The sequence below is a fragment of the Spodoptera frugiperda genome, chromosome 4 (assembly GCF_023101765.2).
Source record: "Spodoptera frugiperda isolate SF20-4 chromosome 4, AGI-APGP_CSIRO_Sfru_2.0, whole genome shotgun sequence".
Taxonomy (NCBI): Eukaryota; Metazoa; Arthropoda; class Insecta; order Lepidoptera; family Noctuidae; genus Spodoptera; species Spodoptera frugiperda.
Window position 1 is genome coordinate 12,469,570 of NC_064215.1, and position 106,535 is coordinate 12,576,104.

The following is a 106,535-nucleotide window of genomic DNA, read 5'->3' on the forward strand; positions in this document are numbered from 1 at the left end:
TACGCCGTGTGAGTGAGATTACTAAAAGTCCACAATCCCAAAAGGCCGGCAACGCACTTGTGACTCTTCTGGTGTCGCGAAGTTCCAGGACGTTAGTAACTCCTTCTCTAATCTTACATCACGTGATCCATCTGCATCACCTATTACCCCCGTTTTCATAAAAAATAAAATGTATAGGACTACGGGGTAAGGTATAAATAATTGAAGAAAAGTAGTTACTCGGTAAATACATACTTGTATCACAGAAACCTGTTGTCATCATTGTGTTATCTATGGCTTGTGTGGCAACAAACTGGAAATTGCCAGTTTATTATATTATTAGGTACAAATTTGATATTATATAAAATTAATTTATATAAAATTAATTACATAAAAGTCACGTCTACATAAATCCTTACCTAATAATTCATATCACCGTGGTCGACAACTAATAATAGGGCGTTACGTCCATAGTTACTGTAATCACAGCAGATGGCCTTATTAATTATTATATAAATACACAGGTAAATTAAAACAATATGTGGCTCTTATTTAAATAATGTGGTCTCAACTAGAGGTGCCACGAATATTCAGCTACTAAGTATTCGGTATTCGGCCTAATCGATACTTTTTAATATTCGGAATACCAAATAATAACAAAAAACATGCATTATTCGAAAAGATCCTTTCAAACACAAATGGCTAATGTTTGTAAGTAAAATAATATGAGCAGCTGATAACAACATATTTAGCATTTTTGTCAGCAAACTGCGATTACGCTTTTCATATACTCATAATACCGAATACTCCTGGCCGCCGAATATTCGGTACTTCGGACAAATCACTATTAGTGGCATCTCTAGTCTCAACATTACTTAATTTTAGTTATATACATAATATATGCATATAATACTGATTTTCCCTGAGCAACACTGAATTTAAATTTAGAAGTTTTTTTTATCGAAATGAGTCAGGATAAGTATTGTTATAATTGGCCCACAAGGACACGTTTAAAGGAAAACCATTAAATACTTTACATTAGATACAAATATTTGAACAATTATTTAATAATTGTCGTAATATCATCGTTCCCGTCCATATTCCTGGATGTGGTCGAAAGATTGGCAGCCATAGAAACATAGTACCGACTACTGAACGACAATATGTTTGTGACGTAGACGTTAGAACAAACTATGAGCGGTACTCCGCACTAAGCCGGCCTACTAGTTAGAGGCTGTATGTTGGTCTGTGTGCACGTACTTTACAACGAAGAGGCAAGCGCATTTTCATGACCTTTACAAAATATATTGATGAACTCGTTCGCTGCGCGGCTTATTTTTGTTGAGGAGTTTGAGAACTTTATCGAATTATAAAAATGTTGTATTTCGAACCTTCCCTTACATATGTGGAGGGTATCTTATTTTAATGAGAGAAGTCGATCAGTGAAAGGTTTACAAACAGCAGCCGGATGTGCCGGCGGGTCATTATCGAGTGCCACGCGAGCTATTAGTGCTTGTAATGAATACTTGTCTCAACAAAGGTGGAGCTGCGGTCGCCGGGGTTTACACTATTAACCGCAAAACATTGAGTTTGTAGCTTTCTTTGGCAACTTTAGAGGGCACAACACGCCCCACCGCCCCCCACACACTCGACACCATCGCGCCTGTACATGAGCACAAGGATCACAATATCAACAACAATGCATCTCAGTTGTTCGACTATAAAGTGCACAACATCTTGGCACACTGCGCCAGTGGCACCACATTACGATGACAACTAAACCAAAGTAAGTTGCACTGTAATTACTTGTTGGTGAAGCGAAATTCAAACATGTTGGTGTAAGTAGCCACTCGACGAAAGAGAAAGCGTAGATCACAAACACGCGAGCACAGCAAGGAGTTTGGAAGCAGTGTCTCAGTCAGCTTGGCACAGTTTCCTACTTTATTCCATTAACGGACAAGCCACAAACCACAAGTCCATAGCCTCGCGTCGGTCAATATTTAAAGTAATTGTATGTCATTGCCATCGCCTGCATGTCCTGAGCTGTGCCAGCTAGAGTATCACTTGTACTTTCGCCGCCGCTCCATTATCTCCATACGCGGGCTCCTGTAGTATTCTCGAACGAAACAAGTAGTTGAAGTAGTAAACTATCTATGTATTTTTATAATAACTATCGTGAGACATACTAAATTAACTAAAAAAATCACGGTTTACTCGCGTAAATTAATGGAGGAAAGCTCTACTAGTTTCGAGTCACAGAGGGGCTCTTCATCATGAGCTGCGTGTCGTGCACGTGCAACGTAGTCGTATTTCGAAGTTAACAATGTTGAGTTAGCGCGAGTATGTTCAACTGAGGACTTGATGTAGTAATGACCTGTCAGTTTGTTCCTCAGTTACGGTATGGATAGATGTTCCTACATCCTGTGTGTCGGCCGGTGCCAGCCGCCGCGCCGGTGCGTGCGCGCTTGGACCGGTCTCCTGCGCAAGCGCTGCCCGCTTCGACGTCATCAAACTTTAACTAAACCGTACTAACACTAACTTTTCCGCAGCAATGAGTAATACAAGTATGTTCTACGGAGAGACATAGTTGGCGCAAAAAATGTGATTTCAAACAAACGTTCCTATACACAATCCTATTGCTTTAATCTCTAGACGATGGAAGAATCAAATAAAAGAAGTTCGTTTTTAAAAAGTTAATAGGATGGTGTTTGTCCACCATCTCGCCTGGGGGCCAAACTCGTTTACTTGTTTAGCCAAAATAAAATGTACTGTTTATGTACGAACCTTAATGTGTTTATGTAAAAATGATTAGTATGTATGTTGTTACACCGCGCAAATATTTAGAAGAGCGTCCGAGGTAAGTGCCACTTTATGTCAACTGGCTGGGCAAACAGTTTGTTCGCGTCGATCTTGTAACAGATAGCGGCGGGGATTTACAGCGAGCTGCAAACAATGCCCGCAACGCAACGCATGCTATGTTTGTATGTATCACCGTCTAACTATATTCCATGTCCGAGTGTGTGCATGTAAATGGACAGACAAAATATCCTAAATATATAATTTATTAGCATTAATTATGTAAGACAACACAACTAGATACATAACAAATGTTACCTACACACATTACATTATTTTCACTTTCCAAAAGTACTGACGGATTCTATGAAATTTTGAGTGCGTGAGAAAAGACTGCAACGCGCGTCTGCTTCGTAGCGGCGTAGCAAGCGCGCGTAGTCGCTGCTACGCCGCTACGTTGTGTCGCGTGTCGTCACACGTACTACTTGTATCTATGTAGTAGTTACACTATTTACACACGTTATTAACTCAGCTCCTATCTCTTAATCCTTTATTGTATGTAATAAATTATCTATTTCTGTATTTCAAGCATGAAACAGTAATCGTTATAAACCTGTTACCTATATCATGAAGGCTAGCTAATAGTTTATTTTTAGACTAGTAGGCTTATAATCAATGTGTTAATCATAAAAATATTTGGGTATTGCAACACATTATTTTCCTATGGACGATGTCTCGGGGACTGAGTCAGCGCCAGTGTTGTGTCACGCGCGGCGCGATAATGTAATCTCACGATAGCGGCACGCGACCTACCTGCGCGCGCGCCGGCCTGTTGTACAAGTTTATGTACGATACATAATTACGACTCTCCATGTTATTTACTGTTAATGACCAAATTATTGCCAATAGACCGCTTCACACGCGTACATTATTCTGTGTTACCAGACACGCCAAAACAAAGAATCCAGCGTACAACTACTTTATGAATATTTGCTACAAATTGTTATCAAGTGACATTCATACTTTCGTTCCTGTAAATTACGATAGAAAAATTAAGTTACTGTGCTTCTAAAAAAGGTTAAATGCAACTTATGTTGCATGACTTACTTGTGTAAGTGAAGTAAAGTTCTTCGAAATTTTGGCAGTCATGACGTATCGTCCTGGTGGGTTTTTACTGCAGATGTAAGCGGAGGCAATGTTATGTCGGTAATAGCATTGGCACGCGAGCGATCTGAATCACACATAACGGTGCGGCGGACACCCTCAAGGCTGTGGCGCCGCTCCGCCCCCGCGCGCCCCCGCTCGCGCGCGCCCCCGCCCGCGTCCTCACAATCACGCGACTCATACAACTTCCTCTCGAGTGTCAGGAGTTTGCAAAATATGAGATACAGAGGGGCAGAAAACCCATTTTCTGATTGAAAATTCAGTTGATTGTATTATAGTTCGGTGTTTGGCCACCCTTACCGTTAACGTCGGTTAACCGCTGAAAAGACTGATGACTGTTGATGAAGCGAAAAAGGTAGCGTAAGATTCATAGTAATTGGCGTTCCATAGTCTGTGCCTACCCCCACGGGAGACAGGCGTGAGGTTATGTATGTTTGACCACTATCTCGCTTCGTGGTAAGCCACCATGTGGTCAATGATGGAACTTGTTAGGTTTCCTGCCTGCAGGCTATTTATTCACTTGAACACAACCAGCTTATACACTTCTACTTCAGCTAATATTATGATGAAAAGATGTTTCTATTTTATAAATAGATACTGTTCAAATCTTCCTTGGATTCAATTAACATATATAATGTTTGATATATGTACATATATGAACATATTGTACATGTACTTTTCACATAGTTCAATTATTTTTTACCAATGAATATTCCCAGCCTGCGGTACTTGCATACACTTGTTTATATTAGTATTCATTATTATCATTCCAACATAGATTTGAATCCGCGCGCGCCTTAAAGTGCCACCACAGCAGGAGTAGGCACGAGGTGGTTTTTAGTCAGTAAGAGTCTGACACTCCCTCTCGCCTCGCCCAAGATGAGAGACGTCATTGGATAATTTTTCCCTCCCAAAATAAAAAAACTGTTTTGAATATGTTATGTTCGGCCAATTTGTTACAAGTCATATTTTATGTTGCAGTATTAGAATATTGGCCATGGTCATGTTATTTTTAACTTTATGAGAACTACTCTACTCTTTCAGGTGCAATTCTATTGTAGTAATTAGGTTTGTGTTATGTACCTGCTACGTGTGTATGTGTTTATCTCACGTACATAGTTTCGTTGATAAAGTATCAAATACGATAATATTGTATTATCAGATTATCGACAAGTTATCGTGCGCCGTGCTGTGACCCGGCAGGGCCGAGCTAATCTTATCTAAGGATGCAAATAAAACTTAATTCAGTCTTTTATTTAAATCGTTTATTGTCAAAGAAATTTTACAAACATATAATATGTAGTACGCGTTAAAATGTCTATACATATCAGACCGATTTTACACAATATAAAAGTAGAAAGTTATAGTTATACAAACATAAACACATAACTAAGGAACCATTAATGATATTGTTACCACAATGTTCTGTAAACTATTACAATACGTATTAGGAATAAACAAACAATTCATATTTTATATTACATGTTTACCATTATATTATATTTTCGTTACATATTATTTTCTAATATTATAGGTATGAGTGAGTAACATGTTTCTTTTCCGAGATTCACAAGTTTTATTTTTAATTAATGATGTACAATTGTATAGGTAGATAAATACGTATGTATATAATATGTTTGGGAAACTTTCACTAGCGGAAAATACAGAAGGCAATGGGCATTTCTGTGGAACTATGGAGGTAAACGCGAGTTGACGTGACACGCGAAACGTAACTTTGGGTAATATTGTATGGAGCCGAGCAGGAAAACGAACCACCAGGTAACTGTACCTGTATTACGTCTACTCATGTTACTAAATGTGGAAATCCGTTACCTAACTACTCATTTATTAATAAATAAATTATAAAAATATTGTACAACATAATTACAACGTGTCCTTAAACACAAGTAGTACTAACTACACCACATTTACACATCGGTGCCGCCACAATGTAGGCGGCCGCTGACGACTGCTGTAACACTAGTTGCAGTACCCGGAGATATACAAGGCACATCAACTTTTGGAAACGAATGAAACCATAAATACTGGTAAATTACTCGTACTAAGTAGGTTTATTATGGTACGTCACATAATTGTGCAATCAACATGAAAATGTGCAGAGTGCGGGGCATACAATTACAGGTGCATGTGTAGCGCTCCGCCGCGCCGCTGATAGCAACACGCCGCCGCGCCGGCTCAGCGCGGGGCTTTACCCATTCTATACAACGTAACACTTTGCTAATAGACAATTATAATGAGCTCTACATCATTGTCACCTCGCATTGTTCTGGTCTAGTTTAATACGATACAGTGTACTCTGTGGCTCATATAACTGGAACTTCCATTAGTCCACGTCGACTGTTTCGGGAACAACGTGTGCTAATACTATATCAATGAACTACTCCTACAAGACTACTCGGCCATCAGACAAATTATATGTCAATGTGTTGTCACGTTTTATGTCAAATTGTTTCGGCTGAAATGGAACAGTCCAATCAAACCGAATCTTTTCGGTTTATTGGTACTGTGAACTTGCGCGACAACAGTCGAGCAATAAACCGCAGGACGGGCTCAGTCCAAGAAGTGCATTGACACCCGTGTAGTACATGCACCGCGGGCACACACAACACGGTGCGGAGCCCGCTGTCAGCTGTATTATGTCACCCGTGTAACATGTCTGCCTCTAGCTTTACAGGGTACTCTTATCATAGTGACTGCGGCGACGAGGGACTACTATAATATCGATTCAGTTATATGATTATTACCACCATAGCAAACCCGTCTGTTGTAGTGACGAGAATATATTAGGACATATCTACTACCAAAACTAAATTTGGAAATGTATTATCTTAATATGTAAATTATCGTTATTGATAAATTATTTGTTTACCATAAATTTATCCCCATATAAGTACGTACAGACGCTTATATTATGTAGACAGAGAACTAGACTAAAGTTGCTAGTTTACATGAAACATGTCGTATCTTAATGTAACTCATACAAACTTGTTACAGTGATCTGCTGAAGAAACACGAAGTCTCGCTAATCTCGCTGTCGTTACACTAGTACCAGTCGTCACTAACAGGCATTGAAATTATTTGTGAACCTACTGTGAAACTGTAAGTACTACTCTCTACAAATGTTAAAAACGGAACTAATTAACAATTAAATAAAACGTGAGTAATAAAACAGCACTCGCTTACTTGTACTCAATTTGATTATGAATGAAACATTAGTCCGACCGAGCGAGCGCTCCCGCGAGCAACCCGCTGACGTTGGCTTACAACCACAACGAACGGGAAAACAATTAGTTATTGCTAATTACACAATTATTGCGTGCGATAACTACAGGAAACTGTCCACGAAGACATTGAACGCGCGCGTGTCGCCGGGGCCCGGTCGGCGCCTTGACCTCACCCTGCACACTAGCGACACCACCGCCGCGTGCTTATCAACGCACGCCGTCATGTTTACATACAGTCCAACACTCGAATGAACACTTCCAATTTGTATTTTACTTGGAATATGTAACTATGTATATTCATTCACATAAAAATATATCGAATTTTATAATAGTTATGTTTATTTAATTTCTTCCAATAATTTGATAAGGTATGTATTGCATAACTCTCTCGTAACCCTTCCGTAGCACCGACTACGGCGCCGTAGCAGTCTGTGTAGCCGCGCTACGAGAAACTACGTCGCAAAACTTTCTTTAATATGTTTTTTCTACCGGGATATCTTTGTACAATTAGAACACTCAATGTCGTACTCGGAGTCATTTAGTCTATCAGAACCCAGTCCTTAGCAATTGTTTTCTAAACGAAATCTTTACTGAAGAATAGTTTAAACAGTCATCAAATGAATCTGAGTACGGCACAGGTAGGTAGACAATAACGTTTAGTAGATTGTTAAAAAGTATTTATGAAATGAATATAATACATACAGTGCTCAATATCTGGATATTGAGCACAATACTTTCAGCAAACTCGTAATTTCTCTATCAATCTAGACCCATGTATGGATACCCATATCTATACAGGGGACCTGGGATGCCGTCTCCTCCTTCTGCGAAGCAGTCATGCTAGCTAAGGTGGAGGCGGGGCGCGTGATGGAACGAACCTCCTCACCTCAGCCGTCGCGAGAGACACTCCGGGCGTCGGGGATCGCGCGCCGATCTGCCACGGCCACCGTAAGTGCGGGTCTGCGGACGGCCCGCCAGAACCAGACTCGTGCGTGTGTGCTCAAGGAGCCATCAGACCACCACATATGCGGCCCAGTAGGGTTGATACCGGACCCGGGGCTGCGGACTACTTAGCGGGTTTACCGGGGCTCCCCTCGACAAGCAGGAGTAGGAACGGGGTGGTTTTTAGTCAGTAAGAGTCTGACACTCCCTCTCGCCTCGCCCAGGGTGGGAGAAGTCATTAGATTACTATTTTCCCACCTTAACAAAAAAACAGCGGTGTTCTACAAAACTTTTATGACTAAACTCAAGCCATTAAAGTCATACTAAATGACGCTTGTAATAGAATGCGAAGTAAATGACTACCTAACGAGTTTGAGTGCTAATAGTGCGAGCAGGACGCATACTGCGCGTGGTGCCGTCTCTTTCTGTCTCCATATTAAGATTGATCTCAACAATTGATGAGAATGAAGACTATGAATGAGTTTGGTCAAGCTCGGACTGCATGCGTCGTTGTCAATGTGCGATGAGTACCAGAGTTCATTGACGTTCTGCATGATTGTAACGAGACTAGAGTGAGCCGTGCAGTGGCGCTGCAAGCCCGCGCTCGTACTCGCTGACTGCTGCATGCGCACTGGCCTGAACTAATATGTTCAATAGTTGTGTCATGAACCCTTGCCAACACACATGCCGATGCACAGTACAATCGGCTCCTGTGCATGATTCACGTGGATTCATAATTAAAATGACGTGTGACCCATCCTTTAATAGCAGAATTATAATATATATATGAAATACGATACCAATCACACTACAATGTTCGAGCCAAGTTCGACGTGAAATGTTTGTAAACAAACCAGACCGTCCATGCCGGTGTAACTGCGTCGCGCCACTACCGCCGCGTGCCGCGCGCCGCGCGCCGCCCACTCCCGCCCTCTGTCGCGCTGTACACCGGTGCTCGTGCTGAGTGAAGTAAAGGGATGGAAGCACAGCGAGGTGCTGTCTGGTGCAGCGGTGCATTATGGCTTATTTACAAAACATTTCACATCGAACTCAGCCTAAGTATACACGAACGTAGGGCTCGAGTGGCGCACCTGCTACTGTCACCCTGCGGCATCGTGCCATGTTATCACTCGATCAGATTCACGTAACAAATGTAATATCTAAATACTTATATGCACGAAGATAACGTACAACTGGTCCGACACTATTCTTGTCCAAATAAACATTACACAGGCGTTCAATATCTTACAGTCCCGAATATGTCACTACAGTCCAACTTCGTAATCAAACATAGATTCACTTCACAGCACAGTTTTACAAACACGCGCAAAGTGAGCGACGTAGCAATGTAAACTCGCGCGCGCCGGCCGCTACTGGAGGAGTGAACGCGCGCGCGGTCGGCCCGCGTCTGGCGTGCAACCGCCGGCGCGCCGGCCGCCGCGCGCGAGTCCACCCGCGCCTCGGGCGGCCGCCCGCCTCTCCGACAAGGTGCACGGATATAAGTCGACGTCGTATTACCACACCTACTATTCGCAAGTCAGCCTTTACGAGAGCGCGTTACCACTGGACACACTGTAATCACCTAACACGAAAAACATGTCGCACGAAAAATATTTGTTTATCGCAGCATCTATACTTCTGGCGGCTGCCTATGTATTAGCCAGACCGCAGCCGAAGGAGTTCGTCTTAGCGGACGTAGTGAACAAGACCATGTGCCCCATCGAGGTGGAAATCAACGACAACCCGGATCGCATCCCGCGCCGCATCAAGTACCTGCGGTGCGCGGAGCGGCCCAACAAGCTGTGCACCGAGCACCACATCTCGCACGGCTGCTGCCGCCAGCACCACCACGCCTTCGTCACCGAGTGCGTGGAGATCTACGACTGGGTGCACGTCACGTTCAAGGGGAACGAGACGCCGCAGGTCATCAAGGTGCCGGTGGGCTGCACCTGCCTCATCGAGGAGACCACGGCGGCCGCGGAGGTGTCGTGAGCCGCTGCCGCCGCGACGGCCGCCCGCGCCGCCCGCGGGCACACACAAGTTCCTATGCATTCCGCACCATTCCAAAACATGTCGCACGAAAGATACCTGTTTATCGCAGCGTCTATACTCCTGGCGGCTGCTGGCGGCTGCCCGTGTACTGGCCAGCCCGCGCCCGAAGGAGTCGGTGTGAGCGGACGCAGCCAACCAGACCATGTGCCCATCGAGGTGGGAATCAACGACAGCTCGGAGCGGATCCCGCGCCGCAAGTTCCTATGCATTCCGCACCATTCCAATAATTTATTTTGTGAGTGTTTGTAATTGACAATGGACCTGTAGTGCTCGCAGTTAATTTATTATTTATTTATGGTTGTGAACCGGCCCGCCGGCGCTGGCCGGAGCTGGCCGGAGCTGGCCGGACGCCGCCGGTGTACAGTGCTAGGTTAGACAAGTAAGTAGCTATATAATGTTGACAAGTCTGTTATTAAGGATATTATAGTTTTTATTGTGTAGTTTACCAAAGATGCGCAGGCGCAACTATGTAAACAGAATGCCAGAGCTGGTCTCGGCAAATGTTGATTGAAAAAATAAAATATGTTTTTTATAAATGTGTGGTTTCCTTTTACATCTGTCCTGCCGACAATATCACCGGCTCGCACCAAATCGTACCATCCAAGCGTAACGTACAGATACATATATGAATATAATATGTATATACATTGAATACAAAGTAATGTCTATCGATGTAAAACTTCAATCAGTTACATTACATTTCATTACTAAAGTGAATTAATTAATATTACAAAAGTAACTGAGAATAATTATACTACATTTTTCATTTTTTGCTGAAGTTTAACTGAACTTGTAGATAACTAAGTTACCTACACTGACGCGTACATGACAGACCAGATTATAACACTAGGTAACACTGACTGCGAATACATTACAGCGATACTTTGCTGTAATACAATAATCTTACTCTCAGGACAACACGCGCCGCACCGGCTACCTACATTCATAATTGCATATTCATGATTATTATTGATTTCATTTGGCCACGATAACTACAACACTTCGTCACAATATTATCTAATCAGAATCACTACAATAATTGCCAAAACAACAGCTGATTTGGGACTAATATTGAGTGGTCGACATGAGGAGACACGACTGGTGGCCGGGAGCGGGCCATTAGTACTCGAGTACACTGGCTGGTACTGCAGCACTGGACTACCGTACCGCTGTAGTTACAATCATCGCTCTTGTGTTTGCTACGAGTTACTAAGCAATCATTGATTATTACACTGATAATCTGTATATTAGACAAATATATGGAAAGTATATATGAGGATGTAAAAGTCTGATTTCCTCTGAGGTCCGAGGAGTCTCGGCGCCGATGAGTAAGTGCGCGGTGAGTCAGCGCGCACGACACGCGACCGCGGGCTCTACTTGTAACGTTCACTCACACTTTATATTCCAAAATTGGGAGGAAAGTATGAATAGTGGCTTATTGAACATATCATATATACTTTACCACAATATGTAACTACGGCTACTAGGTACAATTGTAATAATAACTAATATTTTTCCCATTTATTGAGGTAGGTTTATGTACCTACCTCAATAAATGAGACGCACCCTTAGAATGAAAGTGACCGAATCCAAAAACTGCAAGTTGTAGGAAATAAGCCAGACGCTCTCACGCAAAAAAATATAGTATTGAATAGATTTTTGGGATTCCTTCCGTATAGCATATTAGAATCGGATTTATTCCAATTTCCATACGATTGATTTTTACTAGATTTATGGATTAGCTCTTTGGTCGTAGAGTATATTTTATAACGCCACTTTATGTCACTCTCATTCTAAGGGTGTGATAAATATACAAAGATAATTAATAATACATTGAATGTTTCATTGTTTATAATAAGTATATTATGTATTACATACATGTTATTGTTTGTTCTTACAGTTCATTGGAATTCGATTCAACTGTTAAACATGTCATGCGTAGTGCATTGAACACATAAAATCAAAAGTCCAGAATACACAATTATTATTAGATATATTTATTTATAAGTATTTGACTTTCCTGAAGCACCTAGCAGGGTTTCCCTAGCTGTAATAATTATCCGTATGACATAACGTATTACTCCGCAGTAGAACACAGCACACACGTTGTTTTCTCTCAGCAAGGCAGCAATAGTGTACAATTACGAGCACGTAACTCTGCCAGTGGCTGCTCTACTGGCGCTGACAGATATTTCCAGAGAGGTACTCAGTACTGGGGGTGGGGACAACCGCACGTGTGACCAGGACTCCGGCTCGAAGCGGGAGTAGGAACGGGGTGGTTTTTAGCCAAGTACAGGAAGAGTGTCCATCACTCGATGATTATCCCCCTAACAAAGCGGCCTTAACTGGCGGTGGAAGATACTAAAGTACATGTTGGAAACATATTTGACCAGTAGCTGGAGCTGTTTAGTGACCTCTATGGGGTAGAGGCGACTGGTCATTGCAAATTAAGTCCCCTTAGAGGTGGACAAGCCACTAGCCGACGATCTGTGCCCGCCAGGTCAACGTCCCACATGTGGGTTCATGAACACACTCGTACCTACTCCACAACAACCTATACATGTGAACAGGACAATCATTTATTTACCCCTAGCAAGTTCCATCCATTTTGTCCATTTCATTTGACAATTTTTTATTATTTTAGTATTTACTTTTATGCTTTGTTTTTTTTAATCACTTTAAAAATTCCGAATATAACATTTATTTCAGGCTTGAAAGATATTATCTGCACATTATTTTAGCGTTAGCGTTGAAAATGTTGGAATTCAGAATAGCTAATAGACAAGATGAATTCGTACAAATTGTAGTCTCTCAATATTACAAACGTGTGGTTAATTAATATTTACTCAAATATCATTGAGGAGTAAAGAATTAGGACATAATAAATAAAGCAGTAACGTTGTACCCTGTGAGGAAATTATTGGTAGTTTGATCGTAATCGCTCACTCGTTAGGTTCCATTATCCCGTGTATACAAACAGTCTGGCAGAGTAACCTCTACAATGATGTACTGATCTTTTTCAAAGGTTCCCCAATTAGTGGCGCGGCCAGGTTGCTAGGCGCCCTCGGTCGCCGACGGGGCGGGCGGCGCACTACACGCTACACGCTACATCACTCTACAATAATCAAAGTTGACATCATTATACATTACCTGAACTCATACTAATGTAAAAAACGCCAATTGTCTTACTTATAATTCTACACAACAGCCAAGTTAAAATAAGCAGCCTTTTCGTAGCCACTGCTGACCAAAGGCATCTTCTCACACGGAGAAGGTTTGAGCATTAATCACCACGCTTTCTCAATGCGGGTTGGTCGTGTCAAACTTAGATATAGGTAATTAGAAATTCTACTCACACTCCCTAGTCCCCCCCCCCTCAACAAAAAACATTGATTAAAAATACCTATATACGTACTTCCTGGTACATGAAAGTATTGGCTATTGCAGCGCGATGAAATAATAACTAGTTCCTCTACTAACTGAACACTCACCTACAAGTAATTCTCACGCCTGCCTGCACCGTGGTGCGTGGTGATGGATATCAGTCGGCGTAAGGAGGTCTGTCGATCATTATAAATATGTTTAACAGCTAACTCACGTTACTAACTGTTGGACAAGGAAGCTCGACTAATTTCAAGCCACGGTGGGGGTTTATACTCGTATTCATTCGCGACAGGTACCAACACAGTGTTAGTTGTTTACGTAATCGAGCCGAACAATTAAGTTTGTTTTTAGTGTCTATATTTTTCGGGATAAAAAGTACCCCGTGCGATGCAAAGGATATTAACGAATAATTATACCATCATCGTAATCGGACCGGTAGTTTTTGTATGATACTTGAACATACAGACAGACAAACAAAAAAATGTTTAATCACGTTCGTTATCTAGTAACACTATTTTTTTTTCATATTTTAAATGAACACGTAGAAGCGTTTTATAATATGTATTGATTTCGAAGTAGATATATAGTTAGGCACTTACCTTCCTTTCCGGAAAATTTTACACATACGCAAATTGGAATTTCTGATGTAGGAAATGTAGGTACATAATAATGTATGGGAGAGGTAGCGGTGATGACACAGCCGTGGACGGCGGCCGGCAAGTATATAACGGCGCGACAGGCAGCTCACCGCAACATTTCACGAGTTATCTCAACCGACGAGCACGAGCCCGACTCATTTTCCTCAATGAACATGTCGTGCCGGAATTATATCATCACAGTGGCGCTGCTGGCGGTAGCACTGACCGCCACTTCGGTGTCTGCCAGGGCTAGCCCCATGGAACTTTCTGCGGTTATTGAAAAATCCGTGTGCAGGACAGAAGTAGAAATCGACGAGGACATGGACAGAATCCCAAAAACAATCAAAATCATCAAATGCGCCGCGGACCCGAACGAGAAGTGTCCGGCCCCCGGAAAGATGGAACCGGTGAACTGCTGCGGCGCCGCGAAACGAGTCGACGGCGCGCTGTTCGAGTGCACCTCGGTGCAGGACTCCATACTGGTGATGAAGGCCAATACTTTCAAACCCTACGTCATCAACGTGTTCGTCGGCTGCTCCTGCGTCATGCACAGCGTCCGCACCGCGAGCGAGATACATTCATAGTCAAGTAATGTAGTCGCCGAGTGGTCGCTGCGAGTCGCGACGGCAGATCTCACCGCACAGGGTAGTGTTGCGTGCTTACGGCACGTTTGTTGTTCTCTAGTTATATTTATGTTAACTAATTCATAAAATGGAAAAAATTAAGCAGATGTAAATATAGTGTAGCCTGCTTAGGTTCCTAGTGGTGTAGAAGCGCAGTGTGATAGTGAATAGCATTGTAAGATACATTCCTATGTTATTGAAGTGTACAAAGTTGATTAATTTATTAATGTTTGGATTTGAGTGTGTTTGTTGTTAACTGTGGGTGGCGTGGAGTATAATAGATACCTAATACGTATGCAATATTGTTAATAAATAATACGAAAATAAGACTTTTTGTTTCCATTCGACAATTATTTACATTTGACCATACAAAGGTAAGTCATAAGCAGTACCTAAAAATTGAACTTTATTATTGACATACTTCATTGAATTAAGTAAGAATAAATTTATTAACGAACTTCAAATCATTATGGTCTTATACTATATCACAATAATTTGTTTAATTTTGGTGTTTCATCATTACCGGTAGCCCCCAAATTATTGTATCTTGGGGACTTGAGTTGAGACATCTTGAATACATTATTAGGTAGGACTATTGAGTGAATCTAAATAATAGCAGTACCTAAAAATTGAACTTTATTATTGACATACTTCATTGGTAGCTATAGGTACTGTCCATACGTTATAAGTAGGTAAGAGTAATAAGTAATAATAGCCGCAACCTTCGTGGCCATACACACCACTGTACTCGTATATTATGTATTTACCATATGCATCACATACATATTATTTATATACTATAACTGACTGCTATCCAAATAGAATTATATACAAAATAGTTTATATAATAATGGTCCACCACTTGCGATGAAGTACCGATTCAATCTAATATTTTTTTTTACAATATAATGATACGTGTAGGCTGCAGCTACGCAGAGTGAGCAACAAACAAACATAATGCTTGCATAGAATGTTAGTAAGAGTGGTGAGGGAGCGCGGGGCGCGGCGCGCGGGGCCCTGGGCCTGGGGCGCGGGCGCGGCCAGGCGGGGCCTGCGCGCGCGCCGCCTCGACCGCCTCCCGCCCGTGACTTACCCACTACACACGCCGACGATACAGCGACACCGAACACCTTTGTAAACACATACAGGACTAGTACAACTTGCCGCCTCACGCAGCATCTGGTGGAGCCTGCGATGGTCACTGCAATAGACCAAACATGTTCGTACTGACATCCCTCTTCACTATTGGACCGGGAACTACTTCATTCCTAGTATAATATATTATAGTCATTCATTGTGTGTAGGTAATTATGATTTCGTTGAAGTTATATCATGTCCACCAAAACTAACCCAAAACCGCACTTTATAGGTAGCCCAGCATAGAGTAACACAATATAATAATATGTAGTTATCCACACGATCGACTCGTCTCTCGATACATTTACAAGAATATAAATTATAGTATAAGTATATTATGATAGATTCTTAGCTACTTTAACATTGAGTTTATTTTTTACTTTTTAAAGGGAAATTACTTAAGTTGTTGTGTCGGGGTTTTTTTAAATTTTGAATTTATTTTTTTCTCAATAATTGGAAACCGATGAATAGAAAGGTTACATACGTTGGGAAACATATTACTCGCTGGGTATATATTCAGTCTCCTGCCGTACTCGTCTGAGAGCGAAACGACAACACTTTACGAACATGGAACGTTAAACACCCTTTTCGTAGTTAAAGATTAGATTAGACTTTTACATCACATCACTAGAATTAGAAACATTTATAAAGCACACAATACATAGTTGTTAAGTAAGTAGATTCCTCAAAGATCAGAAAGTTTCTACTGCACTTTAAAAATATAATGTGGCTGCGTACGGACTAGGTAATTAGCTGTGTACAACTCCTTGTAAATAATCCCTGGATATAATTACCTAATAGTTATATAATATTTTTATATAATTTTTTGAAAATAATAATAATGTAAGAAATCAACCCCCGTGATTGCTATAGAACTCTTTACACATTCAAATAACTAGTAAATAGACGTCGACATTTTGGTTAGGGATGTGAATCCCTAATAAGAATCGAAATATACAAATATATAAAATAGAAATCTAAAAAATTACGCTCTATTTTCTGTGATACAATTGTAAATTATCAAAATATTTATTATTCAATAGGCTACTTTCCTACTAGTCAAATTCAATACTTTTTTCGAAACGTCAAAAACGATATTTTCTATGAACTTTGTATGAAATAGTGCGTTATGACGTCATAAGTTTTTGACGTCAAATAGACTTATTTCTAGAAATTTTGCTAGAAAAAATCGAAAATTAAATAGTTCATCAAATTTATGAATGAGTGTGATTATTTTTTAATATTTTATTGTATTGAAAAGTTGTAATAATTTATTTTTGACCGAGGATAGTACCCAATTGCAGCTGACATTTGTCCAAATAATTTGTGGCCGCGCCATCTAGTGTCGAGTAGCTAAACTTGCTTGTTGTGTATAATGGTACGACTATACCTGTATATCGCTTGCATGATTACAATTTTTCATTTATTTATTTATCTTACTTGTTTAGTACATTTTTAAATATTTAATTAAAAAAAAAAACATGAAAATATAAAAAGCAGTAGCCCACCAGTAACGGGAGAAATCCAAGCTACCAGCAGTCAGGACTCAAGAGACAACAATTTCCGGACAATAAGCGCCGTGTCCAGAAGTACTGCTTTCTGCACCGGGCTCTTGACCCAACTATCTAACATTAGCCTTCTCAGGTGTTGGTCGAGGCTTTTGGCTATGAGGCCATTGGCAGATACTCAATTAACTACAATGATTATTATAATTATCTATTTTCTCCTAATATCCTCTAATTACTCGAACCTATTACTGACGAGTTCAATAAAACATGGAGACACGTGGTAACTCATTCGTTGATTAAAAAACGTGTCCCTGACACGATTTTCTCCTGTATCGTGAGTATATTAGAAATACATCAAATATAGTACCTACCTACATAGCATACCCGTGTCAGATAGAGTATCCAGTGAGTACGTAGGTTGGGCTCGCTGTAATAGCAGCAGTAAGTCACCTCTTTGAGGAGCAGCTAGGGAGGTGTCACGGCGTCCTCACCTACCACCTGATGCAGGTGTTTACCGGACACGGAAGTTTCGGTATTCGGTAGGTACCTGTTTCGGATTCGGCGGGAGGAAACGCCCGGATGTCGTCATTGCGAGAACCACCCGGAAGACACGGTGGAGCATACAGTAGCGGTGTGCCCAGCATAGGCTGAGCACCACTGGTTCCTTAGGGATGTGATCGGTGACGGTGACCTCTCGCGTCCGGCTCTGGTTCAGGTCATGGTACGGCGCGAGGGGGAATGGAACGCCGTCTCCTCCTTTTGCGAAGCAGTCACGCTAGCTAAAGAGGAGGCGGAGCGCGTTAGGGAACGATCCTCCTTACGCCCCAGCCGCCGCAGAAGACACTCCAGGTGTCGGGAATCGCGTGACGATCTCCGGCCACCGTAAGTGCGGGTCTGCGGACGGCGAGCAAGGGTAGCTTGGCGCCCGACCAGAACTAGACCCGTGCGTACGGCGCGTTGCGTTCCGCGCGCGCCTCAAAGAGCCAGACCACAGATGGGGGCCATTAGGGCTAATGCCCGATCCGGAGCTGCGGACAACGTAAATGGGTACCGGGTCTCCAGCTCAAAGCAGGAGTAGGCACGGGGTGGTTTTTAGTCAGTAAGAGTCTGACACTCCCCTCGAACCCAAAGCAGGAGAAATAGTTCGAATCGACACAATCCGGGGCACGGCCGCTGGCGAAGTGAGTAGTGCGCGCGAGCTTCAAACCATCTCCGTGTGAGTGTGAGTGACATGTTGTCGGCGTGACGTCGTTGCGAGCACTGCGGATCCGGCTCTCGTAGCTAAATACGCTGTGTACCGCGGACCAGCCGTAGCCACTTGCAGGCTGATACTGTGTCTGATACATTACGTGCTACTTACACGGCTAAATGAGTACCCAGCTTATAAGAAACCTGGCTAGAACGAAATTAAAAAGTAATTGCTGAAACTAAGACCTATTTTGAGGCTAAAGAAAATCATATTATAAAAATGGCATCGAATGACCACTATATTCTGTGTATCGCTTTCGAAGAGAACACTAATGAATAATAAAAATAAATTGTACCAAAAAAAAAAAATTCTGTGCCTTTATGTTACCTACGAAGTCCACCATACAGTGTAGCATTTTCTGGTAATTCCACATACTATCACAGATGTAGGTTACACTATCACTAATGGCGATGAACAACTACTCGTTTTACCTGACTGTAGGAAGTGTTTTGTTTTTATTAGAATCAAGTGCGAAAATAATAGTGCGAACATATTACAAATGTAGTTTATTATAAAAATACAATATATTATAATTATGCAACTGGAACATTTCGATATAACCAACATTACATGTTCTGTACCAACTTGAAACAAATGCAAACAATGTGTAGTTTTTATAAACCGATTGGGTTTCGACAAATTTATATTGGGAAAAGAACTTTGACAGGTTTCTACTACTTTAGTTACATTTATAAAGGCGACGACTGATTTGAAACTTTAGTCGTAATAATGCGATACAACGAGTAGATTGGCTCACGAGTCGCTGCACTGTATTGACATCACGTCAGGTAATGCCGTAACATAACTCGCCCGTCTTATACGTTTCCTTACATACGTAATGCTCACATCAGTCGTCGGCTTTAGTGCTATTCACACGTGCCGTCTTACTGTCACATTACATTTAATAATGTCATTTTTGTTTATTTTTAATTTTATCAGACTTCGTTACTTTCAAAGTGCACATATATATTTATAGAGTTTACACATCAGTCGTTAACGTAATTGACTGACGTTATTATTTAATGTAATGCCGTCAAGGTACAATTGAACAGTTACATGCATCTTATAAAGTAATCATGTTAATCAACAACACAATTGTTTTTAGCATCCATTCTATTTATAAATACATAACAAAGAGCAATAGATTTTACTACGAATTTTAAGGAATTATGTACACTCATTAAATTTCATTGTTTCAGTAGTGAAATTGTGTCAATGTTCATTTCCTTAAAAACACATAGATAAACAAAACATGGTGTTTAGGGAATGAGTCAACAAAGTGGTGCACGTCCCACAATAACTACGTATACTAACTAAACTACACTACTCGGAGAGCGGGCCCGCGCCCCCGTCACCCGGGCTGCTCCTGGTCAGACTCCACGTTGTCGTCGGCCTCCTCGTCCTCGTTCTGACCTCCTGCAAAACAACGATAGGTTATATGAAAAGGTTCGCTACCGCGACGCGACGCGGGCGGCGGGCGGTACGTACGGGGGCGGCGCGCGTAGTGGCGGCGCGCGGGCGGCGGGCGCTCGTCGGGCGCGTCCGTGAGCAGCGAGCCGCGGTAGGCCAGCAGCGCCGCCCAGTCGTCGGCGCGGCCGGCGCCGGGCAGCGCGCCGCCCAGCCGCGCGTCCAGGCAGCGCAGCACGTGGCGCTTGTCCTGGCGCAGCAGCTTGCCCGAGAACTCGGCCAGCGCCTCCAGGAACAGCAGGCGCGGCGGGGGCCCGCTGCCGCCGCCCGGCGCCTCCAGCGCCGCGAAGGCGATGCCGGCGCGGTGCAGCGCCGTCAGCGCCTCGCGGTTCTTCACGGCGTCCAGCCCGAACATCACCGAGAACCGCTTGGCCAGCTCCTGCAACACGCGGGACGGCCCGCCGTCATATACTGGACGCCGCTCCACGGACTGTTCGTCACTTCTCATGCGTGTCGTCACGTCTTGCAATATGTACCTAGCCTATAATCTGTTATTTTATATTAAGATTAACCTATTTTGTTAACCATATTTGCACTTTGAAAGTGACTGAAACCTCTGAGTTTCTTTTGGCATTTCTTCTCAGAGTAGTCCGTCGGGAATCCCCACCAGCAGCTTAAATAAAGTAACAGTTCCAAAGTACGGAAATAAATAATAGTTTTATATCGAAGACTTTATTGTTTCTCTGCTACCTGCATCATTCACGAACCACGAGTCGATTCCATTGACCGACTTTGTAAGTGAGATATCGCCTATCTCCGACATATACATGCGTCACTATATCTAGCCCTTACCTTGAGCTCCAACATCTCGGGCATCTGTCGATGCGGCGTGGTGCCGGCATGTTTCTGCAACATGTCGTTGAACAACGCCTGCATGGCCAACTCCATAGTCAGCGCACAGTTGAGCTTGTTGATCTCGCGGGCCTTGCTCAGTGTCGCCTTGATTATATCGCCGTAGTCATTGTAGCACTGCAAATACATAAATCATTGTTGTCTTCATACTATTGTCTACTAAAACATAAAGCAGTAACATTAGCGATAGGATCACATGTTACCTTGATGTAGTGCTTGAAGACGTCTGCAGCGCGTCGGATGGGCGCCACGTTGTACACGATGAGCTTGCAGTAGGCAGCCAGGAAGTTGCGGCGCTTGTGCAGCTCCTCGATACGTCTCTCGTCTTGACCGTCTGCAACACACTCGGCTATGTACGTCACGTCCATACGACAGCTGCCATACTATACACACGTAACGGTTTAGTGTCTTCTTTACTATATTTCATTTTTACCATTTTAAACACTAACGAGGCTTGCTTCATATGGAACATCTTCGAGAAATCGGTCAAAGTAACACGATATATATAGAACACATTGCTAAATCGTGTGAAAGTCAACAATATTGAATTATAACAAGACACTAAATCATCACTACGCTGGTGACATCGAGCTGACACCGACACTGTGACGTCTACTGGACACAATGCTGTGTTGGAGCAGCGCAGCGTGAGCTCCGAGCCACAGCAGCCACTACGGTCATGCAGACACTACGCTACGGGCACTAGTCACTAGTCACCAGTCACTAGCCATTACGCATACATTACAAGCGTCAGTACACGCCCGCAACCCTGTATAGTACACAAGCCTCGAGTAAGTCGTCTGGCAATCTTACACGCGACACGAAACAAATTGAAGTAGTCAGCCAAGTTATACTTTATTTTATCAGGAATGTTATATCTAGGCTAATAGTGTTTTAAAAATGGATTCGATGGCTTAGTGATTTAATAGTGTCGTCATAATCCACGTGATAATCAGTTGTAGTTGTAGGCGTATGTGAGGGCTGTTTAACTACCGCCACGGTACTTGTAACTAGTGACTGTACGGTGGTTGCCAGGCGTCACGACGCGTGGCAATACAATCATTGCATTACTTGAAATCAAAATGAGCGCAAAGTAAAATAATCTGTTACATATGAATTGGTTAAACATGGTTCGGTCATGGCAATAGAGACCCCTGCACAAAACATGCTCAAATAAAAAAAACTCGTTAAATGTGTTATACAATAGTAGCGCAATTCGATACCGGGAGCGAATACCGACGTCACCACCTGATCCGGTACCCGTGCCGTGTCCCAGGCCCGCTGAGCCCGTGTCGCCGTCACCCGCCTGCACGGACGTGTATTCGCCACCGGTGTCGGATTGCGTGTATGAAGCGGGCGCGACAATTTTCCCTTAGTAATGTTAAGTGATACACAAACGAGACTGCGCGAAACGAGAGCGACTTCCGTACGTCGCGTCGAGACAAAAATATGCATTATAGTAGCGCGGCGGCGAGGTCCGCCCGCCCCGGCAGTGGGCATTACTAAGGTAAAATACGCCGTCGGTGTGTATCTAGTGCGAAACGAGTGCGGAGCAACTGCTTACCGACGTCGGGCAGGCGGCAGGCGGCCGGGCCCGCCATGTTGGCACATGCAACACAACACACCGTTATCGCAGTACACTGCGCGCCGACTACTACGACCGACTCGCCGGCCTCGCGGTAATAATGCATATTTTTTCTCGCCAACACGTTGTTTTTATTGTATTAAAAGCCGTGATGTTTCTCCATCAGTACAAATTGTACATAAGTAGCCTATGTGTTATTCCATAAACTAGCCCTGTCCCAAATTTCACCCCGATCCCTGCAGCCGTTTTGATATAATTGAGTAACTTAAACTCACTCACAAACTTTCACATTTATAATGTTAAGAATGAATGTCTAACGCCAAATGAGCTGAACTCGCTCTCACTGAGAGTATCAATCGTACGATAATATGTATTGGGACGAAGTCACGCGATGGCATACATATCTAATGCGATTTATTGGTATGATGAATAAACACAGAACACATGGCGGGTATTGAAAGGTAATGAAAAAGAAAAACCGAATAAACCTGCGAATGAAACAACGTGAATATTATTTTTGGGCTTCCAGCGTTATTGGACCGATACCAAAGAGTATAAGCAATGAACCGACGCAAAGTGGTATCGAGAAGTAGAGTAACGCTTGAACAATAGTAGTGCAACAGATATCCCCACAACCACCACAAGTTTGGGAAAGTATGAAAGCTTACCGTAGTTGTGCTGGACGAAGACGAACTCTTGGATGAAGGCGTTGAGCATGTCGCAGAGCTCGGCGTCCGGCTCGAAGACCAGCTGGCGCATGTCGGGGTCCCCGGGGTGGTGCAGCGTCACCAGGTGCTCCGCGAACAGGATGAGCAGGTCGCACAGGCTCGTGTAGGCCTCCTCCTTCAGCTCGGCCGTGATGCCGCGCGCCACGATGTCCTTGCAGTGCGCCGCGTAGCCCTGCAGGCGCTCGCGCAGCGCCGCCGCCGCGCCCGGCTCCGGCCGCGACTCCACCCCGTGCAGCGCCCACAGCAGGGAGTAGTAGCACGCGCGCACCACGTACACCAGCGCCTGCGCACACACGCGTCAGTACCGCCCCCCCGCGCCCCCGCGCCCCCACCCCGTGCAGCGCCCACAGCAGGGAGTAGTAGCACGCGCGCACCACGTACACCAGCGCCTGCGCACACACGCGTCAGTACCGCCCCCCCGCGCCCCCGCGCCCCCACCCCGTGCAGCGCCCACAGCAGGGAGTAGTAGCACGCGCGCACCACGTACACCAGCGCCTGCGCACACACGCGTCAGTACCGCCCCCCCGCGCCCCCGCGCCCCCACCCCGTGCAGCGCCCACAGCAGGGAGTAGTAGCACGCGCGCACCACGTACACCAGCGCCTGCGCACACACGCGTCAGTACCGCCCCCCCGCGCCCCCGCGCCCCCACCCCGTGCAGCGCCCACAGCAGGGAGTAGTAGCACGCGCGCACCACGTACACCAGCGCCTGCGCACACACGCGTCAGTACCGCCCCCCCGCGCCCCCGCGCCCCCACCCCGTGCAGCGCCCACAGCAGGGAGTAGTAGCACGCGCGCACCACGTACACCAGCGCCTGCGCACACACGCGTCAGTACCGCCCCCCCGCGCCCCCGCGCCCCCACCCCGTGCAGCGCCCACAGCAGGGAGTAGTAGCACGCGCGCACCACGTACACCAGCGCCTGCGCACACACGCGTCAGTACCGCCCCCCCGCGCCCCCGCGCCCCCACCCCGTGCAGCGCCCACAGCAGGGAGTAGTAGCACGCGCGCACCACGTACACCAGCGCCTGCGCACACACGCGTCAGTACCGCCCCCCCGCGCCCCCGCGCCCCCACCCCGTGCAGCGCCCACAGCAGGGAGTAGTAGCACGCGCGCACCACGTACACCAGCGCCTGCGCACACACGCGTCAGTACCGCCCCCCCCCGCCCCCCCCCCCCCACAGCGCCTGCGCACACACGCGTCAGTACCGCCCCCCGCGCCCCCGCGCCCCCCCGTGCAGCGCCCACAGCAGGGAGTAGTAGCACGCGCGCACCACGTACACCAGCGCCTGCGCACACACGCGTCAGTACCGCCCCCCCGCGCCCCCGCGCCCCCACCCCGTGCAGCGCCCACAGCAGGGAGTAGTAGCACGCGCGCACCACGTACACCAGCGCCTGCGCACACACGCGTCAGTACCGCCCCCCCGCGCCCCCGCGCCCCCACCCCGTGCAGCGCCCACAGCAGGGAGTAGTAGCACGCGCGCACCACGTACACCAGACAGTGACCGCCCCCGCGCCCCCGCGCCCCCTACATAAGACGTGACTGACTATGACTCACCTGCGGCGGCATCTGCGACTCGTTCTCCTTGACGCACTTGGGCAGGTCCTCGAACAGCGAGTCCCAGATGTTGGTGTCGTTGAGGTTGTGGCACATGTACATGATGGACACCTTGCGCAGCGAGTTGATGACGTTGAAGAGCTCGTCGGCGTCGGGCGTCTCGCCGCCCTCCAGCAGGCTGCGGTAGTCGTCGATGGCCTCCTTGTAGCGGTCCACGCACCAGTCCGTGACGGTGGCGCGCGCCACGTTGCAGCGCGAGTACACGGCGGCCTGCGGGCGGCACAGCGCGTCCAGCGTGCGCGCCGCCGTCTCCAGCACGTCGGGCTCGGCCTGCGCCGCCACCACGTCGCGCAGCTTGCCCAGCAGCAGCGCCAGGTTGCCCTCCTGGCGCTGCGTCGTGTACAGCTCCAGCTCGAAGTACTGCGGGATGGCCACCAGGTTGGCCAGCTTCTCGGGGTCCGCGCCGAACTTGTCCAGCAGCGCCGGCAGCGTCACCATGAAGTGCGCCGTCATCCGCGCGCGGTCGTCGCTCACCATCTGGGGCCACGGATAGTCTTAGCGCACCCGCTCGTATCGACGCAATACTTCTTTAGTTTTATATTAAACATTGAGCAATGGAAATATCATCAAAAATATTTTTAACATTTTTGCAGGTCTCAATAAATTATCATCAGGATTTTATAAAAGTAAACTAAATTCTCGGAAATCTCGTTTATTCTTCTGTCTAAAACGACTGCTTCGTTGTCTCGTCGAATGTGAGCTAAATAGTAGACGTGGCATAGCGTGCAATGGTTACCTTGGCCTGGTCCTTGGACAGCATGTGGTGGTGTTTCCGACTGGGCCCGCGCCCCACGGGCGGCTCGCCAGTGCTCGCCTGGCGCACGCAACATACCATCAGCTCTATCAGGGACGACTCCTGCAAACATAGTTATACACACATGTACACATATACACCACACACGTACCGTCACCACTGTGCACGACCCACTCACCTGTCGGTTGTCGAGTGCTTCCTCGTTAGGACCGGCTTCCTCCAGCAATAAGTCGGTCATACACTCCCAGTCTTTCATCATCGGGTTGGATTCAATCAGAGAGTCTACCAGGTAGGCACCGTGCTCGTGCAACTAAAACATAAAACACACGCATGACGTAGAGCGCAGGCGGGCGCGGGAGCTATAGACACGCTATAGACACGCAGTAGACACGCAGTAGGCACGCACCTCGGACTCGATGAAGAACTGCACGAGGTCCCGGATGAGCGGCGTGTTGGGCAGGCGCAGCTTGCCGCGGCGGGAGCGCGCGGGCGGCGCGGGCTCGTCGTTGCGGAACAGGCGCACGTTGAGGAACTCGCCCGCCGCCGCCGCCACGCCGCGGCACGACGAGTACACCAGCTCGTACACGTTCTCGCAGTCCTTGTCCGTCAGCACGTCGGGGTGCATGCGGCATCTGCGGCGCGCCCATTAGTCAATGTCTGACGCACGATGGACGATCTAGCGTGTCCGACGATTACTTACTTTAGAATGGCGATCACCAACTTAACAGCGTGCACTGCGACCTCGGTCTCCTTGTCGAGCGTCATGGACACGATGCGGTCCTTGAACTTGGAGGTGAAGAGTTCCAACTTGCCTTTCAACTCCTCACACTCGTATAGAGGCTGCAGAGCCTGGAGGCAACGCAGTCGGACTTCGCCCACCTGCAACACATGGTCACGACTTGCTCATTCCATTTTACTTAACATAAATAGGAATCATTTATGTTTTATGCTACAATTATTACTACTACTAACCTTGTCATGCAGTGTCCAGCCAATATATTTGAGGTATAGATCATCTAAGAAATGTGCTGGAAACTTCTCCATCCAGATGCCTATTTCAGCCATAGTTATAGCTCTAATATCAGGTAACGTGTCCCTGAATAAACAAAAATGTTGATGTTAGAAATTAAAGTTATTTTTGTGTTTGCTTTAGTCTTGTCACAGCAACAGAGAGTGGCTAACCTGTATCTGTGCACAAACACAGACTTGAACATGTAAGAGAGCATGTTCTTGATCTCCTCCATGTTTTCCTCCAGCTCCTGCCTCTTGGCCACAAGTACTTCAAGACGCTCATTAGCTCGCTTGTCACGAGCCTTTAGTCGCTCCGCCTCGTACTGCCGCAAACAGTTGTCGCAGTTCACGCTTGTCAAAAGGGCCACATCCACCAGAGCAGTCATAAGTTTCATCACTACAAAGTAAAACACAAAGTCACACCTTTGACAGGTAAGCTCTGCCTACACACATTGATTACACTCATTTGACAGTAGTTGTCTGTTCCATAATAATATTTTAACCATTAGTTCAAAACAATGTCTGAACAATTGAATAAAAACTTACCAGCAAGTGTAGCTGTGTGGCGGAAGGCTCTGACCTGTGAGTCAGACAGTCCAGTGAGCAGCGAGATGATGTTGTCCATCAGGTACTGGTCATAGATGATAGAGTACTGACACATTTTCACCAGTGTTTGAATAAACTCACAGAAATTGGAGCGAAACTTCTTCCAAGTTTGTCCCGTCATTATTAGTGGATATTCACCACTTTCCTGTAATGTAATATTTTGGTTACTTGTAAAAATGTAAGAATTGTTCTGATAATTGAATAATGGCTGAGCAGTTGGTCAATTTGTAGTATTCTCAGGTCTCATTCTCAAGTGACAGGTAACTGTTGTTTTGTGATTTTATAAAATTCTCAATATTAGGCTACAACAATTCACAACAAATAATATACAACTAATATACAAACAATATACAACTACTTATATTGCTAGAAAACCTACTACCAACTCAGAAATGATTATCCAAAATGTGTTATTTTTATTGTGTAAATTGTCAGTTTAAACTTTTACAAATAACAATACCTCATCAAACTCCTGGGTCATTTTCTTAATGATGAGTGTGTGGTCCATCTGTGCCATGTCAGGTGTCACCTTCCCTCGACATCCAGACGCATTAATAAAGAACTGCATCAACTGAACCAGTGCCGCCTCTCTGTTTGTCTTGTATTCTTCTATCCACATATCCACCACTTGCTATAGTCAATAAAAATTATGCATTAAATTACAGCACTGAAATAACATTCAAATGCCACAGTTGCAAGTTTCATCAATTCTAGGTAGGTTTTGTTAATCTTAACTGGCAAGTCTTTGAATGGAGGTATCCTAGATTACTAGATTAGATAGTTATGTGGTAGCTAAGATTTTGCTTTAATTTTTAGTGTTTGACACATAGGTACTTTATTTGTGATCAGTCTTTAGATATAATATGATGTTTTGGTACACAGTGCCGGCGTAGGGGCCACTGACACCCCGGGCGAAAATATTGTGGCGCCCACTTGAGGGAAGCAATATCAAGTGTTAGTAGTAGTTTTTCATTTTATTGGCGCCCCCCAGACTTTGTCGCCCTGGGCCATCGGCCCATGTCGCCCCCCCCCTAACGCCGGCACTGTTGGTACACAATTAATATAAAAATATTGCATTTTATAATTATTTCATCTTTTTGTATGGTGCCAGTGACCCTACTATAAGTATGTGGATAGTAAATGTTTAGGTATCACATTACATGACATTTTTTATAAGATCACATTATGTGCAACTACTTCAGTTCAAACCTTTTTAGGATTAAAAAGGTTTAAGTGTTTAATACAATGTTGCTACCATCAGCTATAAAGCTTATAGTACCCTGAAATTATGATTATAAGTTTTTATGTTATGATTATAAGGTTTTATGAGACTTGTACTTTTAAAAACTGGTCAATGAGTAGCCTTAGCGCACACAAGTAGGGATAATCTAAAAGTGTGTTTGTATCAGTTTATTTGTCCATTTGTGGACACCAAAACGGAGCAATGAATTGATGTGATTATGGTTAAGTAGAAATAGTTGAAGTTGGGATGTGACATAGGGTATATTTTGTCTCTTTATTATGCACAACTTCCCTAAAATTGGTAGTAGAACTTAGAATGTAGAATTCTTTTTGAGTTGGATGGTCCATTTAATAAGAAAGCTTATAGACTTTATAATATGACGCTACTATTAATAATAAGAGCCGAGCAGTGTGGGTGAAACCGCTCGTGAGTAGCTAGTCATTATATAAAATTGTTGTTATAGATCCAAACACTTACGTTTATTGCTGTTTTATTAAATCTCAGAATATTATACAGGCTGTTCTCGTCATCACCGGGCAGCAAAACTGGTGGCGGTGAGTACGCAGGCGGCGGGGCCGTCCCTCGTCCTCGGCCGCGCCCGCGCCCGCCTCGGCCGCGGCGCCGCAGTGGTGGAGGTGGCGGAGACTCAGCCAAGCGCCCCACGAACCCACCATCACCGCGGCGACCGCGACTTCGGGTCACTCGCTTAGTAGGAGTGGGGGATGGAGATCTCGGATCCTCTTCCTCGTGATGGGATTCCTCGGCTTCCTCTCTTGGAGGTTCATTGGCAGTAGAATTGGCGACCGTTCCAGCGTTAAAACCCGAATAATTCACGTTGGGAGTTTCGGGTTCGTGAACAGACTGTCCGCCATAATCAGTCATAGGGGTCGCTGGAGTCATGGGGTTGACATATTCTGGCGGAGGATCATCCATCCGTATACGTTTCCCGCCACGGCGATGCATTTTGTATGGAACACTGTTTTCTCACAACACTTAATATTATTACATCTTTACCTTACCAAAGAGAAATGTATTGATTTCTCACTGAGCTGACGACAGGGCAACAAAAAAGGAGTACAAAATAATATAATATTAGGATTCCTGTGCATCGACAGAAAGGAAAGAAATGCGAAATGTCAATTTGTCAAAGTAAAAGAGAGACGGAATCAAAGAGACGCGCAGCAGCGCAGCGCTCGACAATCAAAACACATAGACAATTAGACAATACATACACAGCACAGCACAGACCATGCACAGACACACCAAAACCACAGACTCAAATGGAACAGATAGTTTAATATCATTTAGTACCCATCATGGAAGTAACTATTTTTACTTTTTTAGTAAAATCTTGGTTTGTAGTTTAGACTTTCTCTAAATTATAAATTATATTATTATGTTGATGGTTTAAACAAGTATAACTACAGGCTACCCTGGAGTATTTACCCTAAGCATAGAGAATATAGAACTAGTACAAAACAAGTAGTGAAAATCGCTTTGTTTAACATGCAATCATGTTTTATTCCACTTTATTCACCTGGGTGAATCACAAAATTTATGAATACTTCTAAGTATGTAATGGTTCAAATTTAATGATAATTGAAATATATATTGAAACATATTTCTACAATGCCTGTTTAGTATTACATTTGACAATTCAGGCTTCTTGTTTTATCCATAACGAAGGTATCGGTCTTGGCTTCAACAAAAGGATGGTACGACTGTGCCGCTTTTTAGGGTTCCGTAGGCAAAACGCAAAAAATGGAATACTCATAGATTCAGTAAGTCTGTCTGTCCGTCCTAAAAACTATTAAAGCAATAATACATTTTCAAAATACGCAAATATAACTTTGTCATCCATACAAACACTATGTAAAACCAAGTTATTTTATAACTTTTAAATTAGGTCTACTTTCTGCTACGAAACCCTTCATGGGCGACTCGCACTTGGCCGGTTTTATTTTTGCTCGACTTGGCGGGTGCACTGCCGTGCCCCTAGATACATTCTACATACTTATGTATTTGCCTAAAATGATTATTCCAAGTGTGGATCATATAAAATAAATACATTCTGACTGTGGAATTGTGGATTATCTCAATATCAGTCTCTATGGTCTCTGGACATCTTCGAATCCTACAGTAACCATTCAGTAACCAACGTTCTGTTTGTTTTTCTCTTTATGTCTGTCGCAGTAATTTGATTTAATCTGCTACTTGATTAGATGACTAGCGCGTTAGTTTAATGTTGGACAAGTCGTTGAATGTAACATCCAATGTCTTGACTAAACGTCAAGAACTTCACTAACGCTATGATAGTGAAGTTCCCGTGTCTAACTACCCATAGAATGGCAGCAGTAGCACCACAAAAAATGAAATGCTTCAATTAAGTGCGCGCTAGTCATTCAATCAGTCAATAAGGATTATTTTTTTGACGTCTTAAGTTAGTTTTTATTTCATTTTAATATCTGTTTAGGTATTTTTAAGTTGTAAATGTTTAGTCATAGTTATTGTTAGTATTTAGTTTATGTTCCTATATATTTAAGGTATATAATTTTGGTTTATATATAATTTAATTATTACGTTTAGATATTGAATCAGATAGCAGATTCAACCAGATGACTGCGACATGTCTATATTATAGTCTATGGTGCCGTGAAGTGTCGTCTCGTCTCATCAAAATCGTCTGTCACTTCTTGTAGTATTGGGTGATTTTAGATTTTATCGTTTTTACATTTCATATTTAAGCATAAATTATACAATTTAGCGAAATGGCAAAGAAGACTTACGACTTGTTGTTTAAATTACTTCTTATTGGAGACTCTGGAGTTGGAAAGACCTGTATATTGTTTAGATTTTCAGACAACCACTTCACAACGACGTTTATATCTACGATCGGTATGAGCCGCCACCTTTTTATTTTTTTCATAAAAACTTATCTGCTTAAAAAATATTTCCTTGTTATTTACTTTAGCGTGTTTCGTTGATGGTTCAAACGTTTTATATTTAGTACTATGTTCTTTGTTATATTACAAATGGCTGTTTGATTTGTAGGCATAGACTTTAAAATAAAGACTGTGGAACTTCGGGGTAAAAAAATTAAGCTCCAGATATGGGACACGGCAGGACAGGAAAGGTTCCACACCATTACGACGTCGTACTATCGTGGCGCTATGGGGATCATGCTAGTGTACGACATCACCAATGAAAAAACATTTGATGACATTGTGAAATGGCTACGAAATATAGACGAGGTAACAATAAACATGTTCTATCGTTGTTATGTAAATGATCCAGTTTCAAGTTCAAAGATCTCAAGATTTTAGAATCAACAAAACAGACCCAATGATATTGTGATTTTTGATGAAAGTTGTATATTTGTGAATTATTGAATGCTCTGTATCTATAAGTAAGTAGTTAACAAGTGAGCTATGTTCTAGCATGCCAATGAGGATGTGGAGAAGATGATACTAGGCAACAAGTGTGACATGGAAGAGAAGCGTGTGGTGAGCAAGGAGCGTGGAGAAGCGGTGAGTGACCACAGTACTCCTCAGTTATAATCGGGAATCGCTAAATGTTTTCTATAACCATATTTCTTTCTGTTTTCCTAGATTGTTCACTGTCAGCATAGACTCTACTACCATGAAAGTAATATTAAAATATACTTACTTGAATTGAGACATGTTGTGTTAAAATTAAAATAACAACATCCTGATGTTATATCATAATTATGTAAATACTCCAGATACTTTTTAGGGTTCTGTAGCCAAAGGGAAAAGATTGGAGAGTTACATATCTAAAAAAATAAAATATATGCTGTATATTTATGTAGTAGATTTCAATGGAAACTTTCAACAAAATTGGTTTGAATGAGATATTATTATTAGTTTTTAACAAATAATTTCCAAAAACGCAAATATAACTTTGTCGTTCATACAAACACTATGTAAAACCAAGTTATTTTATAACTTTTTACCGACTTCACAAAAAGGAGGAGGTACTATGTTCGGCTGTTTGTATGTTTTTTTTTTTTTTTTGTATGTTTGTTCATCGAATACTCCGTCAATTGTCGACGGATTTTCAAAATTCTTTTTTGTTCGAAAGTAGATAGTTCTGAGGTGGTCCCATTGGCACCAAGTTAGGATCTGATGATGGGATCTTAAAGAAATCGAGGGAACTCCTCAAATATTATAGGGAACTATATAGTGATTTTGGTATATTCATCTAGAATTGAAGCATTTACAGTCAAAAAGTAACCTTTGAGGAGGTGGAACTGATGTAGAAGACCAGAAATGGCCAATGGAACTTCATACTCACATAGAAATCACAATAAAGTTATACTCCGTCAATTGTCGACGGATTTTCAAAATTCTTTTTTTGTTCGAAAGTAGATAGTTCTGGTAACTTGGTGACAATGGGACCACCTCCCATTGTCACCAAGTTAGGATCTGATGATGGGATCTTAGAGAAATCGAAGGAACTCCTCAAATATTATAGGGAACTATATAGTGATTTTGGTATATTCATCTAGAATTGAAGCATTTACAGAGGTGGAACTGATGAAGAAGACCAGAAATGGCCAATGGAACTTCATACTCACATAGAAATCACAATAAAGTTAATTAAGTGACTGTGACAATACAAATAAATAAAGTACCGTAGTTATTGAGATAGAGAATTTTAACCGACTTTTTCTTTTGACTTTTAACCGAATTTTGATACTGAGTATCGCAACTAAAAAGTGTTAAATAAAATACTTTTTACAAAAAAATAAACCGACTTCACTAAAAAAGTTAAAAATAACTTTAATTTCGGAAGTCGGTGTAACAAACAAATAATACCGAGAAACACCGACTTCCGAAATTAAAGTTATTTTTAACTTTTTTAGTGAAGTCGGTTTATTTTTTTGTAAAAAGTATTTTTATATTATGTCATCTACTTGCTGCTACTAAACCCTTCATAAACGAGTCCGACTCGCACTTGGCCGGTTTTCTCTTTTAGTAAGTGGACAATCACAACATCAATGAGTACCATGTGTCAGATTAATCATTAGATTCAAACCCAGCAAGAATGAGGAAAGCACAAATTTCTAGAAGTATCTAGAAATTTCTCTACAAACTGGGCATGTTGAAACAGGCTCTTAACCTTATACTCAATACTGGTTATTATTACCACAAATTAAAACCAAAAATAAAATGATTTATTACAAATGCAAGCATTATTGAATTGCTGACAAAATAATTTTTTATAAGCAAGTTTTATTTAACTTAATTAAATGAATAATGATATTTGTAACTTTTCTATAATTCCTCATGTATTGTTATACATATATGCATGTTGTAGTTAAATTACATGTTTCCTCATGCAGGACACAAGGAAATGTGCAAATTCCGAATGTATTAGTTAAAACTTTGAGGTAGTGTTGCAGGAAGATCATTGTTCCCAGTATGTTTAGCATCAATTGCAATCGCGCCGCGAACACGTTAGCGGTGAAACCTGGCATTAATTAGCGTCAGTCCAGCCGCGCCGTGACTCACGCGTACTAATCAATCTCACTATTTATACTACTTGCTCTGTGTACAGACAGACATAGAGGCTTTGACTGTATTGGTACACCAATCTTATTTTTTAATAATAATCAGTTACATAAACATGTTACATTATGTTTATTCAGGAAAAATATTTTATGTTTGTTTTTATTTTCCAATCTGGAATTACAGTGTTAATGCGTCACCAAAATGTTTTATTGTCTTTGTGCAGTTATAAAATAATAAATCTTAACGCACCTCTGCTTGTCCCTGAGGAACGTAAAGGCGCCATTTTTATGTTAATAATAAAAGTAAATGTTAACAAAAACAGTCTAATAAGTGAAATTAGTTTACAAAAGCACCAAACACTCGAAGTGGAATGTGTTATTGTTGGCCTCTAAAATATATTTTAATTTATAACTGAGACATTGGTCCTCGCTGATGCAGCTTACACATACACTCACTGATTTTAATCCTACGAATGATTACTTGAGAAAGCTCAAAGCAGACATAATAGATATATAAAAGTATATTTATCTTGTTCAATATCACTAACAACAAACTATGTATCACATTTTTTGTTTTGACTGGCGCATGTTATGATTGCAGATAGCGCGCGAGCACGGCATCCGGTTCATGGAGACGTCGGCGAAGGCCAACATCAACATCGACCGCGCGTTCTCCGAGCTGGCCGAGGCCATCCTGGACAAGACGTCGGGGCGCGAGGCGGACGCGGACCACGCGCGCATCGCCGTGGAGCGCCGGCCGTCGCGCGCGCCGCCCGCCCGCGCCTGCTGCTCCTAGGCGGCCGGCGCCCGCGACCTGCTCCGTGCCGCTGCAGTTATCCTTTGGCTGTTGAAGCTTAGTAAAGACGCTAGTTTCCGTGATAAGTAAGCCCCCGTCGCCTACAGCTGACGAGCCATCGGGTACACGCGAGTGCGAGCAGTGTGCCCGCTCCAGGGCCTCGTAGCGGTACCGAAACGTTCGGCAAATCGCTGCCGTCCGCTCTCATTTGCTTTGATCGACGAAAGACCACCTTGAGATTGTTTTAGCTTGTGGAGTTTCACTTCGTCTGAACATTTTCAAGGTTTTCTTTCAATCCATGGGTGAACTTTGTTACACCTAATCATCATTTAAGCTTTTCAATATTGGTTATTGTAATTAAAGCTTGCGACACTAATCGAGTAATCGCCCATGAAATGTCTAGTCGCATAATAAAATCGGGTGCAATAAAAATGTAGTAGCTCGAACAGAAAAATCTTGAACAATCTTGTCTCAAATAATGAAGTGGCGCATGTTAAGTTATTGTTCTTCGCTTTACAATGTTTTATACTTGTAATATTATGTCTAGGATGTAAATTAACAAAGTCAAACTGCAACCATTCAGCCGCATCTCATATTATGGCTGAGTGGGTGCGAACTGAATCATTTCTGGAAAGCGCAACGCACATCTCGTAGTTACGTACCGCGGCAGCGTGTACATTGTCCGACACTGAACTCTGGACTTAGTTTTGCTGAAATGTTACTCACCCTAAAGCAAAATAGTGCTGCGATTATAGTTAAGTAAGTAAGTAGACTCTATAGTTATGTATGTTGATGAAATAAAAAGTATTTTATCGTATGGTGTACCATGTGTTTCGTCGGTTTTTACCTGCTTTTATAAATAAACATCAGCATTGTATATTATGTTCATATTAAACTACTATCGGAATACTTTGTTTTTGTTTTCAAACATTCACACTCACATTTATTTTGCAAATAGTAAACATATCTCCGTCTAATCTTAAAACCACCTTCGAAAAGTGTGCATAGCTTGGTTTCATTAATAGAGGATTTGGTTGTTTATGACTTGCCAGCTTCTGTCAGCGGCTTCGCCCGCATTCACGTGGGATAAAAAGTAAGCTATTTGGTGTTCCAGACAAAAATCTACCCCTGTTCCAAACATCCCGATTCCTTCAGCCGTTTTGACGTGATTAAGTAGGTACCAAACATACACACAAACTTTCGCATTTATAAAAATAGTAAGAAGACAATCTGTTTAATGAGTAAATTGAAAAACTCGCAATGTCTGATGTGGGTCATAAAAACAACACAATATTACAATCAGCCTAGTGGTAGACGTTATCTAGGGTCGAATGTCAACTCGAGAGAACACTGGACAGTTATCGCAGTGTCCAGTGCGCGCGGCGAGTACACTCGACAGTCGCCGCCGACCTCGTCGCCACCATGGAGCTGCTGACAATCTTGCTACTTGCTAGTTTTATTCAATTCGCGAGCTTTACCCATTGTAAGTACTCTCATTATAATTTGGTACCTATATTAAACTTGAATATATATAACCTTTTAACCGACAAAAGAAACGCAGGAGGTTCTCAAGCCGACGCGTACATATATTTTTAATGTATTAGGCATTAAAAATTTAAATTGAAATTACCAGTTGGTGCGGCACCGGTTAAGTGTGATATGACCTGAACATATGTATGGCTACACTGTCGTATCGGATTACATCAAATGCTAGTTTAGTTGTAAGTGCAATAAATAATTTTTATTTCCGCCAAGAAAGAGACATAAACGTTATACGTAAAGGATGGGAAAACTGGAGTGATTTATTGTTTACTCACATTTATCTGAGCATCAGCTGAGGACCTTTTCACCTAGATTTAGCCGGCGCTGACTTTAATTCATTCAAAGTCCAGTTATGAGTTAACTCTCTGATAAAGACTGCCTCGTTGGCCGAGTGGTTGCAAGTGCGACTGCCGGGCAAGGAGTCTCGGGTTCGATTCCTGGGTCAGGCGAAGTATTACTGGGCTTCTTTCGGTTTTTCGAAAATTTCTCAGTGGTAGCACGGAGTCTGGAAATGTGCCCGGTATATGGCAATAGGCTTACCACCTATTACATGGGACTTACAACATAAATTGTGAAAAGTGGGTGTACACAGTGGCATTACGTGCCATAATGTGCACCTCTGCCTGCCCCTTCGGGGATTAAAGGCGAGACGATGTGAATGTATGTATCTGAAAAAAATTCATTCGGCAGCAAATCACTGAAAAACATTCAGGCTCGTTTCCACCCCTAAGATAGGAGATACTTATTATGGTTCCTATAGTGACACCTTCAAGTGTGGGAGAGCCATGCTGCGGCAAGAATGGGCCAGCTCGACCGAAGTATAACACGGCACGGCCTCACAGAAAACCGACGTGAAACAACGCTTGCATTGTGTGAGTGAGGTCACCGGAGGCTGTATTACCCCTTCCCAATCCCCGATTCCCCAACAACCCTTAAATTCCTAACCTCCAAAAGGCCGGCAACGCACTTGTAACGCCTCTGGTGTTTCAAGTGTCCTTGGGCGGCGACGACTGCTTACATCCAGGTGATCCGAATGCTCGTTTACCGGCTTATTCCATAAAAAAACTGACATACCGGTAAGGGATAAGCGCCCCCTGATGGTCTACGTAAGTTACTCTTAGTTTAAACAGTTAAAAACATAACAATGGTGGTCAATGAAGCAATACCAGTGACTACTTGACGTAGGTATTCTCACTCTGGGCCAAGTACCTAAATATCAACCTGAAAAGTCATTTCTTAACTTTGAGGATGTTGTTGTATTCTTCTTTATTACACATAGTATCGATTTTTAGAACAGTAACTGCTAGTAGTTAACTTAGGTGTCATACCTATCTACATAGTTGTCATTTCCGTGCATACAGCGCCTTGCGTGATAGAGTTGGAATGCGCGGAGTGTCTGCCGGACAACATGCCGCTGGTGACGTCGCACCGCGCCGCCAACGGCTCGCTGCGGCTGGCGGACGGCGACGCGCTGCAGCTGTCGTGCGGCGCGGGCCGCTTCCTCGCCGCGCCCACCGCCGCCGCGCTCGCCGCGCGCTGCCGCGCCGGACGGTACGTCGCACTCGGCCGCCTGCTACACCTGCGCGAGCTCGGCTGCCAGCAGAGCATCTTTGAAGACGTGCTCCACCAGGTCAGCAACTCCTTACGTTATCTATATTCATTGTGGTTACGCCTATGTTATGGCTACGTATCACAAACCTCCTTCTCAAAATTATTTCATAGGTCGCTAAGAGGCAAAGGTTTCTACCCATTACCTAACTTATTTCATGTAGGTCGATGACTGCGGAAATTTGCAAGGCCGAGCATATCTGATGCACGAAACGGGAGGACGAGCACGTCACCTAGCGACCGCTTGCTTCGACGCGGACCGCGGTGTGGCCACACGCCTGCAGACGACGACAGGGCCGGGCTCCGCGGAGCCGGCGCACTCGCACGCGTCGGCGCCGCGCAGCCTGCTGGGTAATTTCAACCAAATGTTCGACTCAGCCACGCGACTGGCGGCCGAGCGCCTCTACTCCGACGACGTTCGTCTGAATCGGCGCCTGCACGAACTGCTCCGACACGATCACTATTCGTTCGCCGATCAGACGCTCACTTCGGGCAAATTGTTGAGCAGTCGTTATTTCGATGACCAGTTCATGAGAGTCACCGATTTCGTTTCCAACAAAGTGGCAGTATGGAGCAGCGTAGCCAAAGGCAACCTGCATCACCTGCACCAAGACGTGGCCCGGTTCGTGGAGTCCAGGCGTGAGCAGGAGGAGGTGGAAGTGTTGGCCGGCACGCACGGGGTGCTGTCGCTGCGCACGGGCGGGGCCGGGGGCGCGCCTGGGGCCGGGGGCGCGGGTGGGGCTGGGGACGCGGGTGGAGCCGGGGGCGCGGGTGGCGCTGGGAGCGGGCGCACGGACGTGTACCTGATGGCGGGCGGGCGGTTCCCGGTGCCGCGCTACGTGTGGACGGTGGTGCACGCGCGCGGCTCGCGGCGCGCGGTGGCGCTGGTGGTGCTGAACGACCCGTTCGTGGCCGTCAGCGAGATCCGCGCCGCCGTGTTCTGCTCCAGCTCGTGCAGCGAGGTGGGCTGGCTGCGGGGGCTGCGCGCGCAGCGGCGCTACGAGAGCGCGGTGTACGGGCTGGTATTCTGCTGCAGCCTGCGAGACTTCGCGGCGCACGTGGCCGGGCTGCCGGCCCGCCTCGACACCGACATGCCATTGCTCACCTAGCTGCACGGACTCTAGTCTAGCTATGTGTCGGGTGTGTTACTATACCATTCAGTTGTCACAGTAATTTTATTAGGTAATTATGCTGATGGTCGTACGAAATAAAACAAATATTAAAATTCTTACGAATTTGACTTTTATTTGAAAAAAATACAATACATTTCAGATTTTCTCTCCTTAATCCTTTTCAGCAATAGCAGTTAGGTGCCTGTCGATTTCGTTTTCAGTCAGCACTCTGAAAATGTAAAAGAAAATAGTTTTATGATTTGCTTAAAGTTGAAAAAAAGAAAAAGATTTTCCCTTTGCATCTCTGAAACTGCAATCTTGCATTTGCACTGCAATCTTGGAATTGACACACAATACATTAATAGGTTAATCAATTTCAAGATATCTAATTATTATAATTATAACAAGATAAAGGAGAAGAAAACTAAGTATGTATGCCTATCTTTCACCATGCTCCCATCTTTGTTTTGTCCAAACATTTTTGTAATGATTACTAATTTATGTCGTCAGTAATGTTATATACCAGTCCAGTATTTATCACACCTGAATTGTGGATCATCCTTGGTGACTAAGCCAACTTCGATCTCGGACGACTTAAAGTCAACGGAGAGCACTTGTGACAGGCAGGAGATGGCGAGCTGAACGACCTCGTCGGCACTCAGCTCGGAACGTTTCTTCAGTTTTTTCTCTAAGTAGGCATTGGCGTCAGTGGCCTTGGCGCCGGCAGACACCGCCTTGTAGGAGCAGTAGTAGCCGGACGGGTCGGTCTTGTACACGCACGGCCCGGACTCCTCGTCGTACGCCACTAACATCATGCCTGCCAACACAACCAACCGACGGTCTAAGCATCTGTTGTACAATCGTAAAGGCTGCCAATAAAGTTAATCATTGATGTCATCACATTTGGTGTAACAATTACCCTGCACAAGACAGAAGGTTATAAAATCACAGCTAATATTTTGAATATAACAAGCAATTACTTGAAACAAGTTGTTGAAGAAAAACTATCTTTTTGTTTAATTAATGTATTTTTGCATTTCTCAATGAGTTGAAACTATTATTACTACCATTGAATTGAACAATTTAATGAGATCTAAGGTAAACATACAAATTATCATCAATTAACTTACTGAATTAATTATTACGTATTTGGCTTACTCACATAACTGTTTGACAAGAAACTCAACCAGTTTCAAGCCATGGTTGAGGCTCAAAGAGATGTCGCCAGTAACAGCGCGACAACTGCCGCGTCGTGTGTCGTGGAATGCTGCTCATGAATATGAACCACTAGCATGGCTTGAAACTAGTCGAGTTAAACAGTCAAAATGTTACGTGAGTAAGCCCATAACACAAAATTGAATTTAGTACGTCTCACGAAAGTTATAACAAAATTATTATTAACTCACTGCATCCGAGAGGCCGCATCTCAGCATTCTGAGTGTAGACCTGTGAGATGTCTGCGATGCGGCGACAGAGGATGTGCACAGGTATCTCAGTGCCGTACTTGTACTGCCAGTTGGCGGCCTCGTACCGCGCGCGCTGCACCTGCGACCGACTGTCCGCTGCAAACACCACCCACACACATTAATACTATTCACTTAAAATAATATTTAACTCCTGTAATTAGCCAAAACTCTATTACTGACTTCTAGGTATACCACCTATGGTATAAGTTTTTAAACTGACATAGTCATGAGTAATATCATTAGAACCTAAAACAGGATATTTACTATGTATATTAGTCTTTCTGTGAGTTTCCAATATTTCAGCACTGTTACAAGTGCCACCTTTGATACTCATTATTTGACTTTTTCTTACTTGTGTACCAGATATAGCTGACTACATCTACATTTATTTATGTATCTAACTTAAAAATAATTTCAAGGAACCTTTCACCTATAAAGCTGACAGTACAAACCGTAGTATAGTAATGTGTCTTGAGCTTGGTTAGGTTCTTAGATTATTTCTCAATTACTTACCAATCATGCCCGTCATAACTGCTCCAATGCGTTTGGTGAGTGGAAATAGATGTGTGACCGAGGCGGGATCCAGCAGGCGGTCGGGCACCTTACGCTGAGCTGCAACTACCGCAGCATCTGTGCCGCGCAGCGCTACAGATGTCAACCCACCTTGGTTGATTGCTTTCAGTGCATATTCTGTCAAATTGAGTCGGTAAATTAATTTTCTTAGTAGAGAGAACTGCAGACACACTTTGTTTACAGGATTTCTTCATAACGATCATGATGGTAAAATTATTAAATGTTTATAATTATTTTTATAGTAAAAAGGAGATTTAAATTAATGTCTGAATTGCCATTGTACTATAGTTTGAAAACAAATACTAGTTACCTACCAACTAGAGTACACTGTGCAAGTCATTCCTTGTCACCGGTAAAAAGAGCTAACTTACCAACTTGATAAAGTCGTCCTTCGGGAGAGAAGATAGTAATGTGTCTGTCAAATCCTGCACTGCTTTCTCGTGCCATTTTATATTATTAATTTAATACGAGTACAATAAAATATGCAGCAAATAAAGCGTCAAGAACCCGGAATTCCGAAATATAGTACCTACAACCAACTTTGACAGCTAACTCTACGCATAGACGATACCAGTTTCAATTTCCAATTGTCATTGGAGTTGTCTATGGATATAGCGTGCGTTACTATGGTTAGAGACACCTGACACACTTGCATGTCGTAGTGTGTCGCATTCGCGTGTATATTCTTAAATGTTTGCGGCTAATTTGTATCCGTGGCCATCATGACATTCCATGCTACGATAACGTATTTCTGCCTTGAAACAGTTCTCGATTCTCCAGATTTATTTAAAAAGTCGTTCAACAATAATAATACCGCATGACCATAGACAGAAGTAATCATTGTCAGTGCCAATTGTCAATAGACAGACTGGTCTGTCATCAAAGTCATAATCAGAACCAGTTTTACACAGGTGTGGAAGTGGTAGATGTGTCTTTTGAATTTCATTTCGAATTATTTAGTGTCATCGATCGGTACTCGTATTTTTTTTTAAATAAAACACAAATTGCTCTTCTTTACGACACTGTAAACACAAGGGTCACACAAATCTACAGCTTTCATTTATCAATCGCTGAATTTTTACAATCAATATGCAAGAAACCGTTACAAACTCTAACGAAAGAAAGTCATTGTTCTCGTCGTTCTTGGAGGTGCTGGAGGCTCGTGACAAACAGGCTCAGATCGACAAACAACTACAGGAAGAGAAATATTTAAGAAGGACCCAGCGAATCTACGATTTCCATGGTAATTAATTATTTATTTGCATTCCTATTTGAATATTTTGGTTAATAACATTAACCGACAATAATATTTAAAAAGTGAAATACTCATCGAACAGGTTATCCTTAGGGGAATTTTCACAACCAAATGTAATAATTTAATTATTATGAATTATTACTGAGATGGCATATTTATTCGTAATCGCATTATATTACAATCTGAACCCACAAGTACTTATAGCATTCTTGCCAGCAAACTAAACATTGACAAAAAAAATAAACAACAATTTAATTGAATATTTAATCATACCTACTTCTTACAGACTGTTGTTCCTGTTAGTTAGGCGGCATAGTATATCTGTAAAATAATAAGTATATTTAAAAATAAATATTTCGACTACCTCCTTGGTTAAATGATCACAAGACTGATTATACCTAGAGCAAGGCATTTGGAGCCGATTAAAATGGTTTTTGATTTTTTTTTAAATTTTCTGTCATATTGGCTTTAACAGGAGTTACATAGACTCCTGAAATCATCATTATCAGCCTATAATTGATAATAACTTTCTGTGGGATAAAAAGTGACCTATCTGTATATGTTCGGAATAACAGTTATTCCGAACATAATATTAGTTGGATGTACCCTTATATTATAGGCCTGATTATAATTATTGCTTGGATTTGTTTTTAGTCAGTAAGTGGAGTGGTACCTCTCTCCTCACCCAGTGTGGGAAGAGACATTAGATGATTTTTGTAAGAACTTGTAAGAGTTCAATTACACCAGGAATTAATTTTATTTTGGTTTTTAAACTTGTCCTATTTGAATCAATGGAGTAATTGGATATATTTCAACCCCTTCTTAGTGACAGATCAATCTGATATTTTGTAGACATTGCATTATGGATATCAAACATAACTATTTTATTGGTAAAATAGAGCTTATTAAATCTAACTAACTATTTAACATAAAACATATTTTTGATGTATGTTTTACTTGTTGTAAGATAAAAATAGATTCTGATTCAGTAACGCCCCTGTCCGGATAGTGGATGTAATGGACTCAATGGACTACAACTGTATTGTGTTATCAAAACATTTCTCTACATAGAATAAGCTCTGCAGGGTAGACTTGGGTTCTGACTCGTGTGGTTGCAGAGCGACAACGGCGCGAAGCAGTGGAGCTGCAGCGCTGCCTGGACTACGTGTCGCAGCACGCGCACGTGCTGGAGACAGTGCTGCGCGGCGCCAGCGCGGGCGGCGCCGATGCTCCGCTGAGCGCGGCGCTGGTGCGCCAGGCCGCGGCGCTGCAGCGCTGCATGGCGCAGTGCGTCGCCAACGCCAGCCGCATCCGACAACTGCTCACCGCCACACACCAGCCCCAGATGGATACCATGCTCGCTAAGATGGTGAGTCTCCTCGCCTTCACAGCTATGTTAGATGCCTCTGTAGTCCACTAAATGTCACTTTGATTCTCACAGCTTTCTTAACCGTCGATCTAAAATTGTAGTTAAAATCCTCAATCTTTTTCATCCATGAGGTAGGTATTACCTATAACTACTACTGTTCTTAAGTTTGGACGAACTTATATTTTTAAACAATACAATACTTTACGCTCTTATTTACGTAAAAATTACTCTCTTTCACTTTTGGCAGTCCCTTCCTAAAGCGAGGGAATTCTATGAGCATTTTTCACCATGGTGTCAAAAATATACAAGCTTTATTAAGTATATAGTCGTTATAAATCGCAGTGATCCTTGCGTTTCGACGATATTCGCACGTAGATTGTAAGTCTGGGAAGGCTTTGGATATTGCTGCCATCGCCATTGTGTTCTCGAATTGGTGAGAACTTTCAGAAATGTTCTCCCTGCATACCGCACACATACGGCTCGGGGTTCACAGGCAATAGTTGCACAATGTAGATTCTTACTATACTTGCCAAACACAATTAACTACGTCTTCGGAGGTAAGACATTGGTGGCCTGGTTCACGAAGCTTGGATAGTCCTATGTACCAGAAGAAAGTAATTTGTGTGAACAATCTATCACATAGCTTATAGGGTACTTATAATGAAAGTGGTGAAACAGACGTTTTGTACGTTGGCGCTGTGGCTGGGAGCAACGTGTAGCGGATTCAATTCCCGCACGGAGCAACAATCTATGCCATGTGATCCACAAAGTGTTGATAAAACAACATGTATCAAATCAAAAAAGCAATACTACTACCTACGGGGGCTAATTAGTAATGACTGCACGGTTGGTGCGGTGGCCGGGCAACTGGCTGCCGCGCAACGGGTAGCGGGTTCGATTCCCGCACGGAACAACTCTTTGTGTGATCCACAAATTGTTGTTTCGGGTCTGGGTGTGGAGTGTATGTGAACTTGTATGTTTGTAAACGCACCCACGACACAGGAGGAAATCCTAGTGTGGGGCAACGTTAAAAAAAAAATGTAAATAAATACATAACAATCTCTCATTGCTACCCATCGTTGCAGTCGTGGCAGGTATAGATGTAAATGTTGCGGTTGCGTGACACCGACAGTCGCTAATGAGCTCAACTGCTTGCCCTGGATCCCGCGAGGTTTCCTGCTTTGCCGAATACACACGTAAACGTATACAATCGCCTTGTCCCCAACATTGCGCTAATGTGGTCGCGATATCTTCTCGTGTCAACATGCTTGCTTGAACAGAAAAACACTAGAAAATTGCCAGGTTCCAAGATTGCCGCGTCTGTAGTAATTAGGAAAAACACGACAGTTTAGAAAACATAATAGAAAAAATAGGTGTGATCTTCATATCACGTCACTGAGTGTCAAAAATATTTTTAAGAATAAGGCACAACAGAATCCTAGGCAGAGTGCTATACGCCAACCTACCACGACACTTTTTAGGGGGAGGGGGGTGATTCATCCAGTGACTTCTCCCGTCTCAGTCGAGGCTAGAGGGCCAATTGCCAATACTTCTCCCGCCCCTGCGTGAGGCGACAAAAATGTCACATTCTTACTGACTAAAAAAGCACCGCATTCCAACTCCTGTTTCGAGCTGGAGGTAACCCTTGGTAACTGTAAATAAAAAAAAAGTAACAACACGATTTAGCAATATAACATTTTGCTTATGGTTTTTTGTGGAAATTGCGTTGAACCATTTTTTTCACCCACCTCAGTTCGCGCTGAGGTCGGGAGAATAGGAAAACATCATTTTTGCTTTTTCTTGTTATTACAATGGATTTCATCCTATTACTACTATGTTCTTGTATTTTTTTGGATAGCTTGTCATTAGCTTGAAATTAGTGTAAAATTCTAAGCATGTACTTCGATTACCCGCACTTGCCCCACATAGGCACTTCTGAAACATGTGAAATACAAATTGTCCGTCAGTAGGATTAAACATTTTCGTTTTTGCCCGTAGGCCACCCAGGTGATAAAATGAATTAGAGTACTTTGGCTATCGGTAATTAAGTTTGTGTCAGTGTCGGGTCGCACAGTTTGTCGACCGAGGCGCGTCGCGCTCGCCGGCCGACGACCCTAGTTACGCGATCTGCCTGATTACCTTTGTTCCACATCGTCCACGATCAGGGTCAATCCGCACCACTCCTGGCTCGCTCACTCCGCCCCCGCCTATTACTTATCCTTACACTTGCCGCGGTCGTACAAACAGATCATTCTCTGGAGGTGTACTCGTGTAATTGAATTATTGAAGTACATTTTAATCTTTGTTATTTGGCATGAACTGCGTTATTTTACATGATAATATTGATTTTGGGGTGCCGTAAGGTTCGTGGCACGAGCCACTTTCTTTACAGTACCCGGCGCGATATAGAGCGACTTCGAGCAGTAATGTGTCATCAGTGACCCACGATGAAATCACACGGCTCGCCAATTACCACACGTTATTCAATTGGGGACGCGCTTCACAATTATGACCTTAATGTATCATGCGGTAGCTGCTGGTACAAGCCACCCTTCTGATGAATTCTCCAGGCTGAATGCATCCATCGTTCATCAGTATGCGAGGCACCTGAACCAATAGCTCACCTATAGGTACCAAGTCACTGCAAAATTATCAAATTTACTGTCATTTGATCGATCACACCTGACGGAACGAATATGTTTTTAATCAACTTAAAAATTAAAAAAGGACGATGTTATGATATATATTGTTTATTGTATCCCGATGTTCCTACTTATCATGGCAATTATAAAGCACGATAATTATATACTTATATGAGCCTTATTTTCAGTTTTGTTTGCTGATGCTTCAGTGCCTAGTTACTATGTTGTGTTGGTAAAATCGACGACACGGACAATGATTTTTCAAGTGAGGCGAGGGGCTGATCGGCCATCGCCCCCACACCTTTTGTAAATAGCTGCGTACCTCACACGCTGTCATCGAAGCGTGATCATAAAAGCATAACGGGAAAAAGTGTAACAATAAAACAATCGACACAATCATAATAATCTAGTACTTATGTAGGGTTTTGCATGGAAATGGAAGTTCGCTTTCTAATGACTGCGTTGGCATGGCGCGCTGGCTGCGGTAATGACTGTGAAAGTGCGCGCACTCATATACTGTGAAATAAAAGGAGCGCCAATACTAGGGACTTGTACTGTAGTGGACTGGTGAGGCGAGGTGAGAGAGAATGGCTTAATATTTTCAATTGCAATGAGACGCCAAATCGATAGTATGGTTTTTGTACAAACAGGGTTTGTAACGGATGTCGGTTTGTTTTTTTTTTATTTCAATGAAACAACCTACCATAGTCATAATGAAATGTATTGATAACTATAGCTATAATATTACATATTTGATAATTGACATATACCATTCCCACATGACGAAAATTTCGTGAAAGCTGGAAAAGATAAACAAGTAAATATCTTCGTTTAGTTGATGAGATTGTCATAATGTAGAATGTAGATGGTAGTTCTATCTTATAAGCCGAACCCTCTTTTAGAGGAGACCCAAGGTATTATTCTGTGCCCATGGACCGCGACTCTGACGCTGGTGGAGGTAATGGAGAGGCAGTAAGGGTGACTAAAGTAAATAAGTAAAAAGCTGTAGTCTTTAGTAAAAGGAAACCACAGCATGGTGATTGGCGATTGTATCTGTTTTGAAGCAGAAAAGATGAGAGTTTTCGAAACTTACACCTCTTTTAAAATCCGAATCCATTTTACATGACGCACTGGACTCGTAAGTAATCTTTGTATTGGGCTCGCTGTTATTGCAGCGGTAAGTCTCCTCGGAATGGCTTGGAGTGGAGGAGTGGCTTGACAGACGCTACGGTGTCCTCACCTACCGCCTCACGCTGGTTACCGGACATGGGAGTTTCGGTTCTGCATAGGCTGAGCACTGCCGTGTCCTCAGGGATGTGGTCGGCGACGGCGACCTTTTGCGTCCGGCATTGGTTCAAGCCATGGTGCTGAGCGAGGGAGAATGCGATGCCGACTCCTCCTTCTGCGTAGCAGTCATGCTAGCTAAGGAGGAAGCGGAGCGGATGAGGAAACAAACCTCCTTAAGTGCTAGCCTGCGGACGGCGAGCAAGCGTAGTTTGCCGTCCGACCAAAACCAGACCCGAACCAGACCCGTGCGTACGGCGCGTCGCGTTCCGCGCGTGTCTCACTGCCATCAGACTACCATAGATAGGACCCAGTAGGACTGATGCCGCCCCACTACTGCGGACTGCCTAGTGGGTTGCCGGGGCTCTGGCTCGAAAAGCAGGTGTAGGAACGGGGTAGTTTTTAGTTAATAAGAGTTTTACACCCCCTCTTGCCTTACCCAAGACGCGAGAAGTAATTGGATGGTTTTCCCCCCTTAAAAAATTAACGAAATATCGTATTCGTAATTTTAGTGTGTTTATTCTCTTGTTCGGGTTTTATCGATAAATCGATACCAGCGCGGCTGGTCCCTCAACAAGCCACACGGTACAATAATTAGCTGACCGTGCCAGCCATTCATTTATTTGAGACAGTGAGGACATGCTATGGTAAAGCACTACTAGAACCCGCGTAATGAAATCACAAGGGGTCAATTCGTAATTAGACGAATGAAAATTAGTAATTAGACATTATATGAATCATGCTATTAACGCTAATGGGAGAGGGTCACGGTCCTCATTGAAGTCCTCGGTTAAGATGCGGTAACCGCTATATTTAGTTGTGAGTAGCCATATCAGCTGCGTGTTTTACGGCGCGGGAGACCAGGCGATCTCTGACACTGCGTGACGCGGCAAGTACCGAGACCACTGAATAATCTAACAACAACCCTTTCCAATTTTGTCTGCGCTAGGGTGTAGCGATGTTTCTATGGGTGCTGTTATCGATGGTCGTTGTGGTGGACGTAATATTGACTGGAGAGCCGGTGCAGCGACCGCGCGCTCGCGACTGACCCTGACCGTCACGTCAGCTCTATATATAGGCGGTGCACGGCGGCCGGTCGCTAGGCGCTCCACTTACGTCATTACGTCGGCACATATAGCGTACTACTAACATATTCGTAACACATACTATGACATAGTCCGTGTATCTGCGAGATAAAAATATTTTTATTCGCAATAACATTTACATCAGTAATGTTTGGTTTGTTAGCTTTACTTATTAGACACGATATTCACATATACTTTGGATACTATCCTACAAGGCAGCTTGTGTACTGGCTGAATCCCCGCTCTGGGACGTTAGGCGAAGGCGTCACTGTAGCGGTGCCATGACCGAGAGTGGGAGTGGGGTGTCCGACTGAGCTCCGTCAGACCCTGGTGACGGAATGGCACAGTTGCTCTCATAGTTTGGGCGATTCGCTAGCAACTGTGTTTTATGAACAGTTATATAGGTGCAAGTATTTGCTTGCAGGAAGCCGAGCTACGCACGTGGACAGCGTTCCTGCATCGCGCCGTGGACGCCACGTACAACACCGAGGTCGTCATCGACAACCTGCAGAACATGATCGGTGAGTGGAAGCTGTGCGCTTCAATATAAAGAGGTGGCACTGTGGCAGCCTGGCGTCACGCGGCCCTGGAGGAGTGTGGGTCTAGCCAGAGTAAAGTATTCTATGTGCAAACTGGCTTCAGTATTTCCAATATCGAGTTACTAATGCCCGATTTCACAAACATCTCAACCTCTCCTAAATTTCAAGGAACCTCTAAGCTAAGTGAAATTTACCGACGTTTTCGCCAACTTATAAGTTAAATCTACATAATTATAAACAGAACAGTAAGGGGTTAGTTTAGGTGATACTTTATGCTAAGTAACTTTTAACTAAGAGATGGTTTAGGGGTGGTTGGCGAAAACGGTCATAAGTATTATGAAGTTAACTTTTTTACGATTACTTGTATTTTGTTTGATCTGGTCGTCTTTGAAGCTCTGTTGCTTACACTTGCGATCACTTTAAACAACCACTCAGTTTAGAAGAGCCAAATATATTTTCTACATGTACGAGTTAAACCATCGATAAATGGGTTATCGAGATTGGTCGTCAGTGTGTGTGTGGAGCGCGTGCAGTGGTAGCGGCGTAGTAATGGCGGCTTGTGTCGCAGCGGAGCAGCGCCGCGCCGTGCGCGAGGTGGCCGCCAGCACCGTGGTCACGGCGCTCACCGCCGGGGGCGCGGCCGGGGGCGCGGGCGCCGACGCGGGCCCGGCCGGGGGCGCGGCCGGCTCGCCGCTGGGCCGGCGCGCGCCGTCGCTGGCCTGCAGCACGCCGCTGGCGCGCGACTAGCGGCGCGCCCCCGCGCCCCCGCGCCCCCCGCCCGCGCGACTGTCACTACTCGTGTGCATATGACTCCCTCGCCACCTCTCCGGCAACAGTTCATCTAGGGAAGCTAGATATGTTTGTGCCTGTGTTGTGATCGCGGAAGGTAATTTTTATATATTTGTTTGTAAATAATGAGATCGATTCGCACCGGAGCTATCTAGCCCCGCTACAGAGCATATGGCCGACAATGTTGCTCGCTATGTAATGTTGTTACCAGCCGACAAAAATAGCAATCGCTCAAGTGACTATCGACGCGGACGTAACGCGTAACCTTGCCGTATTTCGAATAATATTTTATATATTAGTAATGAACACTCGAACTCCGAGCAGCGCCTCGCACTCGCGTTACATGGGACGCGGTGTAGCTGGCGCGGGGCACGGAGTCGATCTTGTTGTCAAATGAGTACAAATACCGAGGTGTAATCCAGCACTGCCTTATAGTGTGTGTTCAGGCAGACAGTGTAACCAATAATTATAAATTGTTGTAACTATTCGCTTCTAAAATTATGTAGAGTATATGCTTGAAAATTTAGGTATTTATAAATGTTGAATTTGTTGCGTACAGATTCAGGAACGTACCACGACTGAAGTCGCATCAGTAATACATTGACACGTCCGTGTCGGGACCAATAGGCCGCGCTACTGCCCGCAGTACTACAAGTGTAGCCCGCCGTCACACGAGTACTCAGCACTGTAACATTGCATTACGACCGAAGTCAAACTTTTTAAGGTTGGGTGGACGATGTTCAATTTGAATTCACGTCCAAAATACAGTTATGGATGTCCTAACTATAATAAATTGTTTAGATGACTACATTATAATCCAACCAAAGGAATCCGTGACAGCGCCACCTATCGGATTCGTTTAATAAATTAATCAAGGACCCAATCCAAAGCAAACAATACGTTGTGATGCATATACTGATGGACAGCTGATTTATTGCTGTCGACGTACAAGCTGTGCCTGACTCTTATGTACGTCTTTTTAAATACAATAAACATCAACTATTAATTAATGCTAAACGTTAAAATTGCCCATTATTGGCTTCAGTCACTATCCGTTTCCGAAAAACACATTTAAATCTTTCAGAAGTTATCAGCACCACAGGCAATGTGACGAGGGCGGAGCACTTCCATGGATTGTTTGTTTACAGAGTTTAGTAGTGCATTTCGAATAAGTAACATATTGATTAGAAGACGACGTCCGCGGCACGTTCCAGCAGTCTGTACGCGCTAGAGATGTATGTTACGCCACTTGGTGGATGCGGTTTATAGTTAGGTCGCTGTATTCGTAAAGTTACGGCTTACGGTGCTTCACTTTCTGAATACAGCAGGACCTCTTTAATCCGAACCCCCTCTAGTCCGAACACCTCTGTAATCCGAACCCCCGACCCGAGTCCGCGCTGTCTCGCTCTCGCCCGCCAGTTACTTTCCGAACGTCAAAATACTGGATTTCTTCAAAAATGTTGAATAAAAATGTAACATTTATAGATTAATACCAATATTGTATTATGTATGTACCTATTATGTAGTTTTATTCGAAAAAACTACCCTTATCATCAATATCCCTATAATCCGAACGCTCCACCAATCCGAACGGGGGCTAAATTTTCAGAGTTCGGATTAAAGAGGTCCTGCTGTATGTCAATGTTTGTACGTACTGGCAGAGTGAGTGTCGCGTGTGCTTCTTGTCCGCGCCTTTTGTAGCAGACCTAAACATCTGATACTGAACAATGAACATTTGAAACTTTGATACTCTATTTCACAGTATTACCTTATTAGTCAAGTTTTAAGCTGGTATATGTATGTGTACAATATTATTGTTATCGACTATACATCAATGTTGGAGTTATATATTATAATAATATAGGAATTAAGAGTGTGGCCAAATTTTGTCTAGTGTTTCAGTGTGACGCACACGAACTCGTACAGTTATCGATATAGCTGTGGACACCAGGCGCGAGTGTTGTTTGTGTGTTGCAATGTTATATATCTGTCGCTAACTTTACACTTTGTATTAAAATATAATGGCGCGCACTGCGCCGGCTGCGGTGATATCACAACGAAGCCTCGACTTGTCTACTTATACATGTTAGAGATATCTTGTTACTGTACTGATGGGACCTGCCGTACCTACTCCACTGACTCCTCACTCGTGCTTCTACTTTTACGGCTGGTGGCATACACCAGAAAATAACAAGAATCCAGAAAAAATATTTTCATAGGATTCTGAACGAGAGATAAATTTATTATTTAATCTTACTGAAGTCACGCATAAAATATAAGCGTCTGAGCAATAACGCGCTCCGATCATTTTTGGTAGCTTTTGAGCGACAAGCATATCCACGATCAGACTCCGCCAATCAGAACAGTGGCAAACATTACCACAAAACTTCGTAAATTGTGCGCCATGCGTGTCACATTATACAATTTATCACTCGATTAGAATCCTACTAAAGTTCATCGATTTTTAAATTTTGCAGATCATATTATCTGTCGGTGGAAATACATTTCATGTGTACTTGACATATAGCATTCATGTCCCAACACTTGCTTCTTCAGTCGACTAGGTACTGCGCCCATCCACATTCCAGATTTTCTTGTTTTATATGTACAACTTTATTGAAAAAATAAAATGATTTTTTTGAAATATAATTTTATTTGTACCTTTTGTCGAAGTTATACATTAAATCGAATGTTTCACATTATAAGTATAGTAGGTTACATAATAAGTAAGTATATTTATTATTAATCAGACTCTGGTTGGCAAGTTCGCCCGCGTGGCGTGTAGCGACGCGAGCGACACATAACACCTTTGTTTGCCTACATGTTCACCTTCACACATTCACTGCGCTCTCCCAACGTACTAGACAAGTCGTCTTTGCCAGTAGTTGACTGCAATAGCACTGGCTGCTGCACATGATTTTATTCAATTTCTTGGAATATTTGATCATGGCCACAGTTTCCTAAATCCATAGTAAAAATAGTTGTATGTTGTGGAATGGAAGTCCCGTGGAAGGTACCGGGACTATAAATACAATATACACATTTCTGTTGAGTATACGTCGCATACAATTAACGAGTTACATACCTACGACGTACATACTATATGTGACGATAGCAGTACGTCGCTACGTCGTGTATCAGACTTTAGTGTAGCGCTATAACACAGCATAGTTCGTTGTTAAAGTTTAAGTATTGCCTGCCTGCGACGCAGGAACTATAAACTTACAATCATTTTTCAACGAAGGAGTCTGCGCATCATGTTACGGGAGCTGTGCCTCGACCGGTCACTACTGCAGTCATGGAACATGTTCAATTGTTCATGTCACTGTCGCCATTCCATTGACATCGTTTTATTAATTTCTACATTAGGCGCACTAACTTTAATGGTTCTAGTTTTATTTGTGCGTCGTAACTCGGTGAACTATTTCAATATTAAATACATACTTAAATCTAATCGCTATTTACACCCGGCACCGGACGATGAATAATGAACGTCGACGCGGGCCGGAGCAGACGGGGCCCGTCAGGCGAGGGCCGGCGGCGGCGGGGGCGCGGCCTGCGGGGGCGCCGGCTGCGGGGGCGCGGGCGCGGGCGGCGGCGGGGGGCGCGCGCGCGCGGGCGCCAGCACGTGGTGCGGCACGCACACGGTGCGGCCCCGCGCCTGCACGGCCACGCAGCCGCGCCGCGCCGCGCCCACCGCCACCACCACGTCGCCCGCGCGCAGCGCCACGCCGCCCGCCACCCAGTCCGCGCCCACCGTGCGCGACTGCGGGTAGCCCAGCTTCACGCCGCCCGCCACCGTGTACGCGCGCGACGGCGGCAGCGGCGGGGGGCGCTCCTGTACACACAGCCATTCGTCAGGCACACCTCGGGGATCTTGTTGCACAGCCATAACACAATTATAATATGCAAGTGTTTCAATTTTGTACGAACACACCAGTCAGTGCGTTCACCAACAAGATTAAAAAAAAAAAATGTTAGTCCCAGCAGGGAGATATCCCATAGCCATATTTCTTTGTATAACTCCATAGAACTTCGACGGGTGATGCAATAAATGAACAACGCGCAAGGTTTACCAGGTCTAGGCCAAACAGCGAGCACGTTCGTTTCACTAGTGTCGGGTCGCACTTGTCCCCGGGCTCCGGGGGCGGAGTGCCGGCGATGGGCGCCGGGCGCGGGCGGGCGGGCGCCAGCGAGGCGGGCGCCGGCGCCGGGGGCGCCAGACGGGCGGCGCGCGCGCGGTGCCGGCGCCACGCCGCCTGGATGCACTCGGCGGCGGCCTGGCGCCTGGCGCGCCGCATTCTCTCCAACACCTACGGACGTGTTGACGTTGACAACTTCACAATGTCACTGTTCTCATCAGTTACATTCAATACATTCGTACTACCATTTTTAAGTAACTATAATATATGGTAAGTATCATAAAGCAGCTAAAGGTTCGTGTGATATACGTCACGCCGCAGATAATAATCCACGTAGCAATATTGTTTTACATAATTATTTTTACATAGCCTTAAACATTTTTTACTACCTACTACTAAATATACTAGATTAGTACATTAATATATATCTCCTCATGGAATCGAAAAATATAAAGAGTAGACCTGGCGCATGCCCTCGCTGAGGAAGACGTGCCTCTTGCCGAGCGCCCAGCGCACGGCGGCGGGCGAGGCGGGCGCGGGCGGCGCCGCGGCCGCCTGCACGGCGCGCAGCACGGCGGCGCACGCCGCGCCCGACTCGCGCTCGGCGCCGCGCCGCCATAGTGCGCGGTAGCGGCCGCTGAACGCGCGGAACCGCATGCGGTGCGGGTAGCCGCTCGCCATCAACTGAGCCGTCTCCAAGATTTGCAGCGCGCGGACCTGCAACACACGCACGCTCGGCGGTCAGCACGGCCGGGGCGCGGCGGGGGCGCAGGTGCGGGGGCGCGGGCCGCCACGTACCTGTTTGGCTACGGCGGCGCGCTCGAAGAGCATGGGCGTCTCCTGCGAGTTGGCGCGCAGACAGCGCACGAAGTGGGGGCGCGCGTGCACCAGCGTGCGCAGCAGGTTGTCGAGGCGCGTGTGGAAGTCCTGCGTCAGCGTGCTGGCGCTGGCCGCGTCCAGCGCCGCCGCCACGGTCGGCGACGCGCGGAACTGGCCGCCCGTCGGCCCGCCCTGGGCACTCAGCGCCTGCCGAACCGATTCGTTTCATCTTTATAATGTCCGTACTTTATCTAATAAAAGATGTTATTCGCAACAGACTGTCTTTTATTTTAAAACAATTGACATACAGATATACATACAGTTTCCACAAAACGATACGAGATGACGCTACTATGCACTAATTGCATATATTGACACAACATCATCACACTTTAAAATGAATATCAATAAGTTTATGTACCTTCAGCTCTGCTCCAAATAGATGCGTCGCAAACCCGAACTCGCAGGTTCTAGTGTCGAAGGCGGCGAGTAAGTCGTCGGGTACGGCGTCGCGGTTGGCCTCGAGGAAGTCGGCGGCGTCGTACGCCACCTCCCCGGCGTAGTGCCGCACGGCGAAGCGGCGCGGGTGCGGGGGGCGCGCCTCCGCCAGCCGCGGGTGGCCTCTGCGGGCATCATGGCAATTGTATTTAATACACTATCCCAATCACTTGATAAAACTATAATTATTTTACTTGGGTGATATTACCAAGTTAACAAAGTGGAATAAATAACATACAATCGCCGCAGCTACTGTCGCGGAATGCTGCTCATGAATATTAGCCTTTAGAATGACTTGAAATAGTTTCTCGCCAAACAGTTACTAGAGTAAGCCAAAAAACATAATATGTAAAAGATAAATAATTGTTTAATTTCATAATCTATCTAAGTACCTAAACATTACTCAAATATATTTGATACCTAGTGTTGAGTACTGCCAAACTGTAAAGTGACACTTGACACACTACATGATGAAGAATGAAACTTATTACATGATGAAGAATATGGCAGCAAGCAGCGAGCAGTACCTGTGCGCGGCCTTGATGCGGGCCACGTAGTGGTCGGGCGAGCCGCGCGCCGCGCACTCGGCGTCCAGCGCCGCCAGCAGGCCGCCGCGCAGCGACGACACCAGGTCGATGCACGGCACGTTGTCCACGTACTCCACCTCCAGCGCGCACGACACGCCCTCCTCGCGGCACGACTCGGCCGACGACTTGAACACGTGCGTGTTGTAGAAGTGCTGCATGGTCTCCGCGCACAGGTTGGCGCACAGGTGCTCCAGGCGGCTGGGCGCCGCGTCCTCGAACCCGAACATGTCCAGGATGCCCACGAACCCGTCCGTGGCGTGGCGCACGGCGTCGTTGAGCGCCGCCATGGAGCGCGCCCCCGCGCGGCTGCGCGCGCCCCCGCCCGCGCTGCCGCCCGCCGACGACGTGCGCCGCGACGCCGCGTCCTGGTTGTGCACCGACTCGTTGGAGTCCGACGACAGCGTGCCCAGCGTGGAGCCCAGCCGCTTCAGCGAGTTGGCGCGCCGCACTATGGTGGCCACGGTGCGGCAGTACAGCGCCTTGGCCAGCGCGTCGCGCGCCGCCGCCGCCGCGGCCGGCGTGGCGGGGGCGCGCGCGGCGCGGCGGGGCGCGGCGCGCGATACCAAGCCGCGCAGCAGGGCGGGGGCCGCCACGCCCAGCAGCGCGGCGGCGGCGGCCAGCTCGGCTTCGCTGGCGGGCTCGGCCGAGCCGTCGCCGGCCTCCGCGAACTGCACGTTGCCGAGCAGTAGCACGGCGGCCAGCACGCGCACGACGTCCAGGAAGGGTATGCCGAGTATGACGAGACAGGTCTTCCACGCGTGGAACCGCGCCGCGTCCTCGGGCTCGGGCCGCCGCGGGTGCACCGCCGCCAGGTACCTACACCACGACCACACTATACTCTCCAAACACCAACACATATCAAGTGAACTCCGTGCGCTTGTTATTCTAAGTTTGAATGCGAAGTGACATTAGCTAAAATATTTTTTAAATAAATAAAAAAAATAGTAAAAATTCACCGTGGACGTGGCACTATAAAGTTATATGACTTAAACGAAGTATTGTTCCGATTAAAAGGATCGGACAGAGTCTGTACCTGAGGTCTTGCGACGAGTAGCCCTCCAGGTGAAGCTGCGCGCGCTCGTCGGGCGCCAGCCCCGCCAGCATCTGGTAGAAGATGTGGTAGTTGCGCTCGGACGCCGGCGGGCGGACCACGCGCGTCTGGTCCAGGAAGTAGCAGTGGATCTTGGTGCGGTACAGCGCGCCGTCCGTCACCTGCACCTCGATGAAGTGGCCCTGCAAGCAACGGGAGCGTACAGCTACTGGTGGGGGTGGGGTCGCGGGGCGGGGCGGGGGCGGAGCGCTGCTTACGATGCGGCTGGAGTGCGAGTTGGCGGGCGTGGCGGCGGTGCCGAGCGCGCGCAGCACGGTGAAGGCGGCGGCCAGGTGCTTGAAGGCGTCGGTCTCGGGCCCGCCGCCCGCCACGTCGAACAGGCGCCGCAGCAGCACCATGGACGCGTACGTCTTGCCGGAGCCGGCCACGCCCGACAGGATGATGGCCTGCGGGTAGCCCGTGTCGGCCTGGTGGCGCACGGCGTCGGCCACGAGGCGCGCCAGCTCGGGCCGCTGCGCGCGCGCCGCCGTCAGCGTCAGCGCGTTGCACGCGTCCGTGTACGGGTTCACCGCCACCAGCACGGGCCCGATCATGGTCTGCGAACGTTACCGGGGCACTTGTGAGGCGATACGTTCTCGATCGACGAGCTTTTAAATGAACCTAAACATTGTATTGCAAGTAGTTTCAGCTTCATATAATAATGTATCGTAAACAAGAAGTTTCCGTTTTAAGAATAAAGAACAAAGAAATCGCTTCATCCGTTTATCGTTTTGACTTTACTCATGATTAGTTAGAAGGGAAGCAGCTAGCAAGGATCAACACGACAACAGCAGTGAGTGACTGACGTAGAACTTGTTGTGGTAGAAGCGAGCCTGCAGGGCGCGGACCACGGCGTCCTCCGTCAGCGGCCCGCGCAGGTGGATGAGGTCCTCCACGTCGGCCGCCGCGCCCCCCGCGCCCGCGCCCCCTGTGCCCACCGCGCCCCCTGCGCCCACCGCGCCCCCCGCCGCCTGCTTCGACTGCGGCCAGCGACTCTCTGCGATGAAAAACTGACAAACTAGAAAACTGCATCACACTGAAAAAATGTCATGACATGTCGCTTCACACTAAGTACATAATTTTCTTAAATATAAAGACCGAAGTTTCCTATAAACTGAATACATATATGTAATAAAAAATATAAATATGTTTATTCCATTATCGGACTTCTCTCATAGATCTGTATCATGTATTTGTATATAATAAATATGTAGTATATTTACTACTGATATTATGACGTGGTTCACCTGCCCTCCGGTACAACCAAGGTATCTACTTAGGGTGTAATGTCTTAGCGTCATTCCTGCTATCAATTATTTCGAGCTTTCCATTCCATAATAATAAGTTTACAGACCTGGTGAGGGTGCCGGCGGCGCGGGCGGCGCGGGGGGCGCGGGTGGCTGCGCTGCAGGGGGCGGCGGCAGAAGGTGCGGGGCGCGCGGGGGCACGGCGGGCTGCCCCGCGCCCCCCGCGCTCCCGGCGCCCACCAGCAGGTGGTTCCGCAGCGACACGAGGTCCGAGCTCAGGCACAGCAGGCGCCGCTGTAGGTGCACCGCCTCGTTGGAAGACGACGCGTCTGGAACACGACGGGGCTGTACTGCATACTGCCACATGTACTGCATACTGCCACATGTACTGCATACTGCCACATGTACTGCATACTGCCACATGTACTGCATACTGCCACATGTACTGCATACTGCCACATGTACTGCATACTGCCACATGTACTGCATACTGCCACATGTACTACATACTGCCACATGTACTGCATACTGCCATTAGCTATTGTCCCGACAATACTGCCACATGTACTGCATACTGCCACATGTACTGCATACTGCCACATGTACTACATACTGCCACATGTACTAAATACTGCCATTATCTATTGTCCCGACAATACTGCCACATGTACTGCATACTGCCACATGTACTGCATACTGCCACATGTACTACATACTGCCACATGTACTACATACTGCCATTAGCTATTGTCCCGACAATACTGCCACATGTACTGCATACTGCCACATGTACTGCATACTGCCACATGTACTACATACTGCCACATGTACTACATACTGCCACATGTACTACATACTGCCATTAGCTATTGTCCCGACAATACTGCCACATGTACTGCATACTGCCACATGTACTGCATACTGCCACATGTACTACATACTGCCACATGTACTACATACTGCCACATGTACTACATACTGCCACATGTACTACATACTGCCATTAGCTATTGTCCCGACAATACTGCCACATGTACTGCATACTGCCACATGTACTGCATACTGCCACATGTACTACATACTGCCACATGTACTACATACTGCCACATGTACTACATACTGCCACATGTACTACATACTGCCACATGTACTGCATACTGCCACATGTACTGCATACTGCCATTAGCTATTGTCCCGACAATACTGCCACATGTACTGCATACTGCCACATGTACTACATACTGCCATTAGCTATTGTCCCGACAATACTGCCACATGTACTGCATACTGCCACATGTACTACATACTGCCACATGTACTACATACTGCCACATGTACTACATACTGCCATTAGCTATTGTCCCGACAATACTGCCACATGTACTGCATACTGCCACATGTACTACATACTGCCACATGTACTACATACTGCCATTAGCTATTGTCCCGACAATACTGCCACATGTACTGCATACTGCCACATGTACTACATACTGCCACATGTACTACATACTGCCACATGTACTACATACTGCCATTAGCTATTGTCCCGACAATACTGCCACATGTACTGCATACTGCCACATGTACTACATACTGCCACATGTACTACATACTGCCACATGTACTACATACTGCCATTAGCTATTGTCCCGACAATACTGCCACATGTACTGCATACTGCCACATGTACTACATACTGCCACATGTACTACATACTGCCACATGTACTACATACTGCCATTAGCTATTGTCCCGACAATACTGCCACATGTACTGCATACTGCCACATGTACTACATACTGCCACATGTACTACATACTGCCATTAGCTATTGTCCCGACAATACTGCCACATGTACTGCATACTGCCACATGTACTACATACTGCCACATGTACTACATACTGCCACATGTACTACATACTGCCATTAGCTATTGTCCCGACAATACTGCCACATGTACTGCATACTGCCACATGTACTGCATACTGCCACATGTACTGCATACTGCCACATGTACTGCATACTGCCACATGTACTGCATACTGCCACATGTACTGCATACTGCCACATGTACTGCATACTGCCACATGTACTACATACTGCCATTAGCTATTGTCCCGACAATACTGCCACATGTACTGCATACTGCCACATGTACTACATACTGCCACATGTACTACATACTGCCACATGTACTACATACTGCCATTAGCTATTGTCCCGACAATACTGCCACATGTACTGCATACTGCCACATGTACTGCATACTGCCACATGTACTACATACTGCCACATGTACTACATACTGCCATTAGCTATTGTCCCGACAATACTGCCACATGTACTGCATACTGCCACATGTACTGCATACTGCCACATGTACTACATACTGCCACATGTACTGCATACTGCCACATGTACTACATACTGCCACATGTACTGCATACTGCCATTAGCTATTGTCCCGACAATACTGCCACATGTACTGCATACTGCCACATGTACTGCATACTGCCACATGTACTACATACTGCCACATGTACTACATACTGCCATTAGCTATTGTCCCGACAATACTGCCACATGTACTGCATACTGCCACATGTACTGCATACTGCCACATGTACTACATACTGCCACATGTACTACATACTGCCACATGTACTACATACTGCCATTAGCTATTGTCCCGACAATACTGCCACATGTACTGCATACTGCCACATGTACTGCATACTGCCACATGTACTACATACTGCCACATGTACTACATACTGCCACATGTACTACATACTGCCATTAGCTATTGTCCCGACAATACTGCCACATGTACTGCATACTGCCACATGTACTGCATACTGCCACATGTACTACATACTGCCACATGTACTACATACTGCCACATGTACTACATACTGCCATTAGCTATTGTCCCGACAATACTGCCACATGTACTGCATACTGCCACATGTACTGCATACTGCCACATGTACTACATACTGCCACATGTACTACATACTGCCACATGTACTACATACTGCCACATGTACTACATACTGCCATTAGCTATTGTCCCGACAATACTGCCACATGTACTGCATACTGCCACATGTACTGCATACTGCCACATGTACTACATACTGCCACATGTACTACATACTGCCACATGTACTACATACTGCCACATGTACTACATACTGCCACATGTACTGCATACTGCCACATGTACTGCATACTGCCATTAGCTATTGTCCCGACAATACTGCCACATGTACTGCATACTGCCACATGTACTACATACTGCCATTAGCTATTGTCCCGACAATACTGCCACATGTACTGCATACTGCCACATGTACTACATACTGCCACATGTACTACATACTGCCACATGTACTACATACTGTGTATGCGCTGCTGACTGGATGTGGCGCACACAACTTGAGATGTAGATAGGAAGAAATCACTGATAGTCAAAGAATATTCGTTTATTATATACTTCGCTAAAAAGTAACTAATTCTATCTATATTGATGTGGTGAGTACTGCTGTATATGAGTGCTGAATATGTACTGGCGCTTTATAACAATGATTTGAATAAAGCGATGTAAAAGTGCTGATGTGAATGCGCGCGTGCCCTGTACGATACATGACTCGTACATATTCCCGGGCGAGAGAGATGCGAGTGGATGATGATTATGAGTTCACAAAAAAATGCTTAAATGCTAATAAACTTATAAATTTCACTCAAGTTACAATGCATGACTTAAATCTATGTTTAAACATAAATTGAATCAATCACTGTCGCCAGACACTGGTTTGGTGAATACTGGAGGTATCTTCTTGTGCCGCTTTATGCTGCTGAGTATGCTATTGAAATTCCTCAATTCAACGGTTTCTTGGTGATGACTTGCGTCTCTTGTGTGTGGCGGCGGACCGACGACGGAGGTGGCATACTCTCTGCGCGCCGCGACCGGCACGTTTGGAGGCTGCAGCTCGGAGTTCGACTGTAAGTCGGTGCTCCTCTGCCGACGACGATAAAGCCACCGACAAAGATAAACTAGTACTGTCAACGCAGCACCCAAAACCAACACGTAGATTACTGAATATTGATGTATGTCATGGCTTGATATCTCAGAGTACAAAGCCTTTTCTGACTTCATCTGTTCAATCTGTTCCTTAATGTACCTAAATGAAGCTTGGTGATCGGTGGTGTTGATTTCGACTTCTGGCACAGACACGTTGATGATGTGATTGATCGGTGCTATTTGCTGTGATTCCAAGTCCGTCGCAGTTTTCATCTCTGAGTATAGCATTTTGTGCGAAAAAACGGTGAAGTCTTCTCCTTTAATTACACAATCGGAATCCAGTGTAATGACCCCGGTCTTAGCGACTTGTATTGCAGTAATCTGATGCTCACATATGATGCGCAGTGCACATTGTCCGCAACAATAATAAAGGTAGGTATTAGTTTTACTCAACTCCATCCAATTATTGCGGCATGCTGCTGTGTTTGTAAGACACCTGTTGGAGCTCTTCTCTTTGATGCACATGCTGTCTTCTGACTTAAATTGAAAAATGGGTTTTCGAGAGTGACAGAGACGAGTTAAGTCATCGTACGGAATACACTGTTGTATGTCACTTGCAGTCATTGCCAAGTAAGTATCCTTGCGTAAGTTTATTGCGATGTAATCTGATACGGGCACGACGGCTACGGTGGTGTTTCCATGTTGTTGTGGAATTGATATCAATTGATATAAGTCATAACTCTCCCTGCTGACAAGTGGTATTCTGATTTCAAATATAAGGTACTGCTGTGTTACTCTTGTTTTGACCTTCAGAAGATGATACATTTTGGGAAGTTCAGTCTGTATGTTTTCTATCGGTAAAGATAACTCTCGTGATAATTGTCCTGAAATAATGCTGAGTTGATCTCGTAACTGCTTTGGCGATAGTAAATGGACGCTGAACATTCCATGATGGATATCTGTTATCGTGTCGATTATTGTATCTTGTATCGATTTTAGCTTCGCGAGCATATTTGTAGCTATGATTGTGGAGAGTGCTAACTCGTTCATCACTTCTTGTTCCTGCAGCTCTTTATTCAAAATGTTAGTGGCTTTCGTTAAATTGTTTAAGTGTTGATTGATGACTTTGTGTTGTCGATTGATCGATGCCTCAGTTCTTTTGAGTAAGTTATATTCCGCCTCTACAACTGAGGTCTGATTTTTCCACAGGAGTGCTAAGTGTTCTTCATTTTTCTTTATAAGAGAAATATCTTGCTTATATTGTTCGGCGAAGCGTTGATCTAAAACTCCAAATAAACTGCTAGCGATGTAGCCCACACCGTCGATGAGGCCTCGTCTCTTTCGGGTGCGTTCTTCAATATGCTGATTCAATAACATTTCATTGTAGTACCTTAGTTCGTCATGAGCATGACGTAATTGCAGTATGATAATGTCGCATAGTGCCTTCTTTGTTTCTGTTTCGCACACGTTGGTTATTTGTTGAAGGTATTTTTCGAAGGTTGTTAATCCATCCCAATAAGGGCTCATGTCGTGATACACGATGAGTTTCCATTCATCTCGTATAAATTGCATGTTCGAGATTCGGTCAAAATATAGTGCTTTGTGAATCGTTGTCAAACTATATGGAGATGCTGATTGCTGGTGGCCAAAAACTGACGTCATGAAGAGTAAAAGTGTAATGATAGTTGCTATCAAATTGGATGCCATTCCCGGTCGACATTTTGATTGGTCGTCCTTCTTCTTGGCTGTTTGTTTGTGTGATATCTTCTCCGTCTGATCGGTTGCTTTCGGGTTCGATACCAACACTGATAGTTTAATCACCGGGCGCTTGATATACCCAGTTTTTGTTTTTAGGGTAACTACCCGGACCAGTCCATCAGAGCCGGGATGTAGCTCCGTGACTCTGCCTAGAGCCCATCTTCCTGCGGGAAGGTTAGGCTCATGAATTATGACGACGTCATCAACTCGTATATTTTCATGAGGCCTTTGCCATTTGCTCCTCGCTGAGAGTTGAGCAAGATATTCGGATTGCCACCTCTTCCAAATATCTTCAAAAATTTTCTCAGTTCTCTTCCATCTGGTTCTTTCATCTTGCTCTGTATCCAAGATGGTCAATATGGGGCCGCTACTCAGAAAATGGGAGGGCGTCAGATAATCCAAGTCATCTGGGTCCTCTGTAATTGTGCACAGCGGTCGACTGTTAAGGCATGCTTCGAGTTGGGCCAGTAATGTGCTATATTCCTCAAACGTGAGTTTTTGTTCGCCAACTACACGTCGAAGATGATATTTTAGGCTTTTAACAGCGGCTTCCCATAGGCCTCCGGCACTGGGCCAAGCGGGGGCGTTAAAATGCCACTGAATTCCCATCTCACCGATCTCTGCATAGAACTCGTCGTGAAACGTTTTGCGTAGTTCAGCTTGTTCTTGCTGCAGTGCCTTATTGGCGCCAACAAAATTGGTGCCATTATCACTGTAAATATGATGAGGTTTGCCCCGACGTGAAGACATGCGTTTTAGGGCAGCCAAAAATGCTGTTGAGCTTAGGTCGGATACGAGCTCGAGGTGCACAGCTTTTGTCACCATGCACACGAATACTGCAATGTATCCCTTGCTTGTTTTGGCACCTCGCCCTTTATTGTGTTTCACGTCAACGTATCCTGTGTAGTCTACGCCAGTGTGGTGAAAGGGACGCGAAGGATTGCTCCGAGGTTCAGGTAAGTCCCCCATCATTTGCTTTTGCTTAATTGCCTTATGCTTTTTACATGTAATGCATGTAAGCAAACGCTTCCTCACAGCTCTGTTTCCGCCTAATATCCAATAGCTCCGTCTGATGTGTGCGAGCGTCATCCGAGCCCCCGCATGAAACGTGTGGCGGTGGGCTTGGTCGATAATAAGGTCAGTAACGTGGCTGCTGTGTGGTATTATCAGTGGATGTTTCATTTCTTCGTCAATATTTGCGTGCTTCAGTCTGCCTCCTACTCTCAAAAGGCCGTCCTTGTCCAAGAATGGGTTAAGGCATAACGTTTTACTTTTGCGATGTACTGGCTCCTGTTTTCGTAGATTATTAATTTCTTCAGAAAAATTAGCTTCTTGAACGTATTTAATAATCATATGTTTTGCCGTGTCCAATTCCTTCGCATGTAAATAAACGGAGTGATAACGCTGACGTCGCGTGATACGTAACACCCAGGCAAGTATCCGTACGGCGCGTGCCATATCGCTGTTTCTATGCAATATGTGTTGAATGACATCATCGCTATGAGGTCCGACTATGACGTTGCTCTGTTTTATTTTTCGCTCCTCTTGATCCGTGACGTAGATGGACCTTTTTGCTACCAATGACTCATCGAATTTAGGCAGAAATTGAGGGCCGTTCCACCACAGGTGATGTTGCTTCAATTGTGCTGTGGTGATACCACGGCTGGCGCAATCAGCTGGGTTGTCAGCTGATTTTATGTAATACCAATTGTCTGATATTATGACGTCTTTGATTTGTCTGATTCTATTTGCCACAAATGGTGTCCAGCGGTTGATATTACCTTGAATCCAGCCGAGAACTGCAGTTGAGTCAGTCCAACCGTATATTTTGATCTCGCGTCCATGGAGGGCTTGTACTATTTTTTGCATAAGCGATGATAGTAGATGCGCTCCACACAGCTCTAGACGTGGCAAAGTTAGCTTTTTGTTCTCTGGCACCAGTCTTGTTTTTGCAGCAACGAGGGTAACGTAGGTATCAATTTTACAGTACACAACACATGCGTATGCTTTTATTGAAGCATCGCAAAAGCCGTGCAATTGAATAGTGTCTTGTTCACCAGTTTTGTACCATCTCTGGATTCGGAATTCACTTATGTTCTGTAGATATGCTTTAACCTTTTCCCACTCGGTGCTTATTTTATCTGGAAGCTGGTCGTCCCATTGAATGTTAGAGAGCCATACTTGTTTGAATAAAAGTTTCAATGTTGTTGTAATTGGAGCTAGCCAACCGAGCGGATCAAATATCTTGGAAATATCTGATAGTAGTGAACGTTTTGTATGTTTGCCTGCCTTCGTTATCACATCTATTTTTAGCTCGAAGGAGAATGTATCTTCCTTGGGATTCCATTTTAGGCCTAGTGTCTTTGTTGATTCGGCTTGCTTGAAGTCGAATGATGCTTGATTTGACGATGCTCTGTTGACGTTTTGAAGTAATTCCTCGTTATTAGATGACCACTTTCGTAAGTTGAAACCTCCCGACCGTAGCAATAGAAGTAAATCTTCCTGCAGTTGCTTGGCCGATGACAATGTGAAGCTTCCACTTACAAGGTCGTCCATGTAGAATTCTTCTTGCAACGCCTTAGCTGCTCTGCTGTTTTGATACTTGTGACCTTCATCAGCTGCCAACTGTTTTAAAGTCATCATGGCCAAGAAAGGGGCTGCTTTCATGCCATAAGTGACTGTTGTGAGCTGATATTCACGTAATCGTTGGTCAGGAGAGCTCCTCCAAAGTATCTTCTGATATTTTTGATGTTCAGTGCTGCAATGTATCTGCCGATACATTTTTTCAATGTCCGCCGTGTAAGCGAACTGATATTGCCTCCATCGCAAGATTAATGCCATGAGATCTTGCTGTAAATTGGGGCCACGCTTCATGAGGTCATTTAACGTATGGCCCGTGGATGTCTTCGCCGATGCGTTGAATACTACTCTTAATGCAGTAGTTGTAGAATCGGCGCGCTGAACACAATGATGAGGCAAGTAGCAGGCCGGTGTCGGTTTACTGGTACACTCAACCATATGACCCATTGCTTGATATTCATGAATGAACTGTCTGTATGATTCTGCTAATAGTGGTTGTTTGGTAAATTTCCTCTCAAGTTGCCGGAATTGTGCCAAAGCCATGGATTTCGACGCTCCCAGTTTCTCTTGAAAGTTTGGTATGAATGGTAGCTCAACAGTGTAGCGACCTTCTTGGTTACGAGTTGTTGTGTTCTTATAGTGCTGTAAACAATCCAGATCATCCTGTGACATCTTCGAATCTTCTGCTATGTCTTCAACTGACCAAAATTGTCGAATGTCATCGATGTTATTTATCACAACGTTGCACTGGAATGTCGTTTGCACGGTCCCGCATAAAATCCAGCCCAAGCGCGTTTGTTGTGCAACTGGTTGTGATTTGTCTTGCCTGAGAATACCCTCTTGAATGATGTTTGAGTATATATCGGCCCCAAGTAAAATGTCTACCGGGCGACTTTCATTAAATTCTGGATCAGCCAACGTGATATTCTCTAAAAACTTCCAAGATTTTGGCTTTGTAAATGATTTATTCGGCAAGTTGTTTACCAAATTGCGCATAATGAAAACATCGGTGTCAAATTCATAATCACTATGAATGGCACTGCACGTGATTCGTATGACACCTTTGCAGTTGCTTTCTTTAGCTCCGACACCGGATATGACTCCTTTGCAGCGGCCACGCGGTATTCGTAGCCTTTGCGCTGCTTTTTCTGTTATCAGGGATGTTTGTGAACCCTGATCAAGGAGTGCTCGCAAAGTTATCAGGGACCCATCTTTTGCTTGCACGTTGATTAATGCGGTGGTAAGCAGAGTTTCTGATACATCTTCTTGAGACACATGATTGGTGTTGTTGCTAGTAGTTTTCTTGCTCTCAGTGACAGCTGTGTTTTGCTGCACCGATCTGTTGTTAGATGTCTGTCCACCCCATCTGCCGTAAGCGTCGTGAAGAAGTGTATTATGATCTGCATTGCAGACGCGGCATTTTCTTTTTGACAAACATCCGTTGCCTTGTGTATGCACACTTAGACAATTTTTGCATAAATTGTATTTCGCAACCGACTTCCGTTTTTCGTCCGGCTGTAACCCGAGAAATTCTTTGCACGAAAACAATTTATGTGCTTGATTGCAATGTGGGCATTTTAATGCAACTTCATTTTCCTTAGTCAGTGAATTGGACTTATAATCGTCGTTTTTGTTTTGTCTTGCACTGAATGCTTTGTATGAATGATATTTCTTTTTCATCTGTGTAGGTTCAGATTGGGCCCCTTTTGATGTTTCAGGCTTACGACGAGATGTTTCCCATGATACGAACTTTCCTTCCAGAAAATTGAGAAAGTCTGCTAGGTTGGGTAGCTCACGCGGCTCTTCTAGTGCCTCTAAGTAGTCATTGAGAGTCTCTGCGTCCAACTTTTGTGAAAGTAAGTGTACCAATATTGGGTCCCACGATGACGTGTCTACACCGAGATTCTTTATAGCATTTATACATTCTTGCGTAGTGTCGTGGAGCTTTTTGACTGACGCTGCTGATAGATGATGAGTGTTAGGTACACCGAGCAAGGAATTGAGATGTGACGAGAAGATCAGTTTCTTGTTGTTGTATCTGCGGTTAAGGATCTCCCAGGCAGTCTCATAATTTTCCGAGCTAATCGATAGATGCTGAATGAGTTTTTCAGCTTCTCCCTTCACTTTGCTTTTGAGAAATTGCATTCTCTGTGCCTTAGAAAGCGATGGATTGGAATGGATAGTCTCAACAAATAAATCTTTGAATGCAGTCCAGTGTTCGTAGCTGCCACTAAATGTTGGAATTTCGATCTTCGGAGTTGATTTTTCTCGGTGAGAAACTGACCACATTTTGGTGTTGATGTTTTCTTTAATTTGGTTGTAAACGAGTTCACATGCGTTGTAAGAAATTTCATATTGCTCTTCCGCTTCTTCAGGGAAACTATCAAGGTCCCAATAAAGTGAATCAACTGCTTTCCACCTTGATTCCAACAACTTTAGGGCGTCTTCGAACTGCCACTTTTCTTTAAGGAGCTCAACGTTGATATGGGATACCGTTCTTTGGAATGCCTTGATGTTGCTCCTTTGTTTGCGTAACATCTCGTCAATTTTGCTGTTGCTGGCAATCTCCGCTGCTTCTGGCACCATTACAGAAAAGGGTGACTGGTTACCGCCTTCAACTCCACCTGTACCTTGCTCTGGATTGAACTTTTGCTCCGATAACTTTGAAGTTGACGGTGTCGGTTCGAATGTAAATGTTGGCGGCTTCAGTACTGGTGAAACTGGATTTTGCTCTTGAGTTAAATACTTGACAAAGGATTCCCTGGCAGTGTTGTAAAATTGTCTTGTTTGCTCAAATAATTCTTGCGCAAAGTATTCATGAGAGGGATCTTCGCGCTCGCGAAGCTTCTTCTCGTGATTGCTTCGAAACTCTAACCAATACTTGTCGAGGAGGTCTATTTTCTTCTGCACGTAGTCTGGCGTCTTACGACTCGCTCCATCCTTTTTGAAATTGGTGACAAGTTTGTTCATGGCCTGCATGATCTGGTACTGTGTTTCAATATCTCCCTCCATGTTGAAAAATGAGTGATGAATACTTCGAGTCACCGAATCTGCTTCTGCGAATGCTGTTGATGAGCTTCAGTGAACTCTTGTATTTGTTGTTGGTGAATGATGATCTCAGGATCAGAAAGTGTCTCTACTACAATATGTGCGCCTTCTCAATCTGACTGGGGCGATCCGCTTGTGGAAGACCAGCCAAACCGATTCGCTATCGTAGATAGAAGCACTTCTTACCTAGGTTGACTTGCCGGTGATCCGGCTCGAAGGACCAAAAAGATGTATGCGCTGCTGACTGGATGTGGCGCACACAACTTGAGATGTAGATAGGAAGAAATCACTGATAGTCAAAGAATATTCGTTTATTATATACTTCGCTAAAAAGTAACTAATTCTATCTATATTGATGTGGTGAGTACTGCTGTATATGAGTGCTGAATATGTACTGGCGCTTTATAACAATGATTTGAATAAAGCGATGTAAAAGTGCTGATGTGAATGCGCGCGTGCCCTGTACGATACATGACTCGTACATACTGCCATTAGCTATTGTCCCGACAATACTGCCACATGTACTGCATACTGCCACATGTACTACATACTGCCACATGTACTACATACTGCCACATGTACTACATACTGCCATTAGCTATTGTCCCGACAATACTGCCACATGTACTGCATACTGCCACATGTACTACATACTGCCACATGTACTACATACTGCCACATGTACTACATACTGCCATTAGCTATTGTCCCGACAATACTGCCACATGTACTGCATACTGCCACATGTACTGCATACTGCCACATGTACTGCATACTGCCACATGTACTGCATACTGCCACATGTACTACATACTGCCACATGTACTACATACTGCCACATGTACTGCATACTGCCATTAGCTATTGTCCCGACAATACTGCCACATGTACTGCATACTGCCACATGTACTGCATACTGCCACATGTACTGCATACTGCCACATGTACTGCATACTGCCACATGTACTACATACTGCCACATGTACTACATACTGCCACATGTACTGCATACTGCCATTAGCTATTGTCCCGACAATACTGCCTCATGTACTGCATACTGCCACATGTACTGCATACTGCCACATGTACTACATACTGCCACATGTACTACATACTGCCACATGTACTACATACTGCCATTAGCTATTGTCCCGACAATACTGCCTCATGTGGCGCGCTACACGCTTACACAGGGACTGCTGGTCTTCCAGTTACACATTTATCTGGGTGCACCGCGACCTATCGGCGACAATGCGAGTCTATCCACGACGACGCAAAATACGGAAATACAAAACCAAACACAACATAAGAATTTTAAAAGTTAATTTTATCAAAAATGTGTTTACATTTTATGATTATAACTAACTTACCTATAAACAAAAACGAACATATAATTAATTTAAAAAACTAAAAAACCCGACTGCGTTTCTTTATAATATGAAAATGAAAAAACCCTAAAACAAGAAAGTCATCGTAAAATTGAAGCAGTCGCTACCCATTCTAAATATGAAGACTTAGTAAGGGCACATACGGCTCGCTTTCTAAAATGGGTCCTGGGCTTTTTTTTTTTTTTTTTTTATATTTTCATATATCTAGTGTCTCTCTCACAGTAAATACGAATCAAACGACCCCTATCAAACTGAAATCCATCGAGTCGTTCAGGCTAGCGAGTGAGCAATATTCGAATTTGGCGCTATAAATCCGCCATTTTGTTTTTTTTATTATTTTGATATATCCAGTGTCACTCTCACAGTAAATACGAATCTAACGACATCTCTCAAGCCAAAATCCATCAAGCCGTTTAGGCTGCAGAGCGTGCCAAACAATTATACATACATAATCTCGAAAAACATAACCCTCCTTCTGGCGCAGTCGGGTAAAAACAAACTGCTACATGTCTCAGCCGACAAGGCTGCCACCTCAAGTACATAATGGTTGATTTAGCACGCATTTACTTCCCAACGCTGAATTACAACTGGCTCTACAAAGCAAGGGACACGTACAGCTACTGACTGAAGCCACATTCCAATAAGTTTAAATAACTCGCGTGTAATAAGTGAATTATGAAAAAGCCGATATAGAGAACTACCTAAGATAACACGACGACACGATGATTTGATCCCTCTATGGATCATCTGACACAATTTATGAACCGAACAATTGGATTTACATTTTGATGTACCATCGGTTTTACTACCTTTGAAAAGCTCGAAGCAAGGCTCGGAACCGGTTTAAAAAATACCGGTTAATACCGGTTTATATCGGTTTTCCTCCGAACTTTTCTTAAGAACGTGAACATTAAAGAACTTTATTTTAACCTAAATTAACCGGTTTATTCGACGAGGGGCATGTCGGTACACGCGTTGAAATATTATTATTGAAATAAGCTGAACAGCGCGCGGCGTTTCTTTGATGTGCGTCGTATTAACCGGTTTTTATTGCTCTAAACCGGTTAATCCGAAAAAACCTTTATGAAAATACTGTTCCAAATACCGGTTTAAAAAACCGGTTTCGCGAACGAAACCCAATGTAAAGGTTTTGCGTACAAGTACATAATAACGGTTTGAAAATTTAACCGGTATCCGAGCCTTGGCTCGAAGTGTCATCGTAATCGGACCGGTAGTTTTTGGATGATACGTAAACACAGACAAACAAACATTTTTTACTCACTTTTTTGCTTTTTGCCTAGTGATACCCCCCACTATTTATTTTTTAATATCTTCAATGTACAGAAGATATAGATTTAGATAATAAACGCTTCAATGGGGAATCGGGCTGGTGGGGGTTCTTGATAGTTGTTATGTAGCGGATTTCTGTATTGTGATAATGTATTCATTAACAGTGGTCGGGCAGTGTGACGTCACAGTGGCCACTACCACCGTCCACCGGGTGGCAAATAACATTTAACAAACAGCTGTTATCTATGTCCCGAGTTCCGAGCATAGTAAAGAATATCATGTTGACACATTAGTTGGAACAACGTTATGTACACAAACATACTACAAACTAAATGATTATATAGAGCAGCGGTCGGCAACGCGCGGTCCGGCCATGTTTTGTAAATGCGTCCAAATAATATCAAACTAAATGCACAGACAAACCGCAAGTAACCATATAACGGTAAAATGGGGTGAATAGAAACTCGGGGGGTGAATAGAAAAAAAAAATATTAGGATTATTAGTTTGTTTTCATGTTTTTGGTTTTAATAGAGCATTTTTGGTTTTAATAATGAATTAATAAAAAAAATTAAAATGGTGTAAACAGTTCTAAATTACGTGAAAACACAACAAAATGTTGTTCCTATTCACCCCGTTTTACGGTAAGTAGTCAATAGTGTGCGCTTCACTCTGCTCGCGGTGCAATGTGCGTTGTGTGTATGTATATCGGAGAATAGATTTGTCCTGGAAGCCTGACATTTAGCGTATTTAATTCGTGAGTTATCCTTTTTTGAAGCCATTAGTGACTGTAACATTAAAATAATTATGTTGTTGCAAACATTAAGAATGTAGTTACCGTGTCCTATATGTGTGAACCTAGCTCCTCAAATACAAGAAAGTTTATTAGTAATTTTGTAGTTTTCATTTTTATTTTAATTGTATTTTCTAGCTATGAACTAAATAAATTCCGTATGTTGTAACAATTTAAATGGCATTTTCATTTTTCTATGAGATTTGACGAATTAAATTAAAAATTATAGGTGCATTCGGTTCTGGGGTCAATATCACAGTGCGGCCCGCCGTTAAAAAAAATGTTAAATTTAAATGTAAAGACTGATAAAAATATATGAAAAAGATATGTTTTAGTTACATCTTCTTAAACTCATATTTTTCTTAGTTTGGTAAGCTGTAATGCAAAGTTGATTATTCACTGGGTACAGTGAATCACCAAACCTGTAATTGTAAGACAGTTCAACTAGAAGATAAAGTTTTGTAATATACAAATATAAAAGAAATGACTACATATTGCTCTATTGAATTTATACATATTTTTGACTTTCATATTCGCATTGAAAATTGCGGACGCGAATGTAGAAAAGTACGCGAATATTGGTCATGGTACATCAATTAGTGAATATTCGCGTATACCATACACACAAGAGCAAGAGCCGAAAATTAAAACAAATGATTACACATTGTATGCCTAGGTACAGTTCCTGATTACGCAAGATAATGTTTTTCTTTTATAGATCGGCGGTTGGCCACTACCCGCCACACGGCCACTGCAAGCGAGCAACCTGCACGTAGGTGTGTATATAAGGGATGCGGCCACTCATAGCCCCACACAGGTGATATCATCTCCGGGATGTTTGGAACATGGACGCCATTATTTGAGAAGTATGTAGCCGAGCAGAGCATGTAGTGTACACGTCGTGTGTCGTGGTATACTACATACCTAGTGCGGGGCCGGCGCATGCGCACTGGTTGGGATCCCACTCGATACTTCGCGCAAAAACCGTGGCGTGCGATGTGAGAGCGCGCGGCACGCTCGGGATGCGCGTGCGCCGGTCGCGCGAGGCTTTTACTTTCCGCGAGTGACGCATGCGCAGCGGAATGTTAATACTGGCCCATGCCAGCCTCCATGTCGTTCGGCCAGTCTTGTAGTCGGAACGGAGCTGACATTGTTCGGTACTAATATTTTGTTGCTTTACTTGGTGTAGAAGGTAGCCGATGTTACAATGTTACACTGTAACACTCGCATTAGAAGTGGTCTCGCTCCACGCAGGCTACGTGCCACGTAACATGCCGCTGTCATGTCGCAGTCGAGGCAAGTCCGCGCATTGTGTATTTATTTTCTCATATTATTTCGCACTTTAACTTTCAACACAAATTCTTTTATTCGTATGTCATCTTTCTTCCAAGTAAATACTCGTAGATAAGACAATAACCATACATTTATAAAAATACACAATGCGCGAACTTACCGTAACACTCCGACAAAACATTGCCATGGACTGGGCCGGCCACTCTACCTACCTACTAAATTCATTTTTGTTTGAAGTAGCCATGTACATACATTGCAATTGTAATGAAAAATATTTCGTTAATTCTATTTAATTTCCTTTTGGGGTTGTGAAGCCATGATGTTGCCTGACCGCAACATCATGGTTTCGCAACCCCTGTATGAATAATGTCGAAACCGTGGAATATTTACTTATGTAAAATTCATGCATTTTACAAATACATTCGTATTTTACAATAACATACGGATCATGATAGTTATTAGATAACAAGTGTCATGGAAAGCAAAATAAATTGCAATCACATAAAACTTGGATCGAATACACCAGATAACGCGTTGAAGTCTTTTAAAGGGCGAACACAGTACTCGGCAGATAGGTACTAGGAGTTGCTTTCATGCTTGTGGGCGGCGCCGCGACGGGCGCGGTGCGCTTATATTTTTTAAGTATACGTAATAAGAGTGAAATATAACACGGGTCGTTGGAGTGGGAGCTCGGATGGCAATAACTGGGTACATGAGTACGAGTGCGCGACCAGTGACACGCAGGCGCGCGCCCTGCGCCTGCTCGCCGAGTAACGGCACCCGCCGCGCTGCTAGCGCACTCTAATCAACCAGTCTGTATTATTGTGTAACACACACACTTATTGGAGTACTCACAGTCTACTCCCAGTGTTCCACTGTGTCGTGGTAGCGCAGCACTGTCTAGTGGGTGCACTGTACCCGGATGGGTAACTTGATAAGAACTAGTAATGTTTGTCCGCCGTAGGTTCGACTGCTAAGTGTAGTGCAGTGGCCAAGTCAAGCTATTCCAATCTGTCATTTTTTTAATTTGACTTTATGCCAAAACAGTAAAGTTGAAACGTAATGAAGAAGTTGATAGTTTGGCCTGCTGGCAGACTGCAGACGTTACGGAGACAAGGTTGCATGTAACTCCGCGAGCAGCTACAAACGACATTATGAAACAATTGGACACATTACTGAAGCAGTTTGTGAATTACTTTCGTTTACTTCCATACGACGTGGACCGCGTACTCATACTAATACGAAATGTACAGTTCCGTGGAGCTGCACAATTTTGTTAAATTCCTGAAATACAGAGTGAATCGTGGCAGTGGCACATCTCGTGTACAAAGTGCACGACAACTGACATAGTACATGTTTGTGTTAGAGACGCATATTTCTTAGTCATTGAAAATATTTCCTCTATTCCGCGAATTTGGGATTATTGAGGCTAAAACAACTCTATTATTGTTTATTGTTATTGATGATTAGTAAATCAACTGTTGCCGCGTAGGTCATTTTGAAATGAACACTAAAAGTTAAATATTATTAAATAAATCGCCAGCCCCTTTGTTTGATGATCTGTTCTATAACCCCATACGAGATTGTGTTCTGATTACAAATCCCCTGTGTGTAGTACAGATACAGTCGCACACATTTAACTTCACGAGCAGTACGTAATGCAATTTATTGAAAATATTATGTTCGTAGGTGTGTAGTCCTCATTGACTTCTTATACGATGAATCAAATTAGATTCTAATTTTAGTTAAAAAATGCTTTGTCTTTATGATGTTACGGATCAACTCACAGAATTGATTGTTTTCACTGCTTCCAGGAAGCACAGAGATGGATCAATGAATGTGCATTCGAAAGTTCCGTGTTTATAAACTTTCCTTCTGCTTTTAGAATCCTCTACAAAACTAACTGTGTTTAATGGTTCAACTTCCTACACATTGCCGTGGCCATTCAAATTCATACATTTTACATCGTAGCGGTTGTCGTACCGGTCCGATAGTCTATTTATTGTGTAAGCGCCATCATAAATTAAACAGACAAAATCCTTTTTTTTATTTGATACAATGGTACCATTGGTACCATTACCTGTCTTCTGGGAGTAAACCCGTGTGCAGTAGAGTGAGCTGTGTTACAACGTTGACGAAAGTAATGGATGCAGACATAGTGTGCAGGTTTGTAGTCCGCCGTCACCTGTGTATCAAGGCAATACTTTATCCCGGACGGCCGAGGTAAGGCGACGAGGGCCGCGGGAACAATGCGCCGGCGCAGGTAGCACAACATACGTGATACACGGACACCGCGCGCCCACAAACACTCGCAACGTTCGAGGTGTCCATATTGTCAGGCTCAACGGAAGTGTACTGTCAGCGCTGCGCGTTCCAAGTAGATTGCACAACACGCAGGAGCAGGCAGCTCGGGACTCAGTCATGTAGAGGCAAACAGTGATACAAACGGTGCAGGAAAGACGCACACATCGTTTAAAATCAAGATTGGAGTGGATTTGAATTGGGAGCACAGTGACCTAGCAGCGGCGCGCTCCTCGGAGCCGGATCCTCTAACAGCTTTAAGCGATTCGACACATTCACAGACAGACACTCACACACGCACGCACACAAAGTACTACGCCGAGCTTTCGAACGCCGAACACGACACAAAAAGTAATAATCATCACAGACTCGTGGTCGAGCAGCGCACGGCGCAGGCGCAGGCCACAGCGCGGGTGAAGGGGCGCTCACCTTGCAGCTTCTTCTCCGTCTCCCAAAACCGCTGCAGCTCAGTAAAGTACTTGTCGAGAATGAACACCTTGGAGAGGCCGAGCGTGGCCATGGCGGGCGGCGCGCTCGCATCACAGTCCGCGGCCGCGCCGCTCTCAACGCAAGACGGCGACCACTCGCGCTCGCACACACCCGCGTACTGCCGCCGCCCGGCCGCCGCGCCGCCCGCCCCGCCGGCCCCCGCCACCCCCCGCCGCGCCGACACCTACTTTTGGGCTAGAAACTTTAATAAGTTTCCTGCATTCACCAAAGTAATCCGCAGCATTGCAGAAAGGGTTGAATGTTTCCGTCTCCTTAAGGGAACACGCGCACTGGAAGATGTCGACCGAGTACAGCGCGGAGCACACGAATGTAAGTACGAGCGATGTTCGAGGCTCGACGAAAACGGATTGTAGGCACAGCGGCACGGATACAGATACCAAAGTTCATTTCGTGCATTAAACGGGCACGGCGCGGAGGCTGCAGGTGTGTGCGGGGGCAGATAGCGCAGGGCGGGGCGGGGGGCGCCGGAACTGGTTTGTTTATTTGTGCGCCGAAAGCTATGTGGCCGCGCGAGCCTCCCGGAGCCCCGGAGCCCGCCGCGCTCTAACTGTGCACGCCGAGAGTGCTTTCCTCACAGCTGGCCTGCCTCTCCGGACACTAACTGCTTGAATCAATCGGCTGAAAGCTTAGGCTTAGCGAAAGGTCGGATCATAAATAAATCGTATTAGGTAACTACCCATAACAGTTACATGTAGGCTTGGCACTTGTGTATGGAAAATAAAACTGACAATTTTTTTCCTCGAGCGCGTATCGCGTGCCGCGAAAAATGTAGGCTCTTCAAATAGCGTACGAAGTTGTCATAAAAAGACAATTTCGTCGGAAAATAATTATTAAACTGTTTAAGTTAAGGATAAATGAAAAAGGTCGCTTCGTCGCCGCTCCCTATAAAATGTAGTAAATCGTAACGATATTTGAAATCAATATAATTTATTATCATCGAAAGTAATTAATTATGTAAGAAAAATACGTGTCTAGTGTTTTAAAATAATCTACCAGAAGGACATAAACGTAAAATTTAGGAAAATATATATATATTTAAAAATAAAGTTTATTGAGAACATCAAAAAAAATATGAAATGAAACAAGTAGACATTGAAAACATAAAGAAAACTACGATAGCTACTAAAGTAAAAAAGTCGCAGCTGTCAGCGCTCATCCAAGTACGGTAAATTAATTGTTCCAGTTATAAATTAATAAATTAAATATTACAAAAATAAAAAGCGGGGGGGGGGGTGAAGAGTGGTGTGTTTATGTATGAGAAGGTGTGAGGAAGCGGGGGTGTGTGTGTTTGTGTGAAGTTGGGTGTGTACGTGAATGACTGTGTGTTTGTGTTAGACAAGCTAAGTTTCCAAAATCCTCTCAGTTTCGGGGTATGACAACGACTTCACTCAATTAGTCTTCTTTTCAAAAGTACGGCAAATGATACATTTTCAGCGCTTTATTTATATAGTTATATAATCTCGAGCTGAGAAACCTAAAGTGTCTTTTCGCGACCGCTTTTCCTCAGGGTATGATTTTGGCGCCTCGCACTCTGTCTGCGAGCCGCTTGGCAGTACTATAGGCGGGGTCATAGTCAATTAGTTTGTACTTCCTTAATACTGTGTGTAGTGTAAAGAGCTGCCTAACGGCGAGGACCTCACAAAGTTTGTAGAGATCATAGGGGATTATATTTTTGAAAAACATCCAATAAAACAAGTTGTGTACCTCTTAACCGGCCACCCTGTATTACAGTGTTCCTTGAAATATTACAGTCCGTCTCCTTACAAAAATAATCATATTACAAGCTTATAACTTGCAATGTATGTATTATCTATAGATGATAAGTAGGTGTATGTTTTGTATGTGATTTTATAATGAAAATAATATCACTTACCATAACATTGACACAAAAAAAAAACGTTTTTTACGTTCTGTTCCGTGTTCAAAATTGGGAAGAGTGAGGAGACATCATGAGACCTGTTTGCTAGTCACCGAGATTAACCCGAAAGATTAAATTCACAATCAAAGTATTCCTATTTTATATACTAGTTTAAATTGATTCCACATTTCTCTTAGGGAAATTAAAGGCATGTTGGGGTGTAATGTAATATTATTGTAGGTGTGTCTTGGAAGTAGTCCTTACTTCACTAGGTACCGTATGTTTATCTCACACTATTCACTCAGAGTTAACAAATAACGTAACCTACGAGGTATCAGTACGAGATAATATTCAAGTTGAATAAAAAAACTGTCTTTCTAAGGGAGAAAATCGTCCAATGACTTCTCCCAACTTTCGGTGAGGCGAGAGAGTGTCAGAATCTTACTGACTAATAAAAACCGACCAAGTGCGAGTCGGATTCGCCCATGATGGGTTCTGTAGCAACAAGTAGATGACATAATATAGGGTGACTTTGAATTCGACGTATTACTTTTGACAAAACTTAATTTTGCATAATTTCGTTTCACATAACGTTTATTTAGAGCGACGATTGTTTGGTAGAATATCATTAGGAATAATTATTGTCCTTTTTATAAAGTGTAATCATATTCTTAACCTGGTTGGTTCTACTTTTTAATTATTATGAAATTTATGCCAAAAGACGATTCTGACAGTGAACATTCTGAGAAATGATGGTTCTACCTTTCAATTATTATGGGTATCAATTTATACCTAAAGATGAAGATGATTCTGATTTACAAAATTATGCGTTTTCAAGGTATTACAAGTGATGGTATACCAAATGATTTTCTGCGAAATTAAGTGCCTGCCATGCGTTGTTATGCAAAATAAAAATATGACCAAAAAATTCTACTAATAAAGGTAGACCCATCACGGATAGGTTAGATGAAAAAAAAAAAAATTGTATCAGTTCCATGTATGGAGTGTATGGAGTGAAAAATTAAAAGGGCCCTTTTAATTTTTAAATTTATTAATTTTAATGCGAAATTCGAATAGCGGCAATTCTGGCTGCTGTCAGTAGGCGCAGGCAAATCAATTTCATCATAAAAAAATCCTTATCACAATCTAGATTTTAGGTAAAATAAAAGACTTTTTAAAATAATGCACTTTTAATCACAGGGCGCAGGCTTCTTATTGGTAACAAAATAAATACCGCAACAACCATACTCTAGTACTAACTATAGTATCGCTACCGGCGCCGCGCGCCCGCCGCGGACCACTAGTCGCGCCACAAGTCGCGCCACCAGTCGCACTATCAGATCACAGTATCACAGCAATACAAGGGCCGACAGGTCCGAGGCGAGCCCAGCGCGCCATATTACACACTAACGATAGTCAGGGTTACATGTTCCATGTAATGGGTTACTACAAACTAAACACATACATACGTATATGTAGGCCGCTCGCGACTCGGGTCGCCCGCGACGGAATGTAATGTATCACAATCGGCGAGCCGGGCTCGACAATACTTACATACGTACAATAAATAGAGTATCATGTTATAGCTATATACACAATTTTACTCCTCGCACTAATTTTATACTCTAACCCCGCAAATATATGTAGCCGCTGCGCCTCGCTAGTGCGCCAGCAGGTCGGACAGGTGCGCGGCGATGGCGGCGGCGCCCGCGCCCGCCAGGATGGACCGGTGCGACCCCGCCAACTGGCGCGTCTGCAGCGGGCCCGCGCACACGGCGCGCAGCCCGTAGTCCTCGTCCAGCGCCACGTAGTTGTCGCGCGCCGTGAACAGCGTCACCGGCGCCTGCAGGCGGCCCGCCGGCTTGTACGTGTCGGCGATGACCAGCTTGCGGTAGAAGGAGCCGGCCGCCGCCGCCAGCGCCTCCGCGCCGTGCGGGCCGGCCGCCGCGCCCACCAGCTCCGTCGTCCGCGCCAGCCGCGCCTCCCAGCTCGGGAGCCGCTCCAGCTCCGCCGACACCTGCGCGTCAGTACAAGTCAGTACACGTCGGTACACGTCGGTACACGGCGGTACCTCGCCACCACCTCTACCGCACCGCTCACTCACCTTCATCGCGTCGACGTCCTTGAACAGCTGCACGAAGTAGGCGAGCGCGTCGGCCTCGTCGGTCTCGGCGGAGCGGGAGGCGCGCTTCTTCTTGCCGCGCGTGGTGTGCGTGGCCACGTAGGCCGGGGACCCGTCCACCAGCACCAGCCGCGTCTCGCAGCCCGCCTGCCGACACGAAGCGCTCAGTCGTTACTTCGCCTTACCCGGGAATAGAAGCCGAGACGTCTCGCTCGACAGTTTACCTGCTCCAGCTGCAGCGCCATCTCGAAGGCGACGCCGGCGCCGAAGGAGTACCCGAGCAGCGTGTAGGGCGGGCGCGGCTGCAGCGCGCGCAGCGTGGCCACGTAGTGCCGCGCCAGCGCCGCCATGTCGTCGAGCGGCGCGGCCGCCGTGCACTGCAGCCCGTACACGGGCGCGCGCACGGCCGCCGCCAGCCCGCGCAGCATCTCCACCACGCCCTCGATGGGGTGCACCATGAACACCGGGCGCTCCGCCCCCGCCGGCGCCGCGCTCGGCAGCTTCACCAGCGCCTGCTTGGGCATGAGCTCGCCCAGCCCCGCGAACTGCGCCTGCGCGCCGGCCGCGTCCGCGCCCGCCGCCGGCTCGCTGGGGGCCGCGTCGCCGGCCGCGGCGTCGTCGCCGCCCGCCATGCCGCGCAGCTTGGAGAAGGTGAGCGCGCGGATCTCTTGCACGCCCAGCACCACGTCGTAGCCGCGTTCCAAGGTCTGCTTGATCTCGGCGCCCATGAGCGAGTCCATGCCCAGCTCGGCCAGGTTGGCGGAGTCGGACACCTTGCTGGGGTCCTTGATGCCGAGGATGTTGGCGACGGCGTGCAGCAGGTCCTGCTGCGGCGCGGCGGCGGCGCGGCGCTTGTCGGCCAGCACCATGGACGCCGCCACGGCGTGCGGCAGCGCCAGCAGCGCGCCCAGCGCCTCCATGCACGACGCGATGCGCTGCGGCACGGTGCCGCCCACCACGGTGTCGTCGCCGCCCATGGTCTCCACGATGAGCCCCACCTCGCCTGCAAGCACGCGCAGTTGTAGCGGGTCGCCGGGCCCCGGCGCGGGGCGGGCGGGGCCCGGCGACGCACTCACCGATGGCGCCCCACTGCACGGCGAGCCCGGGCAGCCCGTCGGCCTGGCGTTGCTCCATGATGCGCTCCATGGCGGAGTTGGCGAGGCCGTAGTTGCTCTGGCCGGGGTTGCCGCGGCCGCAGGACACGGACGAGAACACCACGAAGTACTCCAGCTCCGGCGCCAGCTCGCGCGTCGCCGCGTCCAATGCTTTAGTCGCTGTTTGCAAATAAGTATAGTAAGATTCCCTCGTTGCATTAGAAGATATCAATCACCACGCTCACTCAAGGTCGGTTGGCGATTTCAACGTTATAATTAGAAATCATAAGGCAGGTTCACCCAAATTAGGAACAGTGGTAAAGCTCACCATCGATCTTGGGCTTGGCGACGGCCTGGAAGTCGGCGGGCGTCTGCTTGTCGATGAAGGCGTCCCGCAGCACGGCGGCCAGGTTGAAGACGCCGCCCACGGGCCCCAGCTTGGCGGCCTCCTTGAGCAGCGCGCGCGCGCCCGCCGGCGAGCTGGCGTCGGCCGTGCTCACGGCCACGGCCACGCCGGCGGCCCGCCAGCGCCGCACGCAGGCGGCCTGGTAGCCCGTGCGCAGCCCGCCGCGCGAGTTCAGCACGAGCCGCGTGGCGCCGCGCCGCACCATCCACTGCGCCAGCTCCAGCCCGAAGCCGCCCGTGCCGCCCACGAGCACGTAGGAGCGCGCGGGGTGCATGTAGGTGCGCGGCAGGGCCCCCAGGAGCTTGCTGGCCGGCTTGGCGCCCGCCGCCTCCTCGTCGCGCACGCGCAGCACTACCTTGCCGATGTGCTTGCCGGTGGCCATGTACCTGTTCATGTCATACACTGTTGGACTGTACGCTATATTTGGTGTTTTAAACTGACTTCAAAAAATTGAGGCTAGCACTTTAACTTTGGCGGTTCTCTTTTTTTTGTTGTATTCCATTGCCATACATAGCGATTTGAAAAGATTTCAAAAACCATTTCAAATTATTTACAGTGTATTATAAAAATTAGTTATTTGCAATTCTGATAAATATTTAACATATTAAATCCCCACACAGGATAGTGTGATTCCCTTTGGATGAAAAACGAGACATTCAAACTAACACTATCTCGTCTCTGTGGATGAGTATTTTTTCAAAGTGAGTGACATCTTTTTCCATAGTGTATGAGAACTCTTGGAAGATTTACAGTAAGGACACCGAGATTGAGCTTGATGACTTGTTTTGATCATGTGTAAAAATGTGTTTAGTTATTATGAGTTTTCAAGATCCAATCGTGGATATTGCCACAAGTGGCCGTATAACGGTGCGTGTAGTATGGTGTAGTATGGTGTGGTACCGGAAGGCCTGCTCCAGCTGGTGGTCGGAGAACACGGTGGCCGGCAGCGGGCGGACGGCGCCGGACGCGATGCCCTCCGTCACGCAGCGGACCACGGCCGCCTTGTCACTGTCCTCGCTGTCCGCGTCGAACAGCGCGTCCAGCAGGATGCCGTGGAACGTCGTGTTCTTCAGGAAGATGGACATGCCCTGCAAACATTACATTCGAACATTAGCACTCCGTCGCACCCGCCGCACGAGTCGCGGCGCCCGCTACTCACCAGCGCCGTGTCGTTGGACAGGTCCAGCTTGCCGATCTCGAGGAAGCGGCCGCCCTCGGCCAGGCAGCGCACGGACGCGTGCAGCTTGTCGGCGGCCAGCGAGTTGAGGACCAGGTCCACGCCGCGCCCCGCCGTGCGCCGCTTCACGAGCTGCTCGAACGACGTGTCGCGCGAGTTGCCGATGTTCTCCTCCGGCAGCGCCGGGAAGCGCTGGCGCAGGAAGGCGCGCTTGTCGGGCGTGCCCACCGTGGTGAAGACGCGGCAGCCCGCGTGCAGCGCGATGGCCAGCGCCGCCTGCCCCACGCCGCCCGTGCCCGCGTGCACCAGCACGGACTCGCCGCGCCGCATGCGCCCGCGCACCACCAGCGCGTAGTACGCGGTGGCGTACGCCACGGGCACGGTGGACGCCTGCTCCAGCGTCCAGTCGCGCGGCACTTCCCACAGGAAGCCGCGGTCCGCCAGCACGGTGCTGGCCAGCCCGCAGGCGGCCACCATGCCCATGACGCGGCGCCCGTCCGACGAGCGGCCGCTGAACTCCAGGCCCAGGATGCACTCCTGGCCGGCCAGGTTGCCGGGCAGCGCGTCGGGCGGCAGCTTGCCCGTGGCCAGCATGATGTCGCGGAAGTTGAGCGGCGCGCAGTACACGCGGCACAGCTCCGTGCGCGCCGGCAGCTCCGTGGCGCCCGCGTACCGCAGCGGGGACTCGATCCAGCGCAGCGACGACAGGTCGCCGCGCGTCAGCGTGTTCACGTACGCGTGCTCCACCTGCAGCTGCGCCTCGGCCGCGGCCAGCTCCAGGTGGCGGTAGCTGCCCCACACGCCGGCGCGCAGCACGTTGAAGGCCATGTCGCGCTCCACCTGCGCGGCGTACGCGGGCGCGTCCGGCCGGAAGGGCTCGCGCGCCCCCGGCAGGTAGTAGCAGCGCAGCGCGCGCCCGCCCGCCTCGCCCCGCAGGCACGTGCACAGCCCCAGCACGCCGGCCGCGGGCGCGCGCGCCACGCAGTACACGCGCAGCTCGGGCTCGTGCTCGGCGCGCGCCAGGGCCGCGCGCAGCGCCTCCACCCACGGGAAGCCGCTGTCGTCGTCCACGTCCAGCACGACGGCGGCGGCGGCGGGCGCGCGGCGGCGGCGCAGCAGCACGTACTCGCAGCTGGCGGCGTGCTGGCGCGCCACGCACTGCAGGCCGGCCGCCGCCAGCATGTCGCGCGCGCCGTCCAGCGCGCGGTGCGGCTCCTCCAGCAGGATCATGCCGGACTCCGCCAGCGCGGCCGCCAGGTGGCCCAGCGTGGCGGCGCCGTGCCTGCTCAGCACGTCGGCGGCCAGCACCAGGTGGCACTCGGAGTCGATGGGTGCGCTCTTCCCGTCCTTGGGGTTGACCTTGACTCCCAGCTCCTTGACGGCGGCGGCGTAGGGCGCGGGCGCGGGCCCGGCCGCCAGGGACGCGTCCACGCGCACCTGCGGCTCGGACTCCAGCACTTGCATGGCGAGCGGGGTCAGCAGCGCCTCGGCCGGGCGGTCCAGGGCCGCCTCGGCCAGCTTCAGCTTGATGGAGCCCGCGTTCTCCAGCACCAGCTGCAGGCTGACGGTGAGCGCGTCGCGCTTGGAGCGCGAGGTGTCCTCGGTGCTGACGGTGGCGTTGTCGTACGGCATGAACACGTACTTCTCGAGCTTGGGCGCGGCCTGGGCGTTGGCGCGGCGCGGCGCTAAGCTAGTCTTGACGCCGCGGAACTCGACGCCGCCGGCGCGGATGACGTCCAGGTCCCGGTACATGCGCACGTCCAGCTGGGCGGGCTGGCCGGCCGCCGCCACGGCCGCCAGCTGCGCCGCCGGGTCGATGAGCACGCGCTGCAGCCGCGTGGGCAGGTACAGCTCGCGCGTGTCCACGCCGATGATGCCGAACTGCAGCATGGTGTCCATGAAGGAGATCCAGTTGTCGTCCCAGGCCAGCTGGCCGGCGATGCCGCGCGGGTCGGAGCGCCGGATGCCGCGGAAGATGCCGCCGTAGTTGTAGCCGCGCAGGCGCAGCTCCTTGTAGATGTCGTCGGTGACCAGCGGCGGCAGGTCCTGGTCGGGCGCGGGCTCGTGGTCCAGGTCCTGCAGGCGCTCGGCGGCCGGCTCGGGCGCCAGGCGCACGTGGCCCGTGACGACGACGGCGCCGCCCTCGCACACGTCGAACTCGCCGGTGCCGTCCAGGATGTTGATGAGGAAGCGCACGGGCGTGTCGCGCGACACGATGGTGGCGCGCCGGAACTGGATGTTCTCCATTACTATCGGAGTCTCCTCGGGCTTCTTATTGTGGAGCTTCGCCATGGTCCTCCACACCAGGGTCTGCAACGATAGCTTGGTAAGACACAAGGCCGATCTACACGAGATGACAACACCGAAGGGTTATTTGATAAATATTAGAATTAGTCGTGTGTTGTGTGTTTGTTTGATTGGGCGTAAAATGGAAATGCACAAAAAATTGCTCTACTCTCACTGGTCGAAGCAAGTACCATTTTTGTTAAGAACACTTTCTTAGACATATGTCGAATTGTCAGCTTTATCAAACAGGGCCTAGACTGGACAAAACAGGTAGCACGTCGGGATATAAGAAGGCGTGCACTGACCAGGTACCCGGTGGCGGGGAAGAGCACGCGGCCGTCGATGTTGTGGCCCGTGATGAAGCCGTCGTCGGGCCGCGACACGTCGTACTCGATGACGTTCTCCCCGGAGCGGGACGCGTTCCCGAAGTGCGCCACGCTCCACTCCAGCGAGTGGTCCCAGCGCACGTGCGACGCCAGCCCCGGCGTGCCGCGCGGCACCGGGAACGGCACGGCCGGGTACAGCGCGCCCACGGCCGGCTGCGCGCCCGCCGCGAACAGGCGCCCGGCCGCCGCCAGCAGGTGCTGCAGCGCGCACGCCGCGTCGCGCCGCACCAGCGGCACGTGCGCCGCGCCCGGCAGCGCGCGCTTCAGCACGGCCTGCAGCAGCGCGTGCGGCGCCACCTCCACCAGCAGCGCGCGCGCCGGCACCTCGCGCAGCGCGTCCGCGAACCGCACCGGCGACAGCAGGTTGTTCACGTGGTAGTTGGCGTCGCTCAGCTTGGCTGCGGACGGACGGACTTATACTGCCTGCTGCGAGCCACGGACGCGGCCGTACGGGCCTGCACTCACCGAGGTCGGAGTCCCACTTGTCCCGCGGCAACGAAGAGGACACCCAGCGCTTGGTGCGGGGCTTCGGATCCGTGATGATCTTTTCGAGACTGCGGCGCAGCAAGGGAGCGGCGGCGGCGATGTACTTGCTGTGGAAGGCGACGCCCGAGCTGTTGACGCGACGCGCGAACGTGCCCTCCGCCGACAGCGCGGCCACGAACTTCTCTAGCGACTCTACGGGCCCTGAAATCTGTAAATCCCGAGCCATTACAACGACGGTCGCGAGGCGTGCGAAAGTCGCGCAATGTTCGCCGGGACACCGACCGTGACGCTGTCGTTGGAGTTGTGGCAGGCCGGCACCACGTCGGGCGGGCAGCGCGCCTCGCACTCCTCCCAGGACAGGCCCACGGCCGCCATGGCGCCCGGCGCCAGCTTGGCGTCCACGATGCTGCGGCCGCGCCAGTACGCCGCCAGCACGGCCTGCTCCGCCGTCAGCGTCTCGTCGGCGTACGCGCAACCTGCAAGCACGGTGGCGGTCAGTCCCTAGGCCCGCGCCCCGCCGCGCCAATTACCCACGGCTGTACACTCACCGATCTCGCCCACGGAGTGGCCCACGATGCCGTCGGGGCGCACGTCGAGCGTGCGCAGCACGTCCACCAGCGCCACCTGCACGGCGGCGATGGACACGAAGGAGTTGACGACGTCGTTGAAGGCCTCGGCCGGCGCCTCCGTGATGATGTTGACGAGGTCAATGCCGTGCGGGCGCAGCGCCGCGGCGGAGCGCGTTATGCTGGTCGCGAAGGCCGGCAGCTGCATCAAGGCCTTGGCCATGCCGGGCCACTGCGAGCCCATGCCGGAGAACACGAACCACACGGGCCGGGGCTCGCCGCTCTCTACTTCCTGTGAGCATAACCGACGACAGGTTAATCGCTATCACATTGCGATCGTATACCAGGATTGGCAGACCACAAAGAGCTGTATTAGATCAGTGCAGATAACAATGAACACTCACGGCGCACTCGTGCACGGGCGGGTCGGACAGCACGGCGAACCCGCGGTGCGAGTGTCCGGGGATGTTGTGGCGGTGCACGGCGTCCAGCAGCGCGTGCAGCGCGGCGTCGTCCCGGTGGCGCGCCGCCAGCGAGGTGAGCGCCTCCACGGCCTCCTCCGTGCGGCCCGACGCCAGCACGACGCGGGGCACGCCGCGCGCCGCCCGCGCCGCGCGCGCCGCCCCGCGGGGCTCCGACTCCAGGATGACGTGTGCGTTGGCGCCTCCGAAGCCGAAGGAGTTGATGGCCACCAGGCCGCCGTCCCACTCCGTGTTGCGGTCCACGACCTGCCAACCGACGCCTCGCGTGAGTAAATGTCCTCGCGAGAGTATCTGCTCCAGTGCGGTCGCTGCGCTCGGATGGTTACCTTGATCTTGCCGTCGCTGAGAGCCGGGATGTCGGGGTTGGGGCTCTTGTAGTGCAGGTTGCCGGGGATGACGCCGCGCTCCATGGCCACGATGACCTTGGCGACGGAGCACAGCCCGGACGCGGGCTCCGAGTGCCCCATGTTGGACTTGACGGAGCCCAGCAATAGTGGCCCCTTGCGCCCCTTGCAGAAAAGTTCTGCGATGGCGTTCACCTCTTGAGGATCTCCCACCTGGTAAACATTTCATTCGACCGCGTTAATAGTCTAGTATACAGAATGCGTTACATTTTTAAATAGTTTCTATAATTCGATTGTAGTAGTATTAGAACTCGAAACGGGATATTTACCATGTTTTTCTAATTCTATGAGTTTCCGATATTTCGGCACTGTTGCAAGCGCCATGATCACGGATGAACTGGAGTAAATGCGGGTGGATGTTATGGACACAGTGAGTTTTGTGTGTCAAGAATTGATTCAAGTTACAACTGATCCAAATGACAGTGAAAGTGAAAAATGTAACAACTATTAGGTATTACAATTACCGATAAACTGAAATGAGTTTAATAGTGGGTACTTATTTTGTGACGAAAGCATTACCTTCGTGCCCGTCCCGTGGGCCTCAACGTAGACGACGTCACTCGGGCGCAGCTTGGCTTCGGCGAAGGTCTCCTCGGCGAGGCGGCGCTGCATGTCGCCGGAGGGGAAGGTGATGCCCTGGTCCTTGGCGCCGTCCGTGTTGACGCGCAGGCCGCGCAGCGTGGCGTAGACGCGCCGCGCCGCGCCGCGCCGCTGCAGCAGCACGGCCACGGCCGCCTCCGAGCGCACGTAGCCGCGCCCGCTCGCGTCGAACGCGGCGCAGCGGCCCTCGGGCGACAGCATGCTCAGCCGGTGGAAGTTGAGCGAGTTGGCGGGCTTCAGGCACAGGTTGGTGCCGGCCACGATGGCCGCGTCGCAGTGGCCCGCGCGGATGGCGGTGGCGGCCTGCGCCAGCGCGAACATGGAGCTGGAGCAGGCCGTGTCCACCGCGAACGACGGGCCCTTCAGGTCGAACGTGTACGAGATTCGGTTGGGGAACATGGCGCGGCAGCAGCCCGTCAGCGCGTACCCGTTGATCTTGTCGGGGTCCACGGTCCACATCTCCTCGGTCTCGGAGTTGGACACGCCCACGTAGACGCCGGTGCGCGAGCCGCGCAGCTCGCTGGGGTTGATGCCGGCGTCGATGATGGTCTCGTGCGTGAGCTCCAGCAGCAGGCGCAGCTGCGGGTCCATGAGGTGCGCCTGCTTGGCGTGCACCCCGAAGAACGTGGCGTCAAAGTGTGCCAGGTCCTTGAGCTTGCCATTTCGTTCCGGTAGACCGTGCAAACCTGTCACAAACGACCCACTTATTGCCAGGCACAGCACAATAGGAATGATAACTGACAATTTATTAGCCTATTACGTGAGGTACATAATGAAAAATATTGTAATAAATAAATTAATAGGTACTCCTAAAATATAAAACCATCTGTTTTGTACCTAATTCAGATTAAAAGATTTTATTACATAGTGTGTTACAGATCGAACTTATATTAGCGAGTTAATAAGTAAATGATTCTGTAAACATGAAAACTACACGTCCATAATTTTTCATTCAATCTAAATAAGCAAAGTAAAATAAGTGAAGTCATTCGACCTTCAAGCTCTACTGCAACCGTTTCGATCTTTGATTGTTTTAACTTTATCTACGTCAGCTGCGCAACAAGACAAGTTTCATTGACGCTTACTAGGGATGATGACGGGATCTATTTAGTTTGTCAGTTAGGTAATGAAAAAATATTAGACACGTATTTTTTTTCTTGTAAGATAACAATAGGTACTTCGATAAAACAAAAAAAAAAACGAAACTTTAAGAGTTGGAGCAAATACGTCGTTTCTACGCATAATGTACATCAATAATATCTTGAGAGTATTTGTTTCCGTAAGAAAATGCAAAATACGTGTCTAATATTTAAAAATAATTTATAAGACGGACATTAAAATAAACATGAGTAATCTACCCTATTGTGTGAGTGTATCCCTGGACTCTCGGTACATTCTCTACGTATAGATAATGTGCGCTCGATCTCGACTGATGCTGATGCTGATGCTCGATGTCGCGATCGATGTGTTTGAAGCTTGGCTTCTAAATTAGCAATAAGCAAGTCTACGTCTCATTCTGTTTGTTGGCGTGCACAGCGTGCACTGTGCATACGTGGGTAGGCGACAGTTGCTGGAGACAGTGCGACAGTATGACGGTACGACAGTGGTGGCTTGTGAGCGATAACTATATTTATCATAACGGCCCTGAACGTGTCGGTATCACTTTCAGGTTTCGGGTAACTTGATCCATGCGTCACTCCTGTGTTCAAAACTGGTCGAGCAAAGTGCCTCACTCCGGATATCGACTCATTACGAGTTTGTCGAATGTTATATTTATCAGCGAGCTATCTAAACACTCCGCCTGACGTCACACGCGTGCGGAAACCTAACAAAGTCAATATTTTCCTGGTAGCACGATGACATAATAACTGATGACAGGTTTGACGAGTAAGATCTCTGTGAGTAGAGTGAGATAGGTAGCGGCGAGCTGAGCATGTGTGCGTGAAGGCGGTGACGCACGCGGCATCACGCCACCGCGCGCCACACTACGGCACTACTACAGACTAGTACAGACGGCGCGCCCGCCGCCGCCGCTGCAACCAGTGTGGCGCTGGTGCCGTTGACACTGGCCATCGCGCATCCCGTACAATTGGCTAAGCGTGCCAATACATTTGAACGACGCGAGCGCGACTGTCCAGATAGCACTAAATGACTAAATCGGGAGATTTAGCGCAAACAGCACCGACACGTGCGCCTCGCACTCGCTCCACGCGACACTATGTGGTCTGTGTTCCTGTGTGACCAAATCCGCGCTGTCGATGTCTGAGCACAACTCACGATTAACACGTCGTATGCTGTATATAAGACAACAATAGAAAACACATTGTGTCTCGCGTGGATCCACGTTCCAAACATACGAAGGGTTATAGTTATCTGGGAAAAGATTCCTACATAGTTCCTTGATCCTTCCAATTTAATACGAGAATAAATGAACGAATACTGAACGCAAAATTTTCCTTATGCATATTTTAGTTGACACAATAACATTACGGCCACATTGCAATCGATAAATCGATTCATTTACATTTCTTTCTTTTTATAAAATGTCCTCACTCTAGGAATATTCCCGTGCCGTGGTTCTTATAATGTAAGACGTAACATACCTACTTAATAATATGGTAAGTTTTTTTTGAGGGTGGAGAATCATCCAATGAATTCTCCCGGGCGAAGCGAAAGGGAGTGTCAGACTCTTACTGACTAAAATCCACCCCGATCCTACTACTGTTTGTCGAGCCGGAGCCACGGTAAACCCGCTAGCACAGACTGAAAAAAACATATGCTGTAGATTTCAATGAAAACTAACAACGAAAATTGGTTTGAACGAGATATCATTATTAGTTTTTAAGAAATAAAACATTTTCAAAAACCGCAAATATAACTTGGTCGTTCATACAAACACTATGTAAAACCAAGTTATTTTACAACTTTTATATTATGTCATCTACTTGCTGTTACGGAACCCTTCATGAGCGAGTCCGACTCGCACTTGGCCGGTTTTTTTTGAGGGTGGAGAATCATCCAATGAATTCTCCCGGGCGAAGCGAAAGGGAGTGTCAGACTCTTACTGACTAAAATCCACCCCGATCCTACTACTGTTTGTCGAGCCGGAGCCACGGTAAACCCGCTAGCACAGACGCTAGGTAGTCCGCAGCTCCGGAAGTTACGTAGGTAAGTCTGCACTTTAACAATACGTTTTCTCTCCCCCAAAGAGATAGGAAAATAACGTGCACGGTGCACTTCTACGTTATACAATTTTGTTTTATTTATTTATTATTTGACTTGTAGTTTTATATGTACAATACTTAGTAGTAGTTTAGTAGTATAAACAATACCTATAATAAAGTAAAAACTAACAAAAGGTAATTGAACTAAAACAACTTTAACACTGGTCGGGAGCCTTCGGCTGAATCAAATATTCCCGTATTATAATTGTATGTACCGACTTCTAGTTGTTTTCATTAAATTACTTTTTTTGCTTCTGAACTGAACTTGTTTGGTAATATTGCTTTTTATTTTTAAAAGCCGGATATTTATTTTATTTTTGTTAGAATAAATTTTACTTTATTATCGCTTTGACGTGCATACTTAGCCAATTACCAAGGCAATAAGTAGACACCTGTTTCGTGTATTTTGTTTACAAAGATAATAGTCAAAGTCAGAGTTAACATTATTTATTTCAAATAGACCGGGAAGGCACTTTTGAACGTCCAATCATATTATATTAACTATAATATCAAAAATGTCTGTCTGTCTCTCTGTCAGTCAGTCCTCTAGCTGTGCCTCTAGTGAAACTATTTACTCGTTCCAAAATGTAGATTCGTATGGAGAAGAACAAGCGAGAAACTTCATTTGTCTTATGTTTTTTTTTTAATTATACACATGATGACATGTTGCTTTATTTTCAATGTCACATACAACGCTGTGATATTACGATATACGGTATGCTTAAATCGGTTGGGTGGTTTAGAAGAAACGAGCTAATAAAAATACCCTTCCTACAGTTGGGTAATTACAATGTTCACAATAAATTGATGAACAATAAACATAATGATTGTGTACTGAAGGAGTACGCAGAGGATTCTGTGGCAGAGGTGCACGTTTATTCACTCAGACACATCTGGGAGGTACTCTTTGAGTATATACTTATTTTATTTAATTATGACTCACGTACTGTCGTACCACGGCTGACTAATGTGAGATTACCAATTTGTATGAGTTATCTATCTACTATCGGTTTGGACGAAATGTGACATTCTAATTTTAATATCATTTTCACTGAAGTTTGGCACAACTTGTAATAAACAACGTGATTTGGTAAAAAATGTTGGTCAAGTAAAAACGCGTTACCTCAACTAATGTTGGTAACTTTATAATGATTCCTTGCTGCCATGTGTATTCGCACTACATGGATCAAGAGAGTTTTCGTTGAATATTTCTATTCCAATATAAATGTCAGTGATAAATTGCGTTGTGTTTTGTTCGTTGTATGAGTGAGGTTACATTAGGCCCAATTAACCTACCCCCGCTCCCCAATCCTCCAAATACTTAATTCCCCAAGAATCCTGTAATTCCTAACCCCCAAAAAGTCGCCTTACGCACTTGTAACGCCTCTGGTGTTTCGGGTGTCCATGCGGCGATTGCTTACCGGTGATCCGTCTGCTCGCTCACCGGCTTATTCCATAAAAGAGTAAGTTGAATTGTATTTACAAGTTTAATTCTGAATGTTCATAATAAGATAATAAACTTGATGCATATCAGTGTTTCGGTAATATGATGACGCATTCTAACAAACAGCCGTAAGTAAAGTATTACTTTAGCACCTCAAACGTAATGCGTTGTGGTCCAAGATCCGGAGCCTTCTTTAACCTCAATGTTCTCACGACATTGTAATCGCTCAATTCATTATTTTATTACTTATTAACTAACAATGCAACGTTTACGTTGTTTATAATCTACATAATTCCTATAAGTGTTTCCGACTACTGGCCAAGCAAGAGGCACCTGTCAGGTTCGATTTCTGGTCTCGCACTTGGACACGAAGATGTCGTGACGTTAAGAAGAAGTAGGCACCGTAAAGGTAATGGGCAGCGACGGCGATCTGCAGATAGCCCGTGTGCCGTGCCGCACGCAATTTGTCCATTTGACCACGGCGCTTCCGTAACATCTCGCCGCGCGATCATCCTGCTAAGTGCTGCTGTGACGACAGTCCTATAATACTTGTTTAGTGTTTACCGACTGGCTCCTACATTTATATACACGCCGTCATGGCTACTATGTTTGTCTTCTCTTAACTGAACGTATAGGTAATTTTAATTATTATCTATTTGACATTTGACTTTAAAAGCATTATAAGTGTTTAATTTATTTATGACCTTCGTCGAACGTCTTTACACCGCAAAAGATTTATTTTAAGTACCTACGTATGTCCAGTTTCGGTGAAATACGAAATCTACAAATATTCGAGTAGGGTCGGCCGAGTGCCCTGCCTGGGTCCCGAGTCCCGCACATTGCCCGGCTTCACCCGGCGTGCAACGAGCGAGGTTCGCGTGTGACGCGGTGGTGCAAGCAATTCTGTAATTTCGGTGATATGTTGAGCAATCGACGCACGACCCGCGGGTCGGCTGTGCACAGACATCAGCCACTGTATCAGCACGCCGGCGGCGCACCGCACGCCACTGCCATGCGCATGCGCACAACTATTCACCTGATGCGGTTCATCAAGAGGAAGTCGGAGGAACAAGTACCTATCTCTATGAGTTACGAACCTGTTATTAAATGTCTCACATTTTGTAACTCTTCTTGTATTATATGTACGATCCTCGGTCCTCCTGGTCATCACATCTGAGCGTATTGTCATTTGACACTTCTCATGGTATCATTGATACCAGCTCAATACGCCTATTCAACTGTTAACGAGTAAGATACACTATACAGTATCAGACTAAATGTTTAGCTAAGCGCCTGTATGACATTCTGTGTTATGCACCTACTTACGATTACATCCATATGATATATTATCTTCCTAGCCGCCACTTATCAACGTTCACATCATACGAATCATCGATATCAGATCATCTCATAAAACCAGTTCGAACCACACTCACGTTCGCGCAATTCGAATCGTTAAGGTAGGTACAATATTTATATTGGTACTGATACCGATAACCAGCAAAGCTAAAGAAATACGTAACTAAATACGGAGATAACGAATTACTGTTATGAAGTAATGTGCAGGCTTACCTGGCGTCCATCGTCTATCGTCTGCGGTGACCAGATCTACGCCGTCGAACAGCTGCTGTGCAAATTCCTCGATAGTGTCAGACTCGGGCAGGCGGCCCGACAGCCCCGTCAGCACGATGTCATCCTCCGCACCCCTGGCCCCGTTGGTCACAGCACTCGGCATGGCAGAGTCTCAGCAGGACTTATCTGCAACAGAGCACCGCTAGAGTACGCGTCGCGACGCCCGCTCGCGCCCGCAGCCGCCGCCAGCGCGCCCGTCGCTCACCTTCACAGTGTAACGAGGAGCTCCGGCCCAGTTCCGACTTCACCGTCGTTTCAATTCGCAATGTTAGTTTCGGGGTATAAGTATAACGCACGGCCGGAACGGAAGGTGCGTGATACGCGCGAGGAGCGTGCGAGCCGAGTGATGCGGCGGCGGTGCGACACGCGGTTAAAAGGGCGCGATAGCGGGGTCGCGGCCCGAAGCGTCACGTTTCCACGAGACCCCGAACCCGCGTTATCTCGTCGCAAGGACGGACAAGGTCGCCGTGTTCTTCCTCCTTAAGAAAGTTACTAATTTCTGCTAAAACTGTTCAATGTCCTTTTGGATATACGCGACTACAGCATCAGTAACTACGAGAGAAGCACCTTCCGACAGATGTGCCAACAACACGGTTGCAACGCGAGTCCGCTTCGACCTCAGAGTGTTCCCTTTATCTAGAGAGGTCGATCTAGTGACCTCTCGATTAAATACGCAAATAATCATAATCTGAAGTGTAAATCACGCGTCGAATCATATTATACCCGTTAGTGTGCGAAATTAGTGTCATTTAAACGATTTGAACAAGTTTTTATTTTAAAGGAAATTAGGATTTGGATTTGTATCATCTTCAAGTTCGGTGATCCCTGGGTGCACAGCTGGAGTCTGCGAGGCGCGAGCCGGCGCAGTGCGCGATGCCAACGTCCCATCATTTCATGCCACAACAATAGGGCTCCTTTGTAAGGCAATTGGCGAAGTCGAGCGACACATCGGATCACTGGTCACAATGTCTCGTTCAACAAATGTACCTCGCAGCTTGGGAGCCGCACAGCTCCATGCGTCTGCGTGGGTTCACTTCCCGCCTTCACTTCATTATTAGCTACGCAAGTTTTTTTTTCGCAGGCTACCCCTTACATGACGCAAATCTTACTTAGCAAATAGCAAGCTTAGGTAATAGGTATATCTACTCATCACCGGATTAACTAACACCGGAGTAAATAAATGTGATATTAATGTAAAAAATAATAGTACAGAACCATGATACTTCTTCCAAAGGATGAGAGCAGCGCCTCGTGTAGTGGGACATTCAAATTCAGCTGTATATTCCTGCGGGCTGCGAGGCCTGGGACGCGCTACACTGGAACGTCCTTGTGAAATAAGGAAGTTCTTACCATACGCTAGTAGTAATGTTAGTAGTAGCAACTACTATTATTTGGTTCCTGCTTAAAATTATGCTTATAATATTTGTTCAATGTAATACCTACCTATTTTAAGTATTCTACGAAATGAATGATGTGCACTGCACAACCAAATCAATAGAGGTTCTAATTGTGGGCATGGACCCTATGGAAGGAGTATCGAAGTTCTGAGATCATTATTATTTTAGTGTGGAGCTAGATTTCTAAATAAAAACAAATGAGAATTACAAAAAGCTGGCAGCTGCAATTTACGGAAGGTCACAATTATGTAAAATACAATCAAGAAATATTCATAAGTCTGTGCATCTAAATACGAAATTCTTGCGGTTTGTTCGACGTCACACAACGGTAGACACTCCGTACTACTGGTGGCGTCGCCAGTCGCCACATTCGCCACCCGCAGCAGGGACTGTTGTGTGGGACATACACGTCAACGCTGTGGCGAGAGGGTGTCAGACTTACTGACTAAAAATCACCCCGTTCCTTCTCCTGCTTTTCGAGCCGGAGCTCCGGTAAACCCGCTAGGTAGTCCGCAGCTCCGGAACGTAAATAAACCTACCACAACATTATTGTTCTCTACAATTTCTACTAAATAATTATCTTTAAAAGCGGTCTTTCTCTCAGCGTAACATGGATACTTACTTACATAAAATATGTGTCTCTACATATATAACTATATAATTATGTACGTTTTTAAACTGACATGGTAACTATATACATATGTGTCCCTACACAAATAAACTGATTGATGATCAGCATACAGTTGAACGATAGTTTCTATTATGACCGGAGTGTACTAGTGTACCTATCTACGAGGGAATACCACTTCCGAAACCAACTACAAAAATATGGAAGGCAGGATAAAATAGTTGATGAGCTATGAGAACGTGGCACAAGTAAAAAGTAAAGTAAAAGTGGAAGGTGGAAAAGGAAGAAGGAAGGTCAAAGTAAAGAAGAGAAGCAAACTGTTCGATATGTAAACCGCGCCACTACCAAACATGGAACATGCTGACACTGGGTGCTGGTTCAAGTTCTTTCTGCCAATTAATGAGCATGGAAAAAATATGCGGCAGAAGTGTTTGAAAATCAGGTTGGTCCTAAGTATCACTACGCTGGTTTCATTCCAAAGCGATTGGCGACCAATAAACCAACTGAAATATTTCAGTTTGTCATAAAGTTGCTTTTTAGGGTTCCGTAGCCAAATGGCAAAAAACGGAACCCTTATAGATTCGTCATGTCTGTCTGTCCGTCCGTATGTCACAGCCATTTATTTCCGCAACTGTTGGGCCTATATAGTTGAAACTTGGTAGGTTGATGTATTTCGGTAACCGCTATTCGAATAAAAAATAATAAATTGAAAAATTAAAGGGCCCCCTTTAATTTTTCAATTTATTATACTCCATATTATCCATCCATTTATTTTACTCCACACATGGAACTCATTCAAAAAAAATTTTTTTCGTCTAACATATCTGTGATGGGTGTCTATGGATAGGTCTTTAAATTATTTTTTTGTAAAAAGTATTTTATTTCACACTTTTTAGGTGCGATACTCAGTATCGCAACTAAAAAAGTCGACTAAAATTCTCTATCTCAATAACTACTTTATTTATTTGTATTGTCACAGTCACTTAATTAACTTTATTGTGATTTCTATGTGAGTATGAAGTTCCATTGGCCATTTCTGGTCTTCTTCATCAGTTCCACCTCTTCAAAGGTTACTTTTTTACTGTAAATGCTTCAATTCTAGATGAATATACCAAAATCACTATATAGTTCCCTATAATATTTGAGGAGTTCCCTCGATTTCTCTAAGATCCCATCATCAGATCCTAACTTGGTGACAATGGGACCACCTCAGAACTATCTACTTTCGAACAAAAAAGAATTGTGAAAATCCGTCGACAATTGACGGAGTATTGATTAACTTTATTGTGATTTCTATGTGAGTATGAAGTTCCATTGGCCATTTCTGGTCTTCTTCATCAGTTCCACCTCTTCAAAGGTTACTTTTTGACTGTAAATGCTTCAATTCTAGATGAATATACCAAAATCACTATATAGTTCCCTATAATATTTGAGGAGTTCCCTCGATTTCTCTAAGATTCCATCATCAGATCCTAACTTGGTGACAATGGGACCACCTCAGAACTATCTACTTTCGAACAAAAAAAGAATTTTGAAAATCCGTCGACAATTGACGGAGTATTCGATGAACAAACATACAAAAAAAAAAAAACATACAAACAGCCGAACATAGTACCTCCTCCTTTTTGTGAAGTCGGTAAAAAGACATAAAGGTTCCTAAAACCATTTTTCGTAAAATCAACCGTTTGAAAGTTAGACGCTTCCAAAGTGGAAAAAAGAGTGCCCCCCCCCACCTCTAACTTTTAAAATAAGAGAGTGAGAAAATTAAAAAAAATATATGCTGTAGATTTCATCGCTAATACAAACTTTCGATTATTCGAAGTTATCACGAGGTCCCTAGATAATCTCTTTATATACATACATAATTATAATAAATTTCGAAATATCTCCTCCCTTTGATATTTTTGATAACCTTTTGATATTTCGAACATTCGGTAATTCGAAATATTTGAAGAGTCCCTTTTTTGTGGGGGAATTTTGGGCGAAGTGTCGGATTTTTACTAACTAAAAATTTCCTACTTCTGCTTTTCGAGCCGGAGCCCCGGTAAACCCGCCAGGTAGTCCGCAGCTCCTGATCAGCAGTTATAGGAATAGGTAGTGCTTATTAGCCTAAACTTTGAAGAACAGAGAAAAGAAATTGAGACTTCCTTAGTATATATCCTATCCTTAATATTTTACTCCGGACAACACTTTAATACATTAAAAAAATATTTTATTTGGAAGGAATAAGTTCGTGTTATTTACCTTAAGTTTGCTAGTAGACATAACACAGTCGTTAGAACTATCAACTTGCCTGAACGAGTTTATATTAAAAACTAAAACGTAAAAGAAAAATAATACGCAAATATTTAAATTTATATTCTACCTACCTATCTATATACATACATATATGTTACAGCTAAGTGATTAATTACATAATAAAATAATTTATACTATTCAGCCATTATGAATAATATCTACAGAATTAAACAACAGTAAAAACGGCTTTATACATTTTATCTATTCAACAAATGACTTGTTTGTGTTTAAACAATAGAAAAATATTTAATAACAATAATACATTTAAATGGACCAAAAAGAAGTAGTTTTTTAATTAAATTTATTTGTGTGCTTCTGAACCGACGTTGTTTTGTTACTTTTTGCTTTTTCTGCAGTCGGGTTTTTAATTAATTAATTTTATTTTAAACTTTTTAGTTACAAGTAATTTTATTTATTCACTTCGAATTGCGTACATACAACATTATCAAGGCAACAAGTAGACATCCGTCTCGTGTACACGAAGTACAGGTTAAAGAGATAACAAACGTGTATATTTTGAAATCTCTCCTTAATTTGAGACCCATATTGCAATATTGAAGAAAAAATGCGAGGTGTGGGGCTCCCGATTGGAACGAAGTTTGTTTCGCCTTGTAACGAGTATTGTAGGAGACTTCAAATAAAGGAGGTACTATGTTCGGATGTTTGTTTTTATTTTATTTGTTCACAGATTATTCCACCATTTGTGAATCGATTTTCAAAATTCTTTTTTATTCTACAGGAAGTGGAATTTCGGGTTCGATTCCCGCACGGAGCAACTCTGTGTGTATTGTGTATACTGTGAACTTGTATGTTTGTAAACGCACCCACGACACAGGAGAAAATCCTAGTGTGGGGCAACGTTTTTTAAAAAGACTAAGAACACTTGGGTTATGAAGACTATCATCACTATGTCTAAATCGGTTTCGTGGTTTAGAAGAATCATGGTAATAAAGAATATTACACTCATACATACATACATATATATATAATTATAAGATACGCGCGAAAAACCATAACTACCATTCCTTCAGTCGGGTAAAAATAAATAAAATTCCATGAAACCCACTTATTACACTTACACAATTTAATTTTATATAACGTGGTATAAATACTTGGGTAAACAAAAAATATAAAATGCATTAAACGCCGTGGGGGCAAAAGTAACCGGCACTAGCGCAGGATTTGCCTTCAACAGATTTTTGTTGGCAGTCAGTCTAAGTAAACAAGCAGGAACCTATTAACATTAAATGGAATTATAAATATAAATAGGTACGTTTATTATTTACAAATATTTGAATAATAATATATTTTATACTTGTTAACTTTTTTCGATGAATTAAAACAATAACATGAACCGAAGTCGTGTAACGATCGACATAGAATTATCTATACTCCGTTAGAGCGTTTTCTTTGTACTAAAAGTTGTATTATGTTATATTTTTCATTGCTTTTTACTATTTTGTAAAAACAAATTTCCAATGAATTAAAACAATAACATGAACTGAACAATTGTAATTACACCATTGCGCGATCAACGCCATCTATCTACGGAGTATAGGAACAGCCCGACATTGTTCAATTCCGTACTATAAGTACGAAATTGAACAATAGATGGCGCTGTATGTCCGGAATAAATTTATTTTTTATTTTATTTTTTTTTTTATTTTATATTTATTTTATTTTTATTTTGTTTTTATTTTATTTTTATTTTATTTTTATTTTATTTTTATTTTTTTTTTATTTTTATTTTATTTTTATTTTTATTTTATTTTTATTTTATTTTTATTTTATTTTTATTTTATTTTTATTTTTATTTTATTTTATTATTTTTATTTTTATTTTATTTTTATTTTTTGATTTTTGAAATAAAAATATATCTATGTCCTTTCTAAGGTTCTAAACTATATCTGTACCAAATTTCAACCAAATCCGTCAAATAGTTGCGGAGATTAATGGTATAAGCATAGAATGTTCGACGTGATTCTTTAATTTGACATAACTTTTTTATTTATGAACCGATTGACATGAAACAAACACTAAATGTAAATTTAAGCATCCCACAATATATTCGTGAAAACCGCATCCAACTCGGATCAGCCGTTTCTGAGATTAGCGCGCACAGACGAACAGACAAACAGACAAACAGACAAACAGACAAACAGACAAACAGACAAAAAAAAAGTTAATTACATTTTTGGGTTCGACATCGACATAACAATAACCCCTGCTATTTTTTTTATTTTTATTTTCAATGTATAGATGTACAGACAGCACTTTTCTACGATTTTATTATATGTATAGACAATACATTTCATTTTAATATTTAGACGTCAAGTAACCTGATCATGAATTATTAATAAAATAATTTTGCAACATTTCAGTTTATCAATTCAGTTGATCTCTCAGCTCCCACGCTTGAGATTTGCAGATGATATCGTCATCGTGGCTGTAGCTGTGCAGGACTTACAATGTGTGTTTTCCGAGCAGTCTGGCTGATTCTTCCGCATGGACCGGACTCCGGATGAACAAAGGTGGACAAAACAAAAATAATGTTCAATGAACATGTTTTTCCGGACACGTCCTCAGTGGGTAGCTGCACGAAGTTGTTCAGAAGTGAGTCTACCTGGGACAACCCCTGCAGTTTGGTAGAAACAGCGGAAGCCAGTAGAAAGATATAGTTTAACTCAGCATATAGGAAACTCAATCAAGGAGTATCCTACCAATAATGACATACGGAAGATCGAGCCCAGTAGCGTGCTATTGGAGACCTTTGTCCAGCAGTGCATGAAGGCTGGCTGATGATGATCCAGTTGAGGACTGACTGACTGTTGCAAGCTTTACTGCTAGGTTACTAGTAGTAACCTAGCCAAAAGCTTGCAACTTACAGAAATGCCAGTGGACACAACATTGTGTAAGTTTTAAGTATGTCGATAGAGCCGTCGACGACCCTGCTCGGTTTTTTTTGGTGGGGGGAAAATCATCCAATGACTTCTCCTGCCTTGGGCGAAGCGAGAGGGAGTGTCAGACTCTTACTGACTAAAAACCACCCCGTTCCTTCTCCTGCCTGTCGAGCCGGAGCCCCGATAAACCCGCTAGTTCGCAGCTCCACCCTGCCCGGTTGGGGCGACAAGTCATTCTAACAACTTAAGTTTTCCTAAGGCACTTACCTACTTCGACTAAGTTTTTTACGTGAGTTCACTCGTTTCTGACATTTTACTTAGGTACTTATACATAGACTCAGAACTAAGAAATAAAGATATTCTACATCTGCCAGAATCTCGTGATGTCGTCATCTTTCTGCCAGTGCCATCAGTCGACTAGGCCCCGTCGTAAGCCCGCGAGATAGTTCGCAGCTCCGGAAAGAGCCGACCCTTATGAGGTTCTTGTCTAGGGGTATTCAGAGTTTGCTTAGGCAACTACTATCCAGATACCTGGTTTAGGCAAGTGCCTTATACTTTTGATGATCTGTCAGTCAGAGACAAAATTTCGAATGTTTGACAAGTTATAATTCTGAAACTAATGGTTTCAATTTAATGAAAATTGAAACTGATGACTGATGTTTGTACAATGCCTGATTAGTATTTGAATATGAAATTCAGGCTTCTTGTTTTATCCACAACGAAGTTATAGGCAGTCAAAATTGACCTGAATGGCTTCGAAAAAAGGATAGTACGGCTGTGCCACTTTTTTTTGCTCGACTTGGCGAGAGCACTACCGTGCCACCAAATTATTTACTTTTCCTTATAGAATTAAAACTAGGCAACTTAGCAGGGTTCAGTGGACGTCCAGTCCAGTTCAGGCTTCAGCAGATTTGAGAAAATAGTGATACAGAAACTCTCTGCTGGCAGCACATTGACGACTGCACTGGGTGTCACGACTAGGTACGTGAGTGGCGAGGTGCGCAGCAAGCGGCACTGGCCGTGCGCGCCCCGACTGGGTAGTCACTCAGAAACCCGACCCGTGACGAGCGACGACCACCGCACGGTTGGCCCGCGGTCTATTTGGCTTAAGTTGTACAGTTTAATCACCCATCTACTCGTACCTACCTACGTAGGTAGGTCCTACCTACCATCGCACGTCGGTAGGTAGATGTGCTTCTAAAGTAAATAAGCATAACTCTTGATTAGCACTTACGTACAATGTTAGATGATTAGATGCCACCAAAATATTCGTACATACATGCCTACATCCTTGTCCGTATTTACCAAGTACTAGTGTCCATGTACCAGAGTAGATACTTACAGCCACAACATCGAGTTTTGGATCAATAAAATTGACTACATAGGTACTTAAATACCTAATCTACCGAATAAGCCGTAAAAATAGATGAAATGTGTAGCTGTCTCCCGCGGGTTTGCTCGCGTGGAAGTTACAGTTAGGAAGTTACTTATACCATAGATACAACATACTTTCAACCCCAAAACGCTTGAAACACGTATAATTATTTGTTTTGATGTAAATAAGTAAATGTATAAGTAAATAGGAAGTTTAGAGTTCTTCAGAGCAAAAACAATGCAAGCCCTATACAAACTTTCACTTTATTTATATTTAGGTAACCTACTTTGAAAATTAAGGACTTACAAACACACTTTCATCCTATTTTGACCCCTTATGAGTCTAAGTACATAACAAAGTGAATATACAGTCCGAATTTGATGTTTGTAGCTTTGATAGTTTACGTTTGGGTATCATGAATCACTCAGTCAGTCAGTCAGTCGTCAGGACATGTTATTTTAAAAGTTAGATGGGTCAAGGTCATTAGTGGCGAATTTAACAAAAGCTTGTCAACATTTTATAAACCACTCTGTAGGCATGTATAGGTACATCTAAATAATATTTCGGTAGAATTTTAAGGTTTTATGTCAATTGATACGTTTCCTTGATTAGGAAACAATAGTTCTGATAGGTAAGCTACAATTTTATTGGACTGAGACTTTATACGGGAAGATCCATACAAACTTGAAAATAAAACCAAGGAAACACAAAGGTTTAACTGTAATTCAATAAGTATAGAGGTAAAAACCCTAAAGCTTCATCTCGGCACATTGCGTGTTACGGTGTTGTGGTAGTGACTACTGACTAGTGGTCGGTGGTAGCAGTAGCCGAAACTTCGGAGGAAATACAACGTTTTTATGTACTTCGAAGTACTGTAGTCTGTAGCAGATATTTTATGTCCATGTGCATGCATGAGTACGATTAATCAAACAAATAATAAATAACTATTTCCTATTTTGTACACTTTCCCCTGCAATCGTTGTAACTTACAATAATTTGTGATAGCAAATGAAGAACCTCGTGTTGAATCGCCGGTCTAAAATTCGTAGTAAATCCACTCTTGTTATGTCCTTTAATTTATAAAATATTTTTTTATTATTATAAAAAAACACACAGCTCCATACACCGATTGTAGCAACACCGTAACATTGGTTGTAATAATATGGGTTCACGACTCTAGTATCGACCGGTGCGCTACTTGCAGACGTCCGGCACGTCGCAGCGCGACTTCGTTTTCAGCGCGACTGTGCGGTGTGTGAATGCGAAATGCGAGGAGACGATCGCTTGCGCGGTATCTAATTGCGGTGCGCGCGGGGCGCGCGGGGCGAAGCGCGTTGCCATGGTGCGAGATCAGGCCACGTGCCTACGGCCAATGGCAGGACGCGGCCGTCCCTCGAGTGTGAGTGTCGAGCACGCCACGGCGTCGTGCCGTGTCGCCGCCGCCACCGCCACCCGCCACCCCAAAGCGCCCAGCCTGGCCGTGAGCTGCCTCGGCCTGTCTCGCCGCAGCGCTGTCGGATTTACTCAGAACTCAGATGGTGGTACCTACTTGGAGATAATATATCAATTATTATCCTTTATCTCTTGATGGGCCTGTATCTTACAACGGTGTGTAAAAACACATTGCCATTTCAACCTAGAACTTACGTTAGCTCTAGAACAACAAATTGCAGGACTGAACCGGAACGGTGGAGTCAGTACGGGTGTCGTGCCTGTAGTCGTACACGTTCGCCTAGTCTAACTTACAAATATCAAGTCAAGTATCGTGCAGAGATGATACGATCGTTTTTAATTTCAACAGCCTAGAGCTGGCGCGTATTAGTCACTTTTGTATCAAGTACAAAACCAATAAAGTATCAGCAAACGATCGGTAAACCTGCAGTCCCAATATACTTTACACATGTACTGGTAGTATAGGTACAGTTACCCAGCCCACCCACTGACCGGTTAGAAGTCGATGCCACGAACCCGTAACACAATAGTTAGGTATAACTTAATGGTCACAGGATAAGCTATCTATAGGTATCGTGAGTGACCCGGTTGTGGCCACTTTAAGAATTTTGTCAACTTTGAGGCTTTCTTAACTTATAGTTTTTGTTATCACGAACATATTTCTTGTAAAAAGTCATTTAACATGTATTAATCTTGCCTAAGAAAACCCTTTTTTTAAAGAACGTCCAATAGAAAAATAACTGTATAAAAAAGAAAAAAAAAGGGAGTTTGTG

The 106,535-nt window shown here is 45.4% G+C and overlaps 7 protein-coding genes across 12 annotated transcripts; 3 read left to right on the forward strand and 4 right to left on the reverse strand.

Moving 5' to 3' along the window:
- Positions 1 to 19,208: 19,208 nt before the first annotated feature.
- Positions 19,209 to 29,807, reverse strand: LOC118272434 (cohesin subunit SA-1). Of its 2 annotated transcripts, XM_050707992.1 has the most exons (16): positions 29,057 to 29,806; positions 27,797 to 27,967; positions 27,277 to 27,481; positions 26,902 to 27,127; positions 26,692 to 26,815; positions 26,420 to 26,598; positions 26,126 to 26,351; positions 25,898 to 26,029; positions 25,702 to 25,821; positions 24,906 to 25,442; positions 23,290 to 23,632; positions 21,240 to 21,370; positions 20,977 to 21,153; positions 20,469 to 20,563; positions 20,206 to 20,234; positions 19,209 to 20,133 (listed from the first exon to the last, which is right to left on the reverse strand). In XM_050707992.1, the coding sequence occupies exons 1-16, from the start codon at positions 29,540 to 29,542 to the stop codon at positions 20,069 to 20,071; spliced, it is 3,246 nt and encodes a 1,081-aa protein (XP_050563949.1). In that variant the 5' UTR covers positions 29,543 to 29,806; the 3' UTR covers positions 19,209 to 20,068. The 2 variants fall into 2 exon arrangements, with proteins under 2 accessions (XP_050563949.1, XP_035444843.1); XM_035588950.2 differs by having other exon boundaries at positions 20,206 to 20,563; positions 29,057 to 29,807.
- Positions 29,808 to 31,221: 1,414 nt separating this feature from the next.
- Positions 31,222 to 35,817, forward strand: LOC118272694 (ras-related protein Rab-10). Its single transcript, XM_035589337.2, has 4 exons — positions 31,222 to 31,474; positions 31,631 to 31,830; positions 32,017 to 32,106; positions 34,714 to 35,817. The coding sequence occupies exons 1-4, from the start codon at positions 31,348 to 31,350 to the stop codon at positions 34,906 to 34,908; spliced, it is 612 nt and encodes a 203-aa protein (XP_035445230.1). The 5' UTR covers positions 31,222 to 31,347; the 3' UTR covers positions 34,909 to 35,817.
- A 417-nt stretch (positions 35,818 to 36,234) lies between these two features.
- Positions 36,235 to 39,289, forward strand: LOC118272691 (uncharacterized). Its single transcript, XM_035589331.2, has 3 exons — positions 36,235 to 36,391; positions 37,812 to 38,080; positions 38,223 to 39,289. The coding sequence occupies exons 1-3, from the start codon at positions 36,331 to 36,333 to the stop codon at positions 39,165 to 39,167; spliced, it is 1,275 nt and encodes a 424-aa protein (XP_035445224.2). The 5' UTR covers positions 36,235 to 36,330; the 3' UTR covers positions 39,168 to 39,289.
- LOC118272692 (proteasome subunit alpha type-6) lies at positions 39,278 to 41,777 on the reverse strand. Its single transcript, XM_035589333.2, has 5 exons — positions 41,581 to 41,777; positions 41,150 to 41,326; positions 40,577 to 40,732; positions 39,714 to 39,987; positions 39,278 to 39,399 (listed from the first exon to the last, which is right to left on the reverse strand). The coding sequence occupies exons 1-5, from the start codon at positions 41,654 to 41,656 to the stop codon at positions 39,342 to 39,344; spliced, it is 741 nt and encodes a 246-aa protein (XP_035445226.1). The 5' UTR covers positions 41,657 to 41,777; the 3' UTR covers positions 39,278 to 39,341.
- A 303-nt stretch (positions 41,778 to 42,080) lies between these two features.
- LOC118272693 (uncharacterized) lies at positions 42,081 to 52,821 on the forward strand. The gene is made up of 4 exons (XM_035589335.2): positions 42,081 to 42,452; positions 43,583 to 43,833; positions 49,269 to 49,365; positions 49,952 to 52,821. The coding sequence occupies exons 1-4, from the start codon at positions 42,299 to 42,301 to the stop codon at positions 50,128 to 50,130; spliced, it is 681 nt and encodes a 226-aa protein (XP_035445228.2). The 5' UTR covers positions 42,081 to 42,298; the 3' UTR covers positions 50,131 to 52,821.
- Positions 52,803 to 77,928, reverse strand: LOC118272690 (unconventional myosin-IXb). Of its 3 annotated transcripts, none has more exons than XM_035589330.2 (11): positions 77,465 to 77,928; positions 58,663 to 58,884; positions 58,115 to 58,305; positions 57,527 to 57,865; positions 57,252 to 57,451; positions 56,159 to 57,034; positions 55,555 to 55,756; positions 55,113 to 55,340; positions 54,777 to 55,031; positions 54,249 to 54,485; positions 52,803 to 54,010 (listed from the first exon to the last, which is right to left on the reverse strand). In XM_035589330.2, the coding sequence occupies exons 1-11, from the start codon at positions 77,553 to 77,555 to the stop codon at positions 53,696 to 53,698; spliced, it is 3,156 nt and encodes a 1,051-aa protein (XP_035445223.2). In that variant the 5' UTR covers positions 77,556 to 77,928; the 3' UTR covers positions 52,803 to 53,695. The 3 variants fall into 3 exon arrangements, with proteins under 3 accessions (XP_035445223.2, XP_050563950.1, XP_050563951.1); XM_050707993.1 differs by lacking the exon at positions 77,465 to 77,928 and adding an exon at positions 61,745 to 61,816 and having other exon boundaries at positions 58,663 to 58,900; XM_050707994.1 differs by lacking the exon at positions 77,465 to 77,928 and adding an exon at positions 59,682 to 59,753 and having other exon boundaries at positions 58,663 to 58,900.
- Positions 77,929 to 80,574: 2,646 nt separating this feature from the next.
- Positions 80,575 to 105,576, reverse strand: LOC118272899 (fatty acid synthase). 3 transcript variants are annotated; one of them, XM_050693410.1, is made up of 16 exons: positions 105,301 to 105,576; positions 95,653 to 95,838; positions 89,332 to 90,098; positions 88,735 to 88,965; positions 88,331 to 88,654; positions 87,909 to 88,218; positions 87,643 to 87,836; positions 87,340 to 87,568; positions 86,794 to 87,272; positions 84,185 to 86,512; positions 83,926 to 84,113; positions 82,948 to 83,411; positions 82,602 to 82,799; positions 81,750 to 82,528; positions 81,508 to 81,672; positions 80,575 to 81,420 (listed from the first exon to the last, which is right to left on the reverse strand). In XM_050693410.1, exons 2-16 carry the CDS (start codon positions 95,813 to 95,815, stop codon positions 81,064 to 81,066), a joined length of 7,176 nt encoding a protein of 2,391 aa, XP_050549367.1. In that variant the 5' UTR covers positions 95,816 to 95,838; positions 105,301 to 105,576; the 3' UTR covers positions 80,575 to 81,063. The 3 variants fall into 3 exon arrangements, with proteins under 3 accessions (XP_050549367.1, XP_050549368.1, XP_050549365.1); XM_050693411.1 differs by lacking the exon at positions 105,301 to 105,576 and adding an exon at positions 95,918 to 96,166 and having other exon boundaries at positions 95,653 to 95,854; XM_050693408.1 differs by lacking the exon at positions 105,301 to 105,576 and adding an exon at positions 95,918 to 96,122.
- Positions 105,577 to 106,535: the final 959 nt, after the last annotated feature.

Bases quoted from the DNA above. Each gene is read 5' to 3' on its own strand.
- LOC118272434 (XM_035588950.2), bottom strand. From the start codon at position 29,542: ATGCATCGCCGTGGCGGGAAACGTATACGGATGGATGATCCTCCGCCA. The intron at 27,482-27,796 runs GTATTGTTATTT...ATTACATTACAG, and splicing joins TGACCCAGGAGTTTGATGAG to GAAAGTGGTGAATATCCACT. The intron at 26,352-26,419 runs GTAAGTAATCGT...GGCGCGCCGCAG, and splicing joins TTGGTGATCGCCATTCTAAA to ATGCCGCATGCACCCCGACG.
- LOC118272694 (XM_035589337.2), top strand. From the start codon at position 31,348: ATGGCAAAGAAGACTTACGACTTGTTGTTTAAATTACTTCTTATTGGA. The intron at 31,831-32,016 runs GTAACAATAAAC...GCTATGTTCTAG, and splicing joins GGCTACGAAATATAGACGAG to CATGCCAATGAGGATGTGGA. The intron at 32,107-34,713 runs GTGAGTGACCAC...TTATGATTGCAG, and splicing joins GCAAGGAGCGTGGAGAAGCG to ATAGCGCGCGAGCACGGCAT.
- LOC118272691 (XM_035589331.2), top strand. From the start codon at position 36,331: ATGGAGCTGCTGACAATCTTGCTACTTGCTAGTTTTATTCAATTCGCG. The intron at 36,392-37,811 runs GTAAGTACTCTC...CCGTGCATACAG, and splicing joins ATTCGCGAGCTTTACCCATT to CGCCTTGCGTGATAGAGTTG. The intron at 38,081-38,222 runs GTCAGCAACTCC...TATTTCATGTAG, and splicing joins TTGAAGACGTGCTCCACCAG to GTCGATGACTGCGGAAATTT.
- LOC118272692 (XM_035589333.2), bottom strand. From the start codon at position 41,656: ATGGCACGAGAAAGCAGTGCAGGATTTGACAGACACATTACTATCTTC. The intron at 39,988-40,576 runs GTGAGTTAATAA...TTGTGTTGGCAG, and splicing joins GATGCGGCCTCTCGGATGCA to GCATGATGTTAGTGGCGTAC. The intron at 39,400-39,713 runs GTGTGATAAATA...TTACATTTTCAG, and splicing joins AAGGATGATCCACAATTCAG to AGTGCTGACTGAAAACGAAA.
- LOC118272693 (XM_035589335.2), top strand. From the start codon at position 42,299: ATGCAAGAAACCGTTACAAACTCTAACGAAAGAAAGTCATTGTTCTCG. The intron at 43,834-49,268 runs GTGAGTCTCCTC...ATTTGCTTGCAG, and splicing joins ATACCATGCTCGCTAAGATG to GAAGCCGAGCTACGCACGTG. The intron at 49,366-49,951 runs GTGAGTGGAAGC...CTTGTGTCGCAG, and splicing joins CAACCTGCAGAACATGATCG to CGGAGCAGCGCCGCGCCGTG.
- LOC118272690 (XM_035589330.2), bottom strand. From the start codon at position 77,555: ATGGCCACGCTCGGCCTCTCCAAGGTGTTCATTCTCGACAAGTACTTT. The intron at 57,866-58,114 runs GTCAGTCACTCA...TAACGTTCGCAG, and splicing joins TCTACCACAACAAGTTCTAC to ACCATGATCGGGCCCGTGCT. The intron at 54,011-54,248 runs GTAAACCTTGCG...CTGTGTGTACAG, and splicing joins CGCTGTTTGGCCTAGACCTG to GAGCGCCCCCCGCCGCTGCC.
- LOC118272899 (XM_050693410.1), bottom strand. From the start codon at position 95,815: ATGCCGAGTGCTGTGACCAACGGGGCCAGGGGTGCGGAGGATGACATC. The intron at 90,099-95,652 runs GTAAGCCTGCAC...CGTTTGTGACAG, and splicing joins CGATAGACGATGGACGCCAG to GTTTGCACGGTCTACCGGAA. The intron at 82,529-82,601 runs GTGAGTGCGTCG...GCGTGCTTGCAG, and splicing joins CGTGCAGTGGGGCGCCATCG to GCGAGGTGGGGCTCATCGTG.